General features: G+C 34.0%; 7 protein-coding genes and 1 long non-coding RNA gene across 18 annotated transcripts in view; 5 read left to right on the forward strand and 3 right to left on the reverse strand.

Moving 5' to 3' along the window:
• The window catches only part of LOC133181598 (serine/arginine-rich splicing factor 4-like), an 11,525-nt gene extending 6,204 nt beyond the window's left edge, over positions 1–5,321 (forward strand). The window contains exons 3-8 of the mRNA XM_061316133.1: positions 447–517; positions 671–787; positions 2,530–2,599; positions 4,303–4,376; positions 4,497–4,613; positions 4,762–5,321. Coding sequence (XP_061172117.1) covers positions 447–517; positions 671–787; positions 2,530–2,599; positions 4,303–4,376; positions 4,497–4,613; positions 4,762–5,074 — 762 coding nt within the window. The 3' untranslated portion in view covers positions 5,075–5,321. The remainder of the gene's footprint in view (positions 1–446; positions 518–670; positions 788–2,529; positions 2,600–4,302; positions 4,377–4,496; positions 4,614–4,761) is intronic.
• A 1,673-nt stretch (positions 5,322–6,994) lies between these two features.
• On the reverse strand, positions 6,995–8,074 carry LOC133183158 (uncharacterized). The gene is made up of 2 exons (XR_009720595.1): positions 7,741–8,074; positions 6,995–7,328 (listed from the first exon to the last, which is right to left on the reverse strand). It is a non-coding gene; the product is annotated as an uncharacterized LOC133183158 (long non-coding RNA).
• A 4,269-nt stretch (positions 8,075–12,343) lies between these two features.
• Positions 12,344–21,366, forward strand: LOC133183159 (protein STPG4-like). Its single transcript, XM_061318112.1, has 8 exons — positions 12,344–12,725; positions 12,891–12,965; positions 15,044–15,213; positions 16,493–16,577; positions 18,844–18,917; positions 19,163–19,217; positions 19,583–19,690; positions 20,746–21,366. The coding sequence occupies exons 1-8, from the start codon at positions 12,564–12,566 to the stop codon at positions 20,857–20,859; spliced, it is 843 nt and encodes a 280-aa protein (XP_061174096.1). The 5' UTR covers positions 12,344–12,563; the 3' UTR covers positions 20,860–21,366.
• Positions 21,367–22,135: 769 nt separating this feature from the next.
• Positions 22,136–44,128, reverse strand: LOC133181599 (tetratricopeptide repeat protein 7B-like). Its single transcript, XM_061316134.1, has 19 exons — positions 43,964–44,128; positions 37,530–37,678; positions 37,133–37,295; positions 36,699–36,921; positions 35,947–36,025; positions 35,707–35,837; positions 35,263–35,326; positions 34,246–34,383; positions 33,167–33,250; positions 32,847–32,951; positions 32,114–32,289; positions 29,022–29,094; positions 28,528–28,805; positions 27,749–27,858; positions 27,402–27,545; positions 26,006–26,103; positions 25,787–25,891; positions 25,541–25,632; positions 22,136–24,475 (listed from the first exon to the last, which is right to left on the reverse strand). Exons 1-19 carry the CDS (start codon positions 44,082–44,084, stop codon positions 24,343–24,345), a joined length of 2,466 nt encoding a protein of 821 aa, XP_061172118.1. The 5' UTR covers positions 44,085–44,128; the 3' UTR covers positions 22,136–24,342.
• A 171-nt stretch (positions 44,129–44,299) lies between these two features.
• Positions 44,300–52,022, forward strand: LOC133181601 (ubiquitin-ribosomal protein eS31 fusion protein). Its single transcript, XM_061316136.1, has 5 exons — positions 44,300–44,340; positions 46,199–46,263; positions 47,708–47,762; positions 50,350–50,567; positions 51,853–52,022. Exons 2-5 carry the CDS (start codon positions 46,216–46,218, stop codon positions 52,000–52,002), a joined length of 471 nt encoding a protein of 156 aa, XP_061172120.1. The 5' UTR covers positions 44,300–44,340; positions 46,199–46,215; the 3' UTR covers positions 52,003–52,022.
• Positions 52,023–56,163: 4,141 nt separating this feature from the next.
• LOC133181602 (girdin-like) lies at positions 56,164–95,609 on the forward strand. Of its 9 annotated transcripts, XM_061316139.1 has the most exons (27): positions 56,164–56,468; positions 56,587–56,669; positions 60,022–60,130; positions 67,021–67,090; positions 69,015–69,157; positions 72,809–72,928; positions 73,265–73,431; positions 73,710–73,791; positions 75,045–75,116; positions 75,355–75,441; positions 76,015–76,161; positions 76,564–76,699; positions 78,054–79,441; positions 80,489–80,616; positions 86,505–86,594; positions 86,969–87,088; positions 87,216–87,330; positions 87,456–88,193; positions 88,333–88,478; positions 88,792–88,878; positions 89,400–89,457; positions 89,600–89,684; positions 90,218–90,355; positions 90,803–90,898; positions 92,090–92,223; positions 92,407–93,878; positions 94,324–95,609. In XM_061316139.1, exons 1-27 carry the CDS (start codon positions 56,424–56,426, stop codon positions 94,340–94,342), a joined length of 6,075 nt encoding a protein of 2,024 aa, XP_061172123.1. In that variant the 5' UTR covers positions 56,164–56,423; the 3' UTR covers positions 94,343–95,609. The 9 variants fall into 9 exon arrangements, with proteins under 9 accessions (XP_061172123.1, XP_061172121.1, XP_061172122.1 ...); XM_061316137.1 differs by lacking the exon at positions 94,324–95,609 and having other exon boundaries at positions 92,407–94,201; XM_061316138.1 differs by lacking the exon at positions 94,324–95,609 and having other exon boundaries at positions 92,090–92,227; positions 92,414–94,200.
• A 557-nt stretch (positions 95,610–96,166) lies between these two features.
• LOC133181605 (histone acetyltransferase KAT5-like) lies at positions 96,167–112,015 on the reverse strand. Of its 3 annotated transcripts, none has more exons than XM_061316148.1 (14): positions 111,861–112,015; positions 110,389–110,446; positions 110,021–110,089; positions 109,598–109,749; positions 102,303–102,371; positions 102,022–102,075; positions 101,810–101,890; positions 101,332–101,475; positions 100,305–100,388; positions 99,983–100,072; positions 99,748–99,888; positions 99,448–99,541; positions 98,791–98,953; positions 96,167–98,481 (listed from the first exon to the last, which is right to left on the reverse strand). In XM_061316148.1, the coding sequence occupies exons 1-14, from the start codon at positions 111,879–111,881 to the stop codon at positions 98,265–98,267; spliced, it is 1,437 nt and encodes a 478-aa protein (XP_061172132.1). In that variant the 5' UTR covers positions 111,882–112,015; the 3' UTR covers positions 96,167–98,264. The 3 variants fall into 3 exon arrangements, with proteins under 3 accessions (XP_061172132.1, XP_061172131.1, XP_061172133.1); XM_061316147.1 differs by having other exon boundaries at positions 102,303–102,374; XM_061316149.1 differs by lacking the exon at positions 102,022–102,075 and having other exon boundaries at positions 102,303–102,374.
• Positions 112,016–112,165: 150 nt separating this feature from the next.
• LOC133181606 (DNA-directed RNA polymerase III subunit RPC6-like) lies at positions 112,166–118,068 on the forward strand. Its single transcript, XM_061316150.1, has 9 exons — positions 112,166–112,312; positions 112,815–112,932; positions 113,828–113,895; positions 115,056–115,123; positions 115,866–115,978; positions 116,221–116,364; positions 117,274–117,381; positions 117,672–117,857; positions 117,947–118,068. The coding sequence occupies exons 1-9, from the start codon at positions 112,257–112,259 to the stop codon at positions 118,022–118,024; spliced, it is 939 nt and encodes a 312-aa protein (XP_061172134.1). The 5' UTR covers positions 112,166–112,256; the 3' UTR covers positions 118,025–118,068.
• Positions 118,069–119,229: the final 1,161 nt, after the last annotated feature.

The raw sequence follows: 119,229 nt of genomic DNA on the forward strand, positions 1-119,229 counted from the left end.
ATTTTTTACTTACTTTGATATCCTTTCACACTGTGAGAGAATATCATTTTTGGTATCCTTTCACACTGTGAGAGAATATCACTTTTATTCAATGAATAAATCACGGTATTTCACCGAGGAAAATGTAATAAAATATATAATTAGTCGCTAGGTTCCCCTGATTAAAACAAATATTACCATATTTATTTCTTGTAATAAGTATGGATGAATTAATCGTTTTATTTACGGATGTCGATTTATAGGGGAAAAAATGGAATTTTACTGTGTTTTTTTTTAATACGGTGTTTAAATTTTAAGTGGACCGACGGTCCACGTAGTCCAGAACATTTGGTGGACCTTCCAATTTTTTGGTGGACTCGGGCCGCCGGTCCACCGTTAGTGTCGAACCCTGTTATGTATATCATATGAGTTCTTGGAATTTCAGGTAATTTAATTTTCTATTACAGGAATTTGATGACAGCAGAGATGCTGAAGATGCAGTATATGAATTGAATGGAAAAGAACTTTGTGGTGAAAGGTATCATTTTCATATGAACATACTGGTATTGAAACTACGTTGTCATCTTATATGCAATTGAAGGTACTTCACTATGTGTTTGTTGAAATAAACATCACAATAAGGAAAAAATGTTCCACTTTTACAGAATTACTAATGGGTGCATTTTTACAGGGTGTCTGTTGAACATGCACGGGGTACTGTTCGTGGTGGTGGAGGAGGAGGGGGATATCGGGGGGACAATTACTACAGAGACAGCAGCTACAACAGGAGACCAATGTGGATTGACAAGTAAGAGAAATCACATAATAAAACTGTAATCACTGATAAGTAATAAAATGGTAATCACTGATAAGTAATAAAACTGTTATCATTGATATGTAATAAAACTGTAATTGCTGATAAGTAATAAAACCTTAATCAATGGTAATAACTGATAAGTAATAAAATGGTAATCACTTATAAGTAATAAAATGGTAATCACTTATAAGTAATAAAATGGTAATCACTGATAAGTAATAAAATGGTAATCACTGATAAGTAATAAAATGGTAATCACTGATAAGTAATAAAACTGTTATCACTGATAAGTAATAAAACTGTAATTGCTGATAAGTAATAAAACCTTAATCAATGGTAATAACTGATAAGTAATAAAATGGCAATCACTGATAAGTACAGTCAAACCTGTATTAAGAGACCTTCCAACGGAGAAAGGAAAAAAGGTCACATATGACAGGTGGTCTCTTAATACAGGTTGCTTATTTTCAGCAGTGTTCAAATATACAATGCTGAAAATATTACACGTTTATGTGGAATGTATTTTATAGGTACTGCTCAACTCTAAACGCTTTTATATTATAGGTACAATTGTCCTGTTCAGTAATAAAATTTGCTTGATCTGCACATGAGTAATTTGATTATTGGGAAATACTGTGAACATCTGAAAATATTAAATGTTTTTTATGTGCATTAAGTATAAAAAAGCTGCAAAGATTTTTTCTAATAATATATTTTTTTTTTTAATACATGATAGCCTATATATATATAGCTTCGTATGTTTTGCAAATTACTAAGAATTAAAACTGTATCATGATTTTTGTTATGTACTTGGTAACAAATTAAATTATATTTATGACTAAAAATTTACTTAACCTAATTAATTTTTTTTCATTACTGAACTACCGCGTCTAATTGCCTGTTTGTCACCTACTTCAATCACTTCAATTATCACCTGGTATGGGTGCTGCTAGCGTGTGTTTATTTACCCCGTTGGTGACACAATTCACTTAAATAAACATCTAGGCTTAAGTTACTTGTTAATTAAAAATTAAACAGGCAGGTTTTATAGCTGAATATCCATTTGGCCCTTATAGCACGAAATGATATCGGGATCGACCTCGAACGTCTATTTTCAAAATGGCACTCGATCATTGGAGAGAAAAAAACGTGAATGTTTATGCATTAGATTTTAATGTTTATTCAATAAATATCAAAACGTAAGTAAAACTATTTATTTTGAAATGTTGTTTTATTCTTAAAACTCGCATTATATAATTATTAAATGAAATAAAAGCGTGTCTGTAGATGTTTTGAACCAAAAAAACGTAGCATGCTCGACCAAAATCGAAAGTAGGAATGGGAAATTATATAGTCGTTAAATCCAGTTAAAATTGCCTGAAATTACAAAAAATGGTCAGGAAAATCACCGTCGGTGGTCGCGTTAGACAGGTGGTCGTTTAATACAGGTATAAAATATAGGGAAAAGCGTTGGGAGGAATTCTTACGGTCACATATGACAGTGAGTCGCTTAATACAGTGGGTCGCTATGGCAGTTTTAACTGTAATAAAATGGTAATCACTAATAAATAATAAAACTGTAATCAACTTTAATGGAAATGTTGTCTCTGATAAGCAATAGAACTGTAATCACTGATATGTAATGGAACTGTAATTGCTGATAAGAACTGTAGTCAATGACAAGTAATAGAAATGTAATTATTGATAAGTAATAGAAGATGTATATTATCCAGGTATGGTCCACCCACAAGAACAGAGTATCGGGTGACTGTAGAAAACCTCTCCTCCCGAGTCAGCTGGCAGGTAAGATGATTTGACAAGGAGGAAATTCTTCACTTTCAGGAAAAACCACTTCTTATTCATACCATATCAAATTTCTTGTAGCGTAAAAAAGTCATGGATTTTAAATCCAAAGTGTAAATTTTCCAAATTTGTAATTTTTTGATTTGATGATTAATATTTAAGAGTGTTAAATGATTAAATCTTCATCATTTCTCTCATAAGCTTACAATGCTGTAGATGTCAGAGGCCTGATCTGACTGAGGCTCTGATGAAGGGAAATAACTGAGGGATGAAGAGAGAGAACTGATGACAGTCCTCTGATGTTTTCTGGCTGTCTGTCTCTGATTTGATGTGACGAGGGGCGATGGGTTCTGGCTGTCTAGAGCCAGTCTAGCATGATGAGATATCTGATGATTGATGTTAAACAGCTGTTATCAGAAGCTAGTCTAATTTTGTGAATCCCAGTTGAAATAATAGCATGTCAATCTACTCAATGATACATACATGTCAGACATAATGTCAGAGTCAAAATTTTTCCATCTAGAGGCACATTCCAAACCAGTGATTAATTTTGATTTCAAATAGAAGAAATATTGAATTGGGGAATTTATTGCAAAATTAATCATAAAGAGGAGTAAAAAGTAGTTTCATATTTATTCACATGTTTATGCAAAAAAAAACTGTCAATTATTATCAGATTAACATTAAAAACTTAAAATGGCCTGCGAATGGTGTAAATATTTATTGGCCATTAGAACAACAAATAATTTAAAACAGAAGATATGATGTTGGTAAATGTGAAGTTTGTGATGACGAATTCTGGCTGGTTTCTGTCGGGGGTCAGATGTTCTGGTGACAGCCTATCAGTGCTAGATGAGCCAGGGCTTTCAGATGTTTTTTCTAGAAAAATGCCAAGGGAGGTAATTCATACACAGTCACTGTTCATACCTGTCAAATCAGCAACCCTTTGTGTCAATAAATAATAAAATAATGATAATGAAAAAGAATAGGATTTTAAATATATTAGGGTTGGGATACAATACGTATCTAGTTATTAGAACACGATACGATACATGTATCTCGATATTATGATAAATTAGAAAACTATAATAAATTTAGTATTTTATTTCAATATTTGTCTTCTTAACAAATCAATGCATGTATCATAAACCGTATCTTAGCAGAAAATATTGGTATGTATCTATGTATTGGTATGTCGTCCCACCTCTTAAATGTATTCAAGTCTGATTTTTGTTCATTTGGACCTCTCAAAAATGGAGGCTAATGGCTCTTCACCATTTTGGTCAATACACCAATGTTTTCTGACCAAAATATTGAGATGTCTGAGCTTTATACACAAGGAAGCCATGCTGAATAGATTATACCCATTAACACGATTAATTTTCAGGCCAAAAAGTTACCTGGATTTCTGACCACATCAGAAGTTTTCATATCAAAATCTTGTGTCCTTTAGTAGACATCTAATTTCATATAAAGGTTGATTATAACAAACACACACATACACACAGGGGGCTATACAGTAAAACTCACTCATAGAGAAGTGCCATCACTGTAACCATGGATTACTGTATGTAAACAATTTCATGTTCAGAGTAATTAAACTGGTTGCTGAATTTGACAGGTTATGGTAGGTTTTAAGTTAGGTACATGTACCTCAGCTTAATATTGTCGTGTGTTAGGTTTATGTTTTCTGTATGTTGAAGGACTTGAAGGACTACATGAGACAAGCAGGGGAGGTAACCTATGCTGATGCCCATAAACAACACAAAAATGAAGGGTGAGCAGAAAGCGTTCATGTTTAACAGGAAAAACAGTGAAATCAGTTGTCTGAAATTTTAATGTGATAGTGAAAAGCTTTTTAATAAAGAATCTTTTAAAATAAATGTGTTGGTTTCAGTGTTGTGGAGTTTGCCTCTTACTCTGATATGAAGAGGGCTGTGGATAAGTTGGATGGTACAGAAATTAACGGCAGAAAAATTCGACTGATTGAGAACAAGTCCAGGAGAAGCAGAAGGTAACTCTACGTTACAGAGAGACACCTCATAAAATTCACATTTCTTATGTGACGCATTCCTATTGAGTCATTTCATGTATAAAATGGTGAGGAACAATTGCAATGCTTTTGAAATAAACTGATAATATACATAATATTTTATTTTCAGAGATTCTAGGAGTCGTTCAAGATCTAGGAGCCGCAGCAGATCCAGGCGAACTCGATCCAGGAGTCGTTCAAGGAGCAGATCCAGAAGTAGATCCCGCAAGAGGAGGCCATCATCAAGGAGCAGAAGTAAATCTCGCAGCCACAGTCAATCAAGGTCAAGATCAAGGTCAAAGTCTAAATCCAGGTCCAAGTCCAAATCTAAATCCAGGTCTCGTTCCAAGTCCAGATCACCTTCTAGGTCAAGGTCCAGAACCCCCATAAAGGAGGAAATTAAGGAAGAAATTAAGGAGGAGATAAAGGAAGAGGATAACTGACCACCGGGGCATGAAGAACATCGAGCTGTCAGTGTGACTAAGTGAGGAGGCATCAACTGGATTCTAGAGGGATTTGTCTTGTATCAGCTGTTTTCAATTTGGACACAATATAGTGTCTGTTATCATCATGTTTGTTTGTGTTGTTTTAGTATCATGACATTCTACATTTACAACCTTTATGAGTTGTAAAGATGTTCATGTCGTACTACTTGTACATAAAAATAAATTCCCTACATGACAAAAATGATTTGTTTGATGGTAAAGTTGATTTCTAAATGATATCCATTAATAAATTTTGGCATAAAACAAGATAAGAAGATTTTGTGCATCAAACAAGAACTTGTTTATATTTTAACCACAGAAAAGTGTTGGCTAAGAAAAAAAAACTTCCAGTTGATTCTGATTTAGAATATGAATTTCAGATAGATGAGATGTATCTCTCAAGATTTGGATAGCCGACATATCAATCTGCTTCACCTCCTTTAAGATTTTGGTAAAGGTGAAATGGTTGAATATAAGAGAATTAAGATGTATCATATTACAATGAAACAGATTAGAGCAAGTAGAGGAACAATTTTGATTTGTTAAAAACATAATCCATTGTATCCCAAGAGTCCATAAATTGTTTATTGTAACTACATTGCATAGGAAATGAAAATAGTGTGACTATCAATATATGTGCTGTTAGACACATACCAGTTGTACACCTTCAAATATCCAACTTTTTCGCCTAGTCATAGAAATTGAATATGTGTTAAAAACACCCTCCTCAACCTGTAAAACATATTAGTTATTTGGGTGCACTATTGGGCTAGATTGACCAAATGCGCATGTGCAGATATTGTGTTTAATGACAGTAAAGTGCACAATAAACAAATACTGGTATTGTGGTTTGATGTCAATTTACGATATACAAATACATCGTGGTTAATGCAACCATAATGCACAACAAATAATTGTAGTTTGATGACGCCACAATTTCATGATATATAACAAATATTGTGGTCTGATGACACAATGCACGATAAACTTTTGTTATACCTTTAAAAAATGGTTCATATATATAAATCAATAATTAAAAAAAAAATCTTTCACTGAGCGGTCATAAAATATTCGATGTATGACTGCAGAGTGAAATATTGGACCGTCGATGAGGACCGCTTACGTCACACCGGGGGCGGGATCAGCTAAATCATGTTAGTATTTAGGTCCCTGGTTTTACTGTAGTACGGGTTAAGGAAATTTACATCTTGGAAGCCAGGACAAGATACATGATGTATGTAAAAAAAATAATAATAAATGAAAAGTATAACAAAACATTGACTGCTTCTCGGGCAAAATGCGTTTTGTCGACCCCTCAAACGAAACTGTTTGCCTTCGGCCTACCGGATATTTTGGTTCTTGTGTCCGACAAAACGCATGTTGCCCTCGAACTCAGCCAGTAAATGTACATGTATAATATAGTATCTGGTTTGATGACACCGCAGTGCACGATAAACAATTAAATATTGTTACTTGAAGACACCACAGTGCACGATAAACAAATATTGTGACTCGATGACACCACAGTGCACGATAAACAAATATTGTTACTTGAAGACACCACAGTGCACGATAAACAAATATTGTGACTCGATGACACCACAGTGCACGATAAACAAATATTGTGACTTGATGACACAACAGTGCACGATAAACAAATATTGTGACTCGATGACACCACAGTGCACGATAAACAAATTTTGTGACTTGAAGACACCACAGTGCACGATAAACAAATATTGTGACTTGATGACACAACAGTGCACGATAAACATGCTACCACAATGCATGATATGATTAACACCACAATATTGTGGTTTTCAGCTACACACCGACACCAAGATAACTTGATAACCAATCCCATGTAAACACAAAATGTTACATTCGATTTTTATTGACAGTATGTCAACTATTAAGAAAATTCAATATTTTGATTTTAAAGAAACAGATACATTATCACTAAGCAGTCCCTCATTTGATAAATTCCTCAGTTTCTGGGCTTGCCGGATCACAGGGTTCCGACTGCTGTACTGACCACACGTCCATTTGTTGGTTTATGGGCTCCACCTCTAAAAATTCCTCCTGGGACAGTCTGGGCCACTTAACAATTATGGCCCGAGCCACAATTAAGAGAAAAACGATGAAAACTACGACCAGAATAACACATGCCGCGGCTACGATGTTCTCCTGTAGACTTGTGTCACCGCCCATCCTGTTAAAGAAGACATCGTCAAAACTGAAAAATGTAGACCCCATAAAAATAGTGTATCACCATAATAATAGTAAACAATATGTGTTGGTGTTTTCCGACGGATGCAGGTTAAAGTATATGTCTTCCGTTAGGGAAAAAAAAAGATCGCTATAAGTACTGCTACTTGACGTACATTACAGGATCATCTGCACAGAGCATCCCCCCCCCCCCCCCGAAAAAAAATTTAAATTGTGTTTGCCATTAATATACATGTATACATGTAGCAAAATAACTGAACCATCTCATACCTAAAACGTCTTAAAACAATTAAACACTAAAATTCATTTAAAATTTCAGTTACTTTAAGATTTTATTTAAAAAATAAAACAGCATCCACTTAATTAAGTCTTATCTTTTAATAGATTAAACTTACCTGATTCTTTTTTGTAATTTCTGTAGATTTTATTTTTAAATTCCGTGATTCGAGTTTCCAACAAATCACTGCTCGTCCAGTGTTGGTACAATTTCACTTTCTGACATTTCTAAATAATTTGATTACTGACAGCACATGATCAATAAAGCGCCTTAGCAGCTGAATGAGAGTTTGAATAAAAGGAAAATTAGCTATGCCATCTCCTTTTTGAGCTTTGTCTTTGTCAGGCTCAATCTGATATATCTAATTTGACGTATAAATCAGCGAAGATGAGCAAAGAGGAAAGAAGAATTGGAGCCAGTTGGGATGGCGGAGAAATTGAACAGCGAGAATAATTCAAATGACGTGACAGTTCAAACTACGCAGAACCTCGCTTTATCACGGACGGCGGCCTCTCGAATACAGCACCCGATAATTGTCCCCAGATTTTATGACTCCGAGTCATGCATATTTAAAAAACCTTAAAGAAGGAACCAAAAAAAAAAAAAGAAAATAAAATAAAACTGAATATGAAAAAACATGCAGCTATTTTCCTGTGCTATCTGTTGCTTGTTGTTTCTAGAATATTTAAGGACATTTTGAGATGATCCTGATTTGGGTTCAGACTGCAATATATATATATATATATATATATATATATATATATATATATATATATATATATATATATATATATATATATATATATATATATATATATATTAGGGATGGCAATCGATTACAGAATTGCTAATCGGTTAACCGCAAGACGTTCCGACCGATTAACCGGTTAATCGTATCAAAATGCAAGTTTTCTTGACAATTGTGTTTCAAGTAGCTCTGTTCATATACAAAAAAAGACTCAGATAAGAGGATAGAAGTTAAAACATTCCATTAGTCTTGATTCTGGATCAGAAAAGTACGGGTACATATTTTTTTTTATTTCAGTAGACAAGAACAAAAAATGAGAAAACCATGAAAAAAAGCTAAAGAAATCTTTGATAATTTTCCAGAGCAGATATCACAAAAGTTCTTTCTGCAATTTCACTATGATAATCAAAACTACATGCGATCTTTATAGCCCTTAATTTACAATGTTTGTTTAATAAATTGGATTAAAAAATGGAAAACGACAAACACGCCAATTCACAGTGCTCAATGATTCAATTATTATCAATGAAGAATTACAGGACAGTCGAGGGTAACGACATGATGTTTTCACAGTAATTAACACTACATGAACTGACCAATTACGTTACGCTCTCAATCTGGAGATTCATAATTACATGTACGTCCGAATTAGATCCGTTAAATCCTAAATGATCATCCTTTGTGCAGAAATTCCTTTTTTTTTAAATAAAATTTTTAAAAATGTGTTTAATATAACAAATATTTTATTTTTTCCGATTAACCGATTACAGATTTTCTAATCGATTGCCGTCGTTCCGACCGAGTAATCGGTTAACCGGTTACAAATTGCCATCCCTAATATATATATATATATATATATATATATATATATATATATATATATATATATATATATATATATATATATATATATATATATATATATATATATATATATATATATCTTGCAGTCTGAACCCAAATCATTATGAGGAATGTGAACGAGTATTCGAGTACTCGACTGTCGTTCGGTCATACCGACTATCGACTAAATATTTTTTTTAACTGAGTTTTTCGTTAAAAATGTGCTACTTTCTGGTGAATCTTCATTTTAAGGTGATAAAATTAGAATCGCCTTATTTTAGACAGTAAAACTCGCTTAAGGGCAAGACCTAAAATCGTTCTTCGTTCATTGTTCTCGGTAAGGAATTATTTGTTTTTTAATTTTTGATCGGAAAATATACATGTACTTAAAAAATGTGCAGCATGAGCGTATTTTAAAAGGTTTCATAATGGAAAAGACTGGAAAATGAAAATAACGTAAAGCTGAACTGGAGTTTTGTGTCTAAACTTCAAAATTATTATATCATTTTACATAATTAAAGGCCGACAGCATTCAAATCCGTCGAAATCTTTAATTGAAGCTTTTCTCTTAAGTTCCCCGCAAAAAAGCCTAGGTGCAGAGCCCGAAAAAAAAACTGATACTATTACAACATGATCGTAATGGATTTTCTGCCTCTAAGTGCTGGAAATGGAGAGGACTTTAAAGAATTATTTGGATTTTAGCTTCAAATAAAAAAAATCCGACTAGCAATCGAGAAAGATTACTCGTAATCATGTGCATCCATATACATGTAATTTAGGAAACATTCATATGCGTAATTAACTCTTGTTTTTCATGTATCAATTCATTTCGTGATTGTATTGGTTATTTACACAACATTTCATAATCAACATTTATCGCAAGCTTTCCATGTTTGATAAGAAGAACATTTAATTAACCTTTTACCAGTTTGCTGGAACTGGATTTTTTTTGTTTGTTTATTTCTTTCAGACCATACAATGGTATATGAGGTACATGAACATATTTACATATATACAGAATACAAAGTCAAGTAAGGAAGAGTAGTATCAAATGAAATAGTATTACTGAAAACAGGCCAAGGACACGTGTAAATGACCTCGAGTGATGGATCAATCACGTGTAATGAGAACAAGCGAATTCAAAGTCTCTGTAAAGCTCAATTATTTAGATATACCATATGCAGTACAACAATAAATTTGAAATCAAATATATTAAATTTAAATATTTAATTCATCTTAAAGGTTTATTCGAAAATATCAAGAATATGTGATGGTAGTGTGGAATAAAATATTGTACCAGTCTGTAAATGACAAAACCTGACACAGACAAACACACGTACACAAATATTTTAATGACTGCTCTACCATCGTTCAACTAATGCATTTGATTAAGCTGTCCTAGTAAAACTGACATATAAGAGTGGTACATTTAGTAATCGAGAGTGTTTCCTGGCTGAATTTATAGTGAGTTGTAATTATAACTTCAAGGTTAAAAAGTTTGTTGAGCTATGATTGATTGATTATATTTCAGCCAAATTTCGGCGGTACCTGTATATTAAGTTGTAACTTTTTTTTAGAGCGATTGTAATCAAGGATGCCTTCTGATTGGCGAAAACAAAATCTATAGGAGTTGTTACTTATAAGAGCGGTATGTGAGTTGTTACTTATAAGAGCGGTACTTAGTAATCGAGAGTGTTTTTTGTTTGTTTGTTAATGATGTTTAATGTCCCTCTTGAGAATTTTTCACTCATAGCCACCACGTACTTGCCGGTTGAGGACTGCAAATTTTTTACCCATACTCGGCACTCAGGGCCATTGAGTAGTGAGGGATCTTTTTCGTGCCAGCATCCACTGCGACACGGTTTATACAGTCTCATGAGAAGGACCGGTCTCCACGTCCCGCAGTGGATTCGAACCCGCGACGTAAGGATCAACTCCTTACTCAGCAGACGCTCTAACCACTGCGCTACGCGTGTCTTCTGATTGACGGAAACAAAATCTACAGTGAGTTGTTACTTATTAGAGCGGTACTTAGTAATTGAGAGTGTCTTCTGATTGGTGGAAACAAAATCTATAGTGAGTTGCTACTTATTAGAGCAGTAATTAGTGATTGAGGGTGTCTTCTGATTGGTGGAAACAAAATCTAAAGTGAGTTATTACTTATAAGAGCGATATGTGAGTTGTTACTTATAAGAGCGGTACTTAGTTAGTTATAGTTTGTTTGTTTTTTAACGTCCCTCTCGAGAATTTTTCACCCATATGGAGACGCCACCACTTGGTGGTGGAGGGCTGCAAATTTATACCTATACTCGGCACTCAGGGCCATTGAGCAGTGAGGGATCTTTTTCTTGCCAACACCTTCTGCGACGTCCCGCCGTGGATTCGAACCCGCGACGTAAGCAGACGCTCTAACCACGGCGCCACGCGTGTCTTCTGATTGGCGGAAACAAAATTAATAGTGAATTGTTACTTATTAGAGCGGTACTTAGTAATTGAGAGTGACTTCTGATTGGTGGAAACAAAATCTATAGTGAATTGTTACTTATTAGAGCGGTACTTAGTAATTGGGAGTGTCTTCTGATTGGTGGAAACAAAATCTATAGTGAGTTGTTACTTATAAAAGTGGTACTTAGTAATTGAGAGTGTCTTCTGATTGGTGGAAACAAAATCTATAGCGAGTTGTTACTTATTAGAGCGGTACTTATAGTAATTGACAGTGTCTTCTGACTCGTGGAGTTGGTATAGTGAGTTGTTACTTTTAAGAGCGATACTTGGTAATCGAGGGTGTCTTCAACAAAACAGAACCTGCTTGTTCTTTAATAAAATATCCCACAAGTTTCTTTTACTCATTAACAGCTGAATTATAAGATACCTGTTTTCTCAAATGGTTATGTATGGAAGCGGTCGTAATTTAGCACACTTATATGCATGTAATTATAAGATTTTTTTTTTTTTTTTGCATGTAATTATGAGATTTTTTTGGTACAGTTGCTCTTGCTGTAAATTGTCGATTATTTTATTCCACTGATTCTGTTTTAATAAATTTTTTAAGTGAAAAAAAATCATTCATAATGTTTTTAAAGTGCAATATGTGAATTTGCCATATTGTAATTTTAAATTATCAATATATTGATTTAAATGAACTGCATTCATGCGAGTGCTCATAGACGACATGCGAAGAACAGGTATTTAAATCTATCAAACTGTTAAAATATTTTCTTTCATTACATATCACACAACAAAACATTTCATTTAATCTGCTGGCCACGTGATACGTCTTCCGTCACTAGGGACGCAACCGAACCAGGTGTGAATCGATCGAGTTAAAAAAGGTAAATACTTCATTCAAAATGGCTAGCCGCCTGACGCACGCGACACCCCTCACACCCGTCCAAGAGAAAACATCTCGACTTACCACCCCCCATCTAGCCCCCAAACCACCAGCCAAGAAATCGGGATCCCGGCCAGCCAGCACCCCTCCGGAGGACAAACAGTTAAAGCACCCCTGGCTAGTAAGTTCGAGACATCGTTTCCGAGGCCTGTTACATTTGTATTAATTATTTTGGCTAGTTCAGCGTTTGGTAAAAAAAATATTTATTGATTATAAAATCAATAACACAGAATTTTTTTATCCATCAATTTTTGTATTGTTTACACAGCCTTTTGAATAATTTCAGAAACGCAAGGCCTTGAGCGAGGATTATGAGGGTCCCGTCACGGAGAGGGAGGGGTGGTGGCGAACATATATCAGGGTGAGTCACTTACCATAGGCGTCGGGGGGGGGGGGGCTAGGGGGGCTTAGCCCCCCCCCCCACTTTTTTTTCCAAAGATAGACAAAATATAGGCATTCAAAACTGGGGCTTACCTTTTTCCGTTGGTTTAGCCCCCCCCCCCCCCACTTTCAATTAGCCACCCCACTTTCAATTTGCTTCCGACGCCTATGCTTACTATATTAGTAACACGGAGAGGGAGGGGGTGGTGGCGAACATATATCAGGGTGAGTCTGTTACTATATTAGTGACACGGAGTGAGAGATCTAGTTCTTGTAATTAAATAATTAAAAAAAAAAGTTGGAATACGACTCCTGTGTTCTTCAAGAGCCATTTGCTGCTAAAATCAAATTATTATGTTTTTTTTTGTTTTAATACACCCCAGCAATAATTGAGTTTCTGATTTGCGCGAGCTGCTGTAATTTATTTAATTCTTTATTATGGTTTGTTGCTGGAATTAATACAGGTTTGACGAACATGAGTGAAACTGAGTGAAGCTGGTATGTGTTGCAGCGATTGAGAATTCATATAGACTTCTATTGGGGTTTAATAAACATACAATACTGTTATAATATTCTCTATTCTAATTGATGCATTTATTAAGAATAGATAACACAAATGAGAACCAATTATTCTGAATAAAGAAATAAGCAATGTTGTATACATGTAATTTACTTTTTGTGAGAATATATAAGCTTGAATGTTTCAGTTCCGATAGATCAATATAAACGAAATGTTTTGAAGAACTCTGCGATATACTTTTGGTTTGTAGCGTTGAGTGAATTATTGTACACAATTAAAAGCAAACATCCTTGCATTTATTAAAACATCTTCGTGCTCTATTGCTGGTATTTATTCATTTATGTGTCAAAATAAATTTCAAGTAGCTATTTTATTTATTTAGTAGTTTTATGCGTCTTTGCTAGATAGTTATTCAATTTAAAACTACCGCAGCGGGGATGATCTCCAGTCGATGGGCATTTGAACTGTGATAGTCAATTAATTGTCTCTGTAAAAAGTATCCTCCCTGTTTTAAAATGTTACAAGTTGTTATTACCTGAATATGGAGATTAGCCTCCCAGTTGATTCGATACGCAAGAGCATGTTCTTCGTACGAACAATTTCTAAAAGGAGGCAAGCTATTGACAAATAAGTTGATTATACAAGGATGTCAACAGACTCGTTTAAAGTCGACATTTCGCAAATTCTAAGGTCGATACAATGACCATTAGCAAATACAATCAATCGTTATGTCGAATGTTGACTGAGCTTTTCATACACATTGTTAGGCCATTGTGTTCACACCGAATTATCTACGGATTTTTCCGTTTCCCCCATCATGACAAGGAGCACACGGCGGGTGTGACCGATCGACAGGGGATGCTTACTCCTCCATGGCACCTGATCCCACCTCTGTTGTTTTTAGAGGTCCGTGTTTGCTCTGCTCCCAATTTGTATTATTCCAATTGACTTTTGAGCATTATTACTGTTCTTTATCTTCATTTTTCATCAGTACAGCACTGCCGTGATTTAGGATTTTTTTTTCTGTTTTAACGATTCGTCTGAAGAACAATTTCTCTTTTTTTGTCTGTGACATTGATAGCAGTAGCTGCAGATTATCATCGATTTTTACACGAAAGTTGAAGATCGTAAAATATTTTTCAGACATTGATTGTTTTGGTTCATTTCTCAGTAAGCCGATTATTCCGCAGAAGACACGTAAAGGTTGCGAGTTGTTCTGCACAGAGAGTAACGATTTACCCTCGGCTTGTACAATAGAGAAAAGAACATCCTCATTTAATTTTCTGTTGCTCTAAGAAAGAAAGAAACATATTTTTAATTGTTCACCAACATATGTAAATTTTTTAGTTAGTTGACGAGACTCTTCAAAGCGCTTCTCCCCAAGTTAGTTTCGCCTCCACTATTTGGCGTATCGTGTATGTGTTGGTTAATGAGGTTTCATTACCCTGGTACAAAGGAGAATATATTTACACTTAATTAAGTGCGGGTATTACTGACTTATGACAGCAGTTCAAATTGTTTTTATACTCTCTTGACAGGAAACCCCCCTTCCTGGGGCCTATGAGAGCGGGACGTTCCTGGAGGATATAGAAAAGAAACAAAATACGTACAGATTTAAGTCAGATGGCAGAAAAGTAGATCCACACCCACACGGAAAAGGGGCCACGCTGTTACCCGGAGCTTACGAATTCCAACACTTTTTAGAGAGGTATTGACATTGTTTTGGTCAAGGGGAACTCTTGCTTGGTAGTTTTGTGTGTTAGTTATTAAAGTAATAACCAATACTGGACATAACAGGTTAAGAGCTTTCCAATTGAAAATAAAAATGTATAATTTCACCGTTCATTATGAATATATTTCACCAGCCGTAGTTACTTGCAAGAAAAAATGAATATGTAATTCTTTTCATGAAAAATAGAGTTGAAAATGCACAAAACAAACGAAGAAAAACCCCCACTTTTTTTCATTTTGAACGAAATTTAATCCATGGCCGTAGGAACCGGGGGGGGGGGGGGTGTCAATATAAGAGCATGGAAAAGAATTTTGCCGATATATAGAGTACTATAGAAAACATAGATACTATATCCTTGTGCCCCCTCAATAAAAACGTCTGGTGACCTTTTTTTTTGCTTGTCAAGGAAATTTTGGTATTTTCCTTCAACGGAAAATGTATGACTGTGCCTCCCCCCCCCCCCCCCCCAAACTGAAATTGCTTCCTACGGGCCTGTAATCATCTTCACGCATGCCTTGTATAAAGTGTAAAGTGTACCAATATTTTTAATCAGTTACATTTTTAAAAAATCAAAGACACATTAAATTAATAAACTATGACATAAAACATTTTTCAGTTGCATGATACCTATTAGTTTTTGGCCTGAAAGATTTTTATTGATTAATTTTCATCAAGAAAAATGAAACCCTGATGTTTTTATTTACATTATTATGGAGAATATTAAGGATTTTACGATGTATGAGACAACGGAATGGTATTTGGTAAATTTGTGAGGTCTTCAAGTGACTAATTATTTACATTTTCATCGTTCAATTAAAATTCGTCAACCTATTTTAAGTAATGAAAAAATTAACGGCAACGTGTTGACTCAGGACCCCTGACGTTGTGAGGATGTGGTAAACTCGATGAATGGTTCTTATTTAATTTTTTTATCACTATACAAGATACAAGATATTTTATTTACCAATCAAGGGCCCCGAGAGGCATTTCCACATATATAAATGCACAATTTAGACATAATTCACACTATATGAAATAATAAAGAAAAATGTAAGTGCATGAAGGTGCAGTATACTTAGTGTACAACAAAAGGTAGTGACAAGTAGACACAACGGATTAAATTCTTTTGGTAAGAAAGGAATCGGTCCCATCCCCTCCTATTTATAAACATTCATTTAATCATTTTCAATCTTTTCTCTGGAATATTTTAATTAAGTTGATATTTTGTTGTAAAATATAATACTTTTCTTTGCAGACTTGAACACGCACCAGCAACTTACAATTTCCGGGCCACAGATAGAAGCAAACAGAACTTTTTAGTTATTGGTCATAAAGACAAAGTAAGTCCTGACGCCTTCTCTAAGATTCTACTTTACAAAGTCATTAAATTATAATTAAGATAAGTTTATAAGCTTTGTTGATTAATTTGTAGGACATAAATATAAGTCCTAATGCATACGATACAGAACAGTATTTGTCAATGACAACATCTCGACAACCTTCAAAGTAAGCCAACACTTACACAAAACACAAAGTTTACATCAATCACTGTACAATCACACTGGAAGCCACCGCCACCTACATCACACTGTGGAGAGGGTCTTCACTCTCATACAGCTAGCCCTATTTTGCAGTTCCGATATTGACCAACACATCAGTTCTTTTTTTTCTCTTATTCTTATATTGCGCATATATCTGGTATATCTCCAGAACTGGCATGTAATGAGATCTTCTGTGTCTTTGATGATTGTTTCCCTCCCCTGTCCGTACCTGTGTCACAATTATTACGCTTTCAGCATGATGGTACTCACAACCTAAAATACCCTTGTTACCCCCCCCCCCCCCGAACAAAAACCAGTCATTGTTTACAATTGAAGGGTATGTGTATCACATGTTGTGTGCATGCTTTTTGTTTCATTCACGTCTCTTCTTTTTCCTTGGATCACATAGCATTTCTGTCCTTTCCATGCTCTTATATCGAATACAATTGCAAATATCATACAACTCACAAGTGTGGGTGTATACACAGAGTTATAAAATATATAGAATGTGCTGTAAAATTATGATGTAAAACAAGAGGCCCATGGGCCACAACGCTCACCTGAGTAACTTTGGCCCTGCTGTTCTTCACCAGACTTTCCCCCATGTAATACACCTATTGTGGTCCCATCCTATCCCAGGGGTCATGATTTTAACAATTTAGAATCTACACTACCCCAGGATACTTCTACATTAGTTTCAGCTTTTCTGGCCCAGTGGTTCTTGAGAAGAAGATTTTTTAAGATTTTTTCTATATATTTCAATGTAAAACTTGGATTCCCTATTGTGGCCCCACCCTACCCCCGAGGGTCATGCTTTTAACAATTTAGAATCTACACTACCCCAGGATACTTCTACATTAGTTTCAGCTTTTCTGGCCCTGTGGTTCTTGAGAAGAAGATTTTTAAAGATTTTTTCTATATACTTCAATGTAAAACTTGGATTCCCTATTGTGGCCCCGCCCTACCCCCGGGGGTCATGATTTTAACAATTTAGAATCTACACTACCCCAAGATGCTTCCACATTAGTTTCAGCTTTTCTGACCCAGTGGTTCTTGAGAAGAAGATTTTTAAAGATTTTTTCTATATTTTTCAATGTAAAACTTGGATTCCCCATTGTGGCCCCGCCCTACCCCCTGGGGTCATGATTTTAACAATTTAGAATCTACACTACCCCAAGATGCTTCCACATTAGTTTCAGCTTTTCTGGCCCAGTGGTTCTTGAGAAGAAGATTTTTAAAGATTTTTTCTATATATTTCAATGTAAAACTTGGATTCCCCATTGTGGCCCCGCCCTACCCCCTGGGGTCATGATTTTAACAATTTAGAATCTACACTACCCCAAGATGCTTCCACATTAGTTTCAGCTTTTCTGGCCCAATGGTTCTTGAGAAGATTTTTAAAGATTGTTTCTATATATTTCAATGTAAAACTTGGATTCCCTATTGTGGCCCCGCCCTACCCCCGGGGGCCATGATTTTAAAAATTTAGAATCTACACTACCCCAGGATGCTTCCACATTAGTTTCAGCTTTTCTGGCCCTGTGGTTCTTGAGAAGAAGATTTTTAAAGATTTTTCCTATATATTTCTATGTAAAACATTGATTCCACATTGTGGCCCCGCCCTACCCCCGGGGGTCATGATTTGAACAATTTAGAATCTACACTACCCCAGGATGCTTCCATATAAGTTTCAGCTTTACTGGCCCTGTGGTTCTTGAGAAGAAGATTTTTTAATGACCCCACCCTATTTTTGTCTTCTCTTGATTTTCTCCCCTTGTGAGGAGACTTGGCCCTTCATTTTAACAATTTAAATTCCCCTTCACCCAAGGATGCTTTGTACCAAGTTTGGTCAAAATTGGCCCAGTGGTTCTTGAGAAGAAGTCAAAAATGTGAAAAGTTTACAGACGGACGGACAGACAGACGGACGACGGACAAAATTTGATCAGAAAAGCTCACTTGAGCCTTCGGCTCAGGTGAGCTAAAAACTTGATTACAATAATAATAGTGGACGCATTAAAAATATCTAGTATTGTTCACCAAATCTAATTAGAAATAACATTTTTAGGATATAAATGTTAGTCCAGGGCAATATGATATGGAAAAATTTCTCTCCATGACAACAGACAAACAATCTTCAAAGTGAGTCAATACCTATTACTATTTCAGTGTTTAATGTTATGTTATAAAATAATTCAGTTCTTGAAAAACGAATTTCAGTTGTGAGTATTTCTCTTTCACTTCTTCACGCACTTATGCACCAAGTTGTATTAAGCAGTATAAAATTGTCACAGAAAAGTTAACTGAAAGTTATGTTCAATATTCGCATGTCATGATTTCAGTAACGTGTTACAATGTGTCTGATGGACTTTTTTTTCTGCATACAGACACTATATGTTCCGGTCACAACATAAAAGGTTCCCTACGCTACCATTCAAACCTGTGAGTATATATATAAGAAAAATCAAGAGTTGCCTCTCAGCATCTATAAAGGGGAGACGAGACCCTCGACTCACAAAAATTGATTTTTTAAGTAATTTTGACAATTCTCTATTGAAAAAAAAAAGAAATTGAAGCACTAATTACCATATGGGGCAAAACTTGAAATAAAACTTGGTTGATTTCTTAAAGAAAAAGTTATTTATTTTAAAACTTATCTTTCTTAGCGGTCACTCCTCCTTAAGATCTTTGTATTAGCCATTAGAGTTCTCTTGGTCCTAGAATGAATCCAAAGAACACATAATGTTTCATCTCTACACCTCATACATTTTGGTGAGCTAATCTTCAGAATGGTTAAATGATTTCAGAGAGAAGGACCTGGACCAGGGAATTATGAACACACACATCAAAGATCCCTCACTGCTGTATCATCCAGCTTCAAATCCAGAACTCCACGATTTTCTAGTTCACATACGGTTAGTTTTCAAACATGCAAAGTTTCAGCTTATTACAAACAGGGGACCTTCTTATCATTCTGACCTATGTAGTTTCTTCTGTACATAATTCCAAAGGGGCCAGTAACATACTTTGCTTGATTTTATGTGATCACTATATTATTAGCTCACCTGAGGGGAGGGCTCAAGTGAGCTTTTTCCCATGTCTGTCATTGTCATTGTAAACTTTTACAATTTCATTTTCTCCAGAACCACTGGACCAATTTCAACAAAACTTGGCACAGAGTATCCTTGGCATCATTTTAAAAATCTTCTCAAGAACCAATGGGCCAGAAAAGATGAAACTTACACCAAAGCCTCCTGATATAGTGTAGATTCAAATTTGTTCAAATCATGACCCCTGGATAAAGGGTGGGGCCACTAGGGGTGCATGAAGTTTTACATGGGTATATATGGGAAAAATCTTTAAAATTCTTCTTCTCAAGAATAACAAAGTCATGAACAGTCATATTTATATGGAAGCATTGTCAGGTAGTGTAGATTCAAGTTTGTTCAAATCATGACCCCAGGGGGTAGGGTGTAGAGCCACAGTGGGCAATCAAAGTTTTACATAGAAATACATAGAAAAAACCTTTAAAAAATCTTCTACTCAAGAACAGCAGAGCCATGAACAGTAATATTTATACGGAAACACCATGGGCGATCAAAGATTTACATAGGAATATATAGGAAAAAGGATCTGCTGATGATGAACAAGTAGGGCCATAGTTACTCAGGTGAGCATTGTGGTCCATGGACCTCTTGTATACAAAAAGGATATTTTTGTATATATCACGATCATGTAAAGTCATGCAAAGTGTGTTACTGGCTCCTGTGCATAGAACTCAAAAATAGAGTAATATCTCTTAGAGTGACCATTATAATGGTGGATCACAGATGTATGGTAGATGACTATCACCAGTATTGCTAAATATCAAACCTTTATATCTATTTTTAAGACAATGTACCCAGAATTGTGTATACAAAAGCTACAATATACCCCAGAACAAATGATTGTATTAAGTTTTGTTTTTCAGAAAGTCCCTGGTCCTGGGATGTATGAGAAGACATTTCAACATCCTATCCCTAACACTGTATCCACCATGGGAAGACAGCATGGCCTTTTCTTCACTAGTGCCTATCAATCATAGTGTTATTAACAGTTTGGATTTGGCCAGAACAAGTGAAAGTTTGGAATTTCAGAGGATGCTGACAAAGAGAGAGAGGACAAAATTGTAGAAAATGCTTTAGGCACCGGTTAAACTGGTGAAATTTACCCAACTTTTCCTGTGTTCAGATTTTATCTGATGAAAAAATACCTAGTATTCTTCACTGTTTGACAATTTATTATGACCAAAGTAAAACCATGTTACCATCTACTGAAAATCCAAACTGTGAAATTGTAATAGGTCAAAGGTCACCCCTGACTGAAAATCCAAGCTCAAGTTAAATTGAGATACAACAGAGACCCCATGTTATTTATTTTCTGTCCCTTAGTTCAAAATAATATGCAGTCCAAATGCATTTGGTTGTATTCCTTTTTGGGCATCTTTATTTGTTTTATCAATCATTTTGAACTGAAAGTAGAATTGTTATTTATTTTCTGTCCCTTAGTTCAAAATAATATGCAATCCAAATGCATTTGGTTAATGTATTCCTTTTTGGGCATCTTTATTTGTTTTATCAATCATTTTAAACTGAAAAGTAGAACTTGCAACATTGTGCAGTGCAAGAGTTGAACTGTGCCTGAAAACCCAAATTACAGTAAACTTAATAGGTCAGATAAAAAATAATGCTACAAGGAAACATAAATAAAATTTAGGTAATTAATTTTTCATTAATTCATTTAAATTGATCGTATTTCACAAACACAATGAACTTTAAGTGTGTGTGTGTGTTTTTAAGCCTGTGATATTGGTTCCCCCATTTTTCCCATTCTAGTCGCATTGTGGGCATAGGGTAAATCTATTCCTCCCCACTTTAGAAGCTTTGTGGGCACAGGGTAAAACTATTCCTTCCCACTTCAGTTTCATGTTTTGTTGCCAAGGTATTATAAATAATCAGTATTAATGTGTGATTGATGTAAAAAGAAAGTTATAAATGATGTTTGTTTATACATGTAGTTGTGTAGTTGTATCTGTGAAAGCAGAATCTTTTTTTTCTTTACATTTCCTGCAAGTTCATGTAGATTTTTTTTGTCAATGCATGGTTCTATACATTTTGTGGTTCTTTCCTCATATATATATATATATATATATATATATATATATATATATATATATATATATATATATATATATATATAATACAGCTATACAGCACATTCACAAGTAATTATAAATAAAATATATTTCACTTATTTTTAAAGTTACATGTATTTCAATTTCCTTGCGATATTGATAGAATAAAAAAAATATCCCAAGGACATATGTTTTTATATTTTTTACCTTCCATGTCAGGTTACATGAATACATCAATAATATTAAGCACTTTCTTTTGCTAGTAAAAAAAGCATTAGAAGAATTACTGACAAATATCAGCATGAATAGTCTACATATTTAAAAAAAAAAAAGGGAATGTCATTCATATCTATATCTGTACAAGTTTATATTGTACAATATACATGTAACAGCATTATGTAAGATATGTTACACTGAAATGCACATTAACGATCATACATGTGATATGTACAGGCTGTACGCAAAATGTACAGTTTTTTGAGCCCATTCATCGTGTACCGGCGGGACACCAAAATTCACGGAATGTGAAAATTTGTACAGTATTTTAAATTTCTCGCTAAATGCCGCCATTTTCCTCTCATTCTCGCTCACGAGACACTGGAAAACATCACCTGTGTTTGACACTTGACCTTCTGATAATTGTGTAGTATCGCGTGCGAAGGTGTGAACTGCCAATTGGGATAATTATCTTGCTATAAATCCGTATCAAATACCCCTTTAGGTAGTTTTATTTTTTAAGGGGTACTTAATTACTGTTAATGTTTCGTATACGTAACTTGATTGAAAAAAATTAAGCCAACTTTTAAAGTTGATATACATGACTTTAGTCTTAATATACGTGAATCTGACCCAGATCTTCGTAGGTATAAAATATACGATGTTTATTACAATGATTACGATGGAATTTCAGAAGAATTTAAGCGATATTTTATACCATTTTTTTGTACCGTTTTTTGATAGGCAGTGTACAGTTTTTTCACCCAAATTCCAGTTTTTTTATGGCTCCTGTACAGTTTTGTGGTCTTTGACTTATCACATGTATGAACGATGTACTTCAAACATAACATAATGTAACTTCGTCTTAGGTACTGGCTGATATTGATGATAAAACTGTTGTCTAGACCCCATGGCTGACGAGAGAAAACAAAAGCCTGACCAGCCATGAGTTTCCGACAATGAAATAAACCAAAAAAAAAAATGAAAAACAATATAAGATCACATTATTTATACCCTTGGAATGAACAGATGGTGGTCAAAACAATACAGATTTGGGGGATTTAAAAATATTGGCAATAAAACTATATGTAGATTACTAAACAAAACATAAAATAAAACATAACAGAGGAGAGCAGCACTTAAGATATGTTACAGCAACTGATAAAAAAACAGAACATAAACTGTTTATAATGCCCCTGTTATAAATAGAAATTAACCCAGAGTAATATACAATGCAGTTCAGGACATGAAATAACTCAGCTGTCAAATGCATAAATTTTTGCCCCGTTCACACAGAGAGTTTCATTCAAATTAAATGTAAGTTACTGCAGATTAAATTTGAACCACATTTACATGGAGAATTTACTTCAAATTACTTTAATTTGAATTAATTACTGTGCATTTAATTACTTCACATTAACACTGTGTGAACACTAAGTGAAGTTAATTCGAATTCACTTGTCCTTGGCACAGAATTTTGGAAAATTATGCCAGTGGTCAGCTATAGATACTCTTACTATTTTTGAGTGAAATACAGAGAAAAATTGTGTTAAGCACCAAAAATGTGTGCATGTACTACATCATGTAAGATGTATATCTGCTCTGTATAAGGTGAAGTAGTTTTCACAATTGAGGTTACAATGCTCTTAATAATGCGGAATCATCATTGTTCATGGGGGACCAATGTTTGTGGGTTACCCTTACCCATGAATACATCCTCATGAATGTTTATTTTGTAAACATATCGATTTAATGAATCTACCATATAAATGAGTAACCCATGTAATTACGTCTCCACAAACAAGTAAAATTTTGCTTGCCCACGAACATTGACCCCAATGAATTAAAATGATTCCACAGTATCTGTCATAAAATTTTAATGCAAATTAGTTTACTTTGCTTTAGCTGTCATGTGAACATTATTTAATTCACATCAGTTTAATTCGCATTATTTTACTTTGCATTAATTTACTGTAATTCAAAACTTCAGTGCACATTTCTGTGAACAGAGCAATAAACTGCACAGACTTGCAGCAAACGTAAACAATAATTCCTCTAAATTAAAGAAAATTGATAATAAATAATTAGAAATGCTCCCTTTGTATCAGAATTAACTCAAAAATAAATTATCACAATTGAGTTTATTGCACTATAGATTTGGGAAGTTTGATTGTGATATCACTGTAGCATGTGTGGAATAACGTAGAATGGCACGATAGGACTGGTCGATTCCAAACCTAGGGCAGTCACGTGACACTCACTGGCAGCTGCTGCTTCTCCGAGACTCTCCAACACAAGTCCAAGTCGAAACCTACAGTAAAACAATAAACCTATCAAACACAAGTCCAAGTTGAAACTTACAACAAACATATCATACACAGGCCTTTCTTAAATTTCTACGTGCACAATTTTAGGATCCAGCTAAGATTATTAGGATTCAAACCAGTGTTCGAAATTAGCATCGGCCTGTCGGTCCTGCACCGACGTACAAACGGAAGGACTCACGAATAGTATGACTAATGGGTCCTTGAAATAATTTTGGGCCGACAATGATTTGCCGGGAAATAAGTTAACGTCAATCACATCTTCTCAGACCTTTCAGGCGAGCTTGGAAAAATACACCGTTGTTTTTCTTTACCACTTGTTGGAAAGGCTTAAGAAGTTGCGATTGAAGTTAAGGTATATTGGTTTATGCATTTACATTAATTTTTATATCTTTCCTGCATTTTAACATGTTTAATTGGATATATTAAACAAATTAACCAATGAGCATCTTTAATCCAAATTGGACTTATGATGGGTAAAACTTGTTATTTTTATCAAGATCATATCAATTCTTCTTTTCATGTGTATTTTAAATGAATACTGAAGATTTGGTTTTTTTTCTGTATGGAATAAAGTTACATTATATGTATGAGGTTACATTTTATCAACATATTGTGGCAATCTATGAAATCTGTGTAATTTTTTACCCGCAGATTTTAAAACGGAAATTGTAATTCCGAGGAAAAGTATGTTTACAGTAATATAATCACATGTTAAACTCAATACATGTTATATATGACCAAGTAAGACAGTGTGACGATTAATAGCTTACCGTTTCTTATTGTTAATACTTGTGAGTTGTAGATACCCTTTATTAAATTGACATATTTCATATGAAGTGATAAACTTACCAAGATCATCGAAACGTAAAAGTTTTTTTCCCCAAATATTTAATGGTATTATTTTTGGGCCTACGCTGCCCTGGAAGGACTCGTGTAGTCCCTTTATCTGTGGGTCTTTTGGACCCATAGAAAATAATTCTGAATTTCGAACACTGATTCAAACAACCTGTTAAACACATGTACATGTATATACATCATTTAATATGTACCATGATTGATGGGCTGTTGGGTCAACATTTACCGCCTCTCGCAGTGCTTTCTCGGCCATTTTATTGTTCCCTTGTTCATGTAGCACCATTCCCTGTGTAATCATACAAAGTAAGATATTTCTTATGTCAGAAATGAAATACATGTGTCCAAAGAAATGTTAATTTACAAAGTCTGACTTTGAAAACTTACCAGGCGTTAGAGTGACTTTGTGGGTGGGTTTGATGGATATAACTCAGAAAACTTACCAGGTGTTGGAGTGACTTTGTGTGGGCGGGGTTGATGGATAGAGCATTCTCGTACCAGCACTTGGCGTCTTCATATTTATGTTTGTGTTCATATACCCGCCCTCTCTGCAGAATTGAAAAATGAAATTATACCATAAAGCATCTTAAACTTACAGTATAAACTTATTGACAAAATGATGTTGAATTTTCAATCCTCAATATCTAAGAGAAAGGTTGTACCATAAAAGCAACATGATGGGACAGTGGGAAGATGGTAGAAGTTTCCTGTACACAACCTTCTGCCTCTGTCATTTTGTCCAAGCTTAGGTACAATTCCGCTAATAAAAAAATCAAGGTTAATCTCTTGGCGAAATCAACTGTACAAAGTCTAACCCCCTGTTACATGTTATATGACTAGACGACACTATTTAATAAAGTGCCCCACCACAGCATGATACGCCCGTCAAATATTGTTCAATTGTCATAAACAGTTTAGAGTGCAAGAAAATCATGTCAACCTTGATACAAGGATTTCAATGATTTTTCCATTCCTTATAATATTTGTTTATACATCTTCTGTGGTATGGGCATTAAATATAACAAATATTATAGATCCTCAACTGGTTGTGTTATAGCTTGACAAATGCCCATCTGCACCCTCCCCCCCCCCCCCCCCTCCCCCGAGTATAATTAGTTTTAATTATATTATACAATATCAAATTAGTTTATCATACAATATCAAATTAATTTATTATACAATATCAAATAAGTTTTGATTACTTTCACCAAATTCATTTACAAACTTAGGCTAGCCACTATTTAATACAACTCGGCTGATTCTTTTTGTCCAGTTCCCAAGAGATATACCTGCTTGATCAGAGATGCTCTACCAGTTAGCTCCTCACACTAAACTCATTAATTTCTCTCTAATTTGATGTGCAATTTTCTGTTATCAAATTTTCCTTGACCAGTGCTTGATAATTACACCCATGGGAGAGGTGGAATTTCTCTTGTAACATTACATTTGTTATAGTAGATTGCTGTAAAGTATATAATGAAAAAAAATAAGTATTTTCTTGATTTAACATTTTTTTAATAAGGATACTGCAACACTCTTGCATTTTTTGGGATTGTGTAATCTAATAGTAAAAAGACAGTTTTTTTTTTAAATTTCACTTAAATTAAAAGTCACAGTGACCTTGAAATAGGTCGTGATATACCTTCTACCTAAGATGCATAAATTGGCCAAGTTTGATGATTCTAAGTCCAATAGTTTTCTAGTTATGAGCCGGACAGGATTTTTCCATATTTGGCCATAGCATCTTCATTAAAGGTCAGAGCGAGCTACTTTTAGTGCGCGACACACCTTCTACCCAAGAAGTATCAGCTGACAAAGTTTGATAATCCTAGGCCTAATACCGTAGTATTAAAGTTATGAGCCGGACACGAGAAAAGCTAACAGACAGACAGACGGACATGAACGCCATAACATAATACGTCCCATCTAAAGACGGGCGTATAAAAATTAAACATTCTTTATGGTGGAAAAAAAATACTTGTGTATAAATCTGATAATATTTACGAATGATTGGTACTTTATGATATGGTGATACATTTAGATCAACAAAGCTGATACCTAGGTGTAGCCAAATTTGTGCCTGTAAAAGCCAGGTTTCCTGGGAGCCCGGGCGGGAGTGGAGGATACTCCCCATAGAGGACGCCACCTCAGATAGAGTCTGCTCCACCCGCGAGGCAGCCACAGACTCCGCCCTCACCGACCCTGAAACAGACACACGCCACAAGGTGATAACGTACCTTCCTAAAAGTCCATTACATTTCAACAATACGTAACTTGCAGAAGCTCTATAACAGAAGGACTTACAGTATCACAATAAACGCTGAAAATGTCCCCTCTTTATATATTTTATGTACATAATTTAGTTACTATAGATTTAAATATCCTATATATGTATCTGTTTTTACCAGTGTCTCTGTCATTCAGTTCATTTAACTGAAGCTGGGCAAAGCTTCTTCTGTCAAATGTTGATCTGTCATTAGATGTAATGGTTCTGTATTTCTTCTCAGAGGAAGTGCTTCAAGTAGAATGAACATTTTAATCAACAGAGTATAATTTTATAACAATTTGAAACTGTTTACATTCTGCAAATGAATATTTCTAGACTTCATGAAAGTAAAAACTTAAAATGACCACACTAAAATATATTTTTGAGAAATTATCAAAAGTCATTCATTTAATCAATAAACAGCTTTCTTCATTTTTGCTTAATTTTTAAACTTCAGTTGAACTAAACTATTTTTAGCTGCTACTGAATATCCATCCTGGGTTACATTAGAGTGTTTTAAGCTACCATGGCTCTCCAGAGTTACATTATATTTCACGGCCCTGGACTCTTCAAAGTTTCATTAGGCTATTTAAGGTTGCCCTGGAGTCTCCATAGTTACACTATGCTACAGGGTATTTTTAGTTGCCCTTGAGTCTCCTTAGTTACATAAGGCTATTTTTAGTTGCCTTGGAGTCTCCATAGTTACACTAAGCTATTTTTAGTTGCCCTGGAGTCTCCTTAGTTACTTAAGTCTATTTCTAGTTGCCCTGGATTATCCAGCGTTACATTAGATTATCTTTAGTTGCTCTGGATTCTCGAAAGTGACATTAAACTATTTTTGGTTGCTCTGGATCTCCAGAGTTATATTTCCTATTTTTAGCTGCTGAGGATTCCCAAAAGTAAAATAAACAGACTTACTCCTCCACATCTGTTTCATAGAGTTCCTTCCACAGCTCTAACATCTCTCGACACGTGTCGAGCGCATACTCGGGACCGAGCAGAACCTCCTCCAGTTTACTGCGGGTCAACATCAGACTGAGGTTGTCCGGATATTCCTGGAGGGCTGCCTGGATCAGAGTCATTCCCTCCTCGTACTTCTTCTCTGACGTCATCAGCAGCACCAACAGATGTAAGGAGTGCATGTAGTCATTCTTGTGTTTTAGAGACATCTTAACACATCTTATTGCCTCACTGATCTAGATAAACCACAAAATGTATCACTTACATGTATATAGACAATTTTCAAAATACCTCACTAACATGTATATAGATAATCCATCAATTTCATTACGCATATATAGATAATTTTATGTAGATTATAATTTACAAATATACATTCCACAAAATACTGTATACATCAGGATCTCTTCCCCAAAATAATGTGAAATCTACTGACACATAAATACACTCACCTGTCTCTGTAGTGCTAACTGTAGTGCCAGGTGAAACAAGGCAAGGTAATCATTCTGATCCAGCTCATTTGCACTACAACAATTAGTGGGAGTTATTATTAATCAGTAATATAACTTTACAAAAAAAAAAAAAAAAAATTATATAACAAGAGGCCCAAGGGCCTTGAATCGCTCTTTTGATAAACTGTACAACCTATCACTTCTATTTGAAGTCTCCAAGTATCCTGTATATTTAGATAAAGCCTTGAAATTCAAAAGGTAGGTCATCATGACCTACATTTCAGATTAAAACACTCTGAGAACCCAGGATGATTCTAAGCCAATTAGTACCTGAGAGTAGGTCATGGTGACCTACTTATCACTTGTCATTCTCTGAGGACCCAAGATGCATCAACTAAGTTTGATGATTCTAAGCCAATTATTACCTAAAATATTTTTAAAATTATAACCATAAAATTTCAAAAGTAGGTCACAGCGACCTACTTTTCAGATGACATACTTTGAGGACCCAAGATGCATCAACTGACAAAGTTTGATGATTCTAAGCCAATTAGTACCCGAAATATTTAATTATAGTCATATAAATTGAAAAGTAGGTCACGGTGACCTACTTTTCAGTTGATATTTTTTGAGGACCCAAGATGCATCAACTTACTAAGTTTTATGATCATAGGCCTTAAAATGTCCAAATATCCCTCTAAAACGCTTTGAAATCGAATGCCTGCAAAGTTCAAAAAGAGGTCACGATGACCTACTTTTTAATAAATATATTTTATGGCCCGAAGATGCATCATCTTACAAGATTTAATGATTCTAAACCTCTCAGTATTCGAATTAATGACCTTAATTGTTTTGAAAAAAGATTAGCCATAAAATTCAAAAAGTAGGTCAAGGTGATCTACTTTTTAGTCAACATACTTCGAGGACCCAAGATACATCAACTGACAAAGTTTGGTGATCATAGGCCTTAAATTGTTCAAAATATGCCTCTAAATCATTTTGAAAAAGAATGGCCACAAAATTTGAAAAGTAGGTCACCATGACCTACTTTTGAGTCAACATGATATGAGGTCCTTAGATGCATCAACTGACAAGATTTAATGAACCTAGTCCTTATAGTAAGCAAAATATCAACATTTTAATAAAATGTAATTTTTGGTCAACTTTGAAGTGACCTTGAGACCACGCCCTTTGCCCCAGGGTGATGCCTTGAACAATTTTTGATCTTCAACATATCCTCATCCTTTTGTGTAAGTTTGGTGATAATCTGTCCAGTAGTTCTTGAGAAGAAGATTTTTTAGCAACCAGTACTTTTGTTCTATTTTCCTAATTATCTCCCCTTGTTTAAGGGTCACAACCCTAGTTTTAGTATAAACAGGAGCCCTTGGGCCAAGGATACCCTGTGACAAATTTGACAATAATTAGCCAAGAGATTCTTGAGTTATGGCCCATATTCAAAAAGGTTTATGCACACCATAGCATTAGCTCTTTGAGCTTTTGGCTCAGAAGAGCTAAAAATATAAAATAGAATAATTGCTTAGAAAAAATTGTACCATACACTTAAAGAGTAGCTCTTAAACTGAGAGACTGGAGCAACTCTAAACATAGGTAATCAGAGATTACAGAGCTCACCTCAACGAATGTTGTCTTTAAGTAAGGCAAAGTCCCACACTAAACTAATAATCTAGGAGTGTGCATCCCTAGATGCAACATTTATGCAATTTTGGTCTGATAGGGCTTGCAGTTACTTGGGAATGGACTTATCTGAAAACTTAAAACTAGACACTCATTCAGAAAATGTAAGTCAAATCCAGCATCCGAAGCAAGTTTTGAGATTGTTCATCCCTTGATGCATCATCCATGCAAGTTTGGTTCAGATAGGCCTTATAGTTACTTGGAAATGAGATCTGCTCCAAAAACTTTAATCTGGTCACTCATCCGGAAAATATAGGTCAGATCCAGCATCCTAAGCAAGTCCAGTAGTGTGAATCCTAAGATGTATCATCCATGCAAGTTTGGTCAATATAGGGTTTATAGTTACTTGGATATGACATCTGCTTCAAAAACTTTAACCTGGTCACTCATCCGGAAAATATAGGTCAGATCCAGCATCCGAAGCAAGTCCAGTAGTGTGCATCCTTAGATGTATCATCCATGCAAGTTTAGTCAATATAGGGCTTATAGTTACTTGGAAATGAGATCTGCTCCAAAAACTTTAACCAGGTTACTCATCTGGAAAATGTAGGTCAGATCCAGCATCCGAAGCAAGTCCAGTAGTGTACATCCTTATATGTATCAACCATGCAAGTTTGGTCAATATAGGTTTATAGTTACTTGGAAATGACATCTGCTCCAAAAACTTTAACCTGGTCACTCATCCGGAAAATATAGGTCAGATTCAGCATCTGAAGCAAGTCCAGAGTGTGCATCCTTAGATGTATCATCCATGCAAGTTTGGTCAATATAGGGCTTTTAGTTACTTGGAAATGAGATCTGCTCCAAAAACCTTAACCTGGTCACTCATCCGGAAAATATAGGTCAAATCCAGCATCCGAAGCAAGTCCAGTAGTGTGCATCCTTAGATGTATCATCCATGCAAGTTTGGTCAATATAGGGCTTATAGTTACTTGGAAATGAGATCTACTCCAAAAACCTTAACCTAGTCACTCATCCGGAAAATGTAGGTCAGATCCAGCATCCGAAGCAAGTTCAGTAGTGTGCATCCTTAGATGTATCATCCATGCAAGTTTGGTCAATATAGGGCTTATAGTTACTTGGAATTGAGACCTGCTCCAAAAACTTTAACCTGCTCCAAAAACATTAACCTGGTCATTCTTTAGCTGAAATTGCAGCATCTGAAACCTTGACTGGTACGATGAAACACACCAGAAGCATCCTCCATGCATCTCTGACTAATATAGGCCATAGAAGTACTTGAAAAGAAAACTGCTCCAAAAACCTTAACCTTGGACGCCGACGCCAAGGGTATTACATAAGCTCCCCCAACTTCGTTGAGGTGAGCTAAAAATTACACTGATACAATGAAACAATAATCATGTACAAGTTTATGATAACAAACAAGAAACCCCTACTATTTAAATGCATCTAATGCCTTCTTGTGTAGACCGTATCTGTCCCCCTGTAACTTGGTACCCTGAGCCTTGAGACTGTAGCCAATGCCCAGAGCCACATATAACCGACTCAGCAGAGGGTGGCTCTCAGAACAGCTGTCTATTGCCTGCTGGACTAGATTTATTCCATCATTGTACTGAAAGTGAAACAAGAATCAACAATTACATAATATACTTCTGTTTAGGATGTTATGTTGCCCAATGTCATAACAACTACCACCAACACTCCTTGAATTCTTTTTTGTTTTTGTTCTGATATTATAAATCACTTTTTACCCACAATAACTTTATTTTCGAGCAAAAATTTCATTCTCATGTATACAAGTATAATGTATTGCATTATTAAAAGTTATACAAACAATATACTCAACAATAACCAAATTTCATGTAAATTGTTTTTGCTCATAAATACAAAATAATAACATCGCAAAAATAAGGTGTCGAGAAAATTTGGTGCTCTACAATAAACATACTGTATACAGGAAAATTTTCACCTCCTTTTATTTTCGCCCAAGACACAAGTGAGTGAATTTAAGAAGGCGTGAATTCAAAGAAAACAGTATAATTTCTTATCAAACAGAACTGTGACTGAGCGAATTTAAAATGGGGAATATTGTTTGCAAGTGTGAAAGGGAGAAAATAACATGGGGTGAAAATAACCCTGTATACAATAATCGATTCATGATACACTTACTAGATGCAGACATTCAAAGCATAGCTTTGCTGCTTGCAGTAAAACCACTGTATTCTTTGGCTTTAGTCTCGAGCATTCTTTCAAGACATGTAAAGCTCTGCTATACTGAAAATAACATTAGGAACCAATTGAAAGTTTGGTTTCACTCTGATTAGTAGACTAGATATCTTCATTTTTATTTTTAACTTGCACTAATACCGGCATACACTGAACAAAATATATTCAACAAGTGAGGCAATATCTCAAATTCATGTACATTCATATTTCCATTACATTTGAAAAACAAGTCTTGGAAATAAAGAGATTGAATTGTTCATTACCTTTCCTGAACATATAAGTGTATTAGCAAATTGATGCCAGATATGGAATTCTTCAAATGAAAATCGCATAGCCTTCTCAAAGGACTGGAAAATAAATAGCCATCATTACTCACAACATTATCTACATACAACCTGGTTAACTTATTCAACATTGAGTATAAAAAGCCTGAAAAGCTTCAAAGGCGTTGAACATGAAAAACAATTTCAAAAGTTCTTTTTGAATTAAAAATAAAATTTAAACTTTGTAAATAAAATGTCATAATTATAGTTTTGGGGCCTTATGCCAAGGTTTGAATAGAACGTGTTCAAATTAACCAGACACCATCAAAAGTAAATATGTTCAACTTCATGCTAAATATTTTAACTCAGTTGAAAAACTAGAAGGGATTTAATGAATTTTTATGATATTATTATTTTAATTGTCAATGCCTAAACATTGTTTTTAGTGATTGCACCTTAGCTATGACCAAGTTCCTGCTACGACTATGAATTATTTTTGGGTATTGTATATGGTATACTAGGAAATGGAGCAATACAGTAATAGAAGTTGATTTCTTCAATTTTTGTAATAAATTTGGAATTAAAATTGTAAAAGTAAGGGTTAAAATTAAATGTTTTTAGTCTTCTAGTATTCATATTTAATTTTGCGATTACAGTCAGATGGGTTGTTTTCTGTTACATGGTTATTCTTCCGAAAAGTTATTCAAGTTATTTGATGCATCACTTTCTTTAGTTCATCCGCAACAACTATCCCATTTTTCTAGTGTGAAAATAAACAAGGTATCTGTGTTTTGTAACAGAATTAATAGTAGGTACATGTATAATTGATCAATTTCATTTTCAAGTTATTATTCATTGTGAGCATTTTCAAAGAAATTGATACATGTATACGGCTATTTTCTTTTGAGCATGCATCAACTGAAACCTTTGCTTACGTAAATTCTTATGGGCAATTCAAATGGAATGCTCCCTAATATGGCTTTTGAGCTCTGCTCGACGACATAAATAAACAATTAAGAAGTGTAAAAAATTCTATAATTTTAATGTCCTTTTTAGATGTATTCTGGACGGAGACTTACATCAGACAGTTTGAGGAATTGAGTACACCTGACCAGAGTGATGGCCAACAGATCGTATACTGCCGTCGTGTTCTCGTAGCTGATGTGTCGATCTTCCCGATGTTCCTCAGACTGGTTAAGCACAGCCTCTCTTGTCACCTGTTTATATCATCCACATATACAAAAAATCAAAGTAATGGACGTGACATTATAAATCAGACAAGTTAAGCACAGCCTCTCTTGTCACCTGTTTATATCATCCAAATATACAAAAAATCAAAGTAATGGACGTGACATTATAAATCAGACAGGTTAAGCACCGCCTCTCTTGTCATCATTCATATCATCAAAATAAACTATAAAGCGAAGTAACTAATGTAATATAAAAAATCATTAACAAAGTAATTCAATCCAAAATACAAACAATTTAGTGCTTTTTGTGTTATGTACAATTTACATGGTATAATGTTTGTTTGGAAATTGATTCCTAAAAATCCTGCCTATAAAAGCCTATTACTTCATAAAGAAACAAAGAAAGCTGTGAAAATACATGTATAATTGCTTCTTCCACAAGGAGGAGTATTTATGACACTTACGATTGCTTTTGCTACAAGGAGGAGTAAAAATCACACTTACGATTGCTTCAGCCACAAGGAGGAGTAATAATGACACTTACCATTGCTTCTGTTACAAGGAGGAGTAATAATGAAACTTACGATTCCTTTTGCCACAAGAAGGAGTTAATAATGACACTTATGATTGCTTCAGCCACAAGGAGGAGTAATAATGACACTTACGATTGCTTCAGCCTCAAGGAGGAGTAATAATGACACTTACGATTGCTTCAGCCTCAAGGAGGAGTAATAATGACACTTACCATTGCTTCTGTTACAAGGAGGAGTAATAATGAAACTTACGATTCCTTTTGCCACAAGAAGGAGTTAATAATGACACTTACGTTTGCTTCAGCCACAAGGAGGAGTAATAATGACACTTACAATTGCTTCAGCCACAAGGAGGAGTAATAATGACACTTACGATTGCTTCAGCCACAAGGAGGAGTAATAATGCCTCTTCATTAAGTTCACGTGGGATGAACAAACTGAAGAAAAATGTCCAACCAACATTTAAACTGAATTTAGTATTCAGTGAACCATGCTTAAAAAAAGTATTGTCAATGTGAAATGGTTCACAATTTTAACTCTTTTGCATTACATCAATTCTTTAAATCTAAAAAAAGTTTTTTTGAAGTATTCAGTAAGTAAAAGCAGATATATTCATATGGAATTATATTTCATTTCTTTCGGTGATTGCATTCATCAAGAAATTAAATACCTATGAAATATTTACCCAGATACATGTACTGTAATGTTATGGTTATTTGTAAAGCAATGAAAATAATTCCCCACAAAATTGATTTAAATGATAAATCTATGAAATTTTATGTCCATGAAAACTTCTGTTTCTACATTAAACACTTACTTTTCACCTGAGTATTTTCTAGGTAATGGATGTGTAATTTGACTAGAGCTGGAATGACTAACTTCTATAGGTATATAAGTCTTCTCACACATGCCTCGGATCAATACTTCAGCCAACTGCCTGGCCAGTGCCTGCATCAATTTGTAAAATATGGATAAATAATTACTGATATTTTATTTGTCATAATACATGTATGTACCCACTCTTTTTTCAGTTAAGTATAAATAAAGAAAATCATACCTGTCGAAGACTTTGAGTGAATCTAGATTCTACAACTCGCAGTAGCTCTCTAAATCGCCCTACTCCTTGTTTGATGTCACTGTAACAAGAAAATAAAATATGTATCTGATTGTTCAAACTTAAAAGTAATGCAGTCAGTATTTACGGGTTTGGTGTGGTTTCTGTTCTCTCTAGACTTTCCATACATACTCAGAACATATCTACATTTTACATAGTTAGACTGATATTAACTACTTTCATTGCTTTTATTGTATGTGCCAGGCATTGAGGATGCTCTGGTTCACTGTTCATATTGGCAGATGATAGAAAGAAGTTATCTAATCATTTTCAAAACTAGATCTTGCCTGAAATCAGTAGGAAAAATTAAATACTGTGAATAGATGGTACCCCCTAAAATCCGACATGTACATAGAAATATGATTTTTTTTTTTTAAAAACTACTAATTTCAGCAGTTTCCAGTTCTAATTTTAATCATTTTTTTCAGACAGAGAAAGATTAACAAACAAATACACTAAGTACTCCATCATAAAACAAAGCCCCTATGTGCTTACCCCCTTTTGATGTACACGAGCAGTGACTGTGTTATGGCCTATGTACTTACCCCCTTTTGATGTACATGAGCGGTGACTGTGTTATGGCCTATGTACTTACCCCCTTTTGATGTACATGAGCGGTGACTGTGTTATGGCTTATGTACTTACCCCCTTTTGATGTACATGAGCGGTGACTGTGTTATGACCTATGTACTTACCCTCTTTTGATGTACATGAGCGGTGACTGTTTTATGGCATTCTCCAGGATGATATCTACTTCCTCTTCCCCTGATGAATTACTCTGGGCCATTTTCTCTCTCTCCTGGACATACAGAAGGGCTAAGTCTCCTGCTGTCTCAAAGCACTGTAACACCAGCTTCTCTTGCTCGGCAGCCTTATATTTGCTGGTGGTGCTGGGACCTTTGGATTCCAAGCATGATCCTGGAGTTCATTTGAATACAAACACCTTGATACACATCTTATCTTTATACTGTATAGCTTTTACTCTCTTTCAGTCTTGATTTTTTTTTTGAATTTCAGAAAAGATATGGCATTAATGATGTAAAATTTCCAACAATGAATTTCTAACATATACATATTTTTTTTTTTCATTGGATCATGACATTACATTACCATGCAGTGTGAAATTTACCTTTGATGGAATAAGCTTCAGCCAGAAGTTGGAGAACACGTGGAGCCATGTTCTGATCCAGTACACTATCTAAGTTGATCTCATCATACAATCTTAATGTCTCATCATAGGAACCTTTACAGTAATACAGCTTAGCTAGTAAGAGTTTGGCTTCAAATGACAGCTGAAATGAAACTCACATCCTTGTATATTTTATACCATTCATAGGCCTTTACCCCATAAAATATTAAAATATCTTACTCAGGGCCAATTTTTACCTGCTTCAGGGGTAAAGGCCTAGTTATCAAATGAAAGAATGGAATGCTTGCAAAATTAATTATTGATTAAAAACACCAGTAATTTTTAACGTTTTACAATAAATTCATTGTAAAATTGTGACACAAGTTTCATGACCAACCTTATTGCCACTGCTGGCTATACTGGACAGAGTTTTCTCGACATCTGTCAGCTGATCACAAGCTTTATTGTGATTTTTTTCAAGAGGTATATTGTCTTTGACATAGTGTTCTAATGTGCTTTCTGCATGAGTAAAAGTCACATAAAAATCTGGAAAAAAAGTCAGTAAAATCAATTTTCACTGAAAAAAGGTGATATCTTATTGCAATTTCACAATCTACAGCTGAAATAAGCATTTACATAGATGTGGTAAATGTAATTACTTTATTCATGATTGTGCTTACTAGTCTATACCTAATCTTGACTGAGATTCGCCCTGGCTGGATATGGAATGATGCCTTCGCTGAATCTCGGGATAGTCCTTCATAATTCAAATATCCAGCCAAGTTGAATCTCATCCAAACAAAGTATATACCAACAGATGCCCAAATTTTGAAAATGCTATTAATAAGTATTAAAAGTATGAACCAAAATCTCCCTTAGTACTAAAAATTTTTCATCACATCAAGAAAGGGCATTATTTTGGTGCTTGATGGGTATCAGAATTATGTTAATATCAAGTGCAGTAAGCTCAATAGACTAACGTGTAAGAACAGAAAAATTTGATTCATTAAAATCTATAGACAGGTGTAGCATAATATTTTGATACCGCGATATATTGAACCCGGGTGCAATATATCGCATAATATTTTGAACCCGGGTTCATATTTTCGCTGCGATATAATGAATCCCCTTATAAAATATTGAACCCGGTGGGTTCAAGATATTATGACCATAAAATATTGAGTCCCCTACCCTTATAATTTAAGAGGGAGGGGGGTTCAAGATATTATGACCATAAAATATTGAGTCCCCTACCCTTTTAATTTAAGAGGGAGGGGGGGTCAAGATATTATGGCCATAAAATATTGAGTCCCCTACCCTTATAATTTAAGAGGGAGGGGGTTCAAGATATTATGACCATAAAATATTGAGTCCCCTACCCTTTTACTTTAAGAGGGAGGGGGGGTCAAGATATTATGGCCATAAAATATTGAGTCCCCCTACCCTTTTAATTTAAGAGGGAGGGGGTTCAAGATATTATGGCCATAAAATATTGAGTCCCCTACCCTTTTAATTTAAGAGGAGGGGGGGTCAAGATATTATGGCCATAAAATATTGAGTCCCCTACCCTTTTAATTTAAGAGGGAGGGGGGTTCAAGATATTATGACCATAAAATATTGAGTCCCCTACCCTTTTAATTTAAGAGGGAGGGGGGTTCAAGATATTATGGCCATAAAATATTGAGTCCCCCTACCCTTTTATTTTTAGAGGGAGGGGGGTTCAAGATATTATGGCCATAAAATATTGAGTCCCCCTACCCTTTTATTTTAAGAGGGAGGGGGTTCAAGATATTATGGCCATAAAATATTGAGTCCCCTGCCCTTTTAATTTAAGAGGGAGGGGGGTTCAAGATATGATGGCCATAAAATATTGAGTCCCCCTACCCTTTTATTTTAAGAGAGAGGGGGGTTCAAGATATTATGGCCATAAAATATTGAGTCCCCCTACCCTTTTATTTTAAGAGGGAGGGGGTTCAAGATATTATGGCCATAAAATATTGAGTTCCCTACCCTTATAATTTAAGAGGGAGGGGTTCAAGATATTATGGCCATAAAATATTGAGTCCCCTACCCTTTCATTCAATTTAAGAGGGTGGGGGGGTTCAAGATATTATTACCATAAAATATTGATTTCCCTTACCCTTTTACTTTTAAAGGGAGGGGGGTTCAAGATATTATGACCATAAAATATTGAGTTCCCCAACCTACCAAAAAAAAAATTAAATTAGGAGGTACAACACTTCAACGCCATAATCTCAGAAACCCCTATGCTTGAAACAGAGAATGTAATGGGGTTCAAAATATTATGGCCATAATGCTATAATATAATGAACCCGGGGTTCAAAATATTATGGCCACAAGGCCATAATATATTGAACCCGGGGTTCAAAATATTATGGCCCTAAGGCTATAATATATTCAACCCCGGGTTCAAAATATTATGGGCCTAAGACTATAATATATTGAACCCCGGGTTCAAAATATTATGGCCATAATATTTTGAACCCGGGGATCAATATTTTATAGGGGGTTCAATATTTCGCAGCGATATTTTGAACCCGGGTTCAAAATATCGCGGGGTTCAATATATTATATGACACTGGTATTCGTCAAGCAAATTTTTCTGCGAAACCTTCCCAGAATTCCTTCGCTATCAGGATTCCATGCAATAATGGTGAATAAACAGTCTCCAGTTATCATGTTATCATGTATTAAAGATTTACTTAGTAGTCTGTGCAGAGAGCTTAGATGAAACAAAAAATAATTGCATCTATTCTACAATGCCTTTCACTACAAAACTGCAAAAGGCCCATTTAGACTCGTTACAAAAATTTAACTTACATATGATGTCAAGTGACGTCACAGTCTAAGACTGTCTCTAGATAAAATGTTCAATTGTAAAAATCATCGTCAGATACCCACGGGTGATCTTGTCTTGCAAAATCGCCGAAAAATTGTCATATGTATTTAATATGCGTGGGTCATTTGATTGGCTGCTGAACTGAGTCGCAATGGCAAAAACTATTCCATAGTTAACATGCCCTAGTTAACACTGATTGCAGTTTGAAAAAGGCACTCCCATATAATTTCTGACTGGTATTTAATGTCAGTGGCCTGTACGAATTGACTTTAATCGTTTTAAAACAAACTTTGCTCATTTTAACAAGCGTCAAAATATTTACCATAAATAGCAAACTAATAAACATATTTTTAAAATTGAAGAATTCCAACTTTCTGATTGGTTGTCTATAATCAACAAATTAGCATATTTTACGGTGATATTTCAGCGAGTTTGCCCACGGGTGATGAGTAAAGACGAGATCACCCATGGGTATCCAAAGATGCATTAAAATGAGAAATGTCCTACAGACCCAGTTTAACAAAGAATGCGTTCCATGAATTGGGGATGTAGCAAAGCAAACATGGGCAATAACTAACTAAATGCATTTATTTTCAAAATCCAGTGAGTTCCGATTGTCAACATGGAATGTAAATTTGAAGTGAGTAAAAATTGCTGAGAAAAAGTGTTGAATTCTTCCATTATTTAATGGTTATTTTCAATGCAACTTCATTAATTTTCTACAAAATAGTTTCAGAGTGATTCTGCAATTTTTTGCTACATTGCAGTTATCTAACTGTGGTGATGGCCTGTCCTGATACACAGATAAATTATTCTAACTAGACCAGGTCCAGCACAATACCCTGATAAAGGTATATAGCTTGATAAAGCTATATTACTTTATCAAGGTATTACAACTACCTTGATCAAGTAAATTCACTCATGCATGTAAAGTACTCAAACACGAAGAAATCAGTATAAAAGCATGTCATGTGAGGAGACGTTCTTTCATGCTGTCTTTTTGATACCTGAATACTTTTCATGCGCGAGTTAACACATTGACCCCTACTCATAATTTGACTTTTCAATTTAATTTTTTAAGATTTTTTTTTTGTATTTTCATTACATAAAATACCTTGATCAAGGTATTTGTAATACCTTGATAAAGCTATATAACTTTATCAAGCTATATATACAAAAATTAGCGAAACTTAGTTTCACAGTTGATAAACTAGGTTTATCGACTGTAAACTATAGTTTACAAACCCTGAACTATAGTTAACGATTCGTTAACTATAGTTTTCATCTGTAAAACTATATTTAACGGTTGTTAACTATAGTTTACGAATGCTAATCTAAGTTTATCTGTCTGTAATTAAACGTTAACAATAGATTTTGTTGATAAACATAGATTCACATCTGTAAACTATAATTTACAATCGTGAACTATAGTTAAGAGTTGTTAATCATAGTTTCACAAATCGTGAAACTATATTTATCAGATAAACTATGTTTTACATTCGTTAACCATAGATTTCGGTTGTAAACTATAGTTAACTGTCATTTATACTCACAAACTATATTTAACAGACGTAAACTATACTTATCGATCGTAAACTATAGTTCTGAGAGCTAAACTACGATTCACATTTGCCAATCATAGTTTATCGTAATAAACTATAATTCACACTCGTAAACTATAGTTAAGAGTTGTTAAATATAGTTTATGAATCTAAACACCTGTTAACTGTTAACGATAGTTTTCAATTCGAAATTTCGCGGCACCAATCGCGAGAGGCAATAATGGGGTATTGGTTTTATCAGTGCGGAGAATATTAAGGACACGTGTTGGGCATTATCTAAAGCAAAGACCGAGTTATATATAATCAATATTACTTTCTCTATTTAAACAGGATTAATTGTATTTATTTTAAAATGCCGTGTATATATACTATTTCCTATGGGGAAATTTTTAGAAATATGATAAAATTTTAATTTTTTAAAAGACAGAATATTACAAGATTTTTGCTCAAGCAGGGGAGGGTGAAGCGCATTTTACAATGTGCCAAGCATTTTCCCGCCACATCTCATCACCAAAACAAAGAAACTGAAAGAGAGGAAATGCAGTGGTGGATATAGATAGGGTTGTGGGGGTTTCAACGTCCTCCTTTGAATTTAAGAGAGAGAGAATGAGAGAGAAGTCCCAAATATTTGTTGTGTTTGTTCCGTGAAAGGCCACTTTTATTTATGTATGAAGAAAATTCGGTTGTTGAAAAATAAATTCTGCACCTGCAATGTTACATGTACTGTGTTATGTCTTTATTTACAGATGAATATAAGATATACATGTATTTTATTAATGACAGATCACGCATTTCGGTCTCTATTTCTCTCTTTTAAATCAAAAAAATAAAATTTTAATCAATAATTTTCCAGTCATTTTTCTTTTTATTTCCAACTAGATTTGCTTTAAAATAATAGAACATTTACTTATAACGCCAACAAGAAATATACATGCATATATATTTAACAACAATTGTCGTTACATAGCAAAATCTTATAATGCTGTAACTAGGATTAGCCGATCTATAATTTACAAAAAAAAAAAACTATTGTTAACTATAGTTTTGATCGTAAACTATGGTTTAGAGTCGTGAAATCTAGTTTCACAGAAAATTGTGCATCTCCGATACAAAATAAGAGATTCTATTCCTAAACTGTGTTTCTCAAGTGTAAAACTATGTTTATCGCATTTTTGTGAATTTGGCGCTTTGTATGTCTGTAAAGTATATTTTACAAAGCCTAAACTATAATTTACATTTGTTAAGTATAGTTTAGAGTTGTAAATCATAGTTTACAAATCGTGAAACTATATTTATCAGATAAACTATATTTTGCAGTAGCAAATGATTGTTTTCCGTGTTTACACTTGTGAAACATAGATTATCGTGTAAACTATAGTTTACATATGTGAAATATAGATTATCATCGTTAACTATAGTTTACGGTCTGTAAACTATAGTTTACAATCAATAAACCTAGTTTATCAACTGTGAAACTATGATTAGCTCATTTTTGTGAATTGGGGGGGCCATATATATACCTTTATCGGGGTATTGTGCTGGAATCCGGGATGTTTCGCGCCGATTCTGTTTCGCACTGAGATGGTTCGCGCCCAGATGATTCGCGCCGATTTAGGTGCGAACCATCTCACGATTTATTTTAAATATTCCATGACATTTTTATCCATTTTAAAAAATTGTTTATCAATTATAAGATATACATATATAGATGTTGTATGTTCAAATGCATGACTTAATAATACATGTATGCACTGCCAAAGATTACGGATCGTGTTCATCAAATATTCCATGAGGATTTAATTGTAATTAGTTGTTGATCGAAAGGTGAGAATTTATTAATTGACGTGTTGGTAGTCAAACCAGCAATAATTACTTAATTAGATGGCGGTATTATAATTAGCATGGTGTTAAAATAATACATAATTATATGCTATGTATACTTTAAACACAGACATAAATAATTATGTCTCTGCTACAAATATAATCTTCTTGAATTAAAAAAAATGTTGCAAAAAATATCAAAATTTACACCATATAACAGGTTTAAAATTTTGTTAAACGAACTTTAGTAGGCTAGCACATATTTGTACAATGTGGGGCGAACCATCTCAGCGCGAAACGGAATTGGTGCGAAACATCGCAGCGCGAACCATGCTTAGGTGCGAAACATCCCGTTACCTTGTGCTGGACCTGTACACTGTCTCGTGCGGATTGAAGTTTTAAGAGGCGGATCAAAATTCAAATTGTAAGCTACATAAAGATTTCTTTTGGTATACAACTGCACTCGCTCCAACGGTGGCACCGTAAAACATAGTACGTGTGTGTGACATTGAACACAGGTACTGGATGGAGTATATTTCGCAATTTTCTATTTAAAATTTGCATAATTCTCATCAATAACAAACTAACCTAATTGTTGGTACTTATTTGCAAGTTGTTTTGCTGCTTCTAATGCCTTTAACCATGATCTTTCCGCCCTACACCTTTCGATTTCTGATTCTAGCCTATTAAACTTAGCTTTTGCAGCCATATTGTCACACTGCCATCTGTTGACAGGAAGTATTTTTATAGTCTCCATCCAAAAATATTACACATATAGCGAGTTAACTTTTTAATTCTTTTATGTAGATAAATCTGTATTTAAGGAATAAAACAGCATTTTTACTCATCATCCTATCGATGAATGATATTTGATATATAAAAAAATAATTTGAACACATTTATTTTTATTTGAGGCTATATTCGCGCACGTTTCTTCCTTTCCGTCGTACGCCATTTGATTGAGGGTACACATGGATTTCTTAACTCAAGTTTTAACAATAATTGTATATTGATACATACATAATGCATAAATTCAGTCTGTTAATATTTCATAAAAGTTTTTTTTGATGATGAAGTGCTTGATAATTTAGCCTGAAATTAACAAAACACCAAAATTAAACTTTTCAATCTTCAGTCAGTGTAAACTCGTTAAAATATTGGCATTGAATAATCCGAATATTGAGTAAGTATGTTGCCAATGCTTGTAGGGATAAAATAAAAAAAGGTTATAGAGAATTTTAAATGATATCTTGTGAAGTAAAATGCATTGAAATCTTGTTTCAAGTTAAATTAACCTTGTCTCGGAAAAGCTCAGTGAAAGAAATTTTGGACTTGTCTATGGCCGCCATGTCAATCCCCTGTCTGCTTTTCTGTGGCTTCTTCACACTGCTTTTCCCCAATGGGATTTTTCCCCAATTTTCCCAATAGCCCAATGGGCTATTTCATTCTCCTAGTTAGTTTCGCACACTGTAACTATACAGGGCCGGGTTTTCAAAATGATTCTAAACAAGTGGTACTTTTACAAAAATGGGAGGTGCATGGCAAAGGCAATTTAATTAAATTGTAAATGAATTTGTCTTCTGATCACTGAATATTTTTGTCCGGTATAATTCTGCAGATTTTGAAAGCCCTAACTATAGCAGACTTGTTGAAATTTTGAAATCATTCATGATTGTCAGACATTTGGTCTGACAAAGTCAAATGTTTTGTTGGAGCGAATGAAGTTTTGTCAGACTAGATACATTTACAGATGTGTTCCATAATTTAATGGCAAAAATCCAAGATGGCTTTGCTCAAATGTGAAGTGTAATGTAAACAATAAACATAAAATAAGTAAAAAAAAATAACTTACCAATATTTAATATTTTTTCATTTCACCTTTGACCCTCAAAACTTTCCTCATGCGTCTCGGCAGGGAATTATATATAGCCCCTGTATATTTTTCAAAGGATGTCTACGATAGCCCTGGAAAGTTCATCGGGGGTAGTGATATTTTCCATGCAATGTTGCAATCTCTGTTAAAGTTTTATTGGAAATGTCAATGTTGTAACAGATGATATTGATGAAATAACAGATAAAAGATGACATGAATTGATAAACAAAAGTATCAAAGACTACGATAAAACATTGTAACATTTGTAATTTTTTTCTTAAAAAGAAGATAATTTCAGAGTGAGATATAATTGCCAGGAAATACTCAGAATGCAGGATTTAGCACCATTTACTCCAGAGCACCCAGACCCTGGGCTATTTGGAGTCGTTTATAAATCTGTTTTTTCACTCGACTTCAGAATCATGTCTGAAAATAAGTCTCGGAAAAGTAAAAAATATATTGATGGAAGAGCAGTATGTTTTGTTGAGGAAAGCCTTCTCTTTTTTGTGGCGGAAAAGCAGTGTTGAATTGTGGAAAAGTGGAACAGTGTTTTCTATACTTTCAAACTAATTCAAATAAAATATTTAGGACTGTATTATTTTATTAACATTCTATCTGGTGCTGCATTATCAAGACATGAATATTGTTTTTCTCATTTTCCCTTATCCAAAGATAAAGGGAATAGTTTTAGAAAACATTTAAAGGGCCCACAGAAAGACATGAAAGATACAGTTGTAGACAAAACTTGAGTTGAATTCTAGTTCTTCACTTTTTTATAAGGAAACAATAACATGAACAACAAATTATGGCAATGATGAGTAATTAGGACACCTTATGAAGACACTGATTCAAATATGGTTATATGTCCTGAGCCATTTAATATTTTCTTTATGCATGATAAGGAATCCTAATTTTGAACCAATGCTAAATTGTTTTATCTTTATTTACAGCGTTGCATGAATTAAAAATGCAGATCTTTGTTAAGACCCTGACGGGTAAAACAATTACCCTAGAGGTAAGGAACGTTTGAAATTATAATTTATAGTTCACAATTTTCTGATCAAAGGATGTCAGGCTCCATCTGTTGTCCATCATATGTCGTACGTCTGTCATCTGTTGTCTGTGTTTCACATTTTTGACTTCTTCTCAAGAAATAACTGAAGTTAGCACAAAGCATCTTTGGGTGATAGGTATTCAAGTTTATTCAAATGAAGGACGATTCCCTGTTTCAAGGGGAGATATAAAGAATAAGTTAAAATTTAAGGGCATCTTTTAAAGATCTTCTCAAGAACCACTGGACCAAAAAATCTTTTAAAAATCTGATAATGAAGAACAGCAAAGCCATGAAAAGTCAAATTTATATGGAAGCATCTTCAGTTAGAATCGATTCAAATTTGTTCAAATCATGACCCCTGGGAATAGGGTGAGGCCACACTAGGCAATCAAAGTTTTACAGTAGAATATATAGGAACAAATCTTAGTAAGAACATCAAAGCCATGATTATTTATATTTTTATTAAGGATGTCAATGAATAGTTGACTATTTGACTATTAGTATTTTCCAAAACAGCAGGACCATATTGTATCAATATGTAGCATCCCAATGTTTTGTTGATATAACTAAGAATAAAGCATAACTCTAAGGTTTAAGATTTTGATCCATGACATGGATTCAAAATATTTATGAAATTAAAGAGGAAAATATAAAAAAAAAAATCTGCTGGACCGAAGTGTCTGAGTAGAGCATTGTGGCCCATGGACCTCTTGTTTGTTCATAGATCAATCTAATTAAAATTAGATGTTCCGAATCCGGTATCGCTTCTCAAACATCTAACAACATCCCATTCGGGGTCACGTCAGAGCGACCTTTCGATTACCCAATGAAATCGCCGTCGTCGAAATCTTGGCTTATAGTTCGGATGCGTTTCTTTTTTTTACTGCCAAACCTAAACGCCCGAGAGGTTTCGTAGTAAACAAAATATGCATGGTAAAGACCGTGCTATATATGAATGTGACTTGCGGGATATATAGTAGTTTGTGCATTTTCGTTTGCGTTATTCAGGTAAGAATGCCAGATTGGCGGACTAACGTTCAATTTATACCAAAATTACTTTAATTCAACGTAAAACAGTCTACTGAGCATCAATAATATAGAGATGTAGCCGTGGAACTAATTTTAGAATTGAATACAGAAGGTTGAATCTGATTGGCCAAAATTTTTATGTTTATTCATAATCGAAAGGTCGCTCTGACGTGACCCCGAATGGGATGTTGTTAGATGTTTGAGAAGCGATAGCGGATTCGGGACATCTAATTTTAATTAGATTGTTCATAGATCTATGTATATTTTTGATTAAAAAGTGACATCCTGCAATATTTCCTGAATAATGAAAATGAGAATTTTAGGATATGCATAGCAATATGAAAGACATTAAAATTATTTTGCTTTTGATTGACAGGTTGAGCCCAGTGATACAATCGAAAATGTTAAAGCTAAGATTCAAGACAAAGAAGGTATGATTACAGTGTACCAGAATTTATCAAATTTTACATTACAAGATAGAGAGTTTGCATGTGTTAAGCTTGACAGAGATGTATATACAGGTGACTCTCGATGGCTCGTACTCCGATCTCTCGAAGTTCTCGATCTCTTGAAGTGAACCTCCGGTCCCGTTTCTTTCCTCTATATAACTAAGCAAATTTACTCCCGATCTTGAGAAGTTCTCCATCTCTCGAACCAAGACTGGGTCCCGTTACACACATTTCATTGTCTTTTACTCTCTATCTCTCGAAGTTTTGATTGCGAATGTATACACGTCAATCAAGCTTAAAATTAATGCAGCTTGGACTTACCTGGATAACAGTGATCGCCTGGGGCTGGGATGGACGTGTTAAGTGGGTGTTTACCGTATTTGGGCGAATATAATACGCATTGGTGTAAAATACGCACCCCCCTCTTTGAGCCTGAAACTGGGGGAAAAAATGCAGTACGGCTGTATTATATGCAGCAGAAAATTTTACCAAGCGGTGTTCTGAACTTTTGAAAATCGCGGTAATTTGCTATGAAAATCGGCGCGGAGATAAAGTGCCAAAAATTTACAGAACACGATATTTTATTCAAATGCGTTTTTATTTCTTAATCTTGACTTTCCATATCGCGGCAATCTGGAGGAAATTATTTATTTTAACAAAGCACGAGATAATGTTGCAATAAAGTATTAACAGAGTTTATTATTAATTTTTTTAGCATACGGTGATATTAAAATTATACGTATTCTAACTATTCTTTGTGGAAATAATTTTATTTCAACAAAGCACAAGATATTGTTGCAAGTTTAACAGTTGTCATATTTATTTTTAGTTTAAGGTAATCATGTAGAAAATTATGTAAATTTAACAGGGCAAGCGATATTGCAACATCAAAGTATTCATAGACTACGATTTTCTTCTTTTGAACTTGGAATTAATTAATTAAATAAATAGCTGATGTTATAAAAATAAAATCAAAATTTAACAAGCGTGTAAAGTGTAGTTATCAAGACACCTCCAAAGCTGTGAAAAATGATGTACAAAGGTGGGATATATGTCTTCATACATCGAGGTAATTTTCTTGGATATCTTATTTTCTACAGAGCACGAGTAAATGATAACACTTAAGTTTCAACATACTTCGTATTTCCTTTTTTAACTCTCAATCATTTTAACACGAGGCCGATATAAGATAAGTAAAATTACATTTAACAACGTTTAACTGTTTAATGTGTTGTAATCAACACAGGCTTATACATACGAAAGATCATAAACCAACCCACGATTTTTAAGAAAGAAAATAATCAAAGCCATTAATAAGGGCAGTAAATAATCAGTGCTCTAACTGTAAAAACAATGCTTTGGAGTCGGAAAACAATTTAATTGCCTGGAGGGGTGTTGAGGGATAATTATCAAGTGACAAGCGCATGTGTTCACAACATTGGCTTCCATTCATTGGGATGTATAGAGGGGTGTTTATGTTGAAATGAATTTTCACTGAGTTATTTAAAACCTAAAATAAATTTTATTTTATTGTATTTCATTAAAAAATGACTTATTACTTTTTTGACTGCGTGTCTGACTGATTAGGTACATGTGTACTATGATAACAGAAGCACATGGCAAAGGAATGTGTGAACATCTATAAATAACATCGTTAATGGCGGCCTACAGGGAGACGATGAACATGCAGCTCAAAATTAATTTTAACTTGCTTTTAAATTTAATTTAACTATCAAAAGGTTATAAATATAACATTTTTAACAAGCCTACATTCCAACAATAACTTTCCGAAGTTTTAAATATGGCGATAAACAGCAAGAAATTGCATAAGTCTCTAGGTAATACTACGGTATGTGCATATGATAGTCGTGTTTCACATGAAAGAAAAACCTATCAAAATCCCATTGTGGTGTAAAATACGCACCCCTTTCTCACAGAAAATAATTTTGGGAAAAAAGTGCGTATTATATTCAGCCAAATACGGTACTTAGATGATACTACACCTATGAGTCGTCCAAGTGTTGATATAATTAACTGGTTAATTGGTAAATTATAAACAAATCGCTTCAGAACTTATTTTGACTGGACGAGACGATAATTTGAGAAAATAATTTAGGGACGTGTCAGTAATTTTCCATAATTTATGAAATTTAATTCATGTATTATTATAGAGTCTACACAATCCCAGTTTGGCAAACATTGCACAAGAAATCCTATCTCAAGACATGAATACTGATTACGAGCAATCTTGTGAAGGAACGATCAAGCCCGGCAGTAACTGAAACTTAAAATAATCATTTTATTTATTCAAAACATGACCAATGTTGTTGAATTCAATTGAATTACCCGTAAAATATGAATGAAAATGTGCAATGACATTATCAACATATACTTCCGGTATCTATAAAAGTAGAACAATGATGATCGGAACTGCAAATTCAGGATTTTATCCACTTTCTATCTCTCGAACTTTTCTTACGGTCCCTTGAACTTCGAGAGATCGAGAGTCACCTGTAATTTAAATCATTATGTACCAGGTTTTGGGGGAGTAATTTATCTTTGTTATTAGGCATTCCCCCAGACCAGCAGAGGTTGATTTTTGCCGGTAAACAGTTGGAGGATGGCCGCACTCTGTCTGACTATAACATCCAGAAGGAATCTACGCTCCACTTGGTGCTTCGTCTTCGAGGTGGTGCCAAGAAAAGGAAGAAGAAGAACTACACGACACCAAAAAAGAACAAACACAAGAAGAAGAAGGTCAAGTTGGCTGTTCTCAAATACTACAAGGTAGGTATAGGTAGGTTTTGTGGTTAATATCAATGTTTATCTTCAATCATGCCTGAACACTTAAACTTCCTGTGCTGAACTGTTCAAACTTGGCACAGAACATCTTATTAAATATATAGGCATTTAGGAAATCAAATTTATTTAAATGACAAGCAATGACTCTGCAAAAGAGAGATAATAAGTCCTTATTTGGTGTTGCATGAAATTTATTGATGTGATAATGATAGGCAGTGAACTAATAATGGAAACAGGATTTTTTGCATTGGATTTTTATCGCCCACTAAGATTTTTAGTTGCATTATGGTAATCTGTAATTCATCTTTTCATCTCTATTTTCCTGTTTTTTTTTTCCTTTGTAACTTTTTCCATAAGTATCTATGTTCAAACTTGGAAGGTGTTTTTTCAGCAAGTAGTAAGGCATACTTTGATACAAGACTGAGTCTGTATGACACCTGGATGGAAACTTTGGTGATGGGGTAGATTTATAATTTTGTAAGACATATTGGGCAAAAATAGTCAGCATTCACAGACATTAATAAAGTAAAAATTTTGTATTGAAAGAACTTAATAAAAAAAAAAAAAAAAATAAATCCGCCAAATTGCCCTAATTTAAAGCAAATTGGGGTGAGAATCTTAAGATTTAAATTTATGTGGCTTTATGATGGCCCTCGTTAACTGAATCAGTTTTCTGGTAAAATATTTGAATTTTTTCAATACCTTTCAAGACAAGAGTTTGTGAATCATATTGATATCAGTGATCAGATGTCTCGCTATGATGACAAAGTTAGGACACCTTATGAAGTAGATGATTCTAAACTTGTTACAAACTGAGCCAGAGTCTGATCTCTGACACAAACTGCTTTAAAACTTTGAAATTAAGCTATGACTTACATTTAATTTTGGCAACAACAAAAAATATGTGTCTTTTTTTTAATGATTCAATGAATGGTTTTAATAAAAATCCCATTTGTGAAATGCCTTGATTACAAAAAAAACATTGAGGACCATTTTTTACAGTAAGGCTTCTCTCCAGTCAAATAAAATGCACAGTCAAGAAATTGGGAGGCCTGTTTTCAAGAATGATTCACTATCAATCCTAGCCATAGAAATAGTATCCAAAAGTTCAGTTTTGATGTAAAATGCCTGGGTTTCATAGAATTAAGGGTGTGTTCAGTGGAGGATTTCCAGTAGCACTGGTTCACTTTCAGTCATATAGTGGAACAGGATTTTCCCTAGTAAATGAAATGTCAGTACAGTACATCATTGTGTGTGATTTCTGTTTTAGGTGGATGAGAATGGTAAGATCACCCGTCTGAGGAGAGAGTGCCCCAATGAGGAGTGCGGTGGTGGCGTCTTCATGGCTTCCCACTTTGACAGACAGTACTGTGGAAAATGCTGCCTGACTTATGTATTCAATAAACCAGAGGAGAAATAAACTCGCTTAGGGTCAACCTTTCTCTATCTTTGTGTTCATTTGTTCAAGTAGAGCGAAATATAACACATATATTGTATTTGTCATTCTGTACATGAAAAAGTTGTACAGGCATACCTAGCCTCACTTTTGAAGGCTGTTGAAGGCAATTTAAATAATTTCTGAGCAGGCGTTGGGGGGGGGGGGTAAATTTTCTGAGAAGATTCCATTGCTGTTAATTTTGTGTGGAAATTTTCATTCTGACACCCCCCTCCCCCCAACACACACACTGTGTGTTGCAGTGTAGTCAAGTCTTCCTTAATTGTGTGACTACATTTTGAATTGAGGCTATTTATATTGCAAAATATATATTGGACATTGTGAATAATGCATAGGATCATCAAATCTTGTCCGATGATGCATTTTTCTATTGCAGATCTGCCAACTCGCATGATTTACCCTTAATGTTTTAGGAATTACGATCTTAGATTTGATTGCCAAATCTCACGATTTTTACCATTTTCTGTTTTAAAATTATCTATGTAATGTTGGGGTAGTTGGATGCTTTTAATATTTCGACAAACGGATTACACATTTAAATTAAAATGATTGGATGACTAAATAGAGGCACAAAGACGTCAAGAATCGTTACAAAAACATTTTGGATTTGTACTTGTCTAAAAGTGTCATCATGTCAAGTTGATATAAACAGATGTAGATATATCTTGTGTTTAAAATGGTGACTATTTGATTAATGTGAATTGGGTCAATTTTTTCTTTTAAAGCCATGATAGAAAAAAGTCTGTTTTGGGGTAGTCAAGTCTGGTGTTGGAATGAAGAACCTTTAGAGTTCAGAAAGCTTTTCACTGTGAAGAGAGATATATAGGTCTCTATTGTGACGTACTCTATAGCTCACCTGAGCTGAAGGCTGAAGTGAGCTTTTCTGATCAAAATTTGTCCGTTGTCTGTCGTCGTTGTAAACTTTTCAGATATTCATCTTCTCCAGAACCACTGGACAAATTTCAACCAAAATTGCCACAAATCATCCTTGGGTGAAGGAGATTCAAGTTCAAATGAAGGGTCGCATCTTCTTCCAAGAGGAAATAATTAAAAATTAGTGGAAATTTAATGGCATCTTTCAAAAACAAAATGGTGGGCCAGAAAAGTTGAAACTAATGTGAAAGCTTCATTACATAGTGTAAATTCAGTTTGTTCAAATCATGACCCCTGAGATTAGGGTGAGGCTACAACAAAGTTTTACACGCAAACACATAGGAAGAATCTGCAAAAAAAAAATCATTCTTGAGGAAAGGAAAGCCATGATTAGTCATATTAATACAGAAGCATCTTTAGGAAGTGTGGATTCAAGTTCATATCATGAATGGGGAACCAGTTATATGTAGGAATATATAGGAAATATCTTTTGAAAACTCTTCTCAAGAACAGCAGAGTCATGATTATTCGTATTAAAAAAAGAAACGTCGTCAGATAGTATAGATTCAAAGGGGTTAAAATGGGGCAACAGTAGGGAGATCAAAGTTTTACATAAAAATATGTAGGGAAAAAATCTTTTAAAATCTTCTCAAGAACAGCAAAGCCATGATAAGTGATATTATATGTAAATCAGTTTATCAAATCATCCCCTCGACTATACTTACATATAACTGTACTTGTTTCTGCTGTTCTCTAAAACGTGCTCAGGTGAGCAATGTGGCCCCTGAGCGTCTTGTTAATTTTTCAACTTTCATGGTGACGCGCGTTGCCCTATTGGTTTAAAACATTCTAAATACATGTATGTAGGTTAGAGGGTTTTAAAATGATACGACAAAGTATTCAGAAAGTAAATCAATGTGACCTACTTTTGGAGGCTTATTCCCAGAACGGCTACTCACCAAGAAAGTTAACGGTACTTGTGTGATAGCATAAAGAATATGTGCGTATTTGTTATGAATTCGGCGGCAATATTCAAATTTCAACTAGGGCGAAAGGGGCGAAAATAAAACGGGGACGAAAATTTTCCTGTATACGGTAATACATTTATGGAATGTCAAGGGGATTACAAGAACGCGATTAATATTATCTGTATGGGATCATTTTTAACCCAAATATTGCATAATTAATATAAAGAAAAATATTCAATATGTTAAATGTACAATATCTCAATTTATTCTGCGAGTGTATTATCTTTAAAAAATATATAAACAAAGACCTCGGGAAAATCTGTGATAATGCCATTGTCTTTAAGAAAATCATCATTTCAATATACATGAGTATTTTTTAAATCAAATTTTGTAATTTGTTTTTCTATTTTCTTGTTAAGAGGCCCAATATACGCTACAAAAAAAAAAAAAATCCCTACAATCCGATTTATTTTCCTCAGAATAACAGGGGCCGTTTTAGTCACATTGATATTATTAAAGAATCCGTGTTGTTCTGTTTAGGCTTAAATAAGTCTTGGACCTTAAGAACTAGAGTGGGCACATTTAAGAGTCTTTATCACGAGATAAATATAGGGAGAAAAACCGTATTAAAATCTGATGAAATACAGCAGAGTCAAGGTACTAAGCCAAGCGTTCTAGTGGTTCTTGAACTTACCCCCCCCCCCCCCAAAAAAAAAAAAACAAACAAACAAACAAACAAAACCAACTAACTAAGAAACAAACAAAAAATAATAGTAAATGAAATGAATAATAGATAAATCAAGTTAGCCCACAAATTAAACGTATTGATAGATTTTAATGAAGGAAATTTAAGTTGTTTGTTTGTTAGTTAGTTTTTTGTTTTTTTTTTATTTATTTATTTATTTATTTATTTATTTATTTATTTTTGAGGAGAAAAAATACAATTCTTACTAATATATGTCCTGTTTTCAGTTGAAGACAATGATTTTATACGTGAATCAAATGGAGTAGCAGGGACGTACGTAGCATCGTTTTTGAAAGTGGAAGGGGGGGGGTGGAATTCAACTTACCTGAAAAAAACTTGACAAGCAAAAAAAAAAAAAAAAAAAGTAAATTTAATTGTCCGAAAATCCTATTTCGGGGGATGGGGGTGGGGGGAGGAGGGGTCCATTTTCTTTCTGGTACCAATACCAAATTTTATACATAGACTACTACATTACCCTGATATGACTACTGCAACAAAAATTGGGGGAGGGTGTCAATGCTTTCAATGAACATTTTCAATAGTAAAAAGTTATGTATGGAAAAAGTGAGGGGAGGCAGTCCCTACCCCCCCCCCCCCCCCCGATGCTACGTGCCTGAGTATAGTAAAGAAACTTCAGTTTATAAAGATCATCAATTAATATATCAAGCGAATCTTCTCTACCATAATATGTTGTTCTAAATTAAGTTGGATGTGGTTCATCTGTATTCTTTATAAGAAATAATTGTACATTTTTTTTTAACTGGACTTCAAAATGCAGCAGCGGAAATTAAGGGGTGAAACCCAGGACACCTACATTACATTGTCAGGTGCTCCAGCCATTGAGTAAAAGATTTTTTTTTTAATTTGATCTGAAGATGGAGTGACAAAACATAAGAAATAATTTTAAATACATTTAGAGTACATAGTACTTTAATATAGTTAACACAGAAAAAACATTTAAAAGAATAATTAATTTGTTCTGACAAGTAGAGATTTGAGGGAATTTGTGGAATATCAGGTCTAGCTTTATATACCTTCTGTTTTGCCACCCTGCAGGTGAGGTTAGACTTTATTTAGATCGATCTGTATAAATTTTAAAATGTCTTTTTTCCGTCCTTTTTCGATTTGTAGAGAAAAAAAAGATGGGAAGATCCCTCCCCCTCTTTTCTCCTTAGGAAAAGAATTCTCTCTGATTTGGTTTCTTTTAATTTAGTGGTGTTGTAATAAAAGCCTTGATGCGCAGATAACTCTGTTAAAGCAGACAAATCTAATTGTACGAGTTGTCTTTCCATAGCGTCATTAGTATCGCTCACTAGGTGGAGCAGTGTAAATGTAAACTAAATAGTTCTTCATAAATATGTGAATATCTTTATACTTTTGCAATTTAGAGATGACAAACCTATTAAAAATTCTACTTATTACATTTTCCAAGAAATATACTGCTTTAAATATTAGGAATAGTCTTTTTCTTGCTTCATAATGTGTATGAATAATTCGTTCACAAAGTTGAAAGGTCAAATTGGTATGGTTTCACAAAAACATTTTACCTGAGGTGAAATGTGGGAAAACATGGCATTGGTCAAAACGGGATAATTTAATTATTTGGATTTAATCACCTTGATGGATAGGATTTCATTTCCAGGGATATACTTTGAATAAGTGTCAAGGAATATGTAGTTGATATGTGCTTCAGTTAAAACTCCAAAGTTTTGAATTAAAAGTTCATTTAAAAAAGGAATGTCTTCTGCATTGTTTGATATTGAACAAATAATGCAAGACCAGGCAGGCTTATAAATAGAATGGCTGCCGGAGTTAATTTTATGGAGACACCCCTTGTGTTGTGGGTGAGGAATTTTTTAAATTTTATTTTCCCCACATTTTTGAAATTGTTAAATATTAATGTACCTAAAATTGCCAGTGTCATTATTTTGTTACTTGACATTACATGTATTACATTTACAGGTGGAGACATTCAGTAATGGTCGTACCTTGGAGTTCAAAGACCTGTGTGACGGGGTGTTTTTAAACGATGTCATGCTGCAAATGTAAGTTAAAAAGATCAAATTAAAATGCCTAAAATGTTGGTCTAAAAAGAATTATTTCTTGTGACTTAAATGACAGAAGAATCCCCATCCGTGATACACCACAACCAGCAATTGTGTATTCTAACATGGAAGTATTGCATTATAATAAATGAAGACATGTGTTTCAGTCCTACCTGTATTCAATCAGACTGATATACCAGATTAATTACAAAGGTCTTCATTGCTGTTTATTATGTGTACACATGATGTAGATCTATTTCAGTTTAATTTTTACAGTATTAAAATTACAAGCTTGAATTACATTCAGGTGCAATAGTAGTGTTGCACAGTACACATTGCCTGTTTGATGTGATAGGATGGTATAATTTTAGATGCATTTATAAAATTACCCCCAAATCAAAACTGTCAAACCCTGTAGGATTTAATAGAAATGGCATGTCCAGCTATTGATTTTTCTAGGGGAGAAATAGAAAATTAGCAACAATGGTCAAACTAGCCGAGCTTACAGAAACCTTTGACAATTATTCATCATTTTCTGGATCCATAAAAAGTAACAAATTCACCAGGAAAGGGGCCCACTTGCATCACAGCTGGGTGGTTCGGACATTGTTTACAAGTGTGTCAGTTAGTGCAATGAATTTTTATTTAGAATTGGCCTTTAGCCAAATCTGCTAAATTATTACTTATGAAATATTTCTACATACTAACGGTATTAAATCACTTAAATCCCCAATGGCCTGTACTTGAGATATATACCTGTAAAATTGAAATTAAAAATCAGGTAGGAAGTGAGTCAAAAGAAATGACGTACATATATTTTATTTACAAACATTTACTTTGACATTATGTGTTGTTTGATTTCATGCTTTGTATACTATGTGTTGTTCAGTTTTTACTTGAGTGGATTAGTGTATCACAAAAGACTGAATTATTTAAAGTGAACTCTCCCTATCATTCTATTGATCCTTGTTGATTAAAAAAGTTTTACTGATATCAGAAATATTTATTAGGAGTGCACTTGCATTGCTGAAAAAATTGTTTGATATTATATTAGAAGTTCATTATAAAGTTCTTTTGTATTATATTGTCATACATATACATTGAAGAAAGTTCTACATTATATGTTTAATTCTCTCAACAAACATACATGATACATGTATCTATAAATGATGCATTCATTTTATTACTGGGTACTTGTAAGATAAATAAACAGTTAACAGTTAAACTTTGATATCCCAAACATGACAGGACTGATATCCCAAACGTGACAGGACTGATATCCCAAACACGACAGAACTGATATCCCAAACATGACAGGACTGATATCCCAAACATGACAGGACTGATATCCCAAATACGACAGGACTGATATCGCAAACATGACAGGACTGTTATCCCAAACACGACAGGACTGATATCCCAAACATGACAGGACTGATATCCCAAACATAACAGGACTGATATCCCAAACACGACAGGACTGATATCCCAAACATGACAGGACTGAGTCCAAAAACAGAGAGGTATTCAAGGATTCCACATACTCATTTGAAACTACTGGTATGTCACAGATTACTTGATGTTTTAAACAGTATAGAACTTTTTATAATTATAAAGAAACATCAAGTACTTGTGCAGTAAAAATTATTAACACAACACAAAATATCCTAAGGATATCATTATTTGTGCCAATAAAACCATAGTAATATAATTGAAATTAAACCTGTTAAATTATCTTTGTATGCACTTTTGATCATATTAAAACTTCAGTTCCCAAGTGACATTAGGATTTTTTTCATTTTCATTAAGAAATTGAATTGTGCAATGAGAAAGAGATAAAATGAATGTTCTTAATTGCTTTTGTTTTAGTTGCTTGAATTTCTGTAGAAGTACTTTTTTCCGTGTGGGATTAATTCAAACTATGTACGCAGTCACAAATTTCACGCAGAAATTTGTCACAGCGTACTTAAAGTGCATACAAGACATAAAATTACGATACAAGTAACATAATTTTTTATCAGTGGATTGGAAAGAAATTGTAATTCTGTGCAATTACGACACTGCAGAAAAACATACATTTGCAGTATTCAGAAAAATGATGCCACAGGTACTAAGCCAGGTGGTATCTGTGTGTCATGGTGGTGATTGTGTATTGACTTTGTTTAAGGTAGGGTAATTTAACTGTGTGTACAAACAAACAATCACTTGTAGCTCAATATTTGATAAGACTGAGATTAGACTCTCTCTCAAGGAAAACTAGTCCCTCCTGTAAACACTGATTACATCACTCAGGAAAATCCCTCACCTAAAGTCCATATAGAGGAAGGCCAATGTATCATCCAAATGTTTATTGAAGTATTTCTGGACATTGAGTCACATATATACTAATATTTTCTTAGTGTAAAGGCCTGTATAGAGGTGATACATAGGTTCTTAGAATAACAGTTGATTTAAAGACTTCTCGAGTCTGCTGTTCAATGGACAGCAGTCTTTATTCATGCCGTGTACAGGGTTTAGGGGTAGGGATCTTGATAAGAGAGCCTGTTCTTTTATCTCAACAATATTTGTCTACCCACGTCTGACAGAACCTGTGTATGTAAAACTATTTGCTTTTTGTGATTAGATATTGACACTTGCCAAAGAATGGTCTTCACTATAGACTGTACTTTGTGATCTTCTAAGAACAATAATGTGACATGACATGATGGTAGATATTGATCTTTATCTTAATTGTTATTGTACAAAATCATACATCTACATATCTACATATATACATGTATACATAACATGTAAGCAATAATATTCTTCATGTTCTTGTTAAGTATTTAATGTCTAGTTACAAACAATACTTAAGATAAAATTAGGAAATCATTGTGCTGTACTAATTAGTAAACTAATTAACTTGAAGCATCACACAGATTCTGAAAAGTGCAATATTAACATCATTTCAATCTTTCCTGGATGTGTAGACAGGCAGACCTAAAGTGCAGCTATGGTAGCAAGCTACACAGTTAAAAAGACAAAGAGAAAAGTTTAATGGGAAATTCAAACCCTTCCCAACCCCAATCATCCTTCCATACCCAATGAAAAAAGAGGATTAACTAAAAATAAATATTTAAACACAAAAACTGCATCACCTCAAGCCACATTCCAGGGTCCACATAGCTTTCTCCTGCTTTAGTACCAGAACGGGAGAGGATTTGGCCGTAGTTTGTGACAATGACAAAACTGTAACTCACTCTATATTGGTTATAGAAATTAAGTTCTTGCTGAATCTTCTATATATATAATTTTACTTCATATGTTCATTATATCAAATTATAGAATACAATATCCATGTTGTATTTTACAGTGACCCCCGCCCTATTAACTACCAGAATGTCAACAGAGCAGTAGAAGATGTCAACATCCAGCTTCACAACTGGGAGATTCTCATCAGAAATGTCAGGGCCTACTATGTGGTACGTATCTATTGTATACATACAGCTTTTTAACTGGGAAATTCTCATCAGAAATGTAAGGCCTACTATGTGGTACGTATCACAGACTATGTTCTGTATACATCCAGCTTCACAACTGGGAAATTCTCAACAGAAATGTCAGGGCCTACTATGTGGTACATATCTACTCTATACATAACAGCTTTATAACTGGGAAATTCTCATCAGAAATGTCAGGGCCTACTATGTGGTACGTATCACAGACTACCAGTATGTTCTGTATACATCCAGCTTTATAACTGGGAAATTCTCATCAGAAATGTCAGGGCCTACTATGTGGTACATGTCTACTATGTGGTACATGTCTACTGTATACATACAGATTTTCTTCTGTTTCCTATAGCAGAGGGAAAAGTTATAAGGAATGTGACAACTATAAGGATAAAATTTGATAGTCCAAGGTATCACGGCCAATGTCTCCTGTTGTAACCTCTGTATCATGATACACGTATCATGGTACACATTGTATCACAAGTTACATATATATATGATCAGCCTAGCCTTATTTTAATCCTATAAAAAATTAAAAAAAAAACTTCCCAGTGGAATGAATAATTAGAGGGTAAATGGAGTCATAAAAATAGTTCCATATATATTTCTAGAAATGGAAATGAAAAATATTCTTAGATGTTAAATAGATGGCAAGTAATTGAAATCACTTAAATACAGGTGTATTTAAATCAATACTGCAGGTATTCTAGATGACTGTCTAAAGCCTGGTGTCTTATAAGTGATGTGTTCTGGTTGATCAAGTAATGGATGTCCACATTTAATAACATTATAAAAGGCTTGCAAGAAATGGCAGCTCTGGGATACACTATCTCTGAATATACATTCAATTCTCCACCACTATTCTTACACTGTTATCAGAGTGATTCTAAGGAATGCTTCAAGTTACAGCTTGTTTTTCCTACCTCACCCTCTTACAGATTTAATAATGTTTATTGACAAACATTATTTGAAAAAGATAATTCTATTCATTACAATCTTGGCATTATTGCCAGAAACTAGTTCTTTAACTCTCTACGTTCTGAGAATGGCATGTATAAGTTATTATGTCTCACTCTGAAAGACCCATGTTTTAATTTCAAAATTCCTCAAGAATTTTAACTTTAAAATTTAAATGACTGATTTATCATGTTCTTTATTGTATCCCTTGAAATTCTTCATAATATTTTGTGAAACCTTTAGGTGGTATGTATGTTTGAACTACCTGAGCAATTCGGTAAAATACCTTTATCTTGCTTTACAATCACAATTTCATTATCTGCTCAATTTCATTAATTTAAAAGTTAAGGAGAATTTACTGAGTTTGTACAAGGAATATTTGTCAGTGAGAAGGTTAACATGAAACACATTTTCATCCAGCATTCTAAATGTTTGATACATGCTTACAACCATTGAATTTTCACTTGTAAATAAATCACTTCACATGCCATGAGCAAATTTTTCAACTTGAGAATATGAGATGAAGTTAAAACCAGGTAATTTTGCTTGAAAAATGTCTTTCTCAAATTTTTAATAATGTGTACGGGTAGTCATAGTGAAAGTTGAAACATTCTAGTTGGTATATGGCAAGACATTTACATTACAAACTAGGCAATCTTTGTGGAATGGTACAATCATCTATGGATACCTGCCTACAAGCACAAGTTTTAATAATTGATGCATATTTCCTGTCATGTTTTGATTTAAATTCAGGCCTTGTATTATTTTTATGGTATGTGTAAAGATAGGGTGTTTATCTTATCAGCAGGTTAAGGGGGTGTCAAGATCCTCATACCAATCCAGTCCTATAGTGTCCCCCTTCTGAAGGTTTTACTGTTTTATAGCACTGCATAAGTGGCACTAGCAGAGGAAGATCTCTTGGATACTCTAAATTTATAACCAACTATATGGGTAGTATTTGTAGCTCCAGACCTGCCAATATTGGCTTATTGTCTGAATAAACACTCAGAGTGTTGCTGAAAATTCTCATAGAGATATTATTACAGTCCTTCAGCAGACATGAGATATGTGTTCTAAGATTCTATCATGTGTATGTAATAAAGTGTTGTGGTTTTGAGTGAAGGCATTAGGTTAATAAGATAAAATTTGTATCCCAAAGTTAAGGTCCATTGTTTGGATGTGTAAATCTCTTTGTAGAGGACAGTTTAGATAAGATTTCTGAGGACCAGTTTTTCACTGTTCTCTGACCTTATCTGGAGAATTCATTAGGAATCGATGGAGCTGACTAACAAAACCTCCAGGAAGACTGTGCTGTCTTGTGGCCTTAATTACTGGGCTAAAATCTCATTACGGTATTCTTTGCTTAGTGCTTCAAAGAGAAGTTATAGTTCTAATATAGAAAGATATTGAATTGATGGAAAATAATGATAATCTTTTCAAAGAATTTGCTTTTCATTTCATTTTAATTTTCATTCCCATTACAAGAGACACTTACTTGGGAAGAGAGCACATAAATTTCCAGAATTCAGTACAGTTCAGCCTAGTTAATCTGCATGGTTTCTTGTGCTCCCAACCAAATGAAGTGTCCAGATTACACTGAAACATACTTGTCATTATATATATGACTATAAATTGTTCCCATCTTTTGTCCGAAAGGTGAGACATCCAATGGATTATTGGTTTCCAGATTAAAGAGGCTCTACTGTATATCTATACTAAGCATTCAGTCTATATACTTATAGAGTATATACACCTTAATCAACTTGCAATTGTATGAAACAGTACTGTATAAGCAATTTCAGTCCACCTATAGGAATTCAAGCATTAACTTGAAGGTTAGGAAGTTTTACAATGAGTTCTGAACATTGGTATTAGTTTTTTTTCTTGTAACATTTTGTACCTTTAGCTTGCTGTACTAGGGAAAATCCGATTGTGTTTGTTATTGTGTAGCTTGTATGTAGGTGTTCAATGCTAAATAGATCTAGATTGTAAAAGATTAGAAATCTAACAATGGTAAAATGAACCTAATCATAAGGCAGACTACACACACTACATAAATGTTATCAAACAGACCGACCAATTGGCACACACTACAATCGGTGAGGAATAGGTGGGTATTGGGTGTTTTATGAACAAGAAAGAATGTCCATTTAAAGCTCAGAAATATTTAGGGTCATGTGAAACACTGCCAAAATTATGATTGACAGTTGTAATTAAAAATCCCAAAGAATGAATGGTCTTTGACAGACATTCCTGTGTAATCTTTTGCTTCTGTTCTGTGAAGAGAAAAATATAAAGCTGGGTGTAATGTCCAACAGCTATGAAACAGAGGCTGTATAATCAATTAAAGATTATGTAAGGCCATGTCACAGAGAGTTAGAAGAGCCTACAACTTATTTATCTTCAATTAAATAATCAATAAAGCCAACAGGTTCCAGAAATCAGTCAGGCTTGTGATCAGCTCGTTGTGTAATCTTGATTATCCTGTTAGTCATGCTGGATAATCCTGGGTGGTCACTGTCTGTTGTATAACAGTTAAAGTGTGGCTTCTTTTTCCTGGTTAAACCTTTTGTCATACAAAAGTAATATTTGATTCTCTTCAGGTGTTCTTGATTAAATGTATACTAGTTGTAGTTAATGTATATGAGCTGTAGTTATGGACTTGTATTCCTTTAGCTTTAATATTATATGTTGTATACATAGAGAATATTGCTGCCAGGTTGATAAAGAAAAAAAATCCCACTAATTTTCAAGTACAGTATTGTTTGATGATCTAGATTTGGGCAGTTTTCATTTTCATGACAAATAATGGATTAGTCCTATATTGGACATATCCCAGCTCTGTATAAGTTCCACACTATCACATGAAGTCATGCTATTGAACAACTTAATAGAGTTTTCTTTGATGCTTCATTGGTTTCCCAGCTAATTTCAGTGCTCAGGAATGAATTGATTGTGAGAAAATTAAAAACTGCTTGGAAATGAGTTGATTGTGAGGTGGGTTGAACTTTGCTTTGTTTGCTGGCGGTGCAATCAGTTTAGATAACCTGTAATTGTAAGACAGGTCAGAGTGCGGTGATAGTGCGTTCTGTATCAATCCTGTCAACACCTCAACAATCGAGATCTACACACACCTGAGGCCTGTATATACAGATCATTATCACCATCTCTCTATCAGTCAATCTACTTAACCCCCCTCAGCTGAGGTACCATTAGTTCTCCAGATTGTATTACTGCAATGAAACTATAAGCTTGTTTGTAAAAGCTTGCTAATTCTGTTTTTTCTTACAATCATTATGGTTCTTCTTAGTTGTTTAAATTTGTTTGTAAATTTGCAACCTTTGCAAAGTGAATATCATTAAATAAACAAACTAGCATTGGAACTTATATGCTCAGCTTCCAGTAGTCCAAGAACCCAAATACATGTATTTTGATCTGTTTTCTATGGCACGCCAATTTCACAAAAATTAGCGAAACTTAGTTTCGCAGTTGATAAACTAGGTTTATCGACTGTAAACTATAGTTTACAAACCGTGAACTATAGTTAAAGATTCGTTAAATACAGTTTTCATCTGTAAAACTATATTTAACGGTTGTTAAATATAGTTTACGAATACTTATCTAAGTTTATCTGTCTATAATTAAACGTTAACAATAGATTTTGTTGATAAACATAGATTCACATCTGTAAACTATAATTTACAATCATGAACTATAGTTAAGAGTTGTTAATCATAGTTTCACAAATCGTGAAACTATATTTATCAGATAAACTATGTTTTACGTTCGTTAATTATAGTTTTCTGTCGTAAACTATAGTTTAGAGTTGTGAAATATAGTTTCACAGAAAATTATGCATCTCCGATACAAAATACGAGATTCTGTTTGTAAACTGTGTTTCTCAAATGTAAAACTATATTTATCACAATTTTGTGAATTCGGCACCTTAAATATCCGTTAACTATAGTTTACAATCGTAAACTATAATTAACATTCGTTAACTAAAGTTAAGAGTTGTAAACCATAGTTTACAAATTGTGAAACCGTATTTATTAGATAAACTATGTTTTGCAATTGCTAATGATTGTTTTCGGTGCTAGTTATAGTTTACGCTTCTGAAACATAGATTATCGTGTTAACTATGGTTTACAGATGTGAAATATAGATTAACGTCGTTAACTATAATTTACAATCCATGAACTATAGTTTACAGTCGATAAACCTAGTTTATCGACTGTGAAACTAGGTTTAGCTCATTTTTGTGAATTTGGCGTGCCATAGTTTTCAATTGAAAAGATAAAATTGCATTGGACAAGGAAAATCTTGCATTTGAAGTTGAAAAATTGTACAATGTCAATAAATGAAGTGTTTTTTCTGCCCCTTACAATGCTTCTTTTGTGTCCTATGAAGGATCTGGGTTCCTGATCAGCTTTAATATTGGTTTGGCATGGTAAAAATTAGAAGAACATGTAAGGAACAGTTTACAAGCAGCATTTAGATAATTACTGGAGGGCACCTGCCCTCATCTAAAGAACTTTTCTCTAAATATAAAGCAGTTGGTGTATATGTTAAAGACATGATTGGAATGCAGACCAGTGTCAGAAAAAGTAATTAAATCGTCTTGATATTCATTTGTGTAGCACAAGTGGCCATAGGCCTTCCATCTGACAGCTCTAAGATCCATAGAATCTCATCGTTAGAACATTTGATCCATGGAATATTGATATTTTGGTTTTCTTAAAGATGTCTGATTCACTTAGCACGAATTCTGAGCCACCAAGCCGCTTAGAGCACATTATGACCATGTCAATAATTAATATTCTGGCAGAACATCCTTAGCCACTGAGAGTTTGTTTGTAAATCATTCATTTTAACTTTAAAATAACTTTACACTACAGCCAAAAATTATGTCTTTTCCTGGCCTTATAATGGATTCCACATAAATTACTGACATTGAGTGAAAACATCAATATGTCAGGTAGCAGGAACTTGTAGAAGCAAGTCTGCATTTCTTTAAATAATTAAAACAGAGGCACAATAGCCATGTGTTCATTTGGTGAATGATAAATAAATATACCTTTTAGTGAGGCAGAAAAACAGCATAAGAGGATTGAGAGAACTAATTCCCTCTGTATATGGTCGGGTTTGGAATCTTTTTAGTTTTTGGTAACCTGCCTTTCCATGGTTTAGTGCTCATCCAATTTTGTACTCCAGTACACCCGCTTTTGTAACCCCTCTGCCTGGAACCAGGATTAAGAAGCTATATTTTCTATTAGCGGCTCAGTGGTAATTATAATGGGTAATAGCACCTGATATGAAAGCCGGAATATGAAATATACGACACAATGTACATTCCATTCTCACTTAAACAGAGAGATTAACATACACGATCAACAATGCTCCAACTTAACTCATGGTGAAGGTAATTCTTTGTATGAAACCAAGCCATTCTTACAAGGCATATTTAAGCAAACATAAATAATAAAATATGAAGGTGTATTTAAATTTTAATTATGACTGACAATCTAAAAAAAAATTAGGATAAATTTAGAAATAAAATTTCTAGATTTAAAATTTAATCTAGATAAGATAGATTTAATTTGCTATATATACATGTACATAATTAATAAAGTTTTTTCTTAAATAATGGAGGGTGGTTTACACATGAGAATTAATTCAATTTTAGAAATTTATCTTTCTTAACTAGAAAAATTGATCCAGTCTGAGAGTCACAAACATTAGCTGTATTAAGCAGGCAATGGTATTCAGTGAGCGTTTGACAAATGATGTATGTGTCTGCACATAATGTGCTGCAGTTGTAGATCAGTTGGCCCTGTAATTACTACTGTTTTCTGTTTAGATCAGTTTGCCAGGTATGATTACTACTGTTTTCTGTTTTATAGGACGTCCTTCAACAGCTGCTCATTCTGAAGCTTCCTAACTACCAGACAATATGTAGGGAACCAGATAAAGGTAAATTACCTGTCGGTACAGCACCAGATTCTGATTACTGTAGCCAGACTCGGTAATTAAGGGACAGGTTGTACAATATGTGGGGAACCAGATAAAGGTAAATTACCTGTCGGTACAGCACCAGATTCTGATTACTGTAGCCAGACACGGTAATTAAGGGACAGGTTGTACAATATGTGGGGAACCAGATAAAGGTAAATTACCTGTCAGACAGCACCAGATTCTGATTACTGTAGCCAGACTCCGTAATTAAGGGACAGGTTGTACAATATGTAGGGAACCAGATAAAGGTAAATCACCTGTTGGTACAGCACCAGATTCTGATTACTGTAGCCAGACACGGTAATTAAGGGACAGGTTATACAATATGTAGGGAACCAGATAAAGGTAAATCACCTGTCGTTACAGCACCAGATTCTGATTACAGTAGCCAGACTCGGTAATTAAGGGACAGGTTATACAATATGTAGGGAACCAGATAAAGGTAATCACCTGTCGGTACAGCACCAGATTCTGATTACAGTAGCCAGACTCGGTAATTAAGGGACAGGTTATACAATATGTAGGGAATCTGATAAAGCTTTATCACCCTCAGTACAGCTATTGTAGCCAGAATCGGTATAATTAAGAGACAGGTAGCAGCCATACTATATACACTTATAGAGAATCACTTGCATGGCTCAATCAGCAACTTCTCATCTGATCAACGCTGAAATTCCAGATCTAGTCATTGAGAAGTTCCCTAACTTAATGTTATGTAAATCAACATCAAAAGATGGCAATTTTCTGAATGGCTGATCTCTCCTGATGGGATTTTGTTCCTCAGGCTGTTTTGTAGTGTATTGAATTGGAAAACTCTTTAGATCTGGCTAATTTGTGATGGTTTTATTTGTTGTGTGTATTATTTCTCTCTAAATTTTAGGAATCTTATTATAACCTTCTTTGTGTTTTTGTAATGATACTCTTCAAATTAATGGAAACACATCTTCAAATTCTAACAGTTGCACTTTATGCTTCAAAATCTAGAAACCAGCAATTCATCAAGTTGTAAAAAATTAACATGATTGAATCTCTTTTGTTAATTTGATGCATTGTTTCAAAAGTTTGCTACAACCCAGCATATTTTTTCTTTACTGTAATAATTTCTTGATTCAGAATATGAAATATAACAATCACAGATTTTAATAAGTTCCCACTACAGTTGTGATATTGATTTCAGATCTCTTGTTTTCAGACATTAACCTAAGTAAAATTAGGAAGACCCTCCTCTTGACCCTGGGGTGTGCTGTTATTACTGTGTATACAGGGAATTTTTCACCCCGTTTTACTTTTGCCCCTTCCACCCTACTCACAGATGGGTGAAATTAAAACGGGGCAAATTATAAAAAAAACAGTATAATTTCTTAAACAGAATTGTGACTGGGCGAATTTTAAACAGGGCAAAATTGTTTGCAAGTGTGAAAGGATGAAAATAACATGGGGCAAAAATAACCCTGTATACAATATGTTTATATGTATACATGTATATTATGTTGTAGACATTAGCCTTAGTGAGATGAGGAAGACCCTCCTCTTAATTCTGGGGTGTGCTGTTATTTATAGATATTATATTGTAGACATTAGCCTGAGTGAGATGAGGAAGACCCTCCTCTTGATTCTGGGGTGTGCTGTTATTATATATATTATATTGTAGACATTAGCCTAAGTGAGATGAGGAAGACCCTCCTCTTGATTCTGGAGTGTGCTGTTATTATATATATTATATTGTAGACATTAGCCTGAGTGAGATGAGGAAGACCCTCCTCTTGATTCTGGGGTGTGCTGTTATTATATATATTATATTGTAGACATTAGCCTGAGTGAGATGAGGAAGACCCTCCTCTTGATTCTGGGGTGTGCTGTTATTATATATATTATATTGTAGACATTAGCCTGAGTGAGATGAGGAAGACCCTGCTCCTGATCCTGGGGTGTGCTGTCCAGTGTGAGAGGAAGGAGTACTTCATTGACAAAATTAAACAACTGGACGTGGATGTTCAGACCGCCATTGTGGAGCACATAAAAGAGGTCTGTATACTGACATTGCAGCAAAGAAATAGCCATGATGTATAAAGTCTAGGAAAGATTTTGTTCAGAGTATACAGTCAGAATCATTATTTCGAACTCCATGGGACCAAGGAAAAACTTTGAGATGTCTGAGAATTCAAGATATCAAGAGTAAAATACTGAAGGAATATGTGGCTGGGACTTCCTAATCACTTCGATATATCCATGGTATTTGAGATATCGGTGTTTGAAAGTCCTAAGTGCAATTGTATATAATTATAAGATTTACTGGTATATAATATTGAGGAGACTGTGGAAAGGATAACATATTTACTGTAAAATCACATTTTCATGTGGTCAAATTTTCGAGTTTTGAGGAAAAAACTAAGGGTTTTGATTTCGTGGATGAAGGATTGTTGAGTAGTTAAATATGTAAAATTTTACATTTCATGGTGGACATGAATTCATGGGTCTCCTCATACCTCGAAAACAACAAAAATGAAACCCCCACCAAAATTAGTGATTTCACGGTACCTGGGATAATACCGTGCAATCTTTATGGATTTGACAAGCTTTTACAGTAAAACTTGTTTAGTACAAACACAGATAAAGCGAATTCACAGATATAGTGAAGTTTTTTGGAATTCGCTGCGAAGTTCTTAACAAATCCTAGAAAAAATATTACGGTTATAAAAAACTCTGATATAACAAATTTATGCAAATAGTGAACTGATTTTCTGTCCCATAGAAGTTAAAATTAATGAAAAATTGCATCTTTTATAAAGAATTTTCAATATCTTAAACTTCAAAATACCTGTATTAAACTGATATAATTTTTTATAAGTATTTAAATTTGAAATTCCACTCTCAGAAATATTTAGTATCCCAAGTAACATTTTGTATTTTACCTTCCACAGCATATTTGGTAGTCATACTTGAAGGAAAAGATGCATATTGCGAATTTGTTGTATATACTTTAACAAATTTGTTATACGGATATAACAAATTACGGATATAGAGAAGTAAATTCACAGGTCCCCAGGACTGTGCTATAACTAAGTTTTACTGTATTTTTTTTGGGAATTTACAGCTCATATATCACAATTTATGAAAAACACATGTTCATATTCATTACTAAAGGGAAAAAAAGTGATTATTGCAGTAAGAAGATGGACACCAAATAATTGGCTATGAAGCACCCACATATCTGTTTTTCTTAGTTGTCTCACAGTTTCAGATCCCACGCTGTACTCACTAGTGATACATGTATATTCAATAATTCTATACACAAAGGGTTTAATGGAAGCCCAGGCTTCATTCACCCCACTATGAAGTCCATGCAGGGTTGTAAGGGATTAACTCAAAGTCAATCTGAAGTTCCCTTTAATCCACTACTACTTACTCTTTATTATGTTAAGTCCATTGTAGACATTTGGAGGTGTTTAGTTCTTTTTTAAACAAAGAAATTTCATAAATTTTCATCTTGGATTTGCTCTAAAGTTGGTAGATAGGACAGTATGTGTTAGTTATAACTCTCTCTACCATAGCAGACCTCTCATCAGAGTAACTCAAAAGAAAAAAATGATTGTATATTGGTAGAGGTCTAATTAATTGTCCAAAGATAAATTTGTTTGGAGAGCTGGTCAACAAGTTTAAATGGAGAATAAAAGTTTTGAATTTTGATATTTGCTAGATAAAGTTTGTATTGCAATTTATTTCTCCATTGTGTATACTTTAGAGTATTCACAGGTGTATAGTTGACCTTCAAGTGTAAATCTGTCCAGGAACCTTTGTGTCTAAGGCTTGTTAAATTACTGGCCCATTAGTCTGACGAACATCCTGTATATTTTGTAGTTTTAGTCCATAAGAACAGTCATATAACATTGTTTGTACAGGTATATAAAGTGAATTTACCCATAATGACATAGCAACAGTTTGCAACACAATGAATGTGTATTGTATGTTGGAATTCTTGTAAGAGTTTGTCACTGAGTTTTTCATGTCATTGAGAATATTTAAAGAAAGTGTGCATTTGACAACTAATGCTGAAATGTATGAATAATATTTAGATTTGTAATTAATAAATAAATGCTATGGGCTAAATTAGTCAAATTAGTCTGATAACCATAGTCCAGGACTATGGTTATCATGGATACCATGGTAAACAATTGCAGAATTTTCTCATTTACAGATTTAACAATGTCAGGTGATGGCCATTTTCCCTGGGTATTGGGATGATAATACCTGGTTTTAGATCTATATAAATAAAGAGAATGACTCCCTTTTGTGGTATTCAGTATTATCACATCAATATTCATAGCTTCTTATCAAGTGATAAATTAACCCATCCATCGTACAGTCGGAGGTGATAGCCATTCCTCATTAGAGAATGGAATGTATGGCGGGTAGAACTGTTATCGATCGGGTAGTTTTATCTTGGCGCATAGACCACAATTTATTACTAAAACCCTTAAAAAATGTCTCTGCGCAATTATCAATATTTAAACAGGGCAGAAAAAAGTCAAGTTCCTACATTGTTTACCAGCAATTTAAATACGCAGATGTTTTTTCACTGGGAATGGAACATATACATTTACTGAAATACTGATTGGGGAATTCAATAAATCAGCCTTCGATTAATTACAGTAGACACTGGATACATTCTCGTTGAGGAATTTAGACTGTTGTTTAGTGTATGTCAAGTTAGGATGCAGTCAGAGCATTGAATGCATTAATCATTAAATAAAGCCATTCATTAGAGGTATTGGATATCACAGGGGCAGAATGTGTATTATGATACCCGGTATACCCTATTGCTCCAGAAAAAAATATGGTATTAATAGTTACTTAAAGGTATATCCTCATATGAATCTGGCCCATATGTTCTATATCTGTAAAGTTATGTAAGTAGTGGATATGAAGGGTATAATATTACCACTTAGCCAGTAGCAATTAACTTAATAAAAAATCAAATTATGTCATTAGCGTAAGGTTTTAGTTTCTGATTTGCTTTAATACCCTTGATATTTTTTTTCCTTGGCATTGAAAATAATGAAATGGAGAAAAAAAATTGGGCATTGAAGCTGAAAGACGCATTTATGTGTAAAATATTCTTTGCTGAATTCTGTAACAATCTTACTTTTAAGGAAATTAGCTGTCTGTCTACTTGTTAAACATTAGGTCATACATGGTGCAGACTGTGTCTAGCAGATTTAACGTTTTAGCTGATTCATGTACCAGATTTAAATTGCTGCATGGCTACTTGTTTATTTTGTACATAGATCGATCCGTACTACACAAAACAAGTTTTGTTAAGCAGCATTTTAATGTTCATTATAGTGCTACATAATGAACAAATAAAAACCACAGATTAAACACAAAATTTGAACATTGCAGGACTTTCAAGATAACTTACAATTTTGTGCTTGAATTAAATGGTACATATCATATAATTGGAACTTAAATTCATGATTCATAGATTATACTAAATGATGCTAAAACAACAGGGATATTTAAACAAAATAAAAATTGATTAATTTAGAACCATATTATGTACATATTATGAAACTTGATATGCTTCTTTTATGAAATAATTCAAAAAGGTAGATTTCCAATATACTGAGTAAGTGTATAGTCAGTGACTAAGTGTATGTATTTTTTAAATGTCTGCAGATCACAGATGACTCGGAATCCATTCTCCCGATTGAACCAATGGAACAGCTGGAGACATACGCAGAGAAAATGTTCAAACATCTTACAAGGGTTATCAAAGAAAGAGATGACTTTTCAGAGGTTTGTCTTCTGTGATCTTTGTCTCCTCTCTGTCAAGAAAACTGTCCCACTTTACGCTATTTATATAAGTGGTGGGTCATGTTCAGAATTCTAGTAGGATTTTCAAGTTAATCTTAAAAGTAGGATTTTATAATGAATGTTCTGTTTGTGCAGCATTGCATATATTTCATTAACCTATAATCTGTATAATTAGTTTTAGAAATTATTAATCAATACTTACTTCACATTGGATGGGCTAACACATGTACAGTAGATATAAGCAATTTGAATTGTACCAAAATAATGCTTTAGTGTCATTATGTGTCATTTTTGAAGGACACTTTGATGATGTTGTAGGTATCTGTGGAGCTGGCCCAAGAGCGAGATTTCTTCCAGACCCAGCTACAGTGCAGTATCCAGGGTACTACGGTCCCCGTCACTCCCCCCGCGAGCCCCGAGAAACATCACCTGGTGGTAGAACTGGCAGACAGTAAAGCGAAGGTCCGCAGACTTAGACAGGACCTGTAAGTTGCGAACTACTGAATTCTAACAAAGATTCACAATAGAAATGTATTACACTATGCAGTGAGATTATTGATTTGATGATGAGATATATCAGATTAAAGTTTAAATGATATTGCTGCCCGTCAGAAAAACTGATGAATTAAAGAATTATTTTTTAAAAACAAAAACCTGACAGGGTAAAAGACTAATATTTTTCTTATTAAAAGTTTTCTTCAAACAATTTTTTCAGCACTTCTGCATCATAATTTGACTCAGATATACCATCTTTTTTTTACAGTGAGGATAAACAGGAGATTTTGTCAGACATGAGGGACGAGCTGGAGGAGAACAAATCACTGGTGGCCAGACTCAGAAATGAGGTCAGATCCTATATATAGATAAACTCAGAAATGAGGTCAGCATCAACATATATATATATATATATATATACACACAGATCCTCTATATATAGATAAACTCAGAAATGAGGTCAACATCAACACCTATATGCAGATCCTCTATATATAGATAAACTTGGAAACGAGGTCAGCATCAACATATATATACAGATACTATATATAGATTAACTCAGAAATGAGGTCAGCATCAACACATATATTCAGATCCTATATATATAGATAAACTCAGAAACTAGGTCAGCATCAGATCCTATATATATAGATAAACTCAGAAACGAGGTCAGCATCAACACAGTTATATACAGATCCTCTATAAATAGATAAACTCAAAAATGAGGTCAGCATCAACACATATATACAGATCCTATATGTATAGATAAACTCAGAAATGAGGTCAGCATCAACACATTTATTTACAGATCCTATATATATATAGATAAACTCAGAAACGAGGTCAGCATCAATACATTTATATACAGATCCTCTATATATAGATAAACTCAGAAACTAGGTCAGCATTGACACATATATATTTATATATATATACAGAGCCTTGTACAAGTTTCATGTAAAACTGAGAAATCAAATCAACATCAGCAAAGCATTTAGTGTGTATCATATATAAATAAACCTAGATAACAAGGTCAACATCAAAATATAGACTTTGCCATGTACCTACTTTATCATTTAGGTAAGTAAATTGGTTTTGAGAAGGGAGCATACAAAAATGTACATTTACATTCAACAATGGTAGAAATATCAAAATACATGTATAAGTTTTGAATAATTTATTTTTCTATCTTCCCTTGCCATGAGTTGCATACAAGTAGGTATGCATACAAATTTCCATAAATGTGCTTGCCTTATCTATTATTTAATTTGCATGCACACCTGAGTGATTTATGGCAATATGAAACAGAACTTAATCATTTAGACAAATAATGAATTTCTGAAATATTGAACATATTGGGTAGTTTATAAAGTGTGTATTAAGGAAGACAAACAGTGTTATATTTCAATTTTGAATTAAAAAATGAAATAAAGCACATTTTTTTTAAATCTTAACATACACATACCCCAATAAATTTGTTGTTTGAAACAAACAGATCCAGAAACCTGTTATCTATGATTTGACTATTTATTTACATTGTCTGTAGAGTCTTTTTTTCTGTTATAATTGAAAAACCTTGTAGTACTTTTTTCTTTCTTCTTAGAATTCAGAATTGATTCAGGATGCTAGAGCAGCACGGTCACTGAGGGATGAGTTGGACGTTTTACGAGAAAAAGTATGAATAAATCATCAACCAATTTGTCTAGGTTTTAAGGAGATAATTTCTGGAGAGAAAATAATACATTTTGCTCATTAAATATTTATGAATGCCGTAAAATTGATAAATTTTTCTAATTGATTTTTTTTAATTAGCAATTAATCGAATTGATTTCATTGCCTCAAGCTTAAAGAAATGATACATGGAGAATGCCTGAATGTGTGTGATGAACATAGAATGTCTTTATTTTTTACAGTTAGGAAAAGCAGATAGCTTCCAAAATGAAATTCTAAAGTACAAAGAGAAGCTGAATGAATTAGAATTCTACAAAACCAGGGTGGATGTAAGTAAATATGAAACCCAGGTGGATGTAAGTAAATATAAAGCCAGGGTGGATGTAAGTAAATACAAAACCAGTGTGGTTGTAAGTAAATATAAAACCAGGGTGGATGTAAGTAAATATAATACCAGGGTGGATGTATGTAGATACAAAACCAGGGTGGATGTGTGTAGATACAAAACCAGGGTGGATGTAAGTAAATACAAAACCAGGGTGGATGTAAGTAAATACAAAACCAGGGTGGGTGTATGTAGATACAATTTGTTGCTCATCTTTGATAAGGGGAATAACTTTTAGAACATTTTAATCTTTTAAATACTGAACTCAATGACCACATAGAAATTACTGATTTGAATACATTCATTTCACTGATTGAGACTAAGAACCTGTATATAGGTCTAAATGTTTGTGATTTTTGTAGGAGTTAAGAGAAGATAACACGATTCTGATCGAGACTTAAGAACCTCTTTATGGTTTTAAATGTTTGTGATCTTTATAGGAGTTGCGAGAAGATAACACGATTCTGATTGAGACTAAGAACCTGTTTATAGTTCTAAATGTTTGTGATCTTTGTAGGAGTTGAGAGAAGATAACACGATTCTGATTGAGACTAAGAACCTGCTGGAGGAACAGTTGTCTAACTGTCACAAGAGAGTGGAGACGGTGGTGGAGCTAGAGAATGAACTCAGGAAAAAACGACAGATGGTTGAGGAAATGGCACTGGTATACAATTAACACAGAGTTGTAGAAACTCATTAGATAAAATGTAATGTTAATTCAAATATTTGTGACAACACTGTTTTACAGAAGAGAAGTCAGAAGTTTACATTCAACTTCTGAATTTCAGTGCAATGCAGATTTCTACCTAGTCAGTACATTGACATCACTTGATACAATTCTGATATGTATATTACATATGTAATGTATACATAATATATGTATATTATTGTGATCAGATGTTTTGGCCACTAACAAGTGTTGCTGTGCATTAAAGTTTATTTATTGAAATTTTAAGTGGCTTGTAAAGTTATTGTGTAGGTTCTCTTTTAAAATGCTGTTAGTTGAGCTGGAGTGTAATATAAACTTCTTGTCAAACACTTCTTACATTTCTTGTTTATTCTGTAGGAGAGAGATTCAGACAGAGAGAAGCTAAGAATTCTGACAGAGGAGAATGCACAACTCCAGTACGAGAAGAAGTCCAGTCTTAATGAGAGTACCAACCTTGAGAAAGAGCTCGACTCAGCCAGGCTTAGAATCATGGGTAAGGGGAGAGAAATGGAACTGAATTTTTGAAAATATAAAATCTACATCTCAATATGAGTAAATTATTAAGTGTTAGAAATAGATATTGATGTGATTCTCTTGCATATACAGTAAAACTTGTCTAATCCGGTGACCAGTGATTCCAAAATTTTTGGCCAGATTAGACAACATCCGGATTGGAGAAAATTGAACCGTTATAGCAAGTTAAAAATTACATAGATATAAACAAAGAGTGGTAAATAAATACTTGATCAAATATGTCACTTTTTAAGTTTCACTTGAAAAAATCGTCTATTTCCATTTGTTTTGAACTCTGTTTGTTCTTCAGAATTTTAATTTCTGTCACGTTTTTTTATTCAGTATCAAAATATAATATCTCTAGGTCATTTATCAAATTTGAAAATTGTTAAGTGTTTAAAATACAATCAAAAACCTTATCGTAGCTGTGAATATTATTTTGTTAGGGACAGATTCCTAAGTAATTTCTTTCTTTTAAAATTAATATGTTTGAATATTTAGATACTGTATTTGTTAATTTCAAATGTTCTACATGTAATGAATATTGAACCAAAATCTTCTGTCGCTTTGGTCGTTGTAAACTAGCGACACAAAGGGAAGTAATTCGAATTGCACGTCGTGCACGCAAAACAAAAGTAGAAAGGAGGTCATGAATAAGTCTCCAAGTTTTTCTACAGACATGCTACACGCAACTTTCCTCGCCTTACTTGAGCCATAAATGATTTTTTTATCACGTTTGTTAAAATCTAAACTGTCGATACAGGATAGATCATTAACGGGACAATAATTACCCCTTTGCGAGACTTCTCTAATGACCAGCTGGCACAGGTAAAAATAAGTGGCCAGATTAGAGGAGATAATTTTTATTAATTATGACCAGTTAGTTCTTTAAATAGCGACCGGTTTACAGAATAGGCAAGATCCGGATTGCACAACATTTATTGAACATAAATTATAAAGAAAATTCAAGGGACTAAAATATTACGCCGGACTGAACAACATGCCGGAATGCACCAAGTTTTACTGTATATATATATATATATATATATATATATATATATATATATATATATATATATATCCGTATGTCTGTTTACTAGATTATGCATCTACATGTTATTGTTGTGAATTTGAACCAGAAAATTCATGCATGTAAATTATGTTGTTTTTTTTACTTGGAGCAAGTATCTTGATTATTTTAATAGAGATCATCAGAGTGGGGGGGGGGGGGGGGGGTGGATGATAGTAGCAAGTTTTTCTCTTCAAAACCCATATATCTTTGATATTATATAAAGTATCTTAATTAATTAATCTTCTTTTTTAATTATATTCAGGAGCAGGAGGGAGTTTATCCGACCAACTGACTGAAACCACAAATGCCAAAATCCTCAGGTTAGAATTGGAAAACCAGCGACTGAACCAGAAACTAGAGGAGGCCAGAGAAAAGATGTTGATAGAAAATGCCGAGAGGAACCTGGAGCTGGAGAAAGAGAACCAGAGGCTGGCCAAAAAAGTGGAAAAATTGTTAGAGAGTGGTCAAGAGACCTCACAAAACTGTCTAGAACTGGAGCAGGAGATGGAACAGCTTCAGATTGAGAAGGAAAACCTGCTACAGACATTAGAGACTGTGAAGGAAAACTCCGAGAGACAGGTGAAGGAGTTAGAGAGAGAGAAAGAACAACTGTCACACACTGTGGAGGTGGTACGAGCCCGCAGTGAGCAGACCAACGACGCCAGGCTCAAAGATCTAGAGAGAGAAAACAAACGAATGTCACATTCCGTGTCTCAGAAAGATCAACAACTGTCAAAGTTAGAGTTCGAGAACAGACAGTTACAGAAATCGTATAATTCTTTAAAGCATAATTGTGATAGGATTTCAGGGTTGGAGAATGAAAATGCCAACCTAGAAAAGGAAAATAATGAAATGCATAAAATGATATCAACTTTGAAATTAACTTGTGATAAATATGAGACTTTGGAACAGGAGAATTCTGACTTAGATGTAGAGAACAGGAAACTACAAAAATCAGTGAAAAGTTTAAATGATCAGTTACAGAAAAAGGAAATTCTAGAACAGGATGTGATTAATTTAAGAGTAGAAAATCAGAAACTTCAAAGGTCTCTAGATGCATTAAAAAACTCTTCACAGAGAATTGCAGAAGTAGAGAATGAAAAAGATTCACTTAATAGGGAGCTTCAGCACTTAAAGAAGACGCTAGAAGTTCAGAAAAATCTCCGCACCAAGCAAGAACAAATGGAGCTAGATTTATTGGACTTGGACAATGAGAATCAGAGAGTTCAGAAATCACTGGAAATAACAACCAAACGAGTACAACAGCTGGAAAAAGACAACTCGGATCTAGAAATGGAGAATGAAAAACTTCAAAAAACAATAGAGAAGATGAAAATTTCTAACAAAAGGTTACATGAGACTGAAAAACAAGTGTCGGAATTAGAGGAGGAAGTGAGGAAAATAAACAAAGAGAAATCAGCGCTGGAGAAGGAGAATAAACGTGTGAAACAAACCCTAGATCTAAAGGAATCTGCATTCGATGATATTAGTGCTAAACACAGTGCTTTAAATAGAGAACTTAAAAGTCTAAAGAAATCCGTAGAATCTCAAAAAGACACAACAACACATGTCCGTGAGCTGGAGAAAGAAAACAGGGAAGTCAAGCAACAGTGTGCTATGCATCAGAGAACAGTAGCCACACTGAGGGAGGTAAGTCTTGTAGATTTAATTATCTATTGATATCATCATTCAAATATTACTTATAGAGAATTTGATTATTAAATACTTGTTGCGCCATGCTATTTACAACACATTGATTGTAATTTGAAACTTCCTTGTGTCCAGGTTATTTGACATCAAATAAAACAACTGCAATGTACAAGGCCAGAAAAGCTTTAAAAGAAAGGATCATCTGAAATCATTATAGATGGGGAAACAATTTAAAGGAAGAAAAACAACTTTTTAGTGTATATACAGCTATACATGTGAATCAGCATCCTTTTTTTAGTGTTGAGGCACAAGTAATTTAATTTTATCAATAGGTTCTCCAGAAGCCACTAGCAGTGTTCATCAAATATAGCACAGCTTCCCATTTCCAATTTTAGTCTTCATAATGGCTAACATCCAAAAATTATTTCCAGAGCTATTGCATGGTTCGCCATATGACCCAAGGGTTGGTGAATTTCCCCACCTGTTATAATGTAATACCCCAGTTAATCTGGTATTCCCCTTCAATCCCCTTTTATGGGAGGAACCCAAAACCCCCTTCTACTTTTTTAATGTCCCCTGCTATTTCAATTCTTAGGGACAACCCTGTATTGGCATTTGTCTTACAAGTATATGACACTATACTTCATAGTCCAAGAACTCCATCTTAGTGCTTATTCAGTAATATCAACAATAAATGATGTTTTCTCAAATGGTTAAAATTCATATTTTAAAATTATATCAAATCAAAAAGATAAAAAAAAAAGCATTTTCATAAATAAGATTTTTTCATAAATAAGATTTGCACTAAATTAATATGTGTATGAATTGTTTTGTTCCTTTAGTAGTGCATGGGGGGTGGAGTTATCATTTGTGTGATGAATAATATCCTCATTACATCCATATCAAACTTACTACAGTCTGATATATCATGTATATTTAGAAAGAAGTTTTATGCACACATTGAGTGTAAGTTTACTGCAAACTCTCTGGTATAACATACCCACGATGCACAGAAACAAACAATGGAAATGGATTATTTTTTTTCAGGACTTGGTAAACGAGAAGATTAAGAGTCAGAACCTGACTAATGACTTTGACAAACTAACGCAGGAACTGGAGAAGGTGGGCATTAACAAGGAGAAATTAGTGATGACAGATCATAGACAAGACGAAAAGTAAGTCACAAGTTCTCTCCCTTGTATGTAGCAAAGTAAGACACAAGTACTCTCCCTTTGTCTGCAGCAAAGTCTCCCTTTGTCTGTAGCAAAGTAAGACACAAGTACTCTCCCTTTGTCTGCAGCAAAGTCTCCCTTTGTCTGTAGCAAAGTAAGACACAAGTAATATCCCTTTGTCTGCAGCAAAGTCTCCCTTTGTCTGTAGCAAAGTAAGACACAAATAATCTCCCTTTGTCTGCAGCAAAGTAAGACACAAATAATCTCCCTTTGTCTGTAGCAAAGTAAGACACAAATAATCTCCCTTTGTCTGTAGCAAAGTAAGACACAAATAATCTCCCTTTGTCTGCAGCAAAGTAAGACACAAATAATCTCCCTTTGTCTGCAGCAAAGTAAGACACAAATAATCTCCCTTTGTCTGCAGCAAAGTAAGACACAAATAATCTCCCTTTGTCTGTAGCAAAGTAAGACACAAGTATTCTCCCTTTGTCTGAAGCAAAGTAAGACACAAGTATTCGCCCTTTGTCTGCAGCAAAGTAAGACACAAATAATCTCCCTTTGTCTGCAGCAAAGTAAGACACAAATAATCTCCCTTTGTCTCTAGCAAAGTAATACACAAGTATTCTCCCTTTGTTTGTAGCAAAGTAAGGCACAATGTTCTCTCCCTTTATCTGTGGAAAAGTATGACAAATTTTCTCTCTTTGTCTGTAGCAAAGTATGACACAAGTTCTCTCCCTTTGTAGAAAACTAAGACACAAGTTCTCTCCTTTTTTTTTTAGAAAACTAAAACACAAGTTCTTTCCCTTGTCTACACTCGTTAGATTTAATGTAGTTATAAGATTGAAATAATATTGATTCAAACATATGCTTTTAGAATTGAGAAATACTTGTGAATGTCATGGTTTAAAGTAATAAAATCAACTTAAATAAATTCTACTCTCATGTTTCAATATTTTATTACACTTTATATGAAATTAGCAACTTTGTAGCCTAATTCTTTTGATTTCATACATTCCATTCACTGCAAACACATTGACCATGGTTTATATAAAACTAACAATGTTATAGATACAAAGTTTATTATTTACAAGAACACATATTGAATCATGGGGACTGATAATGACAAGAACAGTGTAGATATTCAATAAACAAAGGTTATGGACATTATTTAAGTTATGGACTGGATATTTTCAAGCATTGCTATTTGAATCAATAAGGAATTTTTTGAAAGCTGTATGCTTCAAAGTTAAGCAAAACATCTTGAAAAGAGTTATGTGAATAGGCAGATTATTGCACAAATGAAGATATATCAGTAAATAATGAAGGTACCTAATTTTGCTCCTGTCATCTTGAGAAATCTGAAGTTATGGATTGCTGTTTCCCCCCCCCCCAAGTGAGATACTGAACAAAATATTTCTTTAAACTGACACTTTAAAGGAGGAATGCTACACCCAAATTTTATTTGATGGATCTTTAAGACATCTCTTTTGCAATATGGTTTCAACATGGAAAGATTGATATTAGCTCTTAAAAATAAATATTTTATATGATTTTTTTTTCGGGGGGGGGGGGGGGGGGGTATTTTTTTTCTGAGAAAATGTAAAAATTAATTTACAGTTGTATTTGCAAATAAGATTCATTCTAAATTTTGCTGAAACCATATTTCAAAAGAGATGTATTAAAGATCAATTAAACCAGGGCACTGCAAATTGAAGCATCCCCTCGCAAAATTTCCATGTGAGACATGGCAATATATGGAGGCATTGTATTTGGGGGGGGGGGGGCTGGGAGGGGAGTATTTTAATTACATAAGGTTTGGCAGGTTAACATAGGGTATATAATTTCCTGCCCTGTCTGTAAATATTCTGTCACTGACAAGGAACAGTGACGTAGAATTGATTTCAATGTTCATTTAATGAATTTTTTCTTTATTTTATTTATACTCTTACTGTAAACCTAGTGCCATAATCAATAGGGGACAAAACTACAGAAAATAATCATAATGATAAGGGTTGTTTGATCATCAGGGGAGAGCACGAAGACCCTTATAAGATACTCCAGGATAAATTGGCCATTCTAATGTCTGTTCTTTCCTTATGAATATATATTTCACTGTGATTAAAGTATTAATTACACACAAGCAGGTTAGTAATGCCTTATCTGGAATAACCTGGCAATTTAACATTAGACCAATTTGTAAAAATGAAGAAGAAAATGCATTGAAAATCTTCCTTGATAATACTGCTGTTGTTAAAAACAGACAGTTGAAATTTATGAAGAAATCTCAGCTGAAAGTTATCCTTTGTTTAATTTTTTTGGAATTTTGCATAAATTGATGTTTTCCTCCCACTTAAAAATTAAAAAATTAAAAATTACAAAAAAAAGATAAGTATATAAACATAATAAAGACTAATTGGGGGAATTAAAGAAGAAAATGCATTAAAAATCTTCCTTGTTAAATTAATTTTTAAAAAAAATCTAGACAGGTGAAATTTTACATTAAAATCTAAGGTAAAACTAATATCCTTTATTCAAATCTCAGGAATTTTGCATAAATTTCAATTCTTATTTTCTTCCACATAAAAAATTAAAAAAAAAAAACAAACCCCATACAGGATGGGGGCTGCATGAGGGAAGTAAAACTAATGATGAAATATTGATTTCTGATTTCATTTTGTAAAAGGTGAAGTTAGTCCCAGCATGTAATTCTGTTAACACAGCGCAATCTGTCTCCATTCTTATTAAGCTCTCTAAAAAAAATCAGGCTTCGGTTTATTAGTTTGCATATTGTATTCAAACTCCCAATTTAGGCATTCAGTGGATTATTTTTGGCTTTGATAATCAATTACTGATGTGGGAAGCATATGTTCTAGTATACATTTAAATGTTCTGTGTTTTGGGTTGGCCTGCCTGATCTACCCCAGTGTAACACTGGCCTTGTTATAGACAGGAAATCAATTCTTAAGTCTCCACTCTCAGAATTGTCTATCAGACTTCACTGTTTATCTTGTAAGGTTGAAGAGGTTTAACTTTTTAAAAAACTCTGTCAATTGGGATTTCCACTTCCGCTGGGAACTCAGGTAGAACTCTGTGTTAGAGTTAGCTGTATCTCTTGAGTAAACTTGACCTTAATCAGGAAACAGTTACTTGGAATGAAGGAAGACTTTGGGTATCAGCTCTCACCTGCATTGGGACTTTTATGATATTCTGTGATAGGAAAGTTTATATGGATAGTTTAGCATAATTCTGCATTTTGAAATTTGCATGGAAAAGGGATTGATGTTTTAGTGATGGAAATAATATATGAGAAAAGTTTTGCCGAGGCTTTTGAGTGTGAGGTGGCAGGAGTGACGTCTTGTGAGAGTTACGAGGGTCAGGAGGAGTACCAGTCTAGTCTGGACTCAGGGACTGGGAACCAGAGCATTAGAGAAATGAATTCTGTAGATAATTCAGATATTTCTGATACAGACATTGTGGTTGATGAGACTCTAGATAAAGAGTCAGATAAACAGTACAATTTTGATGTTTATAATTATTCTGATGAGGATGACGGGTTGGAGAACTTTAAGGAAAAAGTTATTGTGTAAGTACATAGACACTATAAATTCAATCAAAAATGAAAAATTTTTGCTTAGCCATGTGCAACAAATATTTTGAATTTGATTGTATGTCCTTGTCAAGATAGCAAAGAAAAAAACATTTTCTTTGGTCTGAATTGATCACCACTTCATCATGAAAATTATTTTGCTAATCGGCCTGATATATTTACTGTAAGAAAACTCAAATCTTTATGAAAATATTTTAATGAACATATTAGTATTACCTTGTAGATGTTTTTTTTTTCACCAATTGTATCATACAGTTCATTTACAAAACCTTACGCAAATCTTTTTGTTATGAAAGAACAGGAAGCAGTAATTCGCTTTTGTGTAATTGTTGAAATGATAAAATGACAAATGGAGATTAATTGAGTTTATATACAGAGGTATGCTTCTGGAAATTCAAACAGAGTTAACTTTCTGCTTTTGTTCAGTGTCAGGAACTCTTGGGCAGTATCAGTTCCACTGAAAAACAAAAGACAGGATTAGAGGAATTTACAAGATGCTTTTATTAACTTTATTGTGACCAACGGCAGAGTGTATGAAAGACCTGGTATAGAGACCTTTACTAGACTGTTACTGTAGGTTACTACTGGGAAAATCTCCACAAATTTATCAGTTACTTTGACTCTATGATCTAGTGGTAAATCTGTTTCTGAGATCTATAGACTTAGTAGGTCTGTGAGGATTATAACTCTAGAAGTTTTTGGTGACACTTTGTGTGAAGATACTACTCCATATACAATGTGTGCAAGTTTTTTTTAAAAGTTTTTTTCTCTCTGACGTGAATCCATTATGTATATAAGTTCGTTGGAGGTGTTTTTTCAATACATCATTTATTTCATGTTCTGAAATCAAAGTTAGATTTATTTGCTTATTAGGCAAAATAGTTGTCATTCCAGTTGGTATAATACTTTGTTAAAATCTGTGAATGAATTAACATTTCACAGATTTAATTATAGGTCTTTCTTTAGAATCAGAAAGCTTTTGTCAAAAGTCAAGAGGGACCGTATTCTCAACACTTTTTAAAGTTTAAATATACATTTACATTGTTGTTTTGAACACCATAGGTTTTAATTAATATGATTTGAGGTGTACCTGGAATGTTGCAGACTAAATACGTATATTTTTCTGCCATGTGGGAATCATTGTTGTATAATAAAAACTGTCCTGTCACAATCAATAGATAAATATTGACAGCTGATCAGACGGAATCAAGAAGTCTCTGTCATTTTCTGCACGCCCATCATTGATGTTGATTCATTAAGTCTATGTACTAGAACTCGGAGTTTGTTGATCTTACAATGTCAACACAAGGATGAAAGTCATTATGTTCTCACACAATGGAGTTTTGATCTTTATAAAACCCTTTTCTTTGAAACATTTATTGTTCAAATGCATTGAAAATGGCATCCAATAATTGAGTTTGATGTATGTGTAATTCATTGCTTTGATGTGGTTAAAACTATAGGTAAATTGAAGGGTATATTTAAAGGGGGCTAAAGAATTACTAGAATTGGGGATTACATTTGGAAACAAACTAACATTTGCTAAGTTCTGAATTTGTTGCCATTATTGGCTACTGAATGTGTAGTCATAATTAGGTAAATTTTGAAACCTTACTTAGGGCGCATTGTTCAAAGAAATTTAATTGGTCAATAATACAGTAGTTTCTTTCAGTTGTATGAAATGTACTCTTGTAATTGCAAAATTATAATGGAGATCTTTATAAAAAGATTTGTAAATTATGAAGAATACTCCGGTCTGGTACCCCCAGATCCTGAGTTGTTATTTTAGTGTGAGACTGTTAAAATGTCACCACGTGTATAATTGGTAACTCGAGACATTCCATAAATCTTAAAAAAGAGGAGGTAGTTTGTAATCAATATTCTGATAAGTTCCTAATGATTTTATCTAATTATATCAAATCTCACCAATAGAATGTATTGAACACTGATAAAAATAGCAAGGAAATCTGAGGTTACAGTGTAGCTAGGAAATCTGAGCCATCTATGTACCAGTATGAATAGACAGTATTGAGGCATATTTTTCATGATCTGATCTATTAGGGAATATTGGGGTATATTTTTCATGACTGACGTGTTCTAGTCTGTTTACATGAAGGATAAATAAAATGTCTAGTGAACCAGATTGTATAATATTCAATAAATAAAGGTGAAAGTTTTCCTATTGATGAGCAATACATCAGTGTTGACAAGATGTTTGTCTTCTCCTCGACTCTATCAGCACACTTAGAGACTTGGTATATAATGAATCATTTCTTATTTTCAGTCGCTACAAAGCCCTGGAGAGCATGATGGAGGAGGCTCTTAAGAAGAGCATGGAAATCAAAGAAGAAAAGATACATGCTTTAGAAAGCAGGTAATGTCACCATTTACTTCCCTTGAAAGGATCAACAGTCTAGCCTTAGATAAAAGCTAAGGTTACCATCTGGTGAATTTAATCAGTTCTAGAAACCACCTGCAGACTTTACAAATCAATTTCTTTGTTTCTAATTTTGATTTGGTTTGAAGCAATAAATTTCAATTGTCACAAATATGAATACTGCATCACTAAAGCCTTCTGATTATGTAAAATAAAACAAGATGACGGATATGTGTAATCATACCCCCCCCCCCCCAAATTTTTTTTTTAAAAACAAAAGTTCAATACAGAAGTAAACATAGAAATCAGTTGTTACCCTCACCTTTTTTGCTATAAAATGAAGTATGAAAACCTCAATTTTTTTTAATTAGACTTGAGGAGTCTAAAAATCGTAACCTGAAGCTTCAAGAGGAGTTGAGGATCCTAAAGCGTGAGTGTGAGTCTCTGAAGCAGAGGTATGAGGAGGAATCTCATGGCAGGGATACAGAAAGGTGAGACGCCAGATTCAGATAACTTAGCCTCGCTTATTGTTAAACAAAATCAGAAAAAAATTATCGTCGAGGATCCAGAAAAAAGCTTGATTTGATCATATTGAGATTTTGCTTGTGCTTTACCTAGGAGAGAGACAGCAGGGTTATTGAGGGGGCCACCAACCTACGTCCGCTCCAACAGTCAGAGCACCACCAAAGAAATCCTAGAACTCAAGGACCACCTTGTTCAAGTAGAGAGAACAGTAAGTAAAAATGGAGGTTGAATTTATTTTCTGTTTAAAATAGCTGAAGTAGAGAAATTAAAAACATAGTCATATCAAACATTAGACAGATAACAAACCAAATGTTAAAACTTACTTTTTTTCAGAATGCAACAATGATGGCAGAGAACAAGAACATGAAATCTCAGACAAATGCTTTGAATGAACAAATTAAGAAACTAGAGAATCAGAATGTTAGACTCCAGTCTGAGAATTCATCCCTACAGCACCAGGGTCATTCCATGCAGTCAGACAATGCCAAACTTCAGGTGGAGAACTCCACTCTCAAGTCCCACTGTTCATCCTTACAGAACCAGATCTCCTCTCTACAGAGTCACATGAACCAGCTAGAGACTGAACACCAGCACCTGATCCAGACTCACGAGGAGCTACAGTCCTCACATGAGGAGCTGGTTCAGGATCACGAGGAGTTACAGAGAATTCATGAACAATTGACCTCAGAATATGAGGGTTTAATTTCTGAGCATGGTTCACTGAAATCGGTTCATAAGGCCATAAAAAATGAAAATAAAGAACTTCATGAACAGCTGAGTCGCAGTGTTCAGGGCAAAGATCAGTTGAACCAGATGCAGCTGGAGCTGAAGTCGATGAGAAAGTTACAGGAGGAGAACGCATTACTGAGGGATGAACACGAGAGAATGGCTGGTCAGTACGAGAAGTTACGGACAGACTACAGAGATCTACTGGCCGATCACAAGAAAGTAAAGAATGAGTTAAATCAGGCCCAGCTGAGAAACACAGACCTCCAGGGGCAGTGTGGGGAGATGAAGGATCAACTTCATACCATGGAACTGGAGATCAGTGGACTCGGACACAAATATGATGTAAGGGATTTACAAGTTGTACTCTGGTTTTCAGGACTAACTTAAACTTGTGATAATAAAGTAATTATTAATTACTCAAAGAAGATTGAGTAAGAAGCTAAGCTTTCTTAAAAGGTTCAATGGCAAGAGTTTATTGTAGACCCTGTACCAAGTAAACCAAAAGATGGAAGAAGACAACAAAAACTTGTTGATGCAGATTCAGACCCTGCTGAATTCAAACCAGGATCTTTTGTCCCAGATACTCGACAGCAAAGAACATTTCAATGAAGAGGAAAAATCCTATTTGTAAATATAACCATTTAGTGATAACATTGTGAACTTTATCCATACAAGGCCTTGTGTGTTAGATATTGGTTGTGCATAAAGTTAGTGTAAGGCTTTGTGTATTAGGTATTGGTAATGTGTAAAGTTATTGTAAGGCTTTGTGTTTTAGGTAATGGTTATTAGTAAAATTCCATATTTGAAAAACAAAGTGAAATTAAAGCAAGAAAAACAAAAAAGAACTGAAAAAGAATTTTACAAACTCCTTTTAGGTTTATGATTTATTTTTCATTATTTATCTTGCTGAATTATTGGTTACTTGCTATTTTTCTGCTAGAGAGAAGATGAATGATTTAAAGAGACAGAAGGAGAGATTGGAGGAAAAGATTATGGAGCATTACAAGAGACAAGACAACCAGAAAAAGTAGGCTCAGTAATCAGTAAAGATTAAGATTGTGAAGAGAAAGCTCAGTTGTAATTTCACTCAGATGAGTGGTATTGGGCTTTTTTTAACATGACTGTCTTACAGGGGAGGTGGGGGTGTTAAACATTGTGGAGTAATCTGTAATACACATTTTATCTTTTATCACCAATTAGTTTTCAGTCAAAGGCTGGAAGGTGAGTTGATTAAGAAGTAGAATGGGAAACAGAAGGATGTGTAAAAAGTTTTTAAAAAATGTAGATCTGGATTGCAGCAAAATTTTGATTGTTCTTTCTTCTTTATTTAACCTTAGATTTTTTGTTGGTTATTATATCAAGTTTAATTATAGAAGGATGAAGCTTGTACATTTAGCTTCTTTTTTTTTAGATATGAAAATAGACTAATTAAGTATCAAAGCAGAAAGTTTTCTTTAAAAAAATTTAAATGTGGTGTAGACCCAGCATTGAATGATCTAAATAATTTTAACTGTTGTTAAAGTGTATTGTTAATTTGAATTCTTTCAGGAACAGGGGTTTAGGAGCCCGAATAGCAAGAAAGGCAGCTAGAATTTTTGCCACCAAAGTAAGGGCTTTGAATGTAAAGATATTTATACAGGATAATGAATTTCTGATGTTTTAATAGAAGAATGAAAGAAGCACATGCTTTGATAGAAAATGAAATAACTGATTTGATTTGGTATCTACATGTATATTACATTTTTTAGCACCCCAGAAGTAAAAGCAGAACTAACTTAGCAGAGACAACTGGAGATAACTCACTGCTAGGGGATACAACTGATGGTAGATCAGGTGAGTGATGTCCCTTTGATTGGTGTTTGCTAGACAGCCTCTCCTTATCTTCCCTTATAAGCAGATCTAGTGAATCAGTCAAAATAATTACTTGAACTGATAAGAAGGAAAAAGTATAATTTTAAACAATTTACTGGGAAACTTAAAATATAATTTAACTTCAAATGTTTAAGTGGAGTGTGGGATATATTTTTTTAAATGCATGAAATATTCAAAGCATGCACAAGAAATAAATCGCAAAAACTCATGATTAACTAGTTGTAGCGGTGCTCCTACTGACTTTGCATGTTCAGTGAATACTTATATTAATCAGCATTTACAGAAATAGAGTTCACCAGATCGCACATTTCTTCCTCCATTTCATGAAGATTGAATAAATTTTGAATCTCTTGGATCATATCAAACATTTATAGTAGATATTGTATATCCTGTTCATGTTCCATTATTTAAAAACAAGCTATATCAGCTTAATATGGCTAGTCTATTTGAGCATGAGATAATAATGTCCTAAATGGTGTCCTTTCCTATATCAGAGCTGCGATCAAGTCGCCCAGTTAGTATGTGGAACATAACTGATGAGCCATCACTAGCAAAACAAAACACCAGTCTGGCCAAATCAGCTGGTACCCTCAATCAGTCTGATAAAATCACAGAGTCCTACTCCTCCAGAGGTAATCCTTTGTAGGATTTCTACTTTTACTGACTGTTTCTCTTTGTGTTCTTAGTTTATATTGAAGACTTAATAACCCAGAATGAAGTTCTTTTTGTTTTCTGCTGCTAAGATTTAGTGAATTTTAATTTTAGTTTGGAGTTCTTATTAGATTGGGTTTTGGATGAGCATTGTTTTACATTCATTTCTGTTTTCATTTCCATTATCTTAATATCATTTACCTTCATCTCTAAGATTCTTCTGTGGTATATAAATTTAAAGCATATAATTATCACTGAATTACTCTTCATGTAAAACTCGAATAATTTCAGTTATCTCCCTTGACTTTTTCTGTATTTGCTTGTAGAGAGCTTTTGTCTAGAATTAAATGACAGCTTTCATACGTGTAGACTAGTCGGTTGTGTTGTCTGTGTTCCTAATGTGTATTTATTCTTCCCACAATTCCTAGGAGCCAAATCGGCCGAGGACCTATTAGCAGACTCCACGCGAAGTAACCATGACAAAGAGTCATTTTCCTCTAGTAATTCTACCAATTTGTTGCCAGGTAACAGCCGGAGATGGACAAGCTTGGCTTATTGCATGTGTTCAGTGTATATTATTTCCCTCATTTAGAGCTTTATAATGGTGATGGAGGTTTGAACTGTACTGCATGTTAATATTGTGTTATTTTATTTTATGTGTCAAACACAATTTGTAAATAATGTAATATTGTTTTCAGCATTGCTACCTGAAAGATAATCTTGGTTTCTTCTTCACCATAAATCTTCATAGCACATTTTAACCATTCCATTTATATTAACCATGCACTTATGCAGTAAATTCATTTGATTTATTAGCTGCATATATTCAGTTAAATGTAGTTTTTGTTCGGCATGAAGTACATTTACTGCTTGTATTGGGTAGTTAATTTCTGACTGGAATAGAAACTCCCTGAGCTTTCCAAATTCACTTTAGTTTCTGACCAAAATACCAATCACAATTAGATCATATTTCTTGCTTGCTCTTCACTCCTATTAAGTTTTAAAGTACAACTGACTTCAATTTTTTTTTATGGTATGCCAGATGTTAAACATTTCTGAATCTTGTTTTTCTTGTGTAGGAAATAATGTTTTGGAGCCCAGTTTACTAGTTATGTTGCTTTCTTCTAATTCACACATTACAAATTTTTGTATTAAATTGCTTTTATTGAAAGACTAAATTAATTTAGTATGATTTTTTTCTGAAAACTGTAGCCATTTTAACAATAATTATGTGCTAAGTTCTTAGATGACTTCACTAGCTTAATCCTTTTTTTTATGCATATCGAGCATGTGAATTGGTAAAAATCTGACATGTGAGGTGCTGCTATTTTAATATATATATATTAAATAAATGATTTAGCTTACTTGATACTAAGGTGCTCAAGTTTTCAGTTAGTACTAGATTTCATATCTCTTGCAGAAAATTGCATGAAATCTCAGCACACACAGGTGCTATGTGTTTCTCAGATTCATTTGTTAATTTTGGCTGTCCTACAAGTATTTTTAAAAGACCTCGACTCGTGTCCACATTGTGTATTTCAGTCATTGACTTGTATATAAGGAAAGTATTGAAGACAATGACTCCAAATGTACTATTCCATATGTGTTCCGTGTTTATTTCAGGCCTGCTGTTTTTTTGCACTGATCACATATATACATGTATGTTCTGTGTATTATGTAATGTAGGCTGACCAGACATGTTCTGTGTATTTCAGGCCTGGGACATCCAGCGGTACTGGGAGATGATGATGATGATGATGGTGGCTTTGGGTCTGTGGTACAACCAAATGAAATGATGACTCTGGAAGAATTCCTCAATGAGGCCAACAAAGGGTCACCCAAGACAGGAGTATGTAGTTAATTTGTCCTAAGCTATTTTACAACTCTGGAATTATTTGCCCATTGTTTTAAAAATACCATCTCTAAATGAAGTCAAAAAGGGCACAACAAAATATGACAAGGAATATTTTTTGTTAAATAATACAGCAGAGGGACATGTATGTTATTTTACTGTGGATTCTTTTTTTCCCAGAAATCAGCAGAATCCAGAAGCCAGGAAGACACAGAATCTAAGAGCAGTGAGAATTCCGACAACAGTGGAAAGAGGAACTTCAGGAAGCGGCAGGCCCCCGCTCCACCACTGCAGTTATCCACTCCTCCACAAAGTGGATCTAACCCTCGCATATTTTCATCCATACCTGACGTGGCAGCAGTGTCATCTCACCTTGACCTCTCCAGAATGTCAAGGATATCCGGTGGCAGCAGTGGAAGTGGTCATGACAGTCGTCCAGACGAACATTCCACACCCCCTCACAGCATCAGGGGTCACCCTGAAACCTCCACCCCTGCTGTTTCATCTGCAAGTAACAGACTAAATAATGGATCATTTGAGGATCTGAATCAGTGCTCTCCTCTAACGGGAGATCCCCGTCGCTTCACTGCCAGCTCTACTCCTTCATCTGCTTCCCGTACTCTTCAGTATTCATTTGGAAATTCACCCCAGGCACAGAGTCATTCTGTCCAATCCCCCCAGTCTAGAGAATTACCTCCTACCCCTGCTAACACATCAGACAGAATAACAGCATCAGATAGACTTGATAGACTTGTGTCTAGCAACCTTCAATCATCTAGTCCTCAAAATAACTATGACCCATCTGTAAGGTCAGGGAGTGGACAAGATAGAAGTGGTCAGAATTTATCTGACAAACCCCCTCTAGCAAGAGGGTTCACACCCCAAGGCCCTCATAACCGGCCTCAAAACTTTCACAATTCAGGTAAACTTGGGCCATCCCCTAACACCCAGTACCGCCCCCAGCAAAATTCATACTCCTCATACCCAGGACCAACACAAAATGGACCTTACCAATCCTCACCAGGGTACAGTGAAACTGTGAAAAATCCATCAAACAGTGAAAGCAATAGAAGACTGAGCATGCACGAAGCAAGTTCTCAGCAGAATATTTATTCTAGCATTGACGATACGAGGTCTAGAGGATACAGTTCTTCTCAGACCAACCTCAATAACAGTGGAAACCTCAACAACCATAACAGTGCAAACATAACAAATGGACCATTTAGGAACCCTTCAAGTGAAGAGAGCCATTATGCCAGAATTCAAAGAATTGAGAGACCAAAATCTGTCCCACCAGGTGTTGTGAACCAGCAATCACCCACAAAGAATACTTCTGACAATATGTATTCTCAGCCCAATAAAACACCTCCCGTCCCCCCACCGAGACGGCTCAAGGACAGTACTACAGCCACTAGGTTACTACGGGAACCATCGCAAGGTCACATGTCATCACAAGGTCGTCACATCATCGCCAGCAGGAACTCCACTCCTCCTAGTGGTAACTCGAGGCAGCTACCACAAGGAGGAATAACTCGCTCTCATACTTCAATGGGTGTCAGAATTGGACCCCCTGCTAAACAGGTCAACACCCCACCACCCCCCAAGGTCATGAACAACGAACCCAAAGATCCAAAGGAGAAGAATTCAGTATGGTACGAGTATGGGTGTGTTTGATATCCACTATATTGTTTGACAAAACATAGTATATCTAGCGTGTGTGTTTTAGTGGGAAGTTGTGTATCAGAGTATTGTATTAGGATAAATGGCACATTTTTATAAGGGGTTCATATTGTTTTCACTCAATTCTTTATGGTAGGTGGTGTTACCAAGGTTATGGGGAATTCACTAACTTTATGTAACCTACAAATTGTATATTTTACAATAGGTAGCATGCTTTATATTACTTTTATATAAAATTGAATATTACAAAAAAAAGTACTTTAAATTGGAAAGTTAATTTTTTTTTTTTTTTTTTCAATTTTCTTATTTAACTAACCAGCCAAAGATATTCTTATAGTTTTAATTTTTTTTTTTTTTTTAAAATTTCTTTTTGTTTTGGATGACTTTTTAGCTGAATGTGGATTTTTCTTTTTCCAGCAGGGGAACAAGGTGTTAATGCATGTGTCATCACAGGAACTGGTATAGATTGTCTCCCTTTGAAGGAGTGGCATTAAGTTCGAATCACACATCATTTATTTATTGTTTGCATGCTTCACAGTAGTTATCATGTCTCTAGCTTGCACTGCTTCAGTATTATCTTTGACATTTATCTACAAAACAAAAAAAAAATTAAAAAATCAGAGTTGACTATTCTTTCAGCACCTGAAAAGTTTGATAGACAATTCACTCTCAATATTTTATTTTTCTGTCTTTTTTCCTTTTTCTGTTTTTAACCCAGTATAAATTAAAATGCTCAGGTGCTAGATGTTAATTGTTTTGACCTTGTTAATCCTCACTTGTAGAATTCTGACCATAATCTTGGTGACATTAATGTAGCCACACTGCAGTATTATACAGACAACTGCTTTGGTAACTAATTTACATTTCAAGGGAAGTTTGAGTAATTAGTGAAGTGTGTAGTATGGCTGCTAATATTCTTGCATGAAGCATGGTAACAGTTTCTTGTTTACCATTTTAAGTTTACAAATTTACATATAACTTACTATATGAATGATTTTCATTGTACACAGTGTATTTTACCTTCCTGTTATTTCCAGTGTTCTCCAATGTTGTACAAGCTTTAATTATTGCTGGTACATTTATGTGCATAGGTATTTAAGAAAAGAATAATTGATTTGGATACAGATTATTATATCAATGGCTTTACTATGATTATTAATGTGATAGTATCAAATGTACTTAATCTTATATTCTTAACTTGCTGTACAATGAAATTTTCAGTGGATATTAGTACTTATAAAATGGCTCCGTATTCTCCGTCTTGTTTCTAAGTCAAACCTCACCATTTCCTCTTGAGCTCAATGCACTATATACAAAATACACATATTCTGATTACCGGTAGTACTTATAAATAGCCTTGCTCCCTGTCCTGTTTATAAGTCATAGCGCACCATTTCCTCTTGAGCTCAATGCACTATACAAAAAAAAAAAAACCCACCCATATTCTCCTATGCTCTGCAACATAGAACTCAATATTGCACAAAAGTACTTACAAGCTTATATACACTGTACACCTACACTTGTACCCAAGTCTCAGGCAATTTTAATCCTGATTGTGTATTGAATTTGTTAGACTATAATATTGTTGCCTGTGTACTCTATCAGAGTTATGTTTCTTTCTTTTAGGAAATTTTACATTCCAACTTTGATATGTGATAACCGTACAGGGTTGTGATAAAACTTCATATACACAAGCATTGCTAACAAAAAGTTGTATCTGAAAAGGCATAGGGTGATCTTGTGTATATTTCTACAAAACCTCAATACTTATTCTGATCCGTATTTCCAGGGTATTAACATTTATGTATTTTCATTGTTCCATCCAACAAAAGGCATGCCATTTTCCTCTTTTTTATGTACATTTTATACCCTCTCCCTACAACTGCTTTTCACACAAATCCGTCCAGCTTGATTCTATTATACATCTAGTCCCATGGTGCTTGTTAGATGCATTTTGGAGTGTTTTGCTCATGAATTTAAACTGCATTTAGCAATAAAAACGTGTAATATCTGGACTTTCTTATATGGACTAGGTTTCCAAGTTTGCACACCATCACAGGGACATATAGACCGTTTTACTTTTTATAATGATTATATTAATGAGTGTCTCATGAATGATGTAGAATTATCCAATATTGCTTTCAATTATTTTTTTAAAATGAAAATCTCTTTACAACTGGAAATATATTTTTCATGTTAATTATTGGCAATACATGTACTTTTGAAATGTACTAAAAAATCATGCTCATAAATTGTATAGTTGATTTTGTACATATTTATTGTTTATTTGTACAAAATGTTAATTTATGTCTCCTTTGAGTACAATTAAATATGGTACCAAGAGATCTGTCAGATTTGTTTTTGCTTTGCTACACCCCATGGTTTTCCAACCAGCAATCTGTAAGCCTTGGTTCCCAATACTGAAAGAAGAAACTGAACCCAGACTGTACACTGTAGGTAGGTGTCCAGGGCAGGTATATTCAGGGGTCCTCTTTATTATGGATATGCCTGTGCAGCAATTTTTTGTATACATGTACATGTATATAAAAATACAGCATTAATTCATACAGCACTGATTCTCAGTATAAATCTGTACTCGGTACTTCCCATTTATTTTTATTACCAAGGGATACATAACACTCCATCCTATGTCACTATTTTTGAAAATCTCCAAGTATTTGAATGTCATGTACCAAAACTGCTACTTTACCATACTATTATAACAAGAAGCCCATGGGCCACATCGCTCACCTGAGCAACTTCGGCCATGCATTGAACCAGATTTCCCCCATGTAATACCTATTGTGGCCCCGCCCTATCACCGGGGGTCATGATTTGAACAATTTAGAATCTACACTACCCCAGGATGCTTCCACATAAGTTTCAGCTTTTCCAGTCCAGTGGTTCTTGAGAAGATTTTCAAAGATTTTTCTTATATATTTCAATGTAAAACTTGGATTCCCTATTGTGGCCCCGCCCTACCACCGGGGGTCATGATTTAAATAATTTGGAATCTACACTACTTGAGGATGCTCCCACTTAAGTTTCAGCTTTTCTGGCCCAGTGGTTCTTGAGGAGAAGATTTTTAAAGATTTTTCTCATATACTTTAATGTAAAACTTGGATTCCCTATTGTGGCCCCGCCCTACCCCCGGGGGTTCTGATTTGAACAATTAAGAATCTACACAACCCCAGGATGCTTCCATATAAGTTTCAACATTTTTGGCCCAGGGGTTCTTGAAAAGAAGATTTTTAAAGATATTTCTTATATATTTTCAATGTAAAACTTGGATTCCCTATTGTGGCCCCGCCCTACCCCTGGGGGTCATGATTTTAATAATTTAGAATCTACACTACTTGAGGATGCTGCCACTTAAGTTTCAGCTTTTGTGGCCCAGTGGTTCTTGAGATGATTTTTAAAGATTTTTCTTATATATTTCAATGTAAAACGTGGATTCCCTATTGTGGCCCCGCCCTATCCCCGGCAGTCATGATTTCAACAATTTAGAATCTACACTACCCCAGAATGCTTCCATATAAGTTTCAGCTTTTCTAGCCCAGTGGTTCTTGAGAAGAAGATTTTTAAAGATTTTTCCTATATATTTCAATGTAAAACTTGGATTCCCTACTGTGGCCCCGCCCTACCCCCGGGGGTCATGATTTTAACAATTTAGAATTTACACTATCCCAGGATGCTTCCATATAAGTTTCAACATTTTTGGCCCAGTGGTTCTTGAGAAGAAGATTTTTTAATGACCCCCCCTTATTTTTGTCTTTTCTTGATTATCTCCCCTTGTAAGGGGACTTGGCCCTTTATCTTAACAATTTAAACTCCCCTTCACCCAAGGATACTTTGTACCAAGTTTGGTTAAAATTGGCCTAGTGGTTCTTGAGAAGAAGTTGAAAATGTGAAAAGTTTACAGACGGACGGACAGACAGACGGACGGACAACAGGTGATCAGTAAAGCTCACTTGAGCTTTCAGCTCAGGTGAGCTAAAAATAGGACTTTATTCTTAACTATTTATTGGTAAGTTAACATGACAAATATACTGGAAAACAACTGATCCACAGAAGAGGCTTGTCTAACAGAAAAACCATCTGACTCTTAGACAAATTCAGGCATAAAATTTCATCTAACAAACTTCATTTACACTACTGACATTATTTGAATTTTGAAATGAAAATCTGCATTGGGATTCAAAAATGAAAATGGTTACGTCTCTCCATAAAAAACTAACACAGGTATGAATCACTCTTGAGAGATGATTATGATGTTGGGCACTCGATGTAAGGTGACTGAAGTGAACAACCAATCAGGTCACATTTTATCACATTCTCCACCAATCGGACAACTTCTCTCACCACTTTCCACGTTTGCTCCAGTCCTTGGGTTGCCAGTGTAAACACTTGGGGTCGATTCGTACCTTGCGTTTTTCCATGGCTTTCATCTGAGTGTCAATCTGTTCATGAGACAGCGTGATGATGTACTGCCCCTTGTAATAGTTAATCAGATTTAGATGTTGTAATGTGGAAATCACATCCTCTTTCTTGATGCTTGTCATTTCTGAGATTTCACTGAAAAATATAAGTACTGTACATGTACTTAATTTAACATACACATTTTATTAAAAACATCTGCACAGTACAGTGTTTTTAAAAATACATATACATGTACATTAAAGTACAGCATATCTAAATTGTACTTTATCTTCATATATTTTAGCAGGATTCATATTTTATCTACTGGTACGTATAATATGTACCTTGCTAATCCTGATCACTGTCAAAATATTAATACACGTACATGACAAATACATGTATAACTTGCAATTATGCTAAATTTGAATTTTTGAGTTGTCAGTAACTGAAAAAGAAATTCCTTACTTGATGGTGACCACAGGTCTATCGTTTCCCTCTGAGGGTGTCATGTTGATGAGAATTTCTAGTAGAGTTTGTGACCAATAGCTTCTGTAGGAGAGTAGACCAAGATCCGACAGTGGCTTCTCTGGAGAACCGGTCTTCCCTTCACACTTGGACAACTCGTAACCTGGAAGAACAAAGAAAACATTGTTCTGATCTTTTGTATTTTCCAGTACAACTGAGGCAGTTCCATTGTCTGTACAAGTACTAACACAAATTTTAAATACAGAAACTCAATTACGGAGTCTTATTGGGGAGTCTGTATAAAACTTAAATGTTTCTGCTGTTAAATACAACAAGATGTCATCTGAACTGATAGGGTATAATGTTCTATAGAATATTTTAACTTACTAAATTCTATCAGAACTGATAGGGTACAATGTTCTATAGAATACTGGAACTTACTAAATTCTATCAGAACTGATAGGGTACAATGTTCTACAGAATACTGGAACTTACTAAATTCTATCAGAACTGATAGGGTATAATGTTCTATAGAATATTTTAACTTACTAAATTCTATCAGAACTGATAGGGTATAATGTTCTATAGAATATTTTAACTTACTAAATTCTATCAGAACTGATTGGGTATAATGTTCTATAAAATATTGGAACTTACTGAATTCTATGAGGAGTTTTCCAAATCCTTTCTTTTGATAGGGAGGTAGTGTCAGAATACAGGCCACATTGTAGTCTTCTGTAGATTCCTTCTCCTAATACATAAATCATAATTATCATTTACATATGCATCATTTCACCTTGAAAAGTGAAAGTACAGTGTAGTTTTCATACATTAGCAAAGTTAATCTGGCATATTTTCTTTTTTATCATTAAACCAAGTCTCAAGGTTACATTGCCCAGTTTTCATAATGCTTTAGCTTCAATTAAAGTGGAAAAGTCTCATAGAAAAAAATCTCACTTTGGAGAAATAGCCCACAATATGGTAACCTTTGACATCTTGTTCACACATCACATAGAAGAGGAAAGGATCCGTGTCATAATACAAAGTCTTGTGATCTAAAAATAGCTTGGCCAGGAGACAGAGATTCTGAGCATATGCCTGAAAGTTAAAAATAAATCACTGAAATTACAATAATAACTTAGGAATTCCTTAATGAGAAGAATTACAGTTATTTCATATCAAAAGAAAATACCTTATTTTTCCTCCCATCAATTTCAAAAAATGATATGTTTCCTTTTCTGTAGATTTCATTTCCTGGAGGATATCGTAATAGGCACTTTTGCTGAAGGAAAAATTATACAAGTTGTCTAACATACTGTACGTGCAAAGGAGTTAAGAAATTTTAATATCGTAATTTTAATATCGTAATATCGTAATAGGCACTTTTGCTGAAGGAAAAATTATACAAGTTGTCTAACATACTGTACGTGCAAAGGAGTTAAGAAATTTTAATCAAAATTGGAGAGAATTAGGAAATAAATGCACTGTTGACAAATATTTACACTGTGACTTACGATATGTCGCTCTAGGCACTTTTTACTTTTCACATATTTTAGACAAAATTCACAAATGTACAATATGGGCAATGAGGTTAATTCCTACAATAAAAAGATAGAGATATATATACATGTATATAAAGAAGGAGAGATTTTCTAAATATATGTGTATCATTTTTTCTGGCAAATAAACAGTAACTTAATTCATGTACAAGAAGACCAATACAAAAACATTTTTCTCAACCACATATAATTTACAACATTGGTCTATCTGGGAATTGGTTCCGACTCTTCAATTTATACCCGAAGCTTCAAAAATAATCATTTTAATCTTAAAAGGAATTAAAGACTAAGACCTAATCAAGTGCCTCAGTTACTTCCTGCATGTGTATACTGACTTCAGACAGCATTTAACAATACAGCTTACTCTCCATGATAACCTGGGCTACATCCGTAAGACTATTGATAACCTGGGTACATCTGTAAGACTATTGATAACCTGGCTACATCCGTAAGACTATTGATAACCTGGCTACATCCGTAAGACTACTGATAACCTGGCTACATCCGTAAGACTATTGATAACCTGGCTACATCCGTAAGACTATTGATAACCTGGGTACATCCATAAGACTATTGATAACCTGGGTACATCTGTAAGACTATTGATAACCTGGGTACATCCGTAAGACTATTGATAACCTGGGTACATCTGTAAGACTATTGATAACCTGGGTACATCTGTAAGACTATTGATAACCTGGCTACATCCATAAGACTATTGATAACCTGGGTACATCTGTAAGACTATTGATAACCTGGGTACATCTGTAAGACTATTGATAACCTGGGTACATCCGTAAGACTATTGATAATCTGGTTACATCCGTAAGACTATTGATAACCTGGCTACATCCGTAAGACTATTGATAACCTGGCTACAACCATAAGACTATTGATAACCTGGGTACATCTGTAAGACTATTGATAACCTGGCTACATCCGTAAGACTATTCATACTGTCACACAATGTAGACACATTTACCTGAGGATAGGGAGAGAAATACCAGGGACGTATTCTGTATTTTCCTAATTCAATCATTTCTATATTTTTCATCCTGGTCACTATATCGTCATGGTGAGCTACCATACTTCCAGTTTGTCTGGGTTTTTTAGATCCATCTTCATTCTGGAATTATTGTCAACATGTAAACAAAGCATTATCTAACAACATCCCCAAAATAAAGTGACTTCATAAACTAAACACAACAGATTAAACTCAAGAAAGGGTTTCAAATAAACTACATCACGTTAATCAATCATTCTTTTATCCCAGAAAATTAATATCAATACATGTACTCTTACTTAATTAAGACTTACAAATGACATAAGTACTAAATTGTCCTTAAACTAAAACTAATAGATTGAAATTTAATGCCACTAGCATAAAAACTGAGTACTTACAGAGACCAAAATAAAAATACAGACTGTTCTTACACCAGGAATTACAAAAAATAACTCACCACAGTCACACTATTTTGTTGCTGGAGGCCTAATGTAGGAGTATTATTTCTGCTGCTGGTGGGAGTCGCAAAGGGGTCAGCCTACAAGAAATTAAGATGACTTTACTTGACAATACTTTACAAAACATCAAACACACGTTTCAGCCGTCCTTTGTCAACAACACCCTATTACTGTTACAGAGTTAAATCCTTATTTCCCCGTGTTGTCTTACCACAGTCAGCTGATTTGAGGTATTATTTCTACTCGGTGTTGCTGGTTCAGAAATCTGGAATAATTAACTCCTCACAATCACAATATTAAACCCCAGCACATGTTTATAAAAATATATAAAGAATGACTTTCTCAACAATTCATGATCATACCCTACTATCTGGGGACAGTTTTTCACACTGTTACGAATATTGTCAGGAATTTTTTTTAAATATATCACATACATGTATATACATCACAGAAATTTTGAGTACAGTTCAATCTGAATCCATCTCAGCCTACCTCTGTGTCATCTGCCCCCTTCCTCTTCCTGTTACCACTAAATTTCTTGTTTCCGGATGAGCCATTCTGCTGCTAAAAAGAAATGGAAGCATAAATCTATCAATTTAGAGACAAAACTACTTTGAGACAAAAAGTTTATGATTGTGGTAAATTTCTAATAGACCTTTGACCTCTGAGCACGATCTTAAACTAAAAAGAGGCCTTGAGCTTCATCTTTACTTTCATTATAATGTAAAGTCCTTTTTTCATATACATTATATTTGTTTGGCAAAAGTTGAAGTTGTAAACAGGAACGAAATAATTTTGCCCTAATTAATTCTTTATTTTCAAACTTGAGAAGGATGTGTCAGTGTTATAAAAAATTCTTTTCATATACATGTATTTGGTTTAAATAATTTCAGCACATTAGGAAAACTTAGAGGTAAAGTGAGCACTGAGCTCACAAAATGATACCCCCCTTCCTCCCATATGAGTATAATGACGAAGTCCATATTTTGCCACTGGAAAGCCCAAATATCTGTCTGATCAAAAGATATAATAGGGAGAGAAGTGCGCATGCCCAACATGTAGACGGACAAGATTTTCTGAAAGGAAGGTTTTTACCTAAAAACTTGAAATTATTGAAATCAGAAAGCCTAAAGTGCAGTGACTTTAATTATGATAACCTTAGAAGTATTATGTGACAACTTTTGAAAGAATATATAACGCCAAACATCGGGAAAATGTTCTGTGTATTTTCGGTAAGTCAGTTTACTTGGTGAGTGATACTCATTCTGTTTATGTCTGTACATGTAAACTGTCTTTGTCTTAACAATGACGGATATCTCCAAAAAACGAGGACTAGATAAAATGGACATTGCAGACGAGTGTATGGAACAAGGCGATCAAAGTAATCAGAAAATGGAAGATTTTCAGTTAAGGGATATTATGCAGGGCATTACAAGTATTCAGACTACTTTGGCGAATTTTATGTTACGGCTCGATGGACAAGGTTGACACATAGATGAAATCACAAAAGAAATCAGAGCAAAAAATGGTATACAAGAAAGACTAGAAACTGTTCAAGAGCAGGCCAACGACACAATATACCTTGTGACAGAACTGCAGGATAACCAGAAAAAAATGGAACGTGAAATGAACAGACTCAAAGATTATGTAGTTCGTCTTGAATACCGTGTAAATTCACAAAGTAGCCAAATAGTTGATCTCAAGTCAAGATCAATGGAAAATAACATTATTGTTAGTGGACTAGAGGAAAAAAACCCAGAGAGGAAGTCGCCAGAAAACTTAGCAAAAACTCTGAGAAATGTATTCATATCGGAGATGGAAATGGAGGAGACAGTGGTAGATGAATTACAAATACAGAAACTCTTCCGAATGGGAGAATATGATGCTCAACGAAAGTTTCCTAGACCGATTTGTGTGCAATTTGCTGATAAGGCTCAAAAGGATCTTGTAATGAAGCACATAAAAGTTTTAAAAGAAAAGAAGTCGGACATTAGAATTGCCCAACAACAACCAGAGGAGATACGGGAAAGAAGAAAACAGTTATATGAAGTTCAAAGAAAATATGCAGAGCGAAATATCGAGACGAAAATGAAGGGGGACAAACTTATTTTCACTCAGAGTAATTCAATCTACAGAGAGAAAATAGGATCTCTCCCCACGGCAGACGAGGTGATTACCAGCGACGCAGTCAAGATTACCGTTAACCCAGGAAAGTCAATTGAGGACAATGGAAACCGGTTTATGGCACATTCCACCCAAGTCGATTCCTATAAACAGATCAAACGATCACTGGTGGAAATCATGCGTATCGAAACCGTACCAAGTGCGAGCCATAACGTTTATGCTTACCGTTTCACAAGCAGGGATGGGATAATCCATGAAGGTTCAAATGATGACGGGGAACATGGGGCGGGACGGCTATTACTAAAACTGCTAGCTGAAAATGAAGTTAACAACGTACTGGTGGTTGTGTCTCGATGGCATGGAAACAACATTGGACCCCGTCGGTTCTCCCATATTAAAGAAGCAGGCCTCAGTGCGGTAAAAAATTTACCAACTTCAGTTTGACACCATGAAAAATAAACCCAGTGTTATGTACGATTTTAGAACTGCTTAATATCGAGTTCTTGTCTTTATCTAATTTTATCTTACAGGTTAACTATATTTAATAGGTAAAATATGTGTTTACTGATTTTCTAGTATTCCGGAATTCTTTTTTCCAACCTATAATATTCCGGTAATTTTTGAAACATAATATTTCCTGTTCTTGCTGCTCGCTTTTCCCGATAATATATTGGCTCAAACTGTACGCTGTATGTAAGTTGTTTTTTCCTCAACATGTCACATAACACGGAGGGATCTGTATGCATTGTCTCATTTGTTTCATATAGATACATAACCTAATTATTAAAAAAAGATAAACAAGTTGTGATTACAATACACCACTAATGGTTTCCCTTGAAAGAGAATAAAAAAAAAATTAACAAATTTTTAATTCACAACTTGTTGGGTGAATTCACATATTTTTCTACAAATAGAAAAGACTCTGTATACTGTATTCCCTACACCTGTAAACTCACTTTCATTCTTTTTAAAGGTGTTTAGTGTTAACTCTTTAGTAATATCAATTATATGTTTTTGGTATAAACTTTCTACTCTCAAAAACAAGCATTTTTCTCAGACAATCCACATACTTTTGTATATACACTTTTGTTATCTTTTATTTATCTTTTTGGTTCTGTCTTGTATGGGGTCAGCAATATTTTCATCCATACTTTTAAAATATTTATGGATCATAATAAGAACAACAACCTAAAAATACTTACAGTAAACTGTCAAGGCCTTGGTAACATTCATAAAAGAAGAGATGTGCTTAAGAATTTAAAAGCTAAGAATTATAATGTTTATTTTTTACAAGATACCCATTTTGTGGGAAAAGATGAAAACTTTATAAGAACACAGTGGGGATATAAAGCATTTTTTAGTTCATTCAAATCCAATTCAAGGGGAGTTGCTATCCTTTTTAATAACAACTGTGAATTAAAAATCATCAATGAATATAGGGATACTGGTGGTAATTTTCTAATTTTGGATGTCTTTATTGAGGATATCTCTTTTTTACTAATAAATATTTATGGTCCAAACTCTGACACACCTAATTTCTACTTAAGTTTAGTTCATAAAATAGAGGAGATTTACTCTTCCCAAAATATTGTTATAGGGGGTGATTTTAATTTAGTTTTTGATAAGGATTTGGATTCAATGAATTACAAAAATTTAAACAACCCAAAATCAAGACTTGAAGTAATGAAGCTTATGGATGCTTTAAATCTTAAGGATGTATTTCGTGAAGATAATCCAAATTTAAAAAGGTTTACCTGGAGACGAAAAAATCCACTCAAACAAGCTAGACTTGACTTTTTCCTGATATCTGAGTCTATGCTAACTATGATGCCTTGTGTAAAGTTTGAAAGTAGTTACTGTTCTGATCATTCTCCAGTTCTACTACACTGTAAATTAAATGAATTTAAAAAAGGAAAGGGTTTCTGGAAATTCAATAATTCTCTGCTACGTGAAAAAGAATATGTTGAACAAATAAAATGTAAGATTGAGGAGGTTAAAATCCAATATTCCTGCCCAGTATACAATACGGAAAAAATCCGTTGCCTTGAGAATGATGCTATTCAATTTACCATTAGTGATCAACTCTTTCTTGATATCTTGTTAATGGAAATAAGAGGGAAGTCAATTTCATTTTCAACATATAAAAAAAAGAAAATTATTGAAAGAGAGCAACTATTGGAAAGAGAAATATTAGAATTAGAACAGAATTTAACAGATCAGTCAATTAATGAACTCGAAGAAAAACAAAGAGAAGTAGAAGAAATAAAGAATATAAGATTAAAAGGTCAATGCATAAGGTCAAAGGTCAAATGGATTGAGGAAGGAGAAAAACCCTCTAAATATTTTGTAAGTTTAGAATCAAGAAACTATGTGAGTAAGCAAATACCTAAAATAGAAAAGGACAATGGATCAATTGTCTCTTCTCAAATTGAGATTTTAAATGAAACAAAAGTTTTTTACGAAAACTTATACAAGAAAAGGGAAAATGTAGAGTCAGAAAATATTCATGAAAGACTTAAACAATATGATATTCCTAAATTAAGTAGAGAGGAATCAAACAGTCTGGAAGGACCAGTAACAAGTCTTGAAGTTTTTAATTTCTTAAAACAAATGAAAAATGAAAAAAGTCCAGGACCTGATGGATTTACGTGTGAATTTTTCAAATTTTTCTGGAAAGATATTGGCTCCTTTATTACAAGAGCAATAAATAATTCAAATGAATTACTTCAATTCTCAGATTCAAATAAATTGGGAATCATTACGTGTATTCCGAAAGCAGGAAAGGAAAAACAATTTCTGAAAAATTGGCGACCCATTAGTCTTTTAAATGTGGTTTATAAAATAGCATCAGGATGCATCGCTGAACGAATGAAAACTAAATTGGACAAATTGATAAACAGAGATCAAACTGGATTTATTAAAGGTAGATTTATCGGGGAGAATATTAGACTGATATATGATATAATGCATTATACAGAATACAATCAAATACCTGGCCTATTGATGTTAATTGACTTTGAAAAAGCATTTGATACAATCTCTTGGAATTTTATATATCAAACCCTTGAATTTTTTAATTTTGGGCCTTCTTTTATAAATTGGATTAGAACCTTTTATAATGGTATTAAATCATGTGTTATACAAAATGGATTCACTTCAGATTATCTTTTCCCCCAAAGAGGCTGTAGACAAGGTGATCCAATCTCACCATATCTCTTTTTGCTGTGTGCTGAAATTCTTGGAATCTTAATTCGAAATAATCAAGATATTAAAGGTATAACAATTGAAGGTGAAGAGTACAAACTTTCGCAATATGCTGACGATACCTCTCTTATCTCGGATGGTTCACCAAGATCCATGGATGGTATTCTCCGAGAATTAGATTATTTTGCCAATATATCAGGTTTAAAAATAAATTTCTTAAAAACTAAAATGATATGGATTGGAAGTAAAAAATTCTCAAGGGAAGTATTCCATCACTCGAGGTGGAAGCTGGATTGGGATAATACAAATTTTGATCTTTTAAGAATAAAATTTTCAGTAAACTTGGATGAAATGCCTGACTTAAATTATTCCATAAAACTAAATGAAATCAAAATATTGTTAAATAAGTGGAGATTGAGGAAACTTACCCCAATTGGAAGGTTAACAGTAATTAAAACTTTAATATTACCTAAACTAAACCATTTAATTCTTACTTTACCAAACCCTAAGTCAGAATTTTTGAAGATGTTTGAGACAGATATGTATTATTTTTTATGGGGTAGCAAAATTCATAAGGTAAAGAAAAATGTTATAATCCAGGACTATAAATATGGAGGTTTTAAAATGATTGATTATACAGAATTCATTTCTGCTCTCAAATCAAGTTGGATCAGAAGACTTATTCACTCAAATGCAAACTGGGTAAAACTATTTGAAGCTGAAATAAAACTAGACATAAAAAATCTTTGGATAAGGGGTTCTGATTACATTCTGAATCTTTCAATAAGATTAAATAATGTTTTTTGGAAAGAAGTCCTGTCAAGCTGGGCAAGACTAATTAGGATAAATCAAGAAAACGACAGACATGTGCTCTTTGAACATATATGGAATAATCCAAAGATTAAAATTAACAATAAATCTTTCTTTCGGAAAAACTATTTTAATGAAGGCATTGTTTTTCTTATTGACCTTTTTAACAATGAAGGTAGTTTCATAAGTTTTGACTCCTTAATAAACTTGAAAGTGAAAACAAATTTTATTGAATATAATGGTCTTAGGACTGCAGTGTTAGATAGACTGAAAAATAAAAACAATAATGAAACTAAAAATATAAAGTCAATTGGACCGCATATTCCAAATTCCATTTATGTGTATTATAAACATGATAAAGGTTGTAAGGACATGTACAATATATTTATAAGTAAAAAGAAAGAGCCAGTCAACTCGCTCAAAAAATGGAAAGAAAACAGTATTTCCCTTTGTGAAGCAGACTGGAATAAAATATTTGAACTTCCTTTTAAAATGTCAAAGGAATCTAAATTTCAATGGCTACAATTTCAACTATTACATAGAATCATTCCAACTAATTATTATCTATTTAGACTTAAATTGATTGATTCTCCAGCATGTACTTTCTGCAGAAGTGATATAGAAACAATTGACCATTTATTTGTAGAATGTTTTTATGTAAAAGAACTCTGGTGTACCATTGAAGAATGGATTTTCAACAAGTTTAACATCCATTGTAGTTTTGATAGACAAGCAATACTATTTGGTAAATTTGAAAATATGAATGTTTATAAATTTCAGAATCTTTTAATACTTATTGTAAAACAATTTATCTTTGCTAGTAAATATAAGAAGGTCCCAAAAATAAATGTTGATGCTGTACTAAAGGGGATCACAGATAGAATTTTTATTGAAAAAGTTTTGTTGTTTAAAAGTTGTAGATATGAGGAATATGAAAGGCATTGGCAAAATATTTGTGATGCACTGTAATTAATACAGATATATATATTTCCTATTACCTATTTGATTCAGAAGAAAAAATTAGATTGATTATGTATCATTTTGTATTATTTGTAATATAGAATAATTGTTTTCTTTGCTGACCCCCCCCCCCTTTTTTTGTTTCTGTTTGTTTTTTCTCTCTCTCTAAACAACTTTCATAGTGTATAAAAGTAGATCTGTGTAAATATGATTAAGACAAGACAAAATATGTGTAATCGGATGTTAACTTGTACCAAATGATGAAATTTATGTTGTATATATATACCTATGAAAGTGTTATAACAATAAAAAAAAAAAAAAAAAAAAAAAAAAATTTCTCTAGAGAATCTCATGAAATGCTATCAGTGCAAAAATGTTAACAATATGTTGTTTTTATATGAAAAAAAAAAAAAAAAAAAAAAAAAAAAAAAAAAGAAGATATAATAGGACGTGCGCAATGGCACTATGTAATCAAGATTCAAGGAAAGTCTCATTAAATTTTATTCAGTAGCAAAGGAGGAGTTGCAGATAAGAAATGGGTACCCCCAAGTGTAACATGCGGACAGACGGAGTCGGGACAGACAACCCCATTACTATATATATACCCCTACTTTTCAAATTGGGAAGGGGGGGGGGTATAAAAATACAGCTTTGCACAGGCCTGAAATAGATACATGAACTGTACTTACTACTACTACTTCTCTCTCAGGAGTGCCTGGCCTTGACCCTGTCCCCGTTTTTACCCCTTCCTTTTTTGGTGTCTTTGCCTCTTTCGATGGCTGCACAAGCTTGGAAATATCCATCCGCTCTTCTGTCACCCATTCATCCAACCTTTTGTTGACTTTTAAATAGGGAAAATTTCAAAATAGGTTATTTTCATTCAGAGTTCTGGATGGAGATTTTCCAAACTGAATGGACTTTTGAAAATTTTCTTTGAAATTTTCTACATATTATTGAGCAGAAATATGGTATGCATTTTACAATTTAAAAGAACCACAAAAAATTTAAAATATTGTTAATGACTGAACACTCTAAAAATTATTTATTTGTTTTATCACTCACAATCATCATAGTGTATGTAATAGAGATTATTTATTTGTTTTATCACTCACAATCATCATAGTGTATGTAGTAGAGGTTCTTTCCATTTGTTTCTTTCTTCCCCAAAATCTCTGCCATATCTACCAAGAAAAAATAAAAACTGTGTGTCAAAAGTAAAGACCCATCTTTTCCCAAAGAATTTCTAGCTTTCCATTTCTTTCACATTGATTAATGTAATGGTGCACTTTTTGTTTAGCAGATAGGCATTAATTATTTCACCTTCTTACAAAGCAACAGTAAGTAAAATTTTTAATTTCAATCATATCATTTTAATTAAAAAAAAATGATTGTCAATATTTTGTAACATTTTCAGTACAATTTTGATATGCACATTACATGTAAAGAAAGTTTGAAAATCACTGAAAAATCACAAACATACGCCATCCGTCTCCATTTCTTAGCAGCACAGGTAATCTGCATCCTTCAACTATTTCAGCCTGAAAATAAATCCACAGAAGTACATGTATGATTTACAAAAAATTAATAAACATAATTTGGAAGAAAAATCATTTTTCCATTACCTTAAATATGTTTAAAATATATTTGAAATTCATATAAATAAAATTCAGATTCTGTAGTGAAATACTCTAAATTCTGTCATACTGATATATCAAGTTAAGATTTCTCTGTTTTTTACATTCTTATAACGTTTAAAATGAGAATATGAACAGCTACCGGGTAGTTGTATACATCTTTATATGTTACTATTTTAAAAACAAAACAGTCCAACCAGGACAGATAAAGCATTGTGTTGGTTTAATAGGAATAAGTCACTGCATGATTGTCAAATTCCCTGATACGTTTTCTCAACTATCATTGCCTTTGACATTGTTCTGCACTCAAAATGTTTAATTCATTTCACTTTATCAATAATTACCTTATTAATATACTACAATGAAAGTAAAACTAAACATAAACTTATACATACATACATAATAGTATAAAAGTCAAATCCCAACTCTAAACTACTGCTATAATAAATATCTGCAAGCTAAATCATTGCTTATTGCAAAGTCAATGCACTTGCAACAAGAAGGGAGAAGGTATGCCAACTGAGAGCTATCTGACCACTGTGAAATTATTAATAAAATATCTGCCTGTCGAGAACATTCCAGCAGCACACTCAAATGTCTTTGACTTTAAAGACACCATCCCTGTCTAACCCCTGGAAAGTTTTCAATATTAGGATGGAAGGGCACAAATGTAAGAAGAAAGGAGAAAATATAATAGATTTGACCATGATTCAAATTCAAAAGTACTTCACTGTTGTTTGAGCTAATGCTAACAAATCTGTCTACCACTTACTGACATTGTCAGCCTAGATATGACCAGGAACCTATATACCATTTATAGTATGCAGGTACACTGTATGAACAGCTTGTAAAACCATAACTGTGTGGAAGCAGAGACATAGAAACTTATTAAAAAGTTATTTCATCTCTGGTGGAAGGAGGGTATGAAAGTAAAAAGAACTTTTGGTTCTAAATAAATAACATTTTGAAATATATAACAGTATGATTCATAATTAACTAAAGGAAAATATTTAATACCAAACTCTGAACATTCAAATCAAATATTAGACTTTGTTGCTTCATATATATATATATATATATATCAAATATATAAAAGACAAATTTTAAACAGATGGAGTCTTTCGGGAATTAAACCTATATCAATGAGCTAGTCTGATAATCTTGCCAGACACAAAAACTGGGGAGATAATAAAAATTATATGGAATACACATATATTTGATTTTAACATACTGCAGTTCTATTTCACAATCAAACCGAATTATTTCTAGAACAATCTACCAAAACATCTGGAAAAAATCACGGATTCAAATAATAAACCTGAGAATCTGTTCCTTTCATATTCAGATGATGTTTCTTATCTTCTTCTTCTTTCTTTAAACACACACAGCCTTTAAATTCTTTTTTATCCAAATTAACCAGGAGTTTGTGTCGTTTCCCTCTTGTTTTCGTTTGTGCCTGTTCTTCTTGAAAAGCAAAATAGGGAGCCCGATCCCGAGAAATAATTTTCTTAAACAACCTGAGCCTGAATTGAACATAAGCATCGTTGAGTCAATAAGTTTTGTATGTATTGGGACCTTTTCTTTTTTATTTCCCTCATTTTAATGTTACCCTTAATGTTAAACCAAGTCCCGTTTATAAACAACCTATTTTGAAAGTGAAAGTAGCATGCGTCCATGACGAAAGTTGCTTGTAACTCCCTAACTCCTTCTTCTTATGGCGACAGCAACAGTGAAAGAGGAACCCCTCGAAGAGGTGGACTATGAAACAAGGTTGTAGTTCCATATTTATTGGTTGGAGAGAACACATTTATTTCTTACAGAATTCACAGAATTTGGGATTATAGACTACACAATATTGCACTAAGCATATTGTGTTGTACAGGTTGGGCATAGAGCATCAGACAGTAGTTTAACTCCCGTTTGGTTGTCAATTATCCGTATTGGAGTCTATATTATAAGCCAAATGGGAGAGGAAAATCATTTTGTTCAATTTTTAGCATCCCTGATTCTGTGGAATGACACAGGATTCAATCTAAATGTGGAATAAAATATATAACGTTAGACATTACTTGGTTCTATATAGTGAAAGAAGAAAATAGGAAATTTAAAAAGGAATTTTTTTGCACCAACTTGTTCAAATATTGACAAAATCATCGTTCATGTAAACAAGTGCAGCATGTCTGTCCTTATGTTATCTAAGATATTTTTCTCGTTTCTGAACATTGTTGCACCCATCAATCGTGTTTTCACAACTTATCTGTGCCTTTGATAGGTTTATAATGCTATGCCAGGCCTCCCCAGAGGGAGTTTCAGACAATGTGATCCAGAAGGAATTGTCTCAGTGTGACACACAGCAGAGAATGACCATTGTCAACAGGCTTCTCTCCATGGTGAGTCATAAAAACACACAGACAAACTCACGCTTGTAAACACACAACAGAGAAATCACCATTGTCAACAGGCTTCTCTCCATGGTGAGTCAAAACACACTCAGACACACACACATGCAACAGAGAATTAAATTACCATTGTCAACAGTTCAGGGGGCCTGGATTTGTCTGTATCCAGCTCAGCTGGTAGAGTATCCTTGTTGAGTTCAGGGCGCCTGGATTTGTCTGTATCCAGCTCAGCTGGTAGAGTATCCTTGTAGAGTTCAGGGTGCCTGGATTTGTCTGTATCCAGATAGCTCAGCTGGTAGAGTATCCTTGTAGAGATCAGGGCACCTGGATTTGAATCCTGGTCTGGTCCACTGCATTCTCTCTCTTATTGTTAAAGACACACAACAGAGAATGACCATTACAGGCTTTGATGTATGCAGAGTCAAAACACAACCTGAATCACTAGCTATCTTAGTGTATATAGGCATGCTGAATTTAACAAATGTGACCTACATGTACATTTATGTACATTGTCTAGTGGGTAAAATGAGTATACAGGGTGAGTCTACATCAATATTGTACATAGGAAATCTAAATCAATTGAGGAACGGTAATATGTACATTACACATTTGCAGCAAGTAGATGAGATGAACAAAGAGCTACATTCAAACTTTTGATATGTCACATTGATTGTTCCCAGCTTCTATTAAGTACATGTATAAACAACTTGTGGAATTTGATTACATATGTAGAGTTACATGTGTAGAGTTACATGTGTAGAGTTTCATGACATGGTCACCCTCCTATTCAGAACTAAACATTTGAAGAATTTAAAATACATGCATGTATCATAAGTAGTTATTAGTATGATAACATAGATTCTATTAGCAATGTCATATATTTCAGGGTAAAATAGATCTCTTAAAAAGTGGGAATAAACTGGTGTATAGATTAAAGGATCCAGACACGGCGAGGTAAGAACCAGACCAAACTTATATGAATGTGAATTAAAAAAAAAAATGCAGAAAATGAACAAGTTTTAGAATTTACTGGTTAGTGACCAGTCAAGGTGAGCTTATGTGATGGTAAAGTGTCTACCTCCTGTCTAGCTGTTTGTTTTTCTGTATGTCTATTAACAATTTCTCAAAATGCTACTTCTCCTACAGTTTTGTTCCGATTTCAATAAAACTTAGTGGTATACAAGTAGACTACACCAAGACAAAGAATTGTGTGCATTGATTTTAGTTCTTCATGGAAAGGTGTTGTCATGGTTATTAAAAATAAAAATCACTGTGACAAACAGTACACTTCTCCTCTTATGGTTTGGAACTGGTGTCCCAAAAAAAAAAATTGGTACAAAGGTATACAACACCAAGATACAAAATTTTGTTTCTAATGGTTTTTGATTTGGAGTACAGGTGTTGCCATGGGTACTAAATAAGAATAATCTGTCAAATCATCTCAAAATGCTACTCCTCCTACAGTTTTCATTCCAATATAAATAAAACTTGGTACACAAGTAGACTACATTAAGATACATGAATTAAATATATTTGTTTTTTTTGGGGTTTTTTGTTGACATGTTGCTTTGCTTAATAAATAGAAAAATATGTGGAATATTTCATAAAGCTACAAGTAGATTAAACCAACTGAAGGCTGATAAATCTCTGAATGATGTTACAAAACTAAAATAAGAATAATCTGCAAATAAAAATTCTACTTCTTTTACAGTTCTGGTTTAATTTCTTTAAAACTTGATACAAGTTTAGCTGTAAACCAACTATTGTTTGCGTCAACTTTTATTGCAATTCATCAGTTTGAATTCAATCTGCGATGATTAATTTTTGCAACTGAGGAAACATTCTCTACAAAAACAAAGCAAAATAAATGGTTGGCGGCGATTAATATTCGAGAGTTAAGGTAGGTCGCAAAACTCACGAATATTTCTCGCATGTGAATAAAAGTTGGTTTACAGTATTATTCAGTATTATTATAAGTACAGTAGAGTTACAGTCTCATTAAAGACTTCTTGTTAAGTTGCCTGAAAACACTTTAACTGAGATTTTTTGGCAGCTATCGGTAGGTAGAAATGAAACGGAGACAAAATTGAAGGTGAATGCAAATTTTTTTTCAGCCAAGTGAAGGGAGGAGACAACCAGGAGAAACTTGTGTATCAGATAATTAAAGACGCCGGCAACAAAGGTAAAGATGCCGGCAACAAAGATTGTTTTTTTTAGATCATTAAAGATGCCAGCAACCAAGGTAAAGATGCTGGCAACAAAGATAAGGATGCCGGCAACAAAGATTGTTTTATCAGATAATTAAAGACGCCGGCAACAAAGGTAAAGATGTCGACAACAAAGGTAAAGATGCCGGCAACAAAGGTAAAGATGCCGACAACAAAGGTAAGGATGCCGGCAACAAAGATTGTTTTATCAGATAATTAAAGACGCCGGCAACAAAGGTAAAGATGCCAGCAACAAACGCTGGCAACTAGGTTTGTTTTATCAGATAATTAAAGGTGCCAGCAACAAAGATAAAGATGCCGGCAACAAAGGTTTGTTTTGTTAGACTGGCAACAAAGGTAAAGATGCTGGCAACAAAGGTTTTTATCAGATCATTAAAGATGCTGGCAACAAAGGTTTGTTTTGTTAGATCATTAAGGATGCCAACAATAAAGGTTTGATTTATCAGATAATTAAGGACACTGGCAACAAAGGTAAAGATTTGTTTTTAAAATTATCAGATCATTAAGGATGCTGGCAACAAAGGTTTGTTTTGTTAAATCATTAAAGATGCCAACAACAAAGTTAAAGATGCTGGCAGTAAAGGTTTGTTTGATTAGACTCAGATTCTAGCAACAAAATGTTTGTCTGAATATTAAGTAATACATGTTTTATATTGTTCATGGAACAATTTGATGTGCACTTTTATTTCTTGGCAGGAATTTGGATAAGGGATATAAGGTTCAAATGTAATCTATTGCTTACACAAGTCAACAAGATCCTAAAGAACTTGGAAACCAAGAAACTGATCAAAGCTGTTAAATCTGTGGCAGTAAGTGAAATATTCAATTTGAAACTACTTTATTGATGATGTAGGAGCTGAATCAAAACCTGGGGGTATTGACTTAATGTTCAATAAAAAATATTTTAATATACTAATAACACCATTTTTACAAAATTAAGAGACTCTAAGATCTGAACCTGCAATTATTTACTCTCTTGATTTAAACTGCAACTTCAAAGTAGTTTCTTCCATTATGATTGAAGATAAAAATGTACATTTTTTACTGTCAGGCTTCCAAGAAAAAGGTCTACATGTTGTTTAACCTTGAACCAGATCGATCAGTGACTGGTGGGGCCTGGTACAGTGACCAAGACTTTGAATCAGAGTTTGTAGAAGTCCTGAACCAACAGTGCTTTAAATATCTGGAGCAAAGGGTAATCTTAATCTTAATCTCCCTCCATCCTGGGTTTACTAATGGTCTATTTATTTTTAATTCAATACACAGCATTGAAGCTTACTACAATTATGTTCCCCCGACATATGTGGGGACATTACTTATATTATATAAAAATTATACAAAAATTGTTATAACCCCGCTCCAAAGGAGAGGGGGTATACTGTTTTACCCTTGTGTGTCTGTCTGTCTGTCTGTGTGTGTCTTTCTGTCCGTAAAAAATTTTCATAGCAGTTTTCTCAGCAACTACTCAAGGCAGATGCTTGAAATTTTAGCACACATTTTGCTTAGGCATGCCATATGGTGGGATACATTTTTGTATGAATTCGATGTCAACTTCCTGTTTAACCCTGCGTCTGTCCATACCAAATTTCTGTTGCACTTTTCTCAGCAACTACTCAAGGCAGATGCTTGAAATTTTAGCACACGCTTTGTTTCGGCATGCCATTTGGTGGGATTTATTTTTTACGAATCAGATGTCAACTTCCTGTTTATCCATGCATCTGTCCATACCAAATTCCTGTTGCAACTGAACTTGTGTATATTCATATGAGAGCGTATATTTTCATCAGAGCGGGGATATCACTAGTGAGCATTGGCTCACAGACCTCTTGTTTCTCCATGAAATTTCACATAAGTACTAGTCTGAAATATGTGACATTCTGCAGGCCTTTTCATGAATTGGATATGCCAAATATCCAACTCATAAAAAAACCCCTGGAGAATGTCAAAGATTTTGGACTAATAAACTACTCAGTTGTTTGAAAAGAAATATTTTTGAAGTACTTGTAAGTATTTAGTACATATACTAGTATTATCTTTAAGATATGGAAAAATGTTGATTGTTTTTTACAAATACGGTTTTACATGGCAAGTTTTTTATTTTTAGGCTGCCACTGCCAGAGAATCTAAATCAGACCCTATTGCTCAGAGGAATGCTTCATTCACACCACTAGAAGATGTCTGGAAATATATATCTGAGCTTGGTATCAGCAAGGTATGTAGGACAGAGATCATCCTCAGGATGAATAACTCTGACAAGTCCTCTGACATAAGTCTACAAAGAGTTGTCTCTCATAGTGCAGAAGATACAAAATTCTAGCATCTACACTGTAATGAAAATAAATGTTCTATTGATAACAAGGCTATTGATATAGTGGTCCTGCATCAGTGGATTCTTTCTTTACTTTTAATTCATCTGCAGACAGTGATAGATAAATGTCAATGGGGGATTTTGCTTGTAACTTAGATACACAATGATACATGCATTACCACCTATTACCACAGGTGCAGTTATCTAAAGAGGATATAGAAACTATACTGAACACCTTGATATTTGATGGTAAAGTAGAACGTTCCCTTGTCGCTGGTCAATCTACAGCCAGTGATGATGGCTACGTTAAGCTGTACCGGTCCGTTAAACCACTCATTCCCACCACTGGACTCATGAGGATGCCCTGTGGAGCCTGCCCTGTAAGTTGTGAACACATAAGGTTTCTCTTAATTGTTACTGTGTACAAAAGTGTAGCAATTGTTGTTTTATATTTTTTTCGTGTTTTCAGGTATTCAGCGAGTGTTACGAAGGTGGAGCTGTTTCTCCCACTACCTGTGTTTACATGAAAGAATGGTTAGAGATTTAGCAACTCTTATTGTTTGTATTTTATAATAAACTTCATTGATACCAGAGGACTTGTGATATTTTTACTATGATGATTGATCATTGTAATTAGCTTTATGTCAGGGTAAATTTTAATCAGATACTGGTATTTAGGAAACATAGCTATAGATGAAGTGCTCAGGCCCTGTTTTACAAAAGAACTTATGACAAAGACCAAAACTCCAGCTGATAGTAAAATCTTGCAAAATCAATGATTCTGTTAAAAATTGCTTGCATAAAAATATCTCTCTAAATTATTTCGAAGACAAAAATTCAAATAATATTTTATTGAATGTAAAAAAGAATTTTATTTGCAAAATTAAATTCAGGTCTTAGTTGTAATTAGTTCTTTTGTAAACCAGACCCTGATCTACAGCAAGTGAAAATGATGGCATTTGAGGGAAAAACTGTATGTGCACTGAGAGTAGAATCAAATAATGAATATTCTAAACTAAAAAAAAATATACATCTTCTAAATTGATAAAAACATAACTGTGGTAAATATAGTTGGGAAATTCATTATCTCTTTTCACCTCAGTATGTGGTGTTTCAGTGAATACTAGATAGGATACAAGTGTCATATTGGGTTCAAGTAAATGTGGAGTTGGGCCTCATTTCATAGGGCCTTGCTTTTATTGAATGAAACAGTGATTTTCAAAGCTTCAATTCATAGTTGTTTTAACTTTTTAAATTTTTTTTTAATTTTTTTTTATTTGGGGAAATTTTGGACAATTGATAATTTAGGAACAGTTTTAATTAGGTCAAATTTTTTAAGTGTGAAATAGACTTGACAAGTACTTTACAGAATAATTTACTAGTAACTCGAATTGCTTTTAAACTCGCTGCTCACACTCTGGTATCAAGAAACCTATTATTAAAGAAGCACATGCTTCCATTTTTCCAAACTTACAGCCCAAAATTCAGATTTATCCCAGTTACCTTGACTTGGCTGAAAATTAAAACACATAATTCTCCCCTTCAAAGCTTTGTATCAAGTATGAGCTTTCACCTAATTTTGAGGTCATATTCAAAAGTTAAAACGATCGAATAAAACAAGTCAAGAAATGAAAAATCATTAGAATTTATTGCTTTCTTTATAATTGCACTCTTGAGTAACATTCTATAACAAAGATAATAGATTATACATGTACATGTATTACTAGTACCTTGTGAGCAATCAATAACATA

Source organism: Saccostrea echinata, unplaced genomic scaffold (assembly GCF_033153115.1).
Source record: "Saccostrea echinata isolate AGI-Se365-2 ecotype Australia unplaced genomic scaffold, CSIRO_AGI_Sech_v1 ptg000009l, whole genome shotgun sequence".
Lineage (NCBI taxonomy): Eukaryota > Metazoa > Mollusca > Bivalvia > Ostreida > Ostreidae > Saccostrea > Saccostrea echinata.

Excerpts from the sequence above, each read along its gene's own strand:
- LOC133181599 (XM_061316134.1), bottom strand. The coding sequence starts at position 44,084 with ATGGCTGCAAAAGCTAAGTTTAATAGGCTAGAATCAGAAATCGAAAGG. Across the intron at positions 32,290-32,846 it reads GCTTTGAATGTCTGCATCTA|TACAATGATGGAATAAATCT; the intron begins GTAAGTGTATCA and ends TTTCACTTTCAG. Across the intron at positions 26,104-27,401 it reads ACAAATTTGGCTACACCTAG|CGGAATTGTACCTAAGCTTG; the intron begins GTATCAGCTTTG and ends TTTTTTTATTAG.
- LOC133183159 (XM_061318112.1), top strand. The coding sequence starts at position 12,564 with ATGGCTAGCCGCCTGACGCACGCGACACCCCTCACACCCGTCCAAGAG. Across the intron at positions 12,726-12,890 it reads AGTTAAAGCACCCCTGGCTA|AAACGCAAGGCCTTGAGCGA; the intron begins GTAAGTTCGAGA and ends GAATAATTTCAG. Across the intron at positions 19,218-19,582 it reads CTACGCTACCATTCAAACCT|AGAGAAGGACCTGGACCAGG; the intron begins GTGAGTATATAT and ends AAATGATTTCAG.
- LOC133181601 (XM_061316136.1), top strand. The coding sequence starts at position 46,216 with ATGCAGATCTTTGTTAAGACCCTGACGGGTAAAACAATTACCCTAGAG. Across the intron at positions 46,264-47,707 it reads GTAAAACAATTACCCTAGAG|GTTGAGCCCAGTGATACAAT; the intron begins GTAAGGAACGTT and ends TTTGATTGACAG. Across the intron at positions 50,568-51,852 it reads CTGTTCTCAAATACTACAAG|GTGGATGAGAATGGTAAGAT; the intron begins GTAGGTATAGGT and ends TTTCTGTTTTAG.
- LOC133181605 (XM_061316147.1), bottom strand. The coding sequence starts at position 111,881 with ATGAAAGGAACAGATTCTCAG. Across the intron at positions 109,750-110,020 it reads CTACATACACTATGATGATT|TCAACAAAAGGTTGGATGAA; the intron begins GTGAGTGATAAA and ends CCTATTTAAAAG. Across the intron at positions 100,073-100,304 it reads AGTGCCTAGAGCGACATATC|CAAAAGTGCCTATTACGATA; the intron begins GTAAGTCACAGT and ends TTTTTCCTTCAG.
- LOC133181602 (XM_061316137.1), top strand. The coding sequence starts at position 56,424 with ATGGCTGCCGGAGTTAATTTTATGGAGACACCCCTTGTGTTGTGG. Across the intron at positions 79,442-80,488 it reads CAGTAGCCACACTGAGGGAG|GACTTGGTAAACGAGAAGAT; the intron begins GTAAGTCTTGTA and ends ATTTTTTTTCAG. Across the intron at positions 90,899-92,089 it reads TTCTACCAATTTGTTGCCAG|GCCTGGGACATCCAGCGGTA; the intron begins GTAACAGCCGGA and ends TGTGTATTTCAG.
- LOC133181606 (XM_061316150.1), top strand. The coding sequence starts at position 112,257 with ATGGCGACAGCAACAGTGAAAGAGGAACCCCTCGAAGAGGTGGACTAT. Across the intron at positions 115,979-116,220 it reads AAGCTGTTAAATCTGTGGCA|GCTTCCAAGAAAAAGGTCTA; the intron begins GTAAGTGAAATA and ends TTTTACTGTCAG. Across the intron at positions 117,858-117,946 it reads TGCCCTGTGGAGCCTGCCCT|GTATTCAGCGAGTGTTACGA; the intron begins GTAAGTTGTGAA and ends TCGTGTTTTCAG.